The 143,248-nt window shown below is 36.1% G+C and overlaps 11 protein-coding genes and 1 pseudogene across 16 annotated transcripts in view; 11 read left to right on the forward strand and 1 right to left on the reverse strand.

The window, feature by feature from the left end:
• The window catches only part of LOC147392880 (ribosomal RNA-processing protein), a 6,841-nt gene extending 3,837 nt beyond the window's left edge, over window positions 1-3,004 (forward strand). The window contains exons 3-4 of the mRNA XM_086456338.1: window positions 2,068-2,191; window positions 2,608-3,004. Coding sequence (XP_086312464.1) covers window positions 2,068-2,191; window positions 2,608-2,861 — 378 coding nt within the window. The 3' untranslated portion in view covers window positions 2,862-3,004. The remainder of the gene's footprint in view (window positions 1-2,067; window positions 2,192-2,607) is intronic.
• A 7,039-nt stretch (window positions 3,005-10,043) lies between these two features.
• On the forward strand, window positions 10,044-34,547 carry BIO1 (adenosylmethionine-8-amino-7-oxononanoate transaminase). Of its 3 annotated transcripts, none has more exons than XR_015182084.1 (14): window positions 10,044-10,920; window positions 16,922-17,092; window positions 17,237-17,498; window positions 17,791-17,862; window positions 18,591-18,711; window positions 20,588-20,736; window positions 28,057-28,151; window positions 28,760-28,875; window positions 28,959-29,105; window positions 29,644-29,777; window positions 29,861-29,992; window positions 30,674-30,808; window positions 32,797-32,906; window positions 32,981-33,093. XR_015182084.1 is itself a non-coding variant. In XM_086455792.1 (14 exons), the coding sequence occupies exons 1-14, from the start codon at window positions 10,181-10,183 to the stop codon at window positions 33,969-33,971; spliced, it is 2,592 nt and encodes an 863-aa protein (XP_086311918.1). In that variant the 5' UTR covers window positions 10,046-10,180; the 3' UTR covers window positions 33,972-34,547. The 3 variants fall into 3 exon arrangements, 2 of the variants coding, with proteins under 2 accessions (XP_086311918.1, XP_086311920.1); XM_086455792.1 differs by lacking the exon at window positions 32,797-32,906 and adding an exon at window positions 33,767-34,547 and having other exon boundaries at window positions 10,046-10,920; XM_086455794.1 differs by lacking the exon at window positions 32,797-32,906 and adding an exon at window positions 33,767-34,547 and having other exon boundaries at window positions 10,773-10,920; window positions 16,914-17,092.
• Window positions 34,548-37,117: 2,570 nt separating this feature from the next.
• LOC147392882 (calmodulin-binding protein 60 B-like) lies at window positions 37,118-49,764 on the forward strand. 2 transcript variants are annotated; one of them, XM_086454933.1, is made up of 9 exons: window positions 37,118-37,277; window positions 37,466-37,633; window positions 38,962-39,037; window positions 40,959-41,017; window positions 43,095-43,591; window positions 43,868-44,028; window positions 44,116-44,319; window positions 46,707-46,935; window positions 48,729-49,764. In XM_086454933.1, exons 2-9 carry the CDS (start codon window positions 37,557-37,559, stop codon window positions 49,310-49,312), a joined length of 1,887 nt encoding a protein of 628 aa, XP_086311059.1. In that variant the 5' UTR covers window positions 37,118-37,277; window positions 37,466-37,556; the 3' UTR covers window positions 49,313-49,764. The 2 variants fall into 2 exon arrangements, with proteins under 2 accessions (XP_086311059.1, XP_086311060.1); XM_086454934.1 differs by having other exon boundaries at window positions 43,098-43,591.
• Window positions 49,765-53,415: 3,651 nt separating this feature from the next.
• On the forward strand, window positions 53,416-54,704 carry LOC147392883 (putative xyloglucan endotransglucosylase/hydrolase protein 23). The gene is made up of 3 exons (XM_086456417.1): window positions 53,416-53,850; window positions 53,943-54,136; window positions 54,262-54,704. Exons 1-3 carry the CDS (start codon window positions 53,488-53,490, stop codon window positions 54,629-54,631), a joined length of 927 nt encoding a protein of 308 aa, XP_086312543.1. The 5' UTR covers window positions 53,416-53,487; the 3' UTR covers window positions 54,632-54,704.
• A 4,314-nt stretch (window positions 54,705-59,018) lies between these two features.
• On the forward strand, window positions 59,019-60,633 carry LOC147392884 (xyloglucan endotransglucosylase protein 1-like; annotated as a pseudogene). The gene is made up of 3 exons (XR_015182234.1): window positions 59,019-59,591; window positions 59,683-59,876; window positions 60,002-60,633. The product of XR_015182234.1 is annotated as a xyloglucan endotransglucosylase protein 1-like (transcript).
• Window positions 60,634-66,669: 6,036 nt separating this feature from the next.
• On the forward strand, window positions 66,670-69,522 carry LOC147392885 (putative xyloglucan endotransglucosylase/hydrolase protein 23). The gene is made up of 3 exons (XM_086456263.1): window positions 66,670-67,054; window positions 67,194-67,387; window positions 67,492-69,522. Exons 1-3 carry the CDS (start codon window positions 66,767-66,769, stop codon window positions 67,856-67,858), a joined length of 849 nt encoding a protein of 282 aa, XP_086312389.1. The 5' UTR covers window positions 66,670-66,766; the 3' UTR covers window positions 67,859-69,522.
• Window positions 69,523-76,734: 7,212 nt separating this feature from the next.
• Window positions 76,735-78,069, forward strand: LOC147392886 (putative xyloglucan endotransglucosylase/hydrolase protein 23). The gene is made up of 3 exons (XM_086456485.1): window positions 76,735-77,126; window positions 77,229-77,422; window positions 77,545-78,069. Exons 1-3 carry the CDS (start codon window positions 76,839-76,841, stop codon window positions 77,909-77,911), a joined length of 849 nt encoding a protein of 282 aa, XP_086312611.1. The 5' UTR covers window positions 76,735-76,838; the 3' UTR covers window positions 77,912-78,069.
• A 3,291-nt stretch (window positions 78,070-81,360) lies between these two features.
• LOC147392887 (xyloglucan endotransglucosylase protein 1-like) lies at window positions 81,361-82,734 on the forward strand. Its single transcript, XM_086456508.1, has 3 exons — window positions 81,361-81,723; window positions 81,826-82,019; window positions 82,147-82,734. Exons 1-3 carry the CDS (start codon window positions 81,436-81,438, stop codon window positions 82,508-82,510), a joined length of 846 nt encoding a protein of 281 aa, XP_086312634.1. The 5' UTR covers window positions 81,361-81,435; the 3' UTR covers window positions 82,511-82,734.
• A 13,423-nt stretch (window positions 82,735-96,157) lies between these two features.
• On the forward strand, window positions 96,158-97,498 carry LOC147392888 (xyloglucan endotransglucosylase protein 1-like). The gene is made up of 3 exons (XM_086455555.1): window positions 96,158-96,523; window positions 96,626-96,819; window positions 96,947-97,498. Exons 1-3 carry the CDS (start codon window positions 96,236-96,238, stop codon window positions 97,308-97,310), a joined length of 846 nt encoding a protein of 281 aa, XP_086311681.1. The 5' UTR covers window positions 96,158-96,235; the 3' UTR covers window positions 97,311-97,498.
• Window positions 97,499-103,394: 5,896 nt separating this feature from the next.
• Window positions 103,395-104,725, forward strand: LOC147392889 (putative xyloglucan endotransglucosylase/hydrolase protein 23). Its single transcript, XM_086455556.1, has 3 exons — window positions 103,395-103,780; window positions 103,883-104,076; window positions 104,199-104,725. The coding sequence occupies exons 1-3, from the start codon at window positions 103,499-103,501 to the stop codon at window positions 104,563-104,565; spliced, it is 843 nt and encodes a 280-aa protein (XP_086311682.1). The 5' UTR covers window positions 103,395-103,498; the 3' UTR covers window positions 104,566-104,725.
• A 1,587-nt stretch (window positions 104,726-106,312) lies between these two features.
• Window positions 106,313-107,412, reverse strand: LOC147392890 (nicotianamine synthase-like). The gene has a single exon (XM_086457121.1). The coding sequence runs from the start codon at window positions 107,401-107,403 to the stop codon at window positions 106,549-106,551; it is 855 nt and encodes a 284-aa protein (XP_086313247.1). The 5' UTR covers window positions 107,404-107,412; the 3' UTR covers window positions 106,313-106,548.
• Window positions 107,413-109,567: 2,155 nt separating this feature from the next.
• Window positions 109,568-140,120, forward strand: LOC147392891 (pentatricopeptide (PPR) repeat-containing protein / CBS domain-containing protein). 2 transcript variants are annotated; one of them, XM_086455553.1, is made up of 12 exons: window positions 109,570-109,856; window positions 109,929-110,105; window positions 116,721-116,853; window positions 118,607-118,701; window positions 118,888-119,049; window positions 119,140-119,208; window positions 121,030-121,165; window positions 123,048-123,280; window positions 123,796-123,873; window positions 134,443-134,511; window positions 138,885-139,061; window positions 139,844-140,120. In XM_086455553.1, exons 1-12 carry the CDS (start codon window positions 109,620-109,622, stop codon window positions 140,093-140,095), a joined length of 1,818 nt encoding a protein of 605 aa, XP_086311679.1. In that variant the 5' UTR covers window positions 109,570-109,619; the 3' UTR covers window positions 140,096-140,120. The 2 variants fall into 2 exon arrangements, with proteins under 2 accessions (XP_086311680.1, XP_086311679.1); XM_086455554.1 differs by lacking the exons at window positions 138,885-139,061; window positions 139,844-140,120 and adding an exon at window positions 135,242-135,606 and having other exon boundaries at window positions 109,568-109,856.
• Window positions 140,121-143,248: the final 3,128 nt, after the last annotated feature.

Below are 143,248 nucleotides of genomic sequence, written 5' to 3' on the forward strand. Positions count from 1 at the left end.
TGTTCTATTCACAATCCTAATGTATCATGCGTCATAGTTGAAAATTTCAGTGAAGGTGGCCGATGACATCAAGAGGGGAATTAGAGATTTTTATGGGACAATAGGATGGAGGGCTAGTATGTTGATGAAGAAACACGAACAAAGCATTGTTCAGTGAAAGTGGCCACTGATATCGAAAGGGGAATTAGGGTGTGTTTGATTGCATGGAAAGTCATTTTCCATGAAATTTGAAATCCATGGAAAAATTGAAGTGGAAAATGGGTAGGGTGGAAACATCAAATTCCATATTCCATTGTTTGATTGCATTTAAAAAATATTAGGGAAAAAAAACAAAGGAGAGAGAGAGAGAGAGAGAGAGAGAGAGAGAGAGAAGAAGAAGAATAAGGAGGATGAGGGTGGCCGTAGATGGCATCGATGACGACTATGGTGGCGATTGTATTGTGTGGTGATGATGGGGAAGAAGAGGGGAGGATGTGATGGCGGCGGCGGCGGAGGTGGGGGAAGATGTGAGAGAGAGAGAGAGAGAGAGAGAGAGAGAGAGAGGCCGGCAATGGTGACGGCGATGGTGAGGTTGAGTGTGATGGTGGTGGGGAAGAAGAAGAAGATATTTTGGGGATGAAAAATTTAGATGGATTTCACTTTCCCACCCATAAAAGTGAAATCTATCTAAATTTTTCATTCCCAAAATATCTTCTTCTTCCCCACCACCATCACACTCAACCTCAGCATCGTGGGAAAGTGAAATCCATGATTTGGTGGACTTTTTGATTTGGGTGGAAAATGAATTTCCATGGATATGTGCAATCAAACACATGAAAAATGTCATTTTTCATGGAAATTGATTTTCCACTCTATTTTCCATGTGCGGTCAAACATACCCTTAGAGATTTTTATGGGACAATAAGATGGAGGGTTAGTATGTTGATGAAGAAACATGAACAAAGCATTGTTGGGAAAATGGCTATAGAGATTTGGGGAAGAGGAGTCTAGTATGTTAATGAAGATTATTATTGAAAATTTTGGGAGTGGTGATATATGGGGATGAGAAAGTGGTTGCACTAGAGCACCCTACTGTTGTGGGATGTGGAGAGGTATTGTAAATGGGACGGATGAATTAGTAGTAGAATCGAGTTTTGGGTGAAAAGTAATAGGGTTAGATTTTTGGATGATAGATGTGCTCTGAATCACTTATTGACATACACAACCAACGTCCGTTGTTTCCACATTTTGTGGGAAATATGTTACAAATGCCAAAGAAATCTAAAAGTTTTGCTAGGCAGCCCGCTATGTAATGGATAGAATTGTGATCCAATACTTTTGTCGTTGTGACATTGCATGTCTTGAACGTGTTTAGGATCGTGATCTTTCTTATATCATAGATCACATGTTAAAATTTTGTCCATTGTGTCGTTTCAACGAAATACTATTCTTCCAACTTTTAATATGCTTCTGCTACTTTCTGTCTGCATCATTTGTTTGTAACCGGAGGTAGGTATGAAACAACTGCTTTGTGGTTGTACTAATCAAAAAAGAAGAGAGCTGCTATTAGCACCCCAAGTTTTACTTATTACACCCCAATTTCTCAAATTATTTATCACCCCCCAATTAAAGTTTAAAACACACTATTCAGACGTTACAAAGGTTTGGCTCAAATTGTTTATCTCAACATGATAACACATTCAAACAATTTCAGTAGTTGTTTACAACTATGATTAGGCTCCTATAGAATCCTAAGCCCAAAAAAGGAGAAATCTAGCACAATAAAAACAAAAAAAAAAACAAAAGAGAAGCTTCTATTGGCACCCCCAATGTTTACTCATTCTCAACCATTCATTTATTTTCTTTGTTTTTAATTGGGGTGTAATTAGTACAAAGTAGGGATGTCAATAGCAGTTCTAAAAAAAGAAAGTACTTGGTCTTACACCTATGCATCATGTTCGCACCTGATATGTTTAGGATGTTGACAGAAAATGGAGCATTATTCTCTTATATAATATCGAGAATCTCCTATCTCAGATTGTACTCTGTATTCTGTTCCTGATGCCTTGCTTTTTGTTTTTCCTACAGAGGAAACAGGAAAGGGAATTCGTCCAATGTGGTGGAGCCCTACCAGCCAATGGTTCAGGAGCTGATGAAAGTGGTGGTGATGCAGAACAAGATGAAGAAACTGAGCAAACTAAACCTGTATCTGGTATTTTAAACTACCCCAATTTGCTTTTCGATGGAAAAAAAAAAAGGCAAACCATTCAGAAAGTACAGAACACAATAATGTGTTGTGGTTGATTTTGAGAGCTTCTATTAACACACCAACTTTTACTTACAACACTAATCCTTTTGAAATTAAAGAGATGTTTACATATAGATTGGTTTGTTATAAGTAAAAATTGGGTGTCAATTGAATCTATCATCATTCAATGATTTTCTTTACAGTTGCAATTATACAATGGTTGGTCCTTTGGTAGATTGCCCTTGGAATCATTCTTCTGTATACCTCGATTTTCCTTTACTTATTTTGGGATGAAATAACATTCCTTTTGTTTTTATTTTGATATAAATTTAATAATGAATACTTGCCCTCCTTCCATTTTGGAATTGGATTTTATTTAGTGGAAGGAATGGAGATGTATGACACTGGTGACATGAAAATTGTGGTGACAACAAGCGAGATCGCTCGTGAAGAAGGTGACAGTTCGAAGGAAAAAACTCATGTAGTTGCTAGATCAAGTGGTGAAGCTGAAAAGAAGCAAAAGATCCCTGTAACAAAGAAGCCGTTGAAGAGAGTTGCAAAACACAGATCACGTCCAAGGCCACAAAAGAAAAGAGAGAGAAAGAAGGGCAACCAGAAAAAGAAGATGCACTAGCATTGAAGTTTCACGATTGATTGTAAGATAAGCTAACCAATTGCACCTTTGAAGAAAAAGATTTTGATTGATTTTGAGTTATTGGAGTATAACCTATGTCAATATGGCTGAAGATTATATCATGTTAAGCTACTTTCCTAGCACATTAGTTTTAGGTTTTTTTTTTAATTTTGTTTGTTCAGTTAGACTAATATTCTCCGCCTCAAAGATTGGTTATCATAAAAGGTATGGGATCCGTTAACTCCTAAGAATGAGTCATGAAAAAAACACATGATCCCAACCCTTCAAACACCAAATCCAATGGTTGAGATTTATGAGTATCTTGGTAACACAAATCTCGGAGACACTTATCCTGATGATATAATTCAATCATTGGATTTTGCGTTTAAAGGGTTGCGATCATGTGTTTTTTCATTAGTCATTCTTACGAGTCAACGAATCCTGGCCCATAATAAATAACCACTATATAGTGATTAGCTCCCCCGTGTTTTCAAACATATTACATTGCAACCCTGGACCTTAGTTTACACTGGAAGACTAACAAAAGATGACCTAAATATCCTTTCTACCACGTTTAACCCCAAACCTTTGATTTTTCTCCTAAAAATATGTCAGTCAAGCTCTTGAACATCTGGGGTAATTTATTTTTAAATGATTGAACCTTGTCTTTAATAAAACACCTGTCTGCATTTCCACCAAAACAACCAACCTATTCTACTTCCCAAAATTTCACTCTTTTTCTTGAAGCTTGAGCAGTGAAGGATATGTTATCTTAGGGTTGAAATCGAGTGGAAAAAAGCTTTCCCTAGATTTGAAGACATATTGGGTTGGATGAATCACATGCTTTTCTTTCTATTTTGTACTCTTGACTGGGTGGGGATCGACCGAAATCTAGTCAAAGTAGTTGGTAGATAATATACAATTTGAGTACTTAGTTGACTGTTGATAGGCTGTTTATAATTTAATCAAACAACTGACTGATTAATTGGTAGATAAGTCGGGAGCAGATCAATATGTAGAATCAGGACAAGTGATTGCTGAGATTCATGCAGAACATTCACCTCAACATGTGTCTTCAATGGTACCACCTTCGGCCAGAGTTGGGGCACTAGTGTGGTTCTCTCACTTGCCCTATCCAGTTGACCCTTGACTCAACCAATTGAGGGGTGACACATCTGACCGTGGATTAGTCTCATCCAAAGGATACTCATGATAAGCAAAAAAATAATTATTCCAATCTACCTTATTTTATAATAAAAAATTGTAATTAATTTTATACAAGTGAATAAATAATTGTAAATCGAATCTAATCCCAAACGAGTTGACTTGTCCATGTACGAGATGAGTCCTTGAACCGAGTTATGAAACCATACTAGTGGAAGTAGAGCTCACAATGTCAATTTCGTTCGAGATATGACTTGTGAGTCTAGGTCACATATATACATCTATATGCACCCTGCAGTTTGGGGGTCGAGCTCATTTTTCCTGAAGTCCACTGTAACTATTATCAACTGTAGAGGGTGAGCTGCTTCATCAAGACAGTTGCATTCAAGCACTTTTAAGAGTTCATTGACCGGCTATTTTCAAACACTTGATTAGAGCAAATATATATTTATGGGAAGTGTTTGGAGACCCTAAAGAGAGCCAAACATTTTTGAAAATAGGGGTTTCAGAATGGGCTGATTTTTTCGATGATGATCTCTATGGCGAAGAGATCATCCTCACCAAAAACCAGCTCATTCTGAAACTCCTAACCCTAGTTTACAAGTTGAAGAATCGTGCACCATCCAATTTTACCACAGGTGAGCTTCTCTTGAGTTGCATCCACATGTATGAATACAACACAAAATATTTTAGACGAGTGACCTTGGTTTCATGGGGACAAGATAAGACAATATACCAGTTTTAAAAATTATATTTGGGCCTTATTTGTTTTTATGTGTGATGTACATTGTATGTCAAAACAATAATGGACTGAGTTTTTGTGAAGATGATCTCTAAGGTGAGGAGATCGTCCTCACAAAAAATCAGCTTTTCGAAACTTCTAACCTTATCAAAAGTGATTTATAAACTAATGGTAAAAAGTGTCCACGATTCTTCAACTTATAAATACGGGTTAGAAGTTTCAGAATTGGCTGATTTTTTGAGAGGATGATCTCCTCACCATCGAGTGTCTAATGTAGGAGAGAGTGACCAATGTCGCCGAAGAGAGTGACCATTGTCACCACCGCAAAAGGATTCACTTGAGGGTGTATCCATTAAATGGTTAAACATACAACTCTTTATTAAACAGTAAATCTTTCTCAACTTAAACTAATTGTGTCAAATGTTTGGCGAGCTCATAAAATTGAGTGTTGTATTAGAGTTGGGATAAAAACCTCACAATTACCTTGTTACCAATATAAACATAGTATACTTAATCAATTTCAAACCATGTATTTCTACACTATCCAATTAAAAATATAATTTTCAAATAGCATTCATATTACATGTTCAATATGTAGTTATGGCCATGACGTTAATTGCAGAGTTTCAGATAACCAACACACATAAAACACACGCGCGCGCGCGCACACACACACACACACACAAATCAAATTAATTATAGCAAATGATGTAAATGTTTGTGCTATTTCTGACTAAGTCTTTCTGTTTTTTGACTTAAACATGCTAAAGATATCACTGATTTAGGTTCTTTGAAAAAACCCAAACAAAAACAAGAGAGTAACTGTCGAGCAGTGATACATAAAAAATCGTTGAAGGCCAAGAAATTCAACCAACCGATCAGAATTCAGAGGGAGGTATGTTGGAAGAAAATGCATAACATGCACGCCATCCATTTACGATGAACATCATGTACAAGTACAAACAAATACACACTCATAGTGTATAATGCATATGTAAGCTAGCTTATTAGAATTTTAAGAGAAGCATATAAATGATAGCTTATTAGAATTTTGAAGAGGGAAAGAGAGGCATACGTATGGGTGTATGATAATGATCCAATGGCATGGTGTAATAATTAGTGTGTTATAAGTAAAACTGACAGAGGTTTTATGAGGAAATTTTGCATGAATACAGGCAAGTGCATCAAAAGTTCAACATGGCTATTGACACCATGTACCTAAGACAAAATAATTCAACCGAGAATACAAAGCATAAACCCTAAAACAAGTAAACAAGATTTAAAAACTTTAGCTCTACATACTTGAGATCAGTGTGTTGAAAACGATGGATTGAAGCGTTGGAAACGATGGGATCACCATGTGAAAACTTGAAAATTCTACAGAAAAAATAGATAGGCCAAGGCCCACGAATTTTAGAAACTGAATTTTAACGGTCTAGGACTGTCGAAATTCTTGATGTTCCCAGATTTGATGGCTTAGAGCAGTCGAATTTCTCTCATCCTTGTTAATTTGACAATTTCAACCCGTCGAAAAAAAAATTTGACAATGAAAATTTTGATGCCAATTCAACCTCTTGGTCTGTCAAATTTTATGAAATTTGACAGCCCAAGGCCATCAAATTTAGGCTTTTTTTCACATTGTGGATCAATGTGCTGAAATAACCCAAGCAACCAATAGAATCAAAACATAAACCCTAAAACAAATAATTTTTTTATTTAAAACTAATGCGCTAAGAGTTGAAAACAATGAGAATTTCTTGATGATCTCGACTTCAAACGATAAGAATGGCTCGAAGACTTGATAAAAAGATGAGAATGGCTTGAACATTGGAAAGCGATGACAATGGCTTCAAATGAGATGGGTTGAACACGAGTTTGAACGGTAATGGGGGATTAGAGCTTCCAAAATCTCTTCAATTTATAGATTATGAGGGAGAATGAAAGAGATCGTGAGTGGCAGAGAGAGCTTTAGAGGAAAAATATCGAATAAGGCGCAACATCTAAACCTAATTAAATTTTAAAAAGCTTTATAAGGTTAGTTTTACAGAAAACCGGCGTTATAAAGAATGTTCAAAAATATCGAAAATGCCATCCATCGAACAGTATAACGTTGATTTCATAAAATCGGCGTTATAATGAATGTCCAAAAATATCGAAACATGCCATCCACCCATATAATGTCGGTTTTATAAAAATTGACGTTATAAAGAATGTCCAAAAATATAAAAAATGTCATCCACCCATATAACTTCATTTTTTTTTTGTAAAATTCGACGTTATATTTAATATATAACATCAATTTTGATAAAACTGACGTTATATCCTTTCTTTTTAAATAATCAATCCATGCATCCAAATTTCTCCACAGAAATAAAACTCACCATGAAAGTCATACTACAGTTATAACACTGACTGTAAACTTCACTTGAAGTTTACAACCACTATAAAGTGTTACAAGTGCATGCAATCCAACAAAAAAGAGGTCAATTGGAAACAACTTCAACCTCAATTTCCTAAACAATTCCATATCAATGTAGACATCTCGATGAGATGAAGTTTTTTCTTTTCTTCATGGTCATTGAGTTCTCCCTTTAAGACGGTCAATTCGTTGCTCGAAGGTCTAGGATTTTGAGTCGGAGAAGAAGGAAATTAGGGGGAACATTGAGAGAACAGAAAAAACTAGTGTCACTTATTTATATAATATTAATTGGTTTATGACATCGGTTTTTTGCATGAACAACATTATAAACCTTCCTAGAGTTTTTGCTCAAAAGCCACGAAGATAAAACAGATTTAAAACGTCAGTTTTTTCATAAACGACATTACAATTAACCTATATATTGTAACGTCGATTTCAGTAAAATAGACGTTACTTTTTTTTTTTCTTTCTAGATTTCCCGTTACGCCTTTCAATCGCTGCTAGACCTTCAATCCAATTGTCAAGATCAACATTTTACAACTATCAAGATTAATGATCACGAATCATCAATATCTATGCTTTAACATGAATCATCGACATCAATCGCTGCTTTACCTTTTATTTTAATTTTATACATAATCAAATAATTGTAGGCCCAACTTCAGTTCCAATCCAATCCATTGATGTCTCTACATTTTATTATATGTTGCCCTCATAAGTTTAGTTTGAAAATATATAATAGTGCTTGAAAAAACATATGGATGATTGTCATTTTTACTGTTATAATAAGAGAAGGCGAAGAAGATATGATTCCGCACCAAAATTTGGATCTCACAAATTCCCCACCTTTACATTTAAACTTATTATAATCAAAATCATTTTTGTCAAAAATCAAGAAAATTTCAATCCCAACTCCTTATAGTCACTTATGTTAGTTTTCACAATTATAAAAATATCTTTTTTACTATGCAATCTTCAAAACCCTTCAACTAATATTTTAAATTATAAGGAGGGAATTTTATTTATCTATGTGTTTTGGATATGGTATAAATGTCAAGCCATCGTAACCAATTAATAGGGTAGGATCTTGTAAACGTTGTTCGTGGAAATTATGTTGGCACTTAACTGAAAATTTGGTCCAAGAAAGTGAATAAATTTTTTTTTTTTATGGGTTTAGGTGTGAAAACAAGGTTTCAAAAATAGTTCTATAAAGAAATTAAGTTTCCAAAAAGAGGATGTCTCATCAATTTATAATGTGAGTTGTGATATTACGACCACATTATCAGTGATTTTATTGTAATTTGTAAAGTCACAACATAGGGAAATTTCCCAAATAATTACAAGAATTTTCATTTATTTCAAAAGTGTTGATAAAGCCATAATATAGTGTTGACACTTTGAGGATGATTTGTCAATAACATGTCGTAGTTCTTTTGAAAACTTCGGTAATTATTTTGAACTCCTACATACCCTAACCAAATCGATAGGAATAGAGATAAGGTTAGGTTAACACAAATATTATTTTTGTCCCAATCTATAAATTGATTTCTACATGCACTATGTCTACTCTAAATGCCAATCTTTGACAACTGCCAACTAAAGTGAAGAATTAAGGCATCGAATTTAGGTCTATTAATGTATACTAATAAAGTTGGATATGCTTATTTTTGAATTTGAATCTGAAAAACAATGTTGATATTTGCATCTAACGGATTTCCAGAATCAATAGTTGAATTTGTATCCAATTAACTCATCAAATATCAAATAATATCATATTCAAATTTGAAAAACTTATATAGGTTTTTTTCCCCCTCAAATCAAGTTGATTGTTCATTATCAAAACCATTCATTTGCAAGTTGCATAAATAAATAAATAAATAAAAAACCTTGCTTCCTAAGCTAAAAAAAACTCCTGATTTTTATCTCAAAATTCATTCATCTTCAACCTTTTTATTATCAAAACCAACCATCTTCAACCTCAAACCTCTCAAGGTAAGATAGGATTTTGAGGGGAAGTAAATGACAATGAAGTTTTGGGGTTAGAAAATCAATTGTTTTCAATTATGGAGGTTTAACAGTTTCGATGATAAAATTTAAGAAAAAAATCAAGGATTTTCACGATGGCAGTTGAATGAGATTGAGAGAAGAAAATCTCATGTGAAGTTGCTTGGATTTTCTCTCCAGAATGAAAATGAGAAGAAAGACAATAAAATAGAAAGGGTGAAGAGAAAATGTAATAAATGAGGTAGTATGAACCCCATTCCATTATAGTTCGAGTGGACGTTTATACCCCATAACTCTAGTTGGAGTAGGATTCACTGTAGTATTTTATTACATAGATGAATTATGACCTAAATACCTCCTTTCTAAATCTTTAACAAAAAAAAAACAATAGATTTTTCTTCCCAAAATCTATTATATTCAACCTTTACACTAAATTATTTTGAATCTATTCAACTTTATATTTTTCAACTCACCTTAACACTTTGTAGAGAATTCTTGATTTTTTTTAAAAAAACCCAAAGGTTCAAAGACTACTGATTTTGAAAGAAAAAATGAAAGACTTTTTTTACCAAAATTTTAAAAATGAGAGTATTTAAGTCATTTTTCATTAATCTATTTGAGTAGACCAAGATCAAGGGGTTGTCTCAAATATTCACCAAATCCTGAGGTGTTTCTAAATCACCACATAAATTTGAGTCGTGCTGGAGTGACGTTAAGGTTTCAACCTCAAATCGCACACCACTTTAAAGTCACTTTGTACGATGTGAGGTCTAACAACCTCGAAGTCACGTCAGCGTCACGTTATAATTTTTTCAAAATATCACCACTCACTCTCTCCACGTGGCAGTCGGCCACCTACTCGTCCTGTTACAAAATTAAACGCAAACCAACCATACCCGCCAAACCTTAGCTACGAATTTGAAATTCGTAAAACTAGGGTTTTCAGTATCACCAAAACCTCTGAAGCTCAACATCTTATTATCAACAACAATGTCGCCAATATCTCAACTCTTCAAGCGCTCGCACAATCGCCATTACTGCTTGTCTCTTCATCTCTGCAGGTACATTTCAACTCCATCTACACCATTAGAGGTGAATCTGTCTCATCCCATCTACATGGTTTGGGGTTCCAACACTAGCGTCGGAAAAACCCTAGTTTCAACAGGTCTTGCTAATTCGATTCTCTCTCATTCTTCTAATTCTTCAATCGCCTCCAAATTCATCTACATCAAGCCTGTTCAGACAGGTTTCCCTGCAGATTCGGATTCTCGATTCGTTTATCGTAAGATTTCGGAGATCTTTGTACGTCGTGAACCTGGGGTTAGCTTGCTTGCTTCAAATCATGCTCTTAAAGCTTCGATTCCAGCTTCAAAAAAGGTTCTTGGTGCCGAAATTGAGAATCAGTTGTTGGAGAGAAGTGATAGTGAGTTAAGGGATCTATGCTGGTACGAAGAAAGAAGAATTCAAGGTGAGGGTTTGAGAGAATTAGAGTCTGAGTTGGTTTGTAAGACGATATTTGGATGGAAAGAGGCGATCTCTCCGCATCTGGCGGCGGAGAGGGAAGGTGCGTGTGTCAATGATTTGGTATTGCTGGAATCACTGCAGAAGTGTTTAGATTCTTGTTTGACAGATGGAATTAATGATCAGAAACGAGTTTGGGCTATAATTGAGACTGCTGGGGGGGTTGCGAGTCCAGGGCCATCAGGTACTCTTCAATGCGATTTGTACAGGTGAATCCTTATTCATTTATTTATTTATTTATTTTTAAGTTAGAATTAGAATTAAAAGGCAACGATGAACAAAAGTTTCTGAGATGGTTTTAAAACTCCACGAGTCTAGGTCTAGTTGGATGAGTCGGAGCAGAGTTGGAGGCCATTGAGTGAGTTTTCCAATGTGAATTTGGTCATCTCATCGACTCATCCAAAAACCAAGTCGAGTCATTCTATTTGATGAAAAACTCGCTCCATTCAGCCGGTTTGAATTGTTTTCAATGTTTGTGTTTGGTATTTTTAACTGTTTTTTTGGGATTTTAAATGTTTGTGATTAATATAAAGTGATATTTGGGAATTGTGATTGTAGCATCTATTAATCCATATTATAGCAACTATTTTTGAAATATATATCATGTTTCAATTGATGTTGAGATCATTTTGAACGATTTTTTTTTTAAAAATTATTTATTGGGGGATTTGGGGGGGGGGGGGGTAAAAGGACTGTATTGCAACTCACAAAGTGATAAGCGTTACAACAAAATATATAGAGATATAAAACAGATTTGTTTCAAATTTGTTACAGATTTACATTGACTTGTTAACTCCTAAAATATTGGTATTCCTGAAATAAAGGAGGAGCAGATTCTTATCCTTTAGGATTGACATCAGCTGAAGACTTTCTGTTAAGGCTGAGATTTGGAGAATCAATGATCCTAGGATAGGATTCTGTATTTGATTCTGCAGGTGTGCTATTATGCCCCCTCAAGTTGACAGGGGGAAGACCAATAGTCAACTTGTTCCGAAGAAGATGAAATCTAGGTGTTGATAGGCCTTTAGTGAACACATCAGCCAAGTTGTCAATAGATGTTTGAGAACTCTTTCCCGAACAAAGTGATAATTGACTTCTATGCGTTTAGTTCTTGCATGAAATACCGGATTTGTAGTGAGAGAGATAGTCCCGACATTATCACACCAAACAAGAGGAGGGGCAGATAAATAAACATGTACATCCTTAAGAAGAGATTGAACCCAAGATAATTTAGCAGCGGTGCGCGCAAGAGCTCTGTATTCAGACTCAGTGGAGGAGCGTGAAACACTAGGTTGCTTTTTGGCTCTCCATGAGATGAGATTAGAATCGAAGAATAAACAATAACTGGTTGTAGAGCGTCGATCATTTGGGTTACCTGCCCAATCTGCATCACAAAAGGCTTGAAGATATAGTAGAGAAGTCCCTCGCGTAAAAGTAATAGCATAGTCAAGAGTCCCTTTGAGATAACGAAGAATTCGTTTCACAACTAGCCAATGAATACTCGTAGGAGAATGTTGGAATTGGCAAACTTGGTTGACAAAGAAGGCAAGATCTGGTTGTGTTAAAGTAAGATATTGAAGACTCCCGACAATACTTCAAAATTTGGAACCATCTGATAATGGAATACCATCATATTTGGACAATTTTTGACCAGTAGGCATTGGAGATTTAATGGGTTTAGCACCATCCATACAAGAGCGATGAAGAATATCAACAACATATTTGTGTTGGCAGAGAAACAAAGAGTCAGATGATCTAGAAACTTCTATACCCAAGAAGTAAGTGAGATCACCAAGATCTTTCATAGCAAAAGTAGTCTTCATTTGAGAAATAAGATGGGAAATTGTCTTTGTACAATTGCCGGTAATGATCATATCATCTACATACATCAAAAGAATAGTTACTTATCAAAAAAAAATATATCAAAAGAATAGTAATTCTGCCATCAAATTTGCGTATGAACAGAGAAGTATTAGCAGAAGAGCCCACAAAATGAAGTTCTTCAAGAGATCGAGTGAGGTGCATAAACCAAGCATGCGGTGCTTGTTTGAGGCCATATATGGCCTTATGAAGTTGACAAACATAGTTAGGACATTGAGAATCAACAAAAGGCTGTGGCTGAGTCATATAAACTTCCTCATTTAATTCACCATGCAAAAATGCATTTGAAACATCAAGTTGCTTGAGAGGCCAATTGAAGTGAACGGTTAGAGATAAAGTCAACCGTATTGTAGTAGGCTTAACTACAGGACTAAAGGTTTCGGTGTAATCAATACCAGGTTGTTGGTGATAACCTTGTGCAACCAATCTTGCCTTGTAGCGGTCAACAGTACCATCCGATTTTTGCTTGATCTTGTAAACCCAATGACATCCAACAACATTTTGTTTAGACGTGGGTGGAACTAAAGACCAAGTGCCCATTTTGATAAGCGCATCCATCTCTTGAGCCATGGCAGCTCGCCACTCAACCACCTTTGATGCTTGGGTATAATTAGAAGGTTCAACAGGTAGAGAAGAGGCAATGAGGGCAAGAGGATAACGGTAGCAACATAGGTCTTGGGTGTGCGGGTACCACGAAATCGAGTAATCATGTGATGCGTAGAGGTAGGTATAGGTTGAGGTTGGGAAGGCACGACAGTGGGAGGGATGTTGGTAGATGGTGGGATTGATGAAAGTCGGTGGTTTAGATTGGACTGAACCATGTCTATAGGTAGGGACTGAATGGTGGCTGCAGGTGGGTTTGGTGAAGGTGGGTGGGTCTCATTGGATTGAACCAAGACATCAGGTTGTAAGGATGGTAAAGTCGTATGGGAAGAAGATTATAATGGGCTTAGAACTACACCAACCGATGAAGCAGGGATGGATGATTGGGTAGTGGAGAGAGTGGCAAATGGAAATTGATTTTCATTAAAAATTACATGACGTGAAATATACACCCGACCACTTGGAATATGGAGGCAATTATAACCTTTATGTTGCAAACTATAACCAATAAAGACACACTTGGAAGAGCGAAAGTCAAGTTTATGATTTCGATAAGGCCTCAAGTATGGATAACATACACAATCAAAAGTCTTGAGAATGGAATAATCAGGGACTTAATGAAATAACTTTTCCCAAGGGAAGATGTGATTAAGGATATGCATTGGAAGCCTATTAATAAAAAATACTGAAGTAAGAAAGGCCTTAGTCCAATAAGAGGGAGGTATGTGAGAATGAGCAAGAAGAGCAAGTCCCATTTCAACAATATGCCGATGCTTATGTTCTACTACCCCATTTTGTTCTGCAGTGTGGGGACATGTCATGCGATGGTGGATGCCATTGAGGGATAAAAAATTACGAAAGGGATTGCTTGTGAATTCACCCCTCCATCAGTTTAGAGAGATTTAATCTTGGCATTCAAGAGGTTTTCAGCATGAATTTTAAAGTTAATAAAGGTAGCAAGAACTTGAGATTTCAACTGAAGAGGAAAAAGCCAACAAAATTTGCTATAGTCATCAACAATTGAAAAATAATACCGAAACCATTATTAGAAACAATGGGAGATGGTCCCCATAAATAACAATGCAAAAGTTCTAAAGGGGAATTAGAAACAGATGATGAAAGACAAAAAGGTAATTTGGAGCTTTTACCATGCTGACACGCATGACATATGAACTCTTGACGTTAAGAACCTTTAAAAGGAAGAGCTTTCTTTGCAATAAAACATTGAAGCGTACGCTTAGCCGGATGTCCCAATCGAAAATGCCACTGATGAGGAGTCACACGTTTGCCAACAAAAGTTTGAAAAGATCAGATTTATTTGAGAGTTTTCGGTTTATTGGAAGAACATAGAGTCCATTTTTACTCCGGCCTTGAAACATGATCCTCCCCGTGTTGATTTCCTTAACACAAAAAAATGAAGGATAAAATTCAAAGTAACAATCATTGTCGGTAGTTAATTGATGAACTGATAAGAGATTTTTTGTAATTTGAGGAACATGCAAGACATTACGTAACTCATAAGTAGAATTCGAAGTGGAAATGGTAGAAGAACCAAGATGAGAAATGGGAAAAGCAGCACCATTACCTCCAGACACGCGGTCAGGTCCAGTGTAATAAGATTGGAGAGACAAGATTAGATAGATCATGTGTAATATGTTGATTAGCTCCAGTATCTGAGTACCAAGCATTATCAGGTGGTGAGTGGAAAGCTGCATGAAGAGCGTTACGTTGATTTGGAATTCCACGTCCTTGATATGAGTGATCAAGGTGATGGTAACAGTCAAGGGCAGAGTGCCCGACTTTGTTACAAATCTAGCAAATAAGATGAGTAGAAGTCGGATTGGTATGTGGTTGTCCAACATGTTGACTGCCATTAGCATTGCGACCTTTTCCACGACCACGACCTCTACTAAATGAGTGAGAGGCCCCTCGACCAGAGTGGTTTCCACATTGGGAATGTAAGGGAGAGCGGTTAGCCACAAAGGCAGTAGCTTCAGTTGCATTCGTTGAAAAAGAGCTTGTGATACGAATTTCTTCACTAATCAAGGAACCATAAAGTTCTCTCATAGTAATGGGTGGTTTTTGATGAGAAACAGAGGTGACAAATGGACCATATTCAGGTCCAAGTCCTTCCAAAACACATGTGACAAGATCAAAGTCATCAACTGGTTTGCCTACAACAGCTAGTTTATCAGCAGTAATCTTGAACTTGTGTAGGTAATCCACTGCAGAGGTATTACCTTTTTTAAAGTCTGCAATTGTCGGCGAAACTGCATCACTTGTGCTTGCGATTGAGATAAAAACATCGTCTCAAGAGCGACCCACACAGATCGTGAGTCACATAGCCCGACAACTTGGGCTAGAATACCTTTTGTCAGCGTGGCATTGATCCAACTTAGAAGAAATTGATCTTGCTTTTGCCAAGCAAGATAAGCATCATTGACTTGATGAGGTTGCAATCCGCTATCTGCAGTTGTCGAGGTAAACTTAGGACGACACTATGTTGTGCCATCAATAAAACCGATAAGATCATTGCTCTTCAAAATCAGCAAAAATTGTGATTTCCACAAAAGATCTGATCAAGTTTTATGCTAATAAGATGAGAGATGTTCGGCATTTGGGAAAGAAATGAATGATTCTTGGTGGGAGGAGATGTAGTGATGGAAGAAGAGGCATCCATGTGCAGAGTTCTGTTAATGAAGATGGATCAAAAAACTTATCAAACGTTTGTTGCTTTGATACCATAAAAGGACTGTATTGCAACTCACAAAGTGATAAGCGTTACAACAAAATATATAGAGATATACAACAGATTTGTTGCAAATCTGTTACAGATTTACATTGACTTGTTAACTCCTTAAATATTGGTATTCCTGAAATAAAGGGGGAGCAGATTCTTATCCTTTAGGATTGACATCAGCTGAAGACTTTCTGTTAAGGCTGAGATTTGGAGAATCAATGATCTTAGGATAGGATTCTGTAGTTGATTCTGCAGGTGTGCTATTAGGGGGGAGGTTTGACTCATCTGAGTTGTATTTTATTGGCAGAGTCAAACTGGGCTTGGATGGGTACCGATCTGATCACAAAATATAGTTTTGTGGGTAGTCTCATGAGCATGCATTTTTAAAATAGACAAATAATTACATATGATATCAAATAGAACTTCCAATAAAAGAGAAAATCAGGGAAAATTCTCGAAGAAAGAAAAAGAAAAACATTACAGAAATTCACATCTTTACATTCCAAAGTTTGATGTCCAAATCAAAATTTCATACGCTGCTAAGTCAATTAATACTTTACTACATCCATAACATAATTCCAATTTTCCAAATTTTCATCCCTGAATAATGCAACACTTGTTGGAAATAACACTTTTCAGTGATATTAGGAGTTTTAAAGGACGGACATCTTAAAATCAGAGACTTGAGTGAGAGGAGTGGTGGATTGATATGGTTGAACAGTCTTCAATTAGGTTTGTCACTCTAAAAGAAATACAGAAAGTATATGGAGAACCTTTCTTTGTCGTGAATGCCTAGTTAATTACTTAGTAATCTTAATCAGCCCATTTTTTGGTTACTCAGTTAAATGATATTTATGTATTGATAAAGAAATAAAAAGCTCAAATTAAATATTTTTGACTGAGATGGTATATCTAGTTAGAGTTTTATTATTCTTAATAATAGTTTATATAATTTTGGTTTTGCCTTACATTTGTCAGCATACCAGGCCTTTCAGGTTACCTGCTATTCTTGTTGGGGATGGACGATTAGGTGGTATTTCAGGAACCATTTCAGCATATGAGAGCTTGAAACTTAGAGGTTATGATGTTGCTGCTATTATTTTTGAAGATAGTGGTCTCATGAATGAGGTGCCCTTGATGTCTTATCTGCGGAACAGGTAAAATTACTAATTATTTGTTTTTAATGTTGCTCTCTCTCTTGATGGAACATGATATTAGGCTTTTTACACATGCCCATGGAATTTTCTTTTTGCATCTTTTGAAATGGAAATGTTACAAATTTTTTTTTTGTTTCCTTGCAGGGTGCCAGTGCTTGTGCTGCCACCTGTTCCACAAGATCAATCAAACGACCTTGTGGAATGGTTTGATGAATCGCACAATGTATTTCATTCCCTTAAGGAGATAATGCTATCTGCTTATTCAGAAAGGGTGCAGAGATTACAATACATGCCAAAGAAGGCTGGAGATATTTTTTGGTGGCCATTTACTCAGCACAAACTTGTTACTGAAGAAACTGTTACAGTAATAGATTCACGCTGTGGCGAGAACTTTGCAGTCCATAAGGTTCATATTGAAGCACAATTTGGTTTTTCTTGAGTTGTCAAACAGATCTTGTTTTCCTTTTGGATTACTTGATGAATTGGGAATGCACATTATCAAAGGCTTGTGTCTAATAGCACCTGACTTAGTTATTATGCATTTCATTGTAATATTGGTTTCTAGTGAACCTCACTCCCAATAGTTCACTATTTTTCATGACTGAAAATAGGTATATTTAGAATTTGGCCAGGCCTTTTTTGTTATACCATTTACACTGTCCAATCCCAAGTTTTATTTTGTTTATCTTTCTTTGTAGGGTGATCTTATCACGCAACAATTTGATGCATGTGCTAGTTGGTGGACTCAAGGACCCGATGCTTCTTTACAGGTCACACCATATGAAATCTCCTTATGAATTACTATTTACAATTCTTATATTTTTCATTGATAGTGGGCTTGGTATAATTCTTTCTTTACGATATACTTTGTTTTAAGCACTCTTATCTTTTTTCCTTTTTTTTTAATCGTCCAAAACCTGGACTTTATTGCAAAGTGCTAGTATAAGTTAATTGGTTCCTTATACCCTTGCTATGATTTATGCTCGCCGTGTGGATATCTTTATTTATTTATTTTTTCTATATTTTCAGTCTCTTGTCAGACCCTAAAAAATCAGTGCGGGAAATAAATGTGCCTTATGGTACGAATAGTGCTGTGAGGGCTGCTTGATTGGATGCAGTTGCAAGGGTTTATGTTTTTGTGTCCTCATCACAAGCTTTGGTTGGACTTGAACTTTCATATATAAAAGAAAGGACTAAATGAATAAAAGTTTCCGATGTTTTTTTTAATATACTTTTGACGAGTCTCTAATGTTTGTTTTGCATTCACAAGAAGATATGTTGGTGGATCAATCTACTTCATTTTTCAGCTTGTTTCTGAGACGAGATTTTTCTTATGCTTTAGCTGCAATGATTGTCACTCTCCGCTTTTCTTCCATTTCGCCCATGCTACCATCATTAAAGAAAGACCATTTTCTTTAACTGCTGCATATTCATTCAGTAGAAATGCTCTGAATTTTCATTTTTTCTTTACGATGCTTCTCTAATTTGGTGGTTTCAGATTGAGCTTGCAAGAGATATGGGTTATGCTGCTGCAAGATTTGGGCATGTAATGTTTCCTGAGAATGTTTATGAGCCGGCATTACGATGTGCAGAGCTTTTGCTTGACGGAGTGGGGAGAGGTTAGTTATTTTACTCTCTCTCTATAATCTCAACTTGAACTTTTTTAGCTGCATTGACTTTCATTGTTGTAATAAAGGGGCTCTTTCTGTATTTTACGTCCACTCACAAACTTCAAATATTAGTTCCATATGAAAGTAAATCTCCCCTAGATTGACGAAATGTTTGGAATGCAGCCTTCGTTGCTTGTGTAGAAAATATCTCATTTTCTTTCTCGCCCAAAAGAATGAAACTATGAAAGAAATGATAGCAAATACATAAAGAGCCCATCTAGGGGGAATTCCAACATAGGGTAGTGATCCTATTCTTAACAATTAATGGTAGCACTCACAACTCCAAAATTACACACACACACACACACACACACACACACACACACAAAACAAAAATATTATCTATTTAGTATTGAAAATGGTCAACATGAGCAACAATCATCATGATCAATGCCTTAGGGTTTCCACTGCAAAATCAAGTGCCATTTTAGGCATCCTAAAGAGGAGAAGACTCGCTGCTATTGTGGAGGTTTTACCTAACCAAGGAAGCACCACACACTGAAGGAACTCTGGAATTCAAGAGAAACCGAATGACAGGATCGATGTAATTGAGCTCTACTAAAGGTCTGATTAGACAGGAAGTGTTCGGACGTGGGGTTTCCTCACCTGGGATCCTGTTCAAGATCCCTCCCAAGGTCAATTGGAATTTTGTTAACCCTTGGTCCGCGAGCTAGTACATTGGGCTGCCGGCGATAGAGTCGTTCCTTCCGGAAAGGAAAGTCGTCTCCCAACCGAAATTTTGGGTGCGTTGATCCATGCAAGTAACAAACAATCAGTATTAAAAAATCCTGTATTTTGGAAGAACTCTCCATGTCTGATAGAAATCCTTTCACATCCAGATGCAACTGATGAATCTCTTCTAGACCAAATGTGTTAGAAGGATGCTTTGATGGAAGAAGGATTCCATATGCTTCCATAGCTTGAGAAGATCCCATTGACCTTACATAAGTGAGGGTACTATCACTATTCCAATCAGTGATTAGGAGTCATCATTGCTTGTCTTTCTCCTTCTGCCGCCGGGGCTTGATATTTCTTGGTTTTTCCGTCAAAATTTAACTATAGGAAGCTGTTAAAGGGATATGTGGATCATGGGCTCCATATTAAGTCTTGTTATTCCAGCAACATCATTCCAATCAGCTGTTAGATAAAATATAGCATGTTACTTTGAAACAGGAGAAAATCAATGCTCATTCGTTTACTTCAAATAGTCTAGAAAATAACAGCTTTCGACTCCTTTTAGGCATCATTAAAGGTTCTTGCATTGCATCCAAGCCAAACACACCAGATAATTGAAATGGAAAATGTTCTTCTGAATAAACTTCTGCCTAGGAAGAGTGCACCACTTACCTTGTAATCTTTTAAGAGGTGAAAATACTATATAAGTTGACAATAAAACCAGAAATATGGAAAATATCCAGATATTAAGAGTCTAAAGGCCAATAACAAACTATAAAAAGTTGCTTGGCAGAAAATGTGGTTGTTGTGTGTGGTCTCATAACACTTTCCTGTTTTGGGTTCACATCAGCAAGTCATTTGAACAGTGTTTTTTCCAGATTACCCATATTAACTACCAAAAAAGGATGTCACTTTTACCAAAACCGGAATAAAATGAAAATTGATCACTTTTTGCATATTTAGTTAATAAATTGTGTTCAAAGTTTATAAAGCCTCTCTGTATCAAGTCAACTTCTGGCGTTGTATCCACATAACGAAATCTACTTGTTATGAAGTGGAGTGGTACCATTTGGCATTTCTTTTATTTGATGTGCTATTCCCTTTTCTTACTAATTGTAAATTAACAGGGTTAGTATTGCTTCCTGTACAGGCTGGGCTTCTCGAACTTTCTTTTCTGACAACGGTTCAACAGCAATTGAAATAGCTCTTAAAATGGCATTCCGGAAATTTTCATTTGATCACGGAATCCTTCCAGATATATGTAAGGGAAATATGGTTGAAAGATTAATTGATTTAAAGGTGGGCCTCATTAACTTGAGTTGTTTTTAAATTTTCTTTGGGTGAATGTATGTTCTCTGGGAAAGATAATGGTAAAACTAGTTACTTTTTAACTGAAAGAAGTCTGCTAATTTTAGGATTTCAGAATTTCTTTTGCATCTACCAGAAAAATCATCGCATATATACATGGAAATATTCATGATTATTGAGATAAGTTATATTCTATGCTTTAAAAGTCAATAAAAATACTTTGTTTTTTTTGTTTTTATTCTATTTATTTTTCTGAATTTTTGACAAATTTCAATGAAAATCTCACATTATATACTCAAACCCTTCTCATGTCGAATATTTTCTGCATCCAAATTATTAGGTACGGTTTGGAAGTTCGCTGTATGTTAAATAAGTCAGTATTAACTATGTCCTGTTTGGTCTTTTCCCTTCTTTATTATGTAATCCTTATATAGTCCTGATTAGGGCTAATTAATTTAATTAACTTTTTTCCCTAATCTTCTTCTCTCCAAATACGAACTTGGTATCAGAGCCAAGCTCTCTACCTCCATCGAAACCCATTGCCACAAACTTCATCGATTCATTCTTCCTTAAAATCATCACTCAACCCTCTCGTTTTTCAATCCATATCACCCCTACGGGGGTTCTCTGTCACTACAAGCCCTAATCGCATCATGCGATAGGGAACTAAGAACTAATCGAAGCCTGCGATCAGGCTGTTCTCACAACAGTGGCTGTATCTAGGCCCTACGACACCCCAGGCGACTGTCTTTGGGCATTGCGATACTCAAGGTAGCTTTTCTGGTATCGTGCGACCATCGTAGGTGACTGTATGGGTTGTACGATCATCGTGGCCGACTGTCTGAGACCTGTAATCACAGCAGGTGACCTTCGTTGCTTTTGTTTTACATCGTAAGAGGCTTATCTGGCTTGTGCAACACAGCAGACTGCTGTTCTGAACCCTGCGATCACTGGTAGATGGTTGTTTGTTGATCTTTGACTGTTGTTAGTAGTTTTATGAGAGTGGTGGCAGTCAACACCTACGGAGATTACAGCAGGGTGCTATTTTTGGAGCTGTTCTAACAGCAGGGTGCTGTTTTTTTTAGGCTGTTCTACCAGCAGTATTGATTCTTGATTCCTCGCTCGCAGTAATTACTACTCGGGTTACCCACATCGTTGTTGATCAGTTTTTCAGTATTGATTCTTGATTCCTCGCTCGCAGTAATGACTACTCGGGTCACCCACATCATTGTTTGATTAGGTTGTGTTTACTTGAACTCCCTTCAAACCAAAGTACACGGACCCCTTAATGGCATCTGAGACATCATCTTCCTCGATCACTAGTAATGTATCGAGTGGCGTTCCTTCTCACTCAACCGATTTTCCGAATATTCAAATTACTACCGTGAAATTAGATGGTCCTAATTATCTCCTTTGGGCACGATCGGTTGAAATGTTCATTGGTGGAAAGGGAAAAATTGGTTATCTCACAGGAGTAGACAAACAACCTGCACCGACCGACCCGTCTTACTCCCATTGGTTTGCTAATGATTCTATGGTCCGATCGTGGTTGGTTACATCTATGCAACGACATATTGCAGCTGGTTTTATGTTCTCGTCTACAGCAAAACAGATATGGGATTCTGCTAAGAATATCTACTCGCAACGTCAAAATAACGTTCAGATCTTTAACTTAGAGCGTGAAATTTCTCGTCTTTCGCAAGGTGATTCTTCAGTTACCACCTATATATCACAGCTACGAGCTCGGTGGGAGGAATTGACCTTCTATTCATCGTCCTTTGCCTGGAAGGACCCTCTTGATGAGACATTATATGCGTCCATCCTGGATAAGAATAAGATTTTTCAATTTCTGGCTGGTCTTCGGGATGAGTTTGAGTATGCGAGAGTTCATTTATTGGGTATGGATCCTTTTCCGTCCCTACAGACTGTGTATTCCTATGTCTTGGCTGATGAGAGTCGTCGCGCAGCTGTTCCTACCCCTTTCTTCGGGAGATCACTCCGCTATGCTTGCTCGCCTACCTTTTCCACAACCCCCCAGCGGGACTTTGCCTACCCGTCAGAGACATAAGTGTGATCATTGTGGAAAGTTGGGTCATGTGAAGGCTCACTGTTATGCACTTCATGGTCGTCCTAATCAGCATCGTTAACAGTTTCAACGGTCTTCAGCTCATATAGTTTCTCAGCAGACGACTGATTTATCACATCCTTCAGCTACTACCTCCCCATCGGATTCAGTATCTCTATCCCAAGCCGAGCTTGACAAGTTCAGAAAATTCTTTAATCAGATAGAAACTTCATCTCAGCCGGTTTCTACATTCGCTCACTCAGGTACCTTTGCATCTGCACACAGTGTTTCCACCACTTCTTCACCATGGATCATTGATTCTGGTGTCTCAGATAACATGACCGGTACGTCCTCCCTATTTAAAACCTATAGTGTTTGCTCTGGTCATCGTAAGGTTCGCCTGGCTGATGGTTCTTTGTCTTCCATAGCTGGTCAAGGTCTTTTACCTGTTACATCCTCTTTACCCTTAACTAACATACTACATGTTCCTCAACTTACTACTAACCTTGTATCCGTAAGTAGTTTTACCAAAAATTTGAACTGCAGTGTAACATTTTATTCCTCTCATTGTGTCTTTCAGGATCTGGAGTCGAAGAGGACGATTGACACTGGACGTGAAGTGAATGGATTGTATCTCTTGGACGTTCCTGGTTCCCCTAGCACTCATTCTGTTCTTCAACTTAGTAGTAGTAGTAGTCAGTCTAATAAGGCTCATGTAATGCGTTGGCATTTACGTTTAGGCCATATTTCCTTTGGCTATTTGAAACACATGTTCCCTAAGTTATTTAATAATACCAATTTGCTTGATTTTACTTGTGAAACTTGTCAATTAGCTAAACATGTGCGTTCTTCTTATCCTATTAGTATGAATCCTACTACACCTATTATGTTTGACTTAATTCATTTTGATGTGTGGGGTCCTTCCCCCGTCACATCCACTCTTGGTTTTCGTTATTTTGTCTTGTTCATTGATGACCACAGTCGTACAACTTGGGTTTATCTTATGAAACACAAGAGTGAGGTTTAGGGGATCTTCAAGCAATTTCTTGCTATGGTTCAAACCCAATTTGATCGTACCATCAAGATCTTCCGTTCTGATCATGGTACAGAGTACACCTATAGTGAGGTCGTGAAACTTTGTTTAGAGTCTGGCATTGAACATCAAATGTCTAATGTTCAGACCCCTCAGCAGAATGGTCGATCAGAAAGAAAAAATCGTCATATTGTAGAGTTAGCCCGTGCCATTTCTATTGGCATGAACGTGCCCCAATCCTATTGGGCTGATGCAGTTCTTACTGCTGTTTACCTTATTAATCGGACTCCCTCCAGTGTACTTCAGTTTGTCACACCCTTCTCTAAGCTCTCTCCAGATCGTCCCGTGTTTCCACTTCCTCCGCGTGTTTTTGGGTGTGTCTGTTTTGTTCAAATTCTTGATCGAACTCGTTCTAAACTTGATCTTAAGGCCGTCAAATGTATCTTTCTGAGTTATTCCTCTACCCAGAAAGGATACCGTTGTTACCATTCTCCTTCTCGACGACGTTTCATTTCTCGAGATGTTTCTTTTTTTGAGTATACTCCTTACTATAGCGGGTCTGTTGGCATTCAATCTGAGTGGTTTCCTCTAGATTCACCTGATGATCATTTTCCTTCTTTATTTCCTCTTCCTATGCCTGTTCCTCCTTCGCCACCCCCTGTCAGTTCGTTTTCTCCTCCCTTGTAGGTTTACTCTCGACGTCCACGTGATACTACCATCCCTTCTATGTCCGACCAACTCGCCTCCTCGCTCCAGCTCTGCCTCTGTCTGTTCCTTGTGATGATCGTCCTATTGCCACTCGTAAGGGTAAGCGTACTTGTACTTATCCCATTTCATATTGTATATCTGATTTTGCATTATCACCCTCCTATCGGAGTTTTCTTGCTTCTGTTTTCGCTATTTCTCTTCCTACTACTGTTGCAGATGCTCTTGCTCATCCTGAGTGGCGAGCAACTATGATTGATGAGTTGACTGCTCTTGAAAAGACTCAAACGTGGGAAATTGTTCCTCTTCCGCCTGGAAGGAAAGCTGTGGGGTGTCGCTGGGTATTCACACTTAAGCATAATCCGGATGGTTCCATTGCTTGTTATAAGGCCCGTCTGGTGGCCAAGGGTTATGCTCAAACTTATGGGCTTGATTATCAAGAAAATTTTGCTCCGGTTGCTAAGATGACTACCATTCGCGTTCTCTTTTCTGTTGCTGCTATTCGAGGGTGGCCTCTCTTTCAGTTAGATGTCAAGAATGCTTTTCTCAATGGTGATCTTCAGGAAGAAGTTTATATGGTCCAACCTCCTGGGTTTCTTACTTCTATTTCTCCTGCCCATGTTTGTCGTCTTCGTCGGTCTCTTTATGGCCTGAAGCAGTCTCCTCGTGCCTGGTCTGAGCGCTTCACTAAGGCTATGCATCAGTTTGACTTTCATCAAAGCTCTGCTGATCACACCTTGTTCTTGCGTCACTCCCAAGGCAAAATTGTTGCTCTGTTTGTGTATGTGGATGATATAATCATTACTGGAGATGATGATGATGGCCTTATCGCGGTCAAAGCGTACTTAGGTCGTCAATTTGAGATTAAGGACCTTGGTCATCTTCGCTATTTTCTGGGTATTGAGGTTGCGCGGTCCCAATCCGGTATATTTCTTTCTCAGCGTAAATATGTCCTTGATCTACTCCATGATTCTGGTCAGCTTGGATCTCGTCCTGCTGATACGCCTATTGAGCAGAATCACAGGTTGGCTGATTCTGAGGGGGAGTGTTTGTCAGATATTGGTCAATATCAGCGTCTTGTGGGAAAATTGATCTACTTGTCTATGACTCGCCCTGACATTGCCTATGCTGTTAGTGTTGTAAGTCAGTTTATGCACTCACCTCGAACATTTCATCTTACTGTTGTTTATCGTATTCTTAGATACCTTAAGGGATGTCCTGGTCGAGGCATTTTGTTCAAAAATCATGGTCATATTCGTGTTGAGGCATGGACAGATGCAGATTATGTTGGTTCAGTGACTGATAGAAGGTCTACTTCTGGGTATTGTACTAAAGTTGGTGGTAACTTAGTAACCTGGCGTAGTAAGAAGCAGGATGTGGTTTCTCGGTCGAGTGCTGAGTCAGAATACAGAGCTATGGCACTTGGAGTATGTGAGTTGTTGTGGCTCAAGATTTTACTAGCTGATTTATGTCTTCCTGTGCCGATCCCTTTCTTACTATATTGCAATAATAAGTCAGCTATTAATATAGCTGCAAATCCGGTTCAGCACGACAGAACGAAACATATCGAAGTTGATCGTCATTTCATTAGAGAAAAGATTGTTTCTGGACAGATTTGTACTCCCTTTGTTCCTACATCTCAACAACTTGCTGATGTTCTTACTAACGGTGTTAGTAAAGTCTCCTTTGAAGATGTCTTGTCCAAGTTGGGCGTTGTTGATATCCATGCACCAACTTAAGGGGGAGTGTTAAATAAGTCAGTATTAAGTCTATGTCCTGTTTGGTTTTTTCCCTTCTTTATTATGTAATCCTTATATAGTCCTAATTAGGGCTAATTAATTTAATTAACTTTTTTCCCTAATCTTCTTCTCTCCAAATACGAACTCTGTACATGTTATTTTGTTTAATAGACGTAGCAAATGAAGTTCTCTTTGACAAGTAGACTGATTGATGCAGGACGATGATGGGAGATAAGAAAATGGAATTTGATTTAGGCAAAATAGGGGATTTAGAAAAATCGGTTGGGGATTGGGTTAAGGATTTGGGTGACAATATCAAAATGTTTCCCATTAAAACATTTTGAAATTACAAGGTTGAGAGTATTTGGATTAGGGGAAGGTTTAGGGTATTTGGATATAGGGTAGATTTGAGTTAGGATAAGGTAAACCTGAAAGGTGAGATGAAAATTTTATTTCAATTATTCTAGAATAGAGAAAAATGGTTAAAGAAAGTGGGGAAGGATTAAAAGAAAAGATAAATGATTATGGATTGAGGTTTGTAGGTTTCAAGAATCAAGAATCAAGAAAGGGATTTCAAGAATTTAGAATTAAGAAAAATAAAAGAATAAAATAAATAAAAAAAGATTAGAAGAAGAAAGAGAAAGGGATAGGAAGATACATCAAGGGCTTCTCGGTGTTACACCAAGAATGACGGAGAACTCACTTCACTCCATGAAAAAAACACATTCTTTATTCATAAAAATCTTCATTATCATTCATTAATAAAAAAAGAATCCTAATACAGTCTATACAAAGAAAATAAATTTAAGAATTCTAGTCAAACTAAAACATCAAATAAAAAAATCTAATTTTTGTAACTTTCTCTTTCCTAATTTTCAAACCCTAATAAACTTAAACAAAAGATAGTAAAGTTACTAAACTACTCCTAAATATTATATTAAAATCATGGGCCAATAAAACATCAAAATAAGTTCAAAAAACATGAAAATAAAGTCCTAAAACAGAAATCTAGATTAAAACTAAAATCTACTCTTCAAGATTTGATGTCCCCATCAATTTTTCTCGACTGGGAAGATTTCGCCACTGGCGAAATAAAATTGTAGTAATTCTCATCATCGGTTGCGTTCCGCATTACTGATGTTTATTGTGTTGCGAATTAAACCTGGGATAAATATCTTTTTCTATGCTGGGTTTTTGTGTACATTCCCTTAGGTTTTTCTATATTATATAGTTCCTCTTACATTTTGCTTTTGCAAATATACTTTATCTCAACTCTTAGCAGTTTATGATGGTTCATAGAAAAAGTTGAGAATTCTATGATTAACACATACACTTCTTTTGGAGAAAAGACAATTTTAAGCTTGACATCCCACATGTGACATCAAAAATCAAGTTTCTTTTTTTGGTTCGTAAAAGGAGGGTTAAGTGGTCTTTTCTTGTCACATGTAGGAATAGGGTTAAAATTATCTTTTTCTATGTCAGATATGAGATATGGATGTTAATTACATCAATTTTAACGGGGTTAGCATGCTGTGCTTGATAAGGAGAGATTTGCAAATGATGTGACATGAGGGAATTAAGCAACTCGCAGAACTTTCGGAAATATGCAAATATTGTAATACCCACAGAATCTGTGCTAAAAAAATCCTTCATAATATTTAGGAAGTCCCTACAGGTTTAAAGTTTGTTGCTACAAAATAGTGTAATAGTAGATGTAGATGGACAGACTGGACATTCTGTTGGAGCTAAAACAGTTTTCTCTTATCCAGGTCTTAGCTCTTAATGGGTCTTATCATGGCGATACTTTGGGTGCCATGGAAGCACAGGCACCGTCGCCATTTACGGGCTTTCTCCAGCAACCATGGTAAGAATTTTTAGTTTTGTAAAGAATTGTGCAGGATACGTTACTCAGATTTTCTCGTTCTTCATTGTTAATTCAACCATGGCAGTCAATCGAATTGGTTAAAAATTTATCTCATATGTTCTGCAGAAGTTATATTTTCTCAAAGCTTCTCTATTTAGATTTTGCACTGATTCACACATTGCTAAAAGTAAAACTTCATTTGCACATTGACCTAGTTTTCTAGTTAGTTAATTTGATTATTTTTGTAGTCATCACTTGTCGTTGACCCCTTTTTAAGCTTAAAAAAATTGTTGAAAAATAATTTTTACTTATTCTATGAATGTTGTAAGAGTGATGATTTGATTAGAGCAGGCTCATGGGACTCAAAGGTTATATCACAGGCTTACGACAGCGCACAACAACCCATGAAGCCCACAGAATGGGTCCTACATGTCATTACCAGCTTCTAAATTAATTTTGGATTCATTTTTTTTAACGTTCTTCTTGTAATTTTGAGCCTTTTTTATTTAGTTTCCTAAAAGTGGTACATGGTAATTAGTGAATTCTTGTAGTGGGATTACAAATTTTTTTATTAAAAATATGCGTGATATGTATATGATTTTTTGCAGGCACACTGGGAGGGGTCTTTTTCTGGATCCTCCAACAGTTTTTATCTACAATGGTTGTTGGAATCTTTCCTTACCTGAAGTCTTGCAGTATGAAAAACTAAAATCTGAATATATGAGTACGTGAAGCATATCCTCCATGGCTTAAGTAGTTCAATTTCTTCATCTTCTTTGGTGTGACCTGTGCTTGACATTTTTACAGCCTTCAGTTCATGCAATGAGCTGTTTTATGGAAGTCGAGACTGTTCAGATCTTGCTAAAAGTTATTCAACACATATATCACAACAATTATCGCTATTTTTGGGATCGGGAGGGTCTACCCACATTGGAGCATTGATTATAGAACCAGGCAAGACTACTTTATTATTATCATTATTATTGTTCTGTTTGTTATCATCAATTTTGGTACAGATAGAAGATATGGATTTAGGCAAAATTGATTGGAGGAACATGTTTCGTTTAGCTGACCCCAAAATTTTGGTATGAGGCTTTAACGCTGCTGGTGATATTTGTGCAGCTGATTTAGTTTCATTCTAGGTCTGTATAGAAACATGGAATAGAGTATGTGCTATAGTTCACTATTTTATTCATTTCATAAGTGAGATCTCCTACTCCAAATGTCAAATCAATTTGGTGATCCTAACAAGAAAAAAAAAATGTAGAAACATGGCGACAAATAGTATCCTATTTTTTATTTTTGGGATAGGAGATCTTGTAGTTTGATCTGTTGAATAGTGGATCCGGGACCTTTTGTGCCGTCATATGTTTGACCGAGGCGGGTCTAGACAGAGTTCAGATTCCCTGATCCACATAATCCTCGTTTCCCCATAGTTCGAATGCTTGTAGTAAGGTAGTGAATCCAATAATTTTTTTTAACTGTTTTGCAGTTATACATGCTTCTGGTGGAATGCATATGGTTGATCCACTTTTTCAACGAGTACTTGTTAAAGAGTGCCAATGTAGAAAAATCCCGGTTATCTTTGATGAGGTTTTCACAGGTTTCTGGCGTCTTGGAACTGAGGTGGGTTTCTGATGGTGGTTGTAACTGCACTTCTTTCAAATTCTTTTTTTTTCCTTAATTGACTTGGAACATTAATTTTTCAGTCTGCAGCAGAACTACTAGGTTGTTTACCAGATATAGCCTGCTTTGGGAAGCTGATGAGTGGTGGCATTATACCTTTAGCTGCCACATTGGCGACGGATGCTGTTTTTAAAGCATTTAAAGGGGACTCTAAGGTATTTATCTTAATTTAATACGGCAAAATTTTTATGTAGAAGGAGACATCTAATAAACAATGATTGAGATTAACTCTTTCTTTCGAATTTTAGCAGAAGCTAGTTTCTCAATGCACTTTTCTTAGTGTGTTCTTTGACAACAGTGAGTAGTGAAGCAATATCTTTCTGTCCGTGACCAATCAAACTTGAAAGGTTTCTTAAACTAGTCTAGAGTGGTTTAGGAACCAAACTACCAAATAGCTATGCAAATATCTCGGACTTTGATCCTCTAGATCATCTTTTAATATTATTAATGTTTTTAAAAAATTATCTTTTTTTTAAAGAAATTAGATCATCTATAATGGCATTGATTTTCTTTGTTACCAAAATTTTTTGTGAGAAATATTTTAATGAGCTTTGACATATAATAGTAAATGGATGAAATATTGGAAGTTGAATGTTCAATTAAGATCTTCCTTTTTCATTTTTCTTTTCGTAACTTTCCTCAGAATTTCCTGGTATATTCCTGGAAAAGAAATAAGTTCAAATTCTTTTAAGAGTTTTCTGTGCTAAAAAATTCCAGAGAGCAAGATTAGTCATCGTAGTTCTGCTTTGTTGGCTTGAGCCCAATCAAAGCAATTACTTATTCTCTTGATGGAAGTATATGTAAGACACTTACTTTCATCTTTGTTTTGATTTCAGCTCATGGCCCTTTTGCATGGGCACTCTTACTCTGCACATGCTATGGGATGCACGGCAGCAGTCAAAGCCATTCAGTGGTTTAAGGATCCTCTGACAAACCTCAATATCACTTCTGAAGGAAGGAAGCTCCGAGAAGTATGTGGCAAATTGTTGTTTTTGTTATTACAATGGTCATTAAAACTTCTAACAGCTTCTTATAAATTTTATTAGGGACATCCAAGGTCATAATCTTTTAGAAGGTAAACAAGGTTTACACAGGCCATAGCCACATGAGTGGTGCACATGGGAAAAAGTGCACGTGGGACCCATTATCTGAAGGGTCAACAAAAATGTATCATGGTCTGTAAAAAAAGTCTAATAAATTAAGATGAGTATGGTCAATTGGGCTGTCTAAGATCTCCAAGGTGAGAGATAATTTGAACTATGTGGGTCATATCCATCTATGTGAGCTTCACACATGGGTGTCTTTTTTGGACCATGGTTACGATTCTGAGTCTCAAACCATACATTATCTAAATTTATATATGTAACAAGGACAATCCTATATGAAAATTTGGTTGCATGGATTGTCAGTGTCACATTCTTCTTCTTCTTCTCTCTCTCTTTTTTTTTTTTTTTTTTTTGGGGGGGGGGGGGGGGGGGGGGGGAAGGGAGTGAGCAATGTGTATTGATATTAAATATGATGCATTGAAAGAGTCTGTCACTCGTGTCAAATACATGCAGGCACTTTTTTCAGGCAAATCTTAATCTTTAAATCTATTTTCTTTGTGCTAGTATTTGCATATTTGTCTACATGATTCCCTTGCATACCTGTATACTTGTACACTATTCATACATCATAGACTTGAAGGAAATAATTATTCCAAGAATATCTGAGTATATGAAACAAATTGGAGTGTCTCATGTTTATTGCATATGTTGACAGCCAAACAAACATGCCTATGTCTAAGTTACATATAATATCACTATTCATCCTTGTCTCGTGCAAATACTTTATGACATTTTTTGCATGAATAGGGCTTTACAACGTCTTTTGCACGAATAGGGTGTTATGTTGACTTCTATTAAGGGATTTCTTATTTTGAGTATTGTATCATGGCGTAAACTTGAACATGCAATCCTTCTATTGTTAGGACTTCAAAGGGGCGAGACGTTAGTTCGGATTGATGGACAGAAAATACCTTTAAGTGACCACTTCATTGAAGAGAATGTAACACATAGAATTAGTTGGTGGCTGAAATGGATTTGTTCTTCTAAAATGTTGAATGGCTGATGTGTACGGATCAAACTAAAGGAAAATTTTATAAGACAACTATGATACCAGCTATGCTTTATGAAGTAGAATGTTGGGCAATCAAAAAAGATGTCACAGAATTATTATAGGAGGAAATTGGGATGTTAAGATATATGGATAAAAGACTACTTATAAAAAAACAGATGGAGGAATGAGTTGGAAAGAATATCAGTTAATTGAGATGGTTTTGGGCATGCAAACAAAGCACAATGACAGTACGAGTGAGGAATGATTTGTCTCGGGATGAAGACTCAAAAGGGTTAGAGGAAGGCCCAACATTATGTTTTGCTGTAGTAAGAAAATATGTGAAGACACATGCCTTAACTGAAGATGTAGCTTGAGTTTGGATTGACTGGCGAAATAAGATTCATGTTGCCGACTAAAACTAGTTGGGACCTAGGACAAGACATTGTGATTGATGAAGATGTTCTTAGGATTATGGCAATACATGATCATTTTTGTATTAGTTCATCATCATCTACACCTTTTAGGTTGCAACATGAATCCTATTTTTTCATAACTCTTATCTACAGCTATATCTTTTAGGAGGATAGCATGAGTCAAAATCAACATACCTAGATCAACATGAAGAGATTTGGAACATTTTTATACCAGTTGTTATTTGACAACTCTTCTTCATCTAGGATTGTTGGGACTGTTAATGAAAGTCTAGCTAATTTTTTTATTTATTATTGTGATGTGTAGATTCTTCAATTTATAATATGAACAGATCAAGCTAATGTCATTATAACAAGAAATTGATTTCTAAATTCTTCACATAATGTCTTGAGGATGTGTCATAAATAACTTCGGGATTCTTTTCTAGCAGTCCCTGGAGTGGGAAGAGTAGGGACTGGTACATGGGGTTAGAAAGAGACTTGATTATGGTTCAAGCTGTTGATTTTAGATTTTTCAGTAGGATGCTGGTCACACAGTAAGGTATTTTATCTCATTGAATATTAATTTGGTCAAGCTTGTTTTATCATTCATATATTTTGTCTTGCTATGTGCAGTTGTGGGATGGGGAGCTTGTGCACCAAATATCATCACATCCAGCAGTACAAAGAGTAGTGGCATTGGGAACTCTTTGTGCCATAGAACTCCAAGCAGAAGGCAGTGATGTTGGGTACCATCTTATTAGCTTCTACTCAGTTTTGTTTTGTTTTAAATATTAATTGTAGGACTGTTAATTAATTAATATCTTGTGCATTCTCAGTGCCAAAGTGCACAAGAATATTTCCAGACAATAAGTTCATGACAGGGACTCGTCTCCATCAAAGTTTACTTAGCAAAGTATGACTAATGATGAACACCTTTGTTTCTGATGAACCCATACTATCTGTACATGTGGATCTTCAATATATTCATCTGGACCATTAATTCAACCTTTGATGCTCCATAATTTGGTGGGACATAGCCCAAGTCGATACTATTTGGGTGATTATAACCTTCAAACCATGATCCAAACTTGTGTTGTTCATTAGGAAACATGTTAACTCGGGAAGAATTACCATGGATTGAATGGTTAAGCATCTCTGTTCGGAGTGATTGTTGACAACTGGACAGATTCTGTATCCGCTACAAAATTTCAGAATTTGGAGTTTGAACTGATGGCTATCCCAAGAAAATGAGCAAAATATCTTACATATTGAGGATGCTATGGTCCTCAATGAATGTTTGCAGTATTGGAAACAAAATGATTTTTTAACATGTCTAAAACGTTTACGTATTTTGTGTACTTGTCCGAATCTTTGGGATAAGGAATGGGTTACTAATATAAAGATTTGATTTTCATGCAGGTATGCATCGCTATACGCAAGTTCTCTTGTTCAGAAACTCCGTGAAGATGGTGTCTACATGAGGCCTCTAGGCAACGTTATTTATCTAATGTGTGGCCCTTGCACATCTCCTCACGTCTGCAACCAACTACTCAACAAACTTTATGGACACCTCAACAAGTTCAACCAGGCTAAGGTGAAAGAAATGCAATCCTGTGAGTTATAAATTTTTTTACAATCATTTTTGTTATAGGATCAACAACGGATAAAAAATTCTCTCTCCGGGTATTTTTTGGAGGCTTGTAGTGAGTTTAATATAAATGCATCTGGACTGAAATTCTGTTTCTCCATCTAGTTTTTGGCAATTAAAAGATCATCGAGATGAGGACCAGTCAAATATTATGGTATTTCATTCTCACGTGCATTAACAAATGTTCGTTTTTTTAGAATCTACTTGTGACCACCCCACATTTCAGTCTCAACATGGTAGAATGTGTCGACTCTATGGGGGTTGACGGATCATTTATATTTGTAATGGAGTGAAACGTGTACTATTGGCCTGTACTCAGAAAATTGTTTCACTTTCATGTCGTGACAATTCATCTTGTTTTGGTGAAAGACTTTACATGTTTTAGTTTAAAAATCGTTAAGTCAAGTCCAATCGATTGGATTTTGAGATGTATCGGATCCAAAACTTGATTGAACCAACTTGTTGAGTCAAGTTGGCAAATCAGTGACTCAACTAGAAAATGCCCTTTGTTGGATCAAAATCTCGATAGTCAGTCACTTTAACAATATATTTGTGGAGAAGAAATACTAAATGTTTAAAGTCAGACTTGCAAGTTGTCAACTTGTCTTGGCTAGGTGGACATTCAAGCCGAATATTTGAGTTTTAAAACTGTGATGCTTTGGGCTTAGAACCATAGCTCGGTTGGTTTGAAATATTGCAAAAACTTAGAGGCTGTAGGTTCAAGTTTAGGTTACCTATAAAATAAAATAAAAAACTGTGACTTTTTTTTTATTATTTTTAAATTGAGGTATCTGGGCCTCTTAGAGCACTTGACTTATTCTCGACCTTGTGTCAAATAATTTTTGTGCTTTTGCTCATTTTCTTACATTGCATTCAAATTGATGTTTAGTCATGCCGACACGAGGGGAAGGTCCTCTTCAATGGTAAAATTACCACCTCGAGATTTTTTTGTATTGAATTCTGAATGAATGGAGAATTGAGATGATTGATTGAGAAATTGTGTTGATTGATTGAAAAATTGTATTGAAAATTGATAATCTTTGTTGGTTTCATAATATGTGTACGCATTTTTTTGAGGAGTGATAATCATGTCTATGAGGATCAATGTTATAGATGGAAAAAAGATTTTAAAAAAATAAAATAAAAAATTATTGGAACAATAAAATGAATTAGATTTTATTAAAAAAAAATTGAACTAAAAAAAAATGTTACCAATTTTTTTTTACTGTTGGACAAGTAAAATAAAAAAAATAATATATATATTTTTTTTATTGTGAAGGATTTTAAAAGATTTACCATTTTTTTACCATAACATGATAGATTGTGATAATATTTGAAATGTTAAAATTTAAAATTATAATAATATTTTATATATTTTATTAAGTAATGAGTGTGAGTAACCGCCAGGCCTAATGATTGAGGATCACATGCACTACTTAACAAATAAAGAGTCACTTCGTAATAAAGAGGCTACGAGAGTTGACGAGTCTTTTAGAGTTGTCTAACAAAGTGATTTGGGATTAAATATTTTAGAGAACAAGTCAAAACGCATTACTTATGTGTTGATATATCCAAAATAATTAAAAAGGTAAAAAAGTACTTTTATTTCTGTTCATATAAAATTAGTTAAAATCACTTTGTATTTGAAAATTGAACCCAAAAACGGTTAAAATCTAAAAATTCAACAATTTGTACTTGAGAGTTATGCAGTAATTTTGCGTTTGTTGGCTTCTCAGGTATTAGTCAAATGGTAATTTAAATTCAAGCACAAATCCTAACAAGTACTTTTTGAACTTTGCAAGATTTACTATAGACAATGCAAACAGTGGGACCCATTTAAGAAAGCAAAGGTGGTGGGACCGTAGGAAGGCCAACAAACTTCGCCAAAATTTCACTTGATAGGGAACTAGTCCCACATTTTCCCTCTTTAAATCGCTGGTCTAACTACTTTAATTTCAATTTCAAATCAGTTTTTCAAAGACTCTACTAATTGCTTGACCCAACCTGATGAATTTTCTATAAAAGTCATTTTGTTCCAAACAAAATGACAAGTTTCTCTTTTAGGCAAATTTTAATAATACATATTTAATATCATCTTTTATTTTTAAAAAAAATCTTGATCTTATTATATAGAGTGGGGGGGTCACAATTTTTATTACATATTTTTGACAATATTGCTTGGATGCTGTCGGATCTTCTAAAATGGATTGCATCACGGGGACATATTGAGAGAATACAAGATTGAACTTAAAGCAATTAGAGAGTGTGGAGCCCAAATTCACATTGAGCCTTATACAACTTGATTGGTGATTTGTAATTTCTCATTTTTAACTTCTCTCCTTACTTACAATATCCTATTTAAACAAAAAATCTTCGAAGAACAGTCCTGTAAACTTCTTAACTGTTTACATAAAACATAGAATGTGGGATCAATTTTTTCTTTCCATAAGTCTCAATAAATGAGTTGTGAACTTGCAGAGAATCTTCAACTTGTCAAAAAAGACTTGCCAATGATCAAAATTGGAAAACTTGATTCTCACGACTAGAAGGCCAGGTCAATGATTGAGAATCCAAATGAGCATTTAATGTATCACTCTTTTACAATATACCGAACTTGAGTACAACTTTGAAGGAATCTTCCTTGTTATAAGACATGTCGCATTTTGAATTTATTTCACGCATTGTATTTCTATGAGAATTTAAAATACCTCCTTCAAAATATCATGTGTAATCCAATGGAGAGGGTTTATTCAAAATTTCAAAGTGACTTGTACGCTTCAAAGTATTTTGAATAATGATGAATTCACATGGTCTTGGTATGTCGTTGGGTACACGGTTGACGTGACAAGAGTGAAGAATCACACATCTTTTTCTTGTGTATCCCGAGGAAAATGATGTATGATTATCTAAATCGCGTAAAAAGACGTCGTGCAATCATCACGAGTCAAGTTTTTTCCCGACTTCATGATGGATCGAACATCTTTTCCAACATAGAGAGACACAATGAGAGAACGCCAGGACAAATTTGTCATTAAAATAGTAGGCAAGGGTATCACAGTCACGTGAAGAATCTTATAGAAAGTCAAAATCTAAAAGACCGTCAAAGTGGACGGCTGAGATATCATTATCAAAGACTCGAGGCGACGACCAAGAGAAGATTATCTAAATCTCTTTATTAAGGCGTCTCAGAGAGAGTAAACTTGGATTTAAAAGTGTCTGAGTAAATCTCGCGGACTCGATCGCATCTTCGCCGAATTTTCTCAGTTATTCTGAGCTTCTTAGGTCTGATTGTCTCTCTGATGTATTTTATTTATTTATTTTACTTTGAATCTACTGAAATTCATGAAATCTTAGCTGAATCTTTGAGTGTTTTATAGATCTGAAAAGAATTTGAGTGATTAAAGTTAAGTTTTTTGATTTTGGTTCGGTTTGGGAGTGAAAGATTGATTTGATTTGGTTATTTGTTTCAGATCTGTGAATCTGGTGTTTCTTTTGAGGGATTTTGTTCGGAAATTGTTCTAAATACAGAGGCAGAACTATTCTTTAGAGAGATCGAATTCTATGATGAGAGAGAAGCGAGGATTGGATTCGAGTGAGGCTGAAGGACAGCCGGAGAAGAAGCGACCTGCTCTCGCAAGGTAGTTCGTCGCTATGTATTTTTTTTAGTTTTTAGTTTTATTATTATTTTTGGATTATTTGGGCGTAATTCAAAATTTTAGTTGTTTGTTTCATTATTTCTCCACTGAAAGACGATTTTCTTGAAAAGAGAGAGAGAGAGGAGATAGAAATGGTCTGTTTGTATCACCACTTTGGCTCTGGAAAAGTTTAGAGAGCTGCTATTGCCACACCAACCTTTACTAAGAGCACCCCAAGATGTGTGTTAATTCTTTGGTGATTTCGTATGAATTGGGGTGCTCTTAGCTAAAGTTGGCGTGGCAATAGAATTTCTCTAAGTTTAACATAGGATCAAAGCAGGTTATACAATTTAGAAATTTGCAAACTCCAACTAAACGTGGCTTTAGTTGAATCAGTTTTTTTTGTTTTTTTTTTGTTGATAATTCTCTCTCTGATAAATCTACAATTTCACCCAAAAAAAAGGGTGAAAGAAAAACCATGGGTTGTTGCTTCTTGTGAGATTTTATAGCTACGGCCTAAGAAATAATTTCAATACAGAATCGGATATGAAGACTTATTAGTAGACTAGTATTGATGGAGATGGTTGGTCGTGTAAAATATAGGCAATTGCCAAAATCATCAAGGAGGAGTTTGCACATTAAAGGCTTTTTGAATATTAGGAAAAGGCTGAAAAGGATGTGGATTGGGGTTTTAAGAACTTATGTGAGACATCTCTGTGTAAATGACTTGGCTTTTGATAGATTTGATTGGGGGAACAATGGTTCATGCCTCCAAAGTTGATAGTTCGAATACTGCACACTTGAGCTTCACTTTGTAGAGTCAAGAGAAATTCATGCCACATTGTCCAGAAACACCATATATTATGATATGTATCATTAATAAAATGAGTAGTTTATATTGAAAATTAACTGGTAGATTGTTCAATGAGAATGAGAACTTGTTTTGCATGGGAGTTTGGTGGACCGGAATTTTGAAAATAATAAATATTTGGTAGCAGTATTTCAAGAATGGTTTTTGCTAGAATCAATCCTGGACTCATTAACCATTTTGCCAGAATTGTCACCAATTGTGGACAAATTTCTTTAATAGGGCTCTTTACAGAGTATGTGGAGTTGTGTGATTCTTTGCTGAGTTGTTTTTTCATATTCTTTGCACCATCGGTTTGGACTTATAATTACTCATGCCTTACAGTTATCTCTTGCAAAGGCTAATTAATGGTTCTGTTGGTTGGTGCCTTTTGTTTTTTTTACGTTGGATGCTTCATTGGGTTTTAGCTTTGGATAATTTTATATGAGATCCTATTTATCGAGAAATAAATATATCTATGCAGTGTAATTGTGGAGGCACTCAAGGTGGATAGTCTGCAAAGACTTTGCTCATCATTGGAGCCCATTCTTCGTAGAGTTGTAAGATAAACAATCTTATGTAGTGGGATTATTTATTTATTTATTTTTGCATAGAGGAAAACTTTGAAATAGGTTGTCTTGATGTGCTTTTAACTTTTCAATGACTTGTTTGGTAAAGAAACATTCCATTTCCCCTTTAAGGTGCTTTTGTGTAATGAAGTATGTCAGATAATAATTAAGATGCCAATTGAAGCTTTAGGCCACTTTTATTTATGACATTGTTGTAAAACTTCTCATATGCAGTTAAGATATTAAGGTTTAATCAAAACATATTATTCACTACTTGAATCATAGACCAAAACTTTCATAAAACTGGAAAAGGATCACCTAAGCTATTGGAATTATATCTTTCCCATATTGTCACTTTTCTTCGCTCTAGCACCCAATGATTTTTTCCTCGTTTTCTATCCAAAACCATGCCTCTTTCACTACATCATCGTCATCGTCGAATCCTTATGCCCATGATTTAGGGTCAGCTGAACGCATCTTGTTTCTCTATTCTATTCCATCTAGAACCATGTCTTCTATTATTAACTGGGCGATTACTTTTGCTACCTCAATTTTCTTTTCATGTATTGCTATTTTGTATTCGAAGTTATTTCTAAGCGACCCAATTATTTTGCACATCAGCAAAAACAAAGGACTAGAAGAAATAAAATGATAAGAAGACAAAAAAGAAGAGAGGAAATAAATATTGAATATGACTTTTATATAATTTTAAAAAATAGAAAAAAAATAATGTGAGGCTTTTGCCTTGACCAAAAGGCGTTACCTCAGTCGTGCCTCACATTGAAGGGTAAGCCTTTTGTGTTCTTCTTGGTATCAGGCATATTCCTCAGATATTTTTACATTACATCCTTATGCTTCAGGGAGTTTTTAATGAGTCTTATCACGAGGCATGTCTCGAAGAGTAAGCTTCACAAGAATTTAAAAACACTAGTAGTGAAAGCAGATTAAGCAAACTTTCAAATTTGTATTTGATACCCTCTCACTATTCCCTTTGTGAATCATGCTTTGTAAAGGCATTGTCTTTGTTTGTAGTTGTAGGAAGCAAAGCCCTACTTGTGATTTTTGGTGGAACATATTACGTGTATTATGAAGTACGTTGTAATTAAAGTTCCAAAACTAGGCAAATTGTCTTGAAGCCATTTGGCCTCACTCTGCAATGAGCTGTATTGAGTATTAAATTTCAAACTTAAATTGGGATTTTGGTTTATGCAAACACTATTTGAGCTGACCATTTAGATAATAGAAGACATGGATTGAAATAGTGAAAGTAAATATGAACACACCTTCAAAAACAAAAGATGTGGCTCTGGATATAGTGGAATGGAGGAACATGATGTGTTTAACTGACCCCGAATCCTTGGGATAAGGTTTTGATGATGATGATTTATTCTATTAAACTTTAGGAGCTTGATACGCTAACAAACTTCCTTAGGATGAACCACCTGCGGAATTGATAGATGCTAATTCAATTTTGACTTACCATAGAGTTAGATTTTGAAAAACTCTGATTATTGGTCCTATAGAAAATGCAAGATATGAGAATATTAGGAGGAAATAAAATTTTTTATGCCATAGTTTAAAGTTTATGTTCATATGTTTTTGGAAAGTTATATGTAGCAGGTTTGTGGCACATGATCACTTGTAATAATTTGTAACTTTGTGCAAGTCATTAAACTATTCCTCTCATCTCTTTATTTTACTTGGAATCAACTTTGAAAGTGACAATAGCGATTGCAGAACTGAAATTTTAATGTTAATCACAATACAGACAAGCTGTTTCTTATATTATTCATAAAAGTCTAATTTGGTGTACAAGATTGACATGCTTTCTTCACTTTGTTGTCTAGTTGGTGGAATGATTTTGTGCTTTTTTCTTCCTGATTAAATTTATATTGTCGTTGAATGTAAACAGGTTAGTGAAGAAGTTGAGCGTGCTCTTGCAAAATTAGCCCCTGCTAAAATTAATGGAAGGTAGGTCACTATGATCATCTTTTAGAAGACAAATTACTTCAATAGATTTCATTTTTCCACTCTTATGAATTATTTAGCACATTTTATGAAACAAATAGAATTGTACCCAATCTTTTGACTCATATATTCTTATATGAATTCTTTTCATGAGATTTTGAGTCTTTCTGTTAACCATGGTTATTGTTAAAGGACACTGCAATTGAAAATCACTTGAGCACACCAAGAATCTTAGTTGCAAGAACCTTCTGTCCTGGGTGCCGCTCTTGTTTCCTATCCCACTATGAAATCTCTCCCCCTTGTCCATATCCTAAATAACGCCAATAGAAATGGTTTGCAACAATCATTTCACTGCCCCTGCACTTGAGTCCCATTCTGTTTCGTGCAACCAAACATATGATCACGTTATACATGATAATTAGTGTTGTTTATTTTCTTCTTGTAATCGCCTCATAGTTTTGTTTTAGCAAGATTGTCAAATCCCTTTAAGATGGTTGGTGAATCACTAAAAAATAGATGGTTAGCATTTCTTGAGATACCACAAATGAGTAGAAAGAACTTGATTATGCAAACATGGTCAGGTCAAAACCTACACTCCCACCCCCCCCCCCCCCCCCACCCCCACCCCCCCCCCCCCCCCCACCCCCCGGCGCCCAAAAAAAAAAAAAAAAAAAAACAACAACAACAACAAAAAAAATCCCTATTTTTAAATCTTGATTCTGCAGCCTTTAACGACCTGAACTCTACCCACTAGTTTTATAAAATATTACGTTTCATTTTTCTATTTCATTCAATGCATGATTATTCATTCGTAAAGATTTTCTGTAAGCATTCTATCTATGTTTGGCATAGTATTATAGTACACTCCACATAGCCTACAAAGAAAGTACTGAACTGAAACATTGGCAGACCCCCAAATATAGGTTTTGTGGTTTTGGCACTATTCTATGCCTTATCCCAAAGATTTTGGGGGTTGGCTCAGCACTATATTTAATATAATTTTCATTTATTTAAAAAAAAAAAGTATATTTAAAATGATTTAGAGAAATCTAATATTCTTCATATAAAAAAGGATATTAGGGTATGTTTGATTGCATGGAAAGTGACTTTCCATGGAATTTGAAATCCATGGAAAAATAGTGGTGGAAAATAGGTAGGGTTGGAAAATCAAATTCCATTGTTTGATTTTACTTGGATAAAATCATGGAAAAATATATGAGAAAAAAGAAGAAGAGAAGATGAGGAGGAAGAGGGAGGGGGGAGGATGTGGCGGCGGCGACAACAACGGAGACGGTGGTTGTGGTAGCGGCGGCAGCGACAATGATGGTGGCGGTGGAGGTAAGTGAGGAAGAAGAAGGGAGAACATGATGGTGATAGTGGCGGCGATGGCGATGGTGGCGGTGGAAATAAGTGAGGAAGAAGAAGGGAGAATGTGATGGTGATGGTGGCGGTGGCGGCGGCAGCGGAGGTAAGTGGGGAAGAAGATGATGAGGAAGATGGGAGGAAAACGTGGTGGTGGTGGTGGCGGAAGAGGTGAGGGATGGAGAATAAGAGAGAGAAGGTAGTCGGAGATGGTGATGATAGAGACAGAGACGGCGATGGTGATGACGATGACGACGAGGTTAGTGTAATGATGGTGGTGGTGATAGAAAGAAGAAGATATGAGTAGGGAAGAATTGAGGATGAAAAATATGGGTGGATTTCACTTTCCCACCCGTATGGGTGGGAAAGTGAAATCCATGTTTTGGTGGACTTTTTGATTGGGGTGGAAAATGAATTTCCATTTCCATGTGCAATCAAACACTTGAAAAATGTCATTTTCCACCCTATTTTCCATGTGCAATCAAACATACCCTTAGTTGATTGTGTGATGGGCCAATCAATATCTTGTAAAAAGTTATACTTTCAATAAAGTTCTCCTGAAGCTCTAACATTTTAAAAATTATGCCTCCAATTTTCATCAGTCTTTAGCTTTACTTGCTCTTCTCATTGCTATTCGTGTTTGTTTCATCGCTTTGATCCTTCATAATTTCTATTTATGCATCCCACAGTCATAATCTCTTCTAACTCATGCTATCAGCAGGTCTTCTCCAAAACAAATTGAAGGGCCTGATGGAAGAAACTTGCAATTGCACTTCAAGTCAAGATTGGCTCTTCCCCTCTTTACTGGTGGGAAAGTTGAAGGGGAACGGGGTGCCGCAATCCATGTCGTCTTGCTTGATGCAAGCACTGGCCATGTTTTAACATCAGGACCGGAGTCCTTGGGTAAACTGGATATTGTTGTGCTTGAAGGCGACTTCAACAATGAAGATGACGAGGACTGGACCCAAGAAGACTTTGAAAGCCATGTTGTCAAAGAGCGTGAAGGAAAGAGACCACTTTTGACTGGGGACTTGCAAGTGACACTGAAGGAAGGTGTTGGAACCCTTGGGGAACTATCATTTACTGACAACTCAAGTTGGATACGAAGTAGGAAGTTCAGGCTTGGGCTAAAAGTTGCCTCTGGCTACTGTGAGGGCATACGTGTTCGGGAGGCAAAAACAGATGCCTTCACTGTGAAGGATCACAGAGGAGAATGTAGGTTCATGTCTTTCTGTCTATGGTTCAAAATTTTGTGTCATTTCGGAATGTTTCAGTGGCACATTCCAGTTTTGGTCAAAACCAGAATGAAACATTGACCCAAAAATATTCAATATTTCAGGAATGTTTCGGACAAGACCGTTTCAGTTTTTCTCCTGTCGAAACATTGCCTTGAAATGACATTGTTAACCTTGTTACTGTCAATGCTTGATTTCTTTTGCTAGATCTGAGTAAATGTTTGTTGAATCTGTCATTTTCAATTGTTCTTCACAGTATACAAGAAACACTACCCACCTGCATTAAGTGATGAGGTGTGGAGATTGGAGAAGATTGGCAAAGATGGGTCATTCCACAAGAGGTTGAATAAGGCTGGGATATACAGAGTTGAAGAATTTCTCCGACTTGTAGTTAGAGATTCACAAAGCTTGCGGGGTGTAAGAATATAGGATTTACCTGATGAAATAATAACCCCCCATGTCTAATGCTTGTGGCACCCTGATTTTTTTCCATGATGGCTGCAGATCCTTGGTGGCGGCATGTCAAATAAGATGTGGGAACTCCTCGTAGAACATGCAAAGACTTGCATCTTGAGCGAAAAGCTTTATGTTTACCATTCTGATGACACAAGGAATGTTGGTGTTGTGTTTAATCACATATACGAGTTGAGTGGTCTTATTGCTGGTGGACAGTTTTGTCCAGCTGATTCCCTTTCTGATAGTCAGAAGGTCAGTATCATATGTTTTATTTTATGATTTTTTCCCGAGGGATGAACATTTTTTTATTTTTTGACGAATAAACATGAGATGGAACCTTGCACATATCAATATATATATAGCGTTGGATCAGGTGACAATCCTTATTTGACAAAGACAACCCTTTGTTTTTTATGGGTTAGAAGTTTTGGAATGGGCTGATTTTTTGCGAGAATGATCTCTATGGCAAGGAGACCATCCTCACAAAATATCTGTCCATTTTGAAACTTCGAACCCCATCAAAAGTTGTTTACAAGTTAACAGTAAAAATTGAAGGCTGATGATTCTAAACCACTTTTGATGGGGTTAGAAATTTCAGAACGGGTTGATTTTTTATGAGGATGATCTCCTCACCATAAAGATCATCTTCGCAAAAAATCAGCCCATTTCAAAACTTCTAGCCCTATAAGACGAAGGATTGTCACTGGATCTATATATATATATATATAGATCGTGTGTTTTTTGGACATTCCATGTCTTTTTTTCCCCTGCTAGGCAAGCAAGATCAGTGGACAGTAATTAATAGGTGAAGATGGGTTTTGAACCCTGGTCATGGTATCAACTCTTACAGACTTTAGCAAGTTGGCACCCTACGTATGGACCCCCTAAAATGTGGAATAATGAATATGGATGTTGCCTGTAGTCCATGTCGAAAAATATAATCTGTGAGACTAATACTGCATTGATAGCTTTGAGACCATTTGCACTTTATCTGCTGCATTGAATCTCATGTTTATCTTGTTTTTTTTTTTTTTCCCCTTCTTTCTTTTGATAGGTTTAAGTGTGAAGGTTGGGTTTTGATTCCAGGTCTGTGGTATTACCAGACACATTACCAACTCTATCTTGTCTCACAAGAAAAAACCATATTAAAAATAGCTCTTGGAATTCTGAACTGTTTTTTTTTTTTTTTAAAACAATGCTAGAGTGACTGTGCAAGACACTGCATTCGACACTGAGCTGAAATCGTGGTATGCACGGAACGAAAAGTTAGATTCTTTTCATTTGTATCTTGAGGAAAATCTCCACATCAGCGCAGTGTCATAGGAAGCCAATTTAGCAATCATGATCCCTCGACTCCTAAGAATGACTCATGAAAAAAACACATGATCCCAACCCTTTAAATGCAAAATCCAATGGTTGAGATTTATCCTTGGGATAAGTATCTCTGAGGTTTGTGTTATCAAGATACTCATAAATCTTAACCATTGGATTTTGTGTTTTAAGGGTTGGGATCATGTGTTTTTTTCATAAGTCATTCTTAGGAGTCAAATGGATCCCAACCCATATATATGGGTGGCGTTTGGCTGACAATCTTTGGTTGACAAAACACTACCAAAATGTTTATCCTCTGTGGCTTAGAAATTTCGGATTGAAATGATTTTTTTTTGAGGATGATCTCTTGGTAAGGAGATCATCCTCACCAAAAGTCAGCCCAATCTGAAACTTCTATCAAAATTATTTTCGTAATGTGAACCGTCCATTTTTTACCAAAAATTTGTAAACCACTTTTGATGGACTTAGAAGTTTCAGATTGGGCTGATTTTTGGTGAGGATGATCTCGTCTACTTTTAAGCTAGGACAATTTTTTTTCAGCGTTTTGACATCCTAAGATTGCCAACAGATCCCAACATGTATATATGTTGGGATCTGTTGACTCCTGAGAAAACACATGATCCCAACTGTTTAGATACAATATCAAACAGTTGAGATTTATGTGTATCTTGTTCTCTTTGTTTTGGGTGGGTCCCCTCAACCCCCCTCGTTTTCCTTTGTTTATCAATAAATTCATCTTTATCGATAAAAAAAAGAAAGATTTATGTGCATCTTGATAGCACGTCTCAGAGATGCTTATCCCGAGGATGGATCTCAACCATTAAATTGTGTTTAAATGGTCGGGATCATGTATTTTTTCCATGAGTCATTCATCATGAGTGAAGGAATCCTGACCCTATGTATATGATTTTTTTTTTCTTAATCAATTCTGAACCTATCCATTAGGCTAGACTTGGCCTTTGTGCCGCTATTAAACTCAAAATGCTATTTATGAATTGATTGTAGACTGTATTAGGACATTCTGCTCATCAACTTGTAAAATGCTATTCTGGAACTCGTCACATTGGAATGGCTTTTGAAATTTAAGCCCTCAACTTGTAAAATGCTTATGAAACCTGTGCATTATATTTTTAATCCACCAGCCTAGTTTAGGGAAAGCAATAAATATCTTATTACTGAATCCATTTGTTTGATCGGTAAACCATATTTATATCAGAAATACTGGGCATGGATAGGAACTCCTTTAGATTGTGTTTCCAAGTGTTAACAAACCCGGGTAAGAGCTTGAAATGCTTTGGTTGGTGCAGGTCTATGTGGATGGCTTGGTGAAAAAGGCATATGAAAACTGGTTGCATGTGATAGAGTATGATGGCAAAGCACTTTTGAGTCTCAAGCAGAAACAATGGTCTGGTGCTTCTCGATCAGAACTTCCAATGAGCACACCGGATTATCCCCCTTTTGATCATCAAGTGTCTCTCCCATTCCCGCCCGTTCCAGTTCTTCCGGAGCAGCCTACAGATTCAAGCTTGACGGGAGGTAAGCATTATTAGAATAGTAAAGTGAGCCTTAATTAAATTTAAGTTTATACTGGAGACGATTAGAAAAAAAAAAAAACCCTGATCAATCCATATAAAGCAATAAGTTTCTTAAATTTGTCCTTTTTTCCCTTTTGCACTCTCTCTTGTCATCATCTCCTATTTCTTCTACAAATTCTGCTCAATTTTTATTCTCTATTTGCTTTATTCCTTGGGCAGAAGAAACATGTATCAAAATTGACTGTATAAGGCTGTTATTTTGTGTCGCCTGTTATTCATATAAACAAGTATTTTTTAGGGCTACCTCCAACCCCATAAAAATCTTATATGGTAGTGTTCTAGTGTTATCAGTGCAATGCAACTTCCCCCATCCCTCCCCTCCTTTCCAAATTTATTTGGTTTTTTGATAAGTGAAATAATATTATGTGTTTATATATATATATATATATAATATATATATATTATATATATATATATGGGAGCGGTTCAACGGCCCTAAAGTTTGCCAAACATTGTGCCAAACATTTTTCAAAACATGGGTTAGAAGCTTTGGAATGAGCTAATTTTTTGTGAGGATGATCTCTATGGTGGTGAAGAGATCATCCTCTCCGAAAATCAGCTCATTTTGAAATTTCTAACCCTAGTTTACAAATTGAAGAATCGTGGACCGTCCAATTTTTGTAAATCACTTTTGATGGGGTTAGAAGTTTTGGAATAGGCTGATTTTTGGGGAGGATGATCTCCTCATCATAGAGATCATCCTCAAAAAAATCAGCTCATTCTAAAATTTCTAACCCATGTTTTGAAAAATGTTTGGCAAACTTTAGGGCTGCTGAACCGCTCCCTATATATATATATATATGGTCGGGTTCGGCAGTCAACGCTAGGGAGCCAACACGTTTGTCCTATATGACTTAAAAAGTTTCAGATTGGGCTGATTTTTTTGGCAGGATGATCTCTATGGTGAGAAGATCATCCTCACAAAAAATCAACCCAATCTGAAACTTCTAATCCCATAAAAATTGGTTTAGAAATTGTGGACTGTCGATTTTTTACCAAAAGTTTGTAAACCCCTTTTGATGGACTTAGAAGTTTATGATTGGGCTGATTTTTTGTGAGGATGATCTCCTCACCATAGAGATCATCCTCACAAATAATCAACTCAATCTGAAACTTTTAAGCCATATAGGGCAACGTTGGCTGCCGAACGTCACCATATATAGCCCTAAAGAGAGCCAAACATTTTTTTTTTTTCAAAATATGGGTTGGAAATTTTGGAATGGGCTGATTTTTTGTGAGGATGATCTCTATGGTGAGTAGATCATCTTCACAAAAAATCAGACCATTCTGAAACTTTTATCTCCATCAGAAGTGGTTTAAAAATAATTGACGGTCCACGTTTCTTCAACTTGTAAACTAGGGTTAGAGGTTTTAAAATGGGCTGATTTTTTGTGAGGACGATCTCTTTTTGTCACAATGTTTGGCTCTCTTTGGGGCCTCCGAACCCTATATACATCTAGGGTAAGCCAGTCAAGATGACTAGCCAGCCGCAAAAAAAAAAACAAATTAAGGTAATTGCGATTAATATGAGATGTCCCTTCTACTTGGGGTAAAAGACCAAAATACCCCCAAATTTTTACTGAGATCTCTCTCTCTCTCTCTCTCTCTCTCTCTCTAATGCCTTCTCGATCATGCACATCTTTAATCAACCTTTCTGTTATGGGCATGTTATTAAAACTCAAATTTTTTTTCTTATCTCACCCCAAATTTAATGCTTTCTTTTCTCAACTTCAGGGTATAATGACAATCCAACAACCAGATATTTGGTGCATTCCCAGCACCTAAATTCCAATGCCCATGTCCCGTTTGATGGCGCTCCATATGTCCCACAGAACCAGCTGATCAGCACCTCACATCAATCTCAAATCATAGGAAATGATAATGTTGGGCTGGCCCTGGGTCCACCACAATCATCCACCTCAGCATTCCAGACCGGGGGTCAATCTGTCCAACCATCAAATCTTACTTCTTACGATGATTGGCCCCGCCACCGTGACAATAGGGGTGCAGATGACATGTTTTCGGAGGAAGATATCCGCATGAGAAGTCATGAGATGCTTGAGAATGAAGATATGCAACATCTTCTTCGTCTATTCAGTATGGGTGGTCAAGGTTCCATCAATGGACCCGAGGATGGGTATGCTTTCTCTTCCTACGTGCCGTCTCCATCACCGTACAACTGTGAAGAGGATCGCACACGTTCGTCAGGCAAAGCCGTCGTAGGGTGGCTGAAGCTCAAGGCAGCCCTGAGATGGGGCATCTTTATTAGGAAGCAAGCGGCTGAGAAGCGGGCCCAACTTGTTGAGCTGGATGAGTAGCTGATCACACCGAGGAGTTTTTCTGTACCCTATTGGAATCTTTCAACACAGCCCGAAGAAACTAATGTCTGGTTCAGTTCTATGGGGTTTAGGTTTCCTCTGTTTCTGGGATTCTGAACCAAGTTGGGATTGTTATCAGACAGCGCCAAACCCCTCTGCTTGTACAGTTTCCTGTACAGTTAAAGTTTCTTTCATCTACTAACACAATAATTGTTGTTGTGTTTTATTTGTTTCGATTATGTTGTATCTCTTTGTACTCTTCCTGCATTTTGCGAACTATCTACTAGATGCGGGGCCATTTTATTGATGACCCTTGGAACACTTGCATCGTCCAAAGAATTTGTAATGTCAAGTTGTATTTTTTTTTATTTCGTCGTGTGAAGATATTTTGAATTTATATTCTTATTTCTCACTAGATAAATATGATGGGGAACACTTGTATGCTTTATTCATGATCGAGGTATGTAGCTATACGTGGGATACAACACTATGTTTTTGGTGTGTTTAATGGTTCATGATGATTCTAGTCATATATGCTAATTACATTATGAGAGATTTCTATTGCCACCCCAATTTATATGTAAATAACCAAATATGACCCCTGATTTGCATTATTATTGTCTGATTTATTTCTAAAATGTCTGTCCCTTACTAATTTTTTTGTGCCACAAGTATTATGGAATTGAATCATTGATTCACTATTATAAATACTAAATTTAGAGAGTTCCCCCAGTATTTTTCAATGATGATATGGTCTCTTTGCCTTCTTTCACCTATCCTTCAATGATAGAAGAATAGATATTTATATTGAAAAATTTGAAGCATTGGTTTCCTTCTCAACTTAAATCTATTTATTTCTTATTTGTATTGAATGTCTTGTAATTATTCGATTCCGCGTTGAACCAGTTAAAACCATCCCCAAGGAATCTCTATTTGATATCTTCCAATATACTTATTCAAGGACTAAAATATTACCTAATCGATCTAGGGTTTATGGCCTAGACCAGATTTTAAATAAGAGTGACTTGTTGCAGATCAAAAGTTGCTAATTGCTGCCAATCTTAAAAATACTACTTAAAAAAAAAAAAAAAAACTATTTTTAATTTCCTACTGCACCTCAATCTTAAAAAAAAAGAAGTAAAATATGTATTTTTTAATAACTATTTTTGTTTTTTGTTTTTTGTTTTTTCTACCAGTTGCACTGTCTCTTGTTTTGTTTGCCAAAACGGGCGTTATCCTTCCAAGGTGCTACAAGCAAAAACGTGATAAGAGGATTCACTCCTACTTACAAAAGCTTCCCCGAATTTTCATTTGTTTTTGGGATTATTAAAACGGGAGCAGATCTTCTTCATTACTTTTTCCCTCTAGTTATAGAGTAGAGAGTGCCATGTTGAAAAAAAATAAAAAACAAAAAACTAATGGTGCCGTATACTGGTTTATATGCATTGGGATTGTCCTTGGCCGTGGCTATTTGCATGGATGCATAATGAAAAGGCATCAAATCTAATTCTTGGTGAGATGCTTGAAGCGCATCGTTAACATGCGAGCATATTGTTTTAGCACTTTCTTCATTGAAATGCTGTTAAATGTTGCTAAGTAGCTGTGACGATAAATACAAGTATGTTCCATTGGCATTGGCCATCCCAATACCGACCACTTTCAAACTCAAAGAATTGGATTTGAGAGATGACATGTAGAGGTCATAGTAGTTTGTGCTCTTGCAAGTTTTTTCGGATCAAATGTGCATCACCAATTAAACAGATGGGATTGATGAAAAAAGTAAGTGAATGTGAGAGGAAGAACAAGAACAAGCAAGAAACCAGGTGAACCCATTCGCATTGGGCAGGAGATTACTGAATACAACTTATCCTCCCATTGATGATTAACATGCTTCACCATTCACCGCACAGTAATCACATTTTAAAGTGCCTTGTAATACAGTAATTTTTTATTTTTTATTTTTTGAACCAAACAGGAATAGAGATTTTGCAATTTTATAGTTATTCTTTGTTTATTTCCTATAAAATTCATGATGGAACCTATCTATGGCTAATTCATTGTAAATTTCACGGAGTTGATTGGTACATATCTCAAGCAAAATTTAATATAAAACACGAGCCATTAATTAGCATAATTTGAAGTGGATCCTTATGTGACATTGACAATTCCTTGATTTGGAGACGGCTCAATGATGTTTGCCTTAAAAATCATAATCACTTTCATCGAAATCAACAAGCTCAAGGAAAAATTGAAGAAGGCCGAGCAATCCCAGAAGGTCGCTGCTGGTCCTACCAATCCTGCCGAGGCTTCTAAAGACAATGAGCATGCTCCCAATGACACCGATCTTAAATGTTTTTGTTAAAAAAAACTTGTAACTTAGTTGAATGCAATAGATTTCATTTATGTAATGAAAACGCATTTTTTTCCTTTTAATAGTTTCCTCGGATCTATAATAGTTTGAATACCTGATGATTGTCCTATAGCTTGCACCACCAAATTGCTGTACTCAACTTCATAACAGGCCAATAATCAGACTGACCCAAGACTTAGCTAGATAATAATAGAACCAATTGAAGTCCCAGATTGGGATCGGCTCCTACAATGAGCCGAGACTTTGGTGAATGATAACATGACCGATTGGATTCTTAAACCGGGCTTGGATCTCGGGATGATACAAGATTTAGATAACTAATAAAATAATTGATCGAAACCGACAATGGACTCGGCTCCCATAATGGGCCAAGGCTTTCGCTAAACCAACTCCTATACGGTTGGGTTCGGTTCTAATGACGGGCTAAGTTGTAGATACAAAAATTTGCTCTACCTCATGATCCTCACTGATATGAGTATTCTCCTTTTTATGTGTTCCTAGGAGGGCCTGCAACAAAATCACTCTGACACCCAAGTTAGAATTTCTAGCACTAGTATTATAGAGTATTTTTAGAGAGGGAATTGCATACCTTTTTGGCGTGATGCACCCTTGTATTTATAACTCTTAGATTTTCTTGGATTTTCTCCATGATTCTCGTCTGAGTGGTTATGCCAATTTAGGGATTTACCTTGATTTTCGTGCAAACAGTTACATATTCCTTATTTGACTCACCTTTGAAGCTTGGCTCGGATGATCGATTAAGTTATCGTGTAATTTGACTATTTGGCTTAAATTCTTCGAGATTGCCACATGTCGCTTGTTTGAGAAATATCCTCTACACGTACCCATTGACACCCCTAAACCGATTTAACATGTTTAGAGTCTTAAATTTCGTAATCTAATTTTGTTAGACTAAACCCTATGATCAGAAGTATAAATCAAGCAAGAACACAAGAATCTCACACGACACAAAATATACGTGGTTTGGTCAAAGAATTGACCTACGTCTACGGGCGTAAACGGCGATTTCATTATATTAACCAAAGAAGAACACGGTTACAATTTCTCTCTGTCTCTCATATATTTCTCTCCCCCCTATTAGGATTTCATCTCTTACCCTTTATATACTTAGGGTTACAAAGAAGTTAAACGGATCGGATCCAAAACCAAATCAAATGGGCCCAATATTTTGCCCCGGAACTTCGCCCCGGACCTCCGATAATGTTGGGGAAAGCCCACAGATTACCAATTAAATGGGCCATACGGGTCGTTAACGGATCTCAAAAGATCCGGATTGAATCCACAACAACCCTCCACATACAAGAATAGAACACATTACCAACAATTTTGTTGCCTTAAATTGGTATTAATGATTGAGGTTAATTCAAGAAGAACAAAATACTAGCGTGTGAAAGAAAATTATTGAACACTTTATGCCACGTGAACCAATGGGTATTCGAGGTCTCTAAATTGAGGGTCAACAAAATCTCAATCTAAAAAATTACCAGTTAAGCTTCTTTGGACTTTGTGAAAGTGATATTGGATTGGATTGTGTGGACCTGAATAAGGGTGGTGCAGCTTTCATGGGTTGGTAGAGTGATGGGGTAAACGCGTCTAAGGGAAAGAGCACTCCATTTTCGTGATTCCTCTCATCACTCGCCAACCCATGATTCTTTCGTGGACGTAACACAACTTTTTTTTTTTAATATTTAAATTTGCCAACTGTGGCCAGCTCTCTCACCCGCTCCTCTATTCTCAAAAAAAGGTGCAGAATCCTTGGCTTCATCACTATATATATATAAATATGCTGAGCTACCCAAAGCTCCATCATCTCACTTCAACAAGTATCCATCACAACAAATATTTCTTCACTTCACCATCCCTCTCAACTAAACACTCACTCATGGCTTCTTCTTTTACTATTTCATTGGTGGTGTTGGTTTCTCTACTAGTAGTTGTCTCTGCTGGTAATTTCTACCAAGATTTCGACATCACTTGGGGTGATGGCCGTGCTAAGATACTCAACAATGGTGATCTTCTCACTCTTTCCCTTGACAAATCCTCTGGCTCTGGCTTCCAATCCAAAGCTGAATATCTCTTCACCAAGATCGATATGCAGCTCAAGCTTGTTCCTGGCAATTCTGCTGGCACTGTCACCGCCTATTATGTAAGTTTCTACACTACTTTTACATAATTTAACTATAATTCAATTGAAGTTGTTAAAGCTAATGTGTTGTTTTACTTATTTGGGTGGTGCAGTTATCTTCACAAGGAGCGACCCACGACGAAATCGACTTCGAGTTCTTGGGGAATCTTAGTGGTGATCCTTACATTCTTCACACTAATGTCTTCAGCCAAGGCAAAGGTGACAGAGAGCAGCAATTCTTCCTTTGGTTCGATCCCACCGCTGACTTCCACACCTACTCCATCCTCTGGAATCCTCAACGCATTATGTAAGTAGGATACCCCAATTCAATTAATCAATCTCTTTTTAATCTGTGAGAGTATGAAACCTTATATTGAACAATTAAATGAGCTTTTACTAACATCACATTTGATTTGATCTCTTCTCTTACAGTTTCTCTGTGGATGGAATTCCTATTAGAGAGTTCAAGAACTCGGAATCGATGGGTGTTCCCTTTCCAAAGAATCAGCCCATGAGGATTTACTCTAGTCTATGGAATGCTGATGATTGGGCAACAAGAGGTGGTCTCGTAAAGACCGATTGGTCCCTCGCTCCCTTCACTGCATCATATATGAACTTCAATGCTGAAGCAAAATCAACCTCCAATACCAATGGTAATTGGCTATCACAAGAGCTGGATTCCACAAGCCATGAGAAGATGAAATGGGTACAGAAGAATTACATGATCTACAACTACTGCACGGATACTAAGCGCTTCCCTCAGGGCTTACCTGTCGAATGCGCCAACACCAATCAGTCCTAGAAATGGAGCAGAGCCTCCACAATTTTTTTTGGATTTAACAAAGGAATAAAGTGATATAGTCATTCTTTGCTTATTAGCTGCTTCTCTATAACTTTTTTTACAGCCATATTCTTTCATTCATTATTTGTTACTCAAAAACGCCAGGAATGTTGGAAAAATTACCATACAACGTGTAATAAAATCACAACAAAAATTAAACCCTTTCCCTCTTTGAGTGATAAAAATAGGTTAAAAATATCCAACCAATATTAACACCACCATTATACCGAATAATGCCAATCTAAATGCAAGATAATCCAACTGAGCAAAATAAATAACCACAAGTAACACAAGATTTTTCACGTCGAAAACCCTTCAAAGTGAAGGTAAAAACCATGGGACTTGTCTCGGTAGTCCATACTCAAATCTTCCACTATCAACAATAATGGGTTACACCAAAGTTCTCTCAAGATCAATTTAGAGGTTCACAAGATTACAATCATCATCAAGAATACCTATTCTTGGTTCAACAATACAATAAGCATCATCTAATAAAGATGGATTCCACAATAAAACAAAAAGGAAAAAGTTTAGGTCTCACCAATGAAATCTCTCAATAGAGATGAAAAGAGAAGATAATCTGAAAAAATAAATCGATAAAGTTGTAGAGATTATTGCAAGGATTCTCCATTCCAAATTTGAGTCAAATCGGACAAAGTTTGCCCTTTAATCTTCTTGCCTTAACTCTCCAAAAATCCACCTATTTTCTTTTCTCTTTCTTTCAACCTTATTCTTTTCTTTTCTCCCTTTTTTGGTAACTCAAAAATAACCGCCCCAACTAAAAAACCAGCTGTTGCCCTTTTTCTTTTTAATTTTTAAGTTGAATGGGCTTTTGCCCTTATTTCTCTTGGGTGGCCCACATGAGGTGGACCCAGCCCAACAAGGAATTCTTATTCCTCTTACCATGTAATGTAATTATATTTTTTATAAAATAAAGGAGTAATTGTACTTTTGCATTCTACCAATAGAACCATTAAGGTCACCTTTGATTGTGAAATATCGATTGCTTGTTGAACCCTATGAATGTAGGATATTTCAAATTCAGGGGTCAAAGAGTTGTATAAAACATTCTTGGTGGGAAAAATATGAATGAAAGATCCCACTAAATTGAATTTACTCCATGAATATAAGAAATTGTGTGAATTATGAATATGAAGTTGGATTTTGTATATAGTCCATGATTCTTATTGCAATATTTTTGTTGTTAAATGTATTTGATTCCTTTGAAGCTTTGTTTGACAAGTCTCTATTTATTCCATGAGGTACAAAAAGATTTCACAAGAAAACATAAACAAAATACTAGTTAAAACAATGCAATTTTGGATCTTAAATTTTCAATCATCAGACTGATGTATTGATTAATAAAACATATAGAACTGTTGACCATTCCATGAAGTTCGAAAAAAAAAAAAAAAAACCTTTTCATTGCCACTCAAAATTAAGTTGGTTCTAGAAGGCTTTGTTGATCATAATGAAATAGAAACTTAATATAAGAAAAATAAGCTTGAAAATGAGAATTGCGAGGATCTAACCCTTGAACTTTTAAAACATTAACAACATTTACGAGTGACAAAATCACTACTTAATTTATTTTAAAGGTAAATTAATTGCATCCTTTGTTTATAATTTTGTCCTTAACCATGCTGCATGAGATCATATTTTTTGGATGCCATAAGGTGATGTGGTTAGAAAACTTTCCTTAGAAATGAAAGTGTTTTTCATTATTATCATCAGTAGTAGCAGCAGCATTGTCTAAGCAAAGTGTATTTTATTAACACATAAACATGCTAGCCATACTTAGTAAGATCTTAAATCTTACTATGGGTTGTTTTGCCCACATGGATCATCATATTAGGAATATCAAACACTAAATGCCTCTAGATTTCATTGAAAAAATAGATTAAAGAAATATAAATATAAATAAATAAATAACTTAGTAAGGATTTTTTTTCCAAAAATAAAAACTTAACCATTAATTATTTTTAAAAAAAATCTTAAAATACCCTCCATATTTTATTGAATTTGAAAAAAAAAAATGTATTATGAAAAAGTAATAGAAAATTCTAACAAAAAATGGGTAATTTAAATAATTTATAAATAATTGTTGATATGTTAAAAACTACACATTAATGACAATAGCTACTGTGTCAAAACAGGTTAAGTGGATTGACATCCCTAACCCAGACCCAACCCATTTAATAATCGTGTTAGATAGGTTGACACTAACCCAATTTAACTTGACCCAAATCCACTAATTTTGTGTCGTTTTCGCAAGTGGTGTAAAAATTGCCACCCCTAACACCATGTATCGGTTATGGACAAAGTACAATGGCGCGGTGGTGTTTGTGTGATAGCATTGTGTATACATACATACACTTAGCCCATGAAGATTCCATCGTAGAACCCATATTTATTAATGCACATGTGAGTTTTTCCGTAAAAAGGAATAAGAGATCGAGTTATTTCATTCAGTTTTGATAGTCAATTTAAATTTAAAACTACATGTAAATGAATAAATATATTTTTAATAAATAAAAACCTCATGCATAAAACTTGTATGTCTCTAATGAAGTTCGGGTTATTTTATGGAGAATAAACATCATGCATGCATTTACATGAGAAGGTTTCAAAAATTAAATGTGAAACTACAATATTTAGCATATGAAATTTATAACAAAAATTTATTCATTGAGTAAAATAATTTAAAAGCTATTAAATTATCTTGTCCATGTTTTGAACATGACATTTCTTATTAGATGTAATTAGTTGTAATCTTTATTATAAATATAAAATCTTATTGATGCAAATTTCTTATTAAACAACAATTGCATTCAAATTATGTCATGTAAGCATGAAGCTAACTCTCTCTTTAATAAATCACATTTTTCATGTGCATGCATGTAAGAGATTTTGTTTAAATGATAGGATAGATTACACTTTGACTCTCTATAGTTTGTCATAATTCCATGTTGACCCAATTACATTTTGATAATTGCACTTACCCCCCTTTTATTGAGCATGTTAAAATTGAAATGTTATTTTACTATTTTACCCTCTGATATTTTTCCTTACAAAATTAATTTTAAAACAATAGTTAAAAACACATCCATGTAAGTATTTGCAAGTGAACCCATTTTTTCGTTGGGATATTTTTTTTTTGTTGAAAGGCAAACATTTTAAAAAGGGTAAAATATTTATTAGAAAACTAAAAATCCTAGTTTAACTATTTGCATTCATGACAAGTAGATGGGGGGGGGGGGGGGGGGGGGGGGGGAGAAAACTATATGAGAGGTAAGTGCAATTGTAAAAACATTAGGGCATTGACATAGAATGATGAAGAGCCACCAAGTATTAAAGTATAATTTTTCTTAAATAATAATCTCATAAAAATTTTGATCCTTTAAGGATTGAAATTGTGCATTTTTAATTAATTAAAATTCGGATTAATTTTGATGTTAAAATTTTTGAAAGGACGAAAATCTGAATTTTATAATAAAAAATAATTTCGACTTAAATTTTTATTCATAATTTTTTTTTATATAATTTAAAATATATTTTTAGTTCTTTAAGGGTTGAAATAGATTCCTATTAATAAATTTGTAAAAATTAGATTTTTTTTTTTTATGAATTAATTTTTTTTTAAATTTTAAAAATAATTTCCCCAAAAATCTATCCTAAGATAGAAGATAACTGATTTTGAGGAGGGAGAAAATGGATTTTTGGAGTACCGACAACTACAAGAGACTGAAGACAGGCATTTATGACATGGGTCCCGTTCAGCACCCTAAGTTTTACCACACATTTTAACAAACGTGTTTTGTCTTACATGGGTTAGAAGTTTTGGAATGGGCTGATTTTTGGTGAGGATGATCTCTATGGTGAGGAGATCATCCTCACCAAAAATCAGCTCATTCCAAAACTTCTAACCCTATCAAAAATGATTTACAAAAAAAGGACGGTCCACGATTTTTTAACGTGTAAACATGGGGCTAAACATTTCGGAATGAGCTGATTTTTGGGAGGATGATCTTCTAATCATAGAGATCATCCTCACCAAAAATCAGTCCATTCCAAAACTTATAACCCATGTAGGACAAAAAACGTTTGTTAAAGTGTGTGGTAAAACTTAGCGTGCTGAACATTTCCCTTATGACATATATGTTGTCTCTCAGATAAAACCTAAGTTAAAGAGGATGTCACCAGTTCGAAAATACGGATATCTTTAACTAAAACGCGGAGGATGATGTTTATGTCACCATCTTTTACAGGCTAGAGTTGATTGTGACCCAGTGACGGTGGTGCCTCTACTTTAAACTTTTATGGTTGTGGGCCTATAAGCAGCTGGTATTGTGTGTTGGTGCTTATTGAGGTGGGCGCGGCCAAGGCCAAGGGAAGCAACTCTCTAGTTTCAGCGTGAAATCTGCCAACTGTGCCCAGCTCTCAACAACTCTACTATTCAAATTTTATTTTATATAAAAAATGGATAGAATTTTCCAGTGAGCTTCTCTTCCCTTGGCTTCACAACTATAAATAAAGTTGCTGAGCTTCTCTACCCAAACATCCATCTCACTTCAACCATCCATCACAGCAAATATTTCTTCACCTCACCACACCACCTCTCTCTCAATTACAAGTCTAAACAAACTCACTTATGGCGGCTTCTTCTTCTTTTATTGTTTCATTGTTGGTGTTTGTTTCTGTAGTAGTAATTGTCTCTGCTGGTAATTTCTACCAAGATTTCGACATCACTTGGGGCGATGGCCGTGCTAAGATACTCAACAATGGTGATCTTCTCACTCTTTCCCTTGACAAATCCTCTGGCTCTGGCTTCCAATCCAAAGCTGAATATCTCTTCGCCAAGATCGATATGCAGCTCAAGCTCGTTCCTGGCAATTCTGCTGGCACTGTCACCGCCTATTATGTAAGTTTTCACACTCCTTTACATAATTTAACTATAATTCAATTGAAGTCGTTAAAGCTAATGTGTTGTTTTACTTATTTGGGTGGTGCAGTTATCTTCACAAGGAGTGACCCACGACGAGATCGACTTCGAGTTCTTGGGGAATCTGAGTGGCGATCCTTACATTCTTCACACTAATGTCTTCAGCCAAGGCAAAGGTGACAGAGAGTAGCAATTCTTCCTTTGGTTCGATCCCACCGCCGACTTCCACACCTACTCCATCCTCTGGAATCCTCAACGCATTATGTAAGTAGGATACCTCAATTCAATTAATCAATCTCTTTTTAATCTGTGAGAGTATGAAACCTTATATTGAACAATTAAAGAAGCTTTTACTAACATCACATTTGATTTGATCTCCTCTCTTGCAGCTTCTCTGTGGATGGAATTCCTATTAGAGAGTTCAAGAACTCGGAATCGATGGGTGTTCCCTTTCCAAAGAATCAGCCCATGAGGATTTACTCTAGTCTATGGAATGCTGATGATTGGGCAACAAGAGGTGGTCTCGTAAAGACCGATTGGTCCCTCGCTCCCTTCACTGCATCGTATAGGAACTTCAATGCTGAAGCAAAATCAACCTCCAACACCAATGGTAATTGGCTATCACAAGAGCTGGATTCCACAAGCCATGAGAAGATGAAATGGGTACAGAAGAATTACATGATCTACAACTACTGCACGGATACTAAGCGCTTCCCTCAGGGCTTACCCGTTGAATGCGCCAACACCAATCAGTCCTAGAAATGGAGCAGAGCCTGCACAATTTTTTTTTGATTGAACAAAGGGATAAAGTGATATAGTCATTCTTTGCTTATTTGCTGCTTCTCTACAACTTTTTTTTACAACCATATTCTTTCATTCATTTTTTGTTACTAAAAAATGTCAGGAATTATTATTCCTCTTACCATGTAATGCAATTATATTTTTTATAAAATAAAGGAGTGATTGTAGATCCGCATTCTACCAATAGAACCATTGAGGTCACCTTTGGATGTGAAATATCGATTGCTTGTTGAACCCTGTGAAAATAGGATACCTCAAATTCAGGGGTCGAAGAGTTTTATAAAACATTCTTGGTGGAAAAAATATGAATGAAAGATCCCGCTGAATTGAATTTGCTCCATGAATATAAGAAATTGTGTGAATTATGACTATGGAGTTGGATTTTGTAAATAGTCCATGATTCTTATTGCAATATTTTTGTTGTTAAATGTATTTGATTCCTTTGAAGCTTTGTTTGCAACCATAACTCTTGAAAAACTATAGACAGATAAATGAGTGGACTTCAAGGATTGTGCATACCTCCATAAGTAGATTTGTTGCTTGTGATGGTAGTGAAGATCGATCACCTTTGAGGGCATACGCACTTGTATGCGGTATTCCATGGACCTTATTTATTATTATTATTATTTATAAGTAACATTTTATTCAGAAAACAGAACTAGACTAGTCGAGATGATCAAGCTAGCAAGACCTTACAAAAGATGGTACTCACGAGAATACAATGAATTCCATCCTAGTTGTAGATAAAATCCTCGAAGAACAGCCCCCTAAATTCCTTATATACTTTGGACCAATGCAACATAAGACTCAAAATGGATATAATCGTATTTGTGCAATCTTTTTGTTTCCTCCCAAAGATACGTCTATTTCTCTTCAACCACACCCCCTCCAATATATTGCGAATGGTGTAATGCTCCAAAGCAGCCTCCTCGTGCCACCAAAGTGTAGACACCCCATTTTTGCATCCGCCTGATTAATCAACTCGTCAACCCGATTGCAACGATTCCCAATGATGGATGTGTATTCCATTGCTTTACTTTGTTACCAGATGTGTTTCAGATATCCGGATGATGTATCTTGAATTGACAAAACCTTAGAAACCACGCTACGTTAGGAAAATATGACCCCAGAAATATAGAAATCATCATCTTGCAGACCAAAAAGAAGTTTCACGATAAAAATCACTAAAAATTGACCAAATTACAAAAAATACCCCTAACTTCAAAATAACCCTAAAGCCTACGTTACGCTTAGGAAAACTCTCTCGAACACATAAAATAATAAATCGGAACCAAATAAATCATTTCGTCAATTTTAACAGAATTCAACAAAATTACGAAAATGCCCCTCATAAAGTTCATGACCATTTCACACAAAAAATTTCATAAATGACACAAACTAATATTTTCATTAAATTCCTTACGAAAAATCGATTCTAAAACATCCTAGAACATTAAAAACCGACTTAAAACGTGAAAAGTCCTCTCCGGGAGCAAAACGGTAATTTCATAATTTTCATAATTAAAAAATTTGAAATTAATAAATAAAATATTAAATAATTAAAGTGAAACATTAATGAAATTAATTTAAAATTTTGAACCGAAGAAATCAATCAATCGGGTTTTCAAGTAAAATTGTTGAGGGTTCGTGAGATATTTCTTTAAGGACCCCTCCATTTGGGGGTCCAAAGAATTAAAAATATTTTAGAAGGGGGTTCTCCAAAAATTAAAAGTCAATCAAGCAAGACTAAGGTCAAGGTATTAAATTCAATCAAGTGAGACTAAAGTCAATTAAGCAAGACTGAAGTCAAGATATTAAAAGTCAATCAATTAAGACTAAAGTCAAAACATTAAAAGTCAATCAAATAAGACCAAAAGTCATAATAGAGTTCTAATTAAATAATAATTCAATCTAATAGAGTTCTAACTTAAAAACAATTCTACCTAAAACAATTCTAATTAAAACACAATTCTACCCAAAATAAGTCTAACTAAAACACAACTCTAATTAAAAGAACTCTAATTAAATACTAACTCTATCCAAATCAACACCTGAAAACATCTATAAATAGAGGTGCTCACACCCTATTTTCGTATCAAATCATAAACCTTAGGAGAAGTAGGTCTAGAAGCTCCCCTAGCCTCCCATAAACCCTAGTTTTGGAGCCCCAACTCCTTACCTAACATCCCCCCTTCAATTTTAGTCTAGAAAACCCCTAAAATCCCTCCAAAAACACCCCTAAATCCGCAACAAACTTAAAGAGTTCAGATTCAGAAACAAAGAAATACATTGATCTAGGAGATCCGAAGTCAAATCTGGAGACAGAACGAAGCAAGGGAGTACAGTACAAGGAATTTTTTTTGTCAGATCTGAGGGAGCAAAATCCTTGCTATCGGAAAGGTATGTATTTTTTTATATTTATTTTTATCTAGGTTTTAGCAATGTAATTTACTTGGGAAGTTAGTAGAGACCGGCTTTGGCCGGGCGGGGTTGGTGCCTAACACCTTCCAACCCCGTAACTTGATCCCCAAATTTAGATTTTTTTTTATGGTAGATTAGTTCTTTTTTATCCATGTTAGAGTCAGTTTGGTTCCTAGACCACAATAACTAGGTGGCGACTCCCAAACCTCAAGGCTCAAAAGCGGATCCGCGCACCCCGCGGATCGAGGGCGCTTTCACAAAGGAATACCCAATCAACGACTAACACGTGAAAAGATCCCTTATTAGTTTAGGTAAGCAAGTTAAGATTCTATACAACTTAAAGAAATGCGCTCAAATTCCATATGTGAATTTGTAATGAAGAAGAAGGTGATCCGAGGATTCTCCATTATCCATGCATAGGACACATTAGTTTGCCCTGTACCACCCACACTGCATAAAAAAATTCCATCGTTTTGATCTTTCCTAAAGACGTCGTTCATGTGAAGAAAACAACTTTACCTGGCACATTTGGTCCCCAAATTGAGACATAAGGAAATGAATTATCTCCATTATTACACAAGGAATGATAAAAAAAAAAGTATCGAAAACCTATCATCCTTGCTTGCCATCCACACTCTCTCGTATTCCCTACCCATACATAGATCGATACTCGAAGCTTTATCAATTAATCTGCCAACTTCTACCAACTCCAAACTATCAAGACCTCTTCGAAACCCAAAATCCCAAGCCCATTCTCCACCTACGTCTCGTCGAAAGGATGTGATTGGGACTTTATTTCACTATATCTTTACCTAATGTTAAAAAAATATTTTATTAAAGTCTCTATTTGTTCCATGTGGTACTAAAAGATTTCACAAGAAAACATAAACAAAATACTAGTTGAAACAATGCAATTTTGGGTCTCATATTTTCAATCGTTAGAATGGTTTATTGATCAATCAAAAAAATAGATCTGTTGACTATTCCATGAAGATTTGAAAAAAAAAACTTTTGGATGGAAGAACTGGGTCTTACAAGCCACTCAAAAGTTGGTTCTAGCAGGCTTTGTTGATCATAACGAAATAAAAACTTAATATAAGAAACATAAGTTAGAAAATGAGAATTGCGAGGATCTAACCCTTGAAATTTTAAAACATTAACAACATTTACGAGTGACAAAATCACAACTTAATTTATTTTAAAGGTAAATTAATTGCATCCTTTGTTTATAATTTTGTCCTTAATCATGTGGCATTAGATCATGTTTTTGAATGCCATAAGGTGATGTAGTCAGAAAAATTTTCTTACTAACTTAGGAATGAAAAACATAACTTAGGAATAAAAGTGTTTTTCATTATTATCACCTGTAATAGTAGTAGTAGCAGTAGCAACAACATTGTCTAAGCAAAGTGTATATTATTATCTCATAGACATACTAGCCATAATTAATAAGATCTTAAATCTTACTAAGGGTTGTTTTGCTCACATGGATCACCATAATAGGAACATCAAACACTACATGCCTCTAGATTTCATTGAAAAAATAGATAAAAAAAATTATAAATATAAATAAATAAATAACTTAGTAAGGAATATATTTTTTCTTTACCAAAATAAAAACTTAACCATTAATTATTTTTAAAAAAAATTATTAAAATACCCTTCATATTTTATTGAGTTTGAAAAAAAAATGTATTATGAAAAAGTTCTAGGAAATTCTTGCAAAAAATGTGTAATTTAAATAATTATTAATATGTTAAAAACTACACATTAATGACAATAACTAAATGTGTCAAAACGGGTTAAGTGGGTTGACGCTCCTACCCGGACCCAACCCATTTAATAATCACGTTAGACGGGTTTACACTATTATGATACAAACCCAATTAAACTTGACCCAAACCCACTGATTTCGTGTTGTCTTCACGAGTGTGTTAAGATTGCCACCTCCAACACCATGTATTGGTTATGGACAAAGTACAATGGCGTGATGGTGTTTGCGTGATAGCATTGTGTATACATACATACACTCAGCCCATGGAGATTCCACCGTAGAACTAATATTTATTAATTCACATGTGAGTTTTTCCGTAAAAAGGAATAAGAGATTGAGTTATTTCATTTAGTCTTGATAGTTAATTTAAATTTGAAACTACATGTAAATGAATAAATATATTTTTAATAAATAAAAACCTCATGCATGAAACTTGTATATCTCTAATGAAGTTCGGGTTGTTTTATGGAGAACAAACATTATGCATGCATTTACATGAGAAGGTTTCAAAAATTAAATGCAAAACTACATTATTTAGTATATGAAATTTATAAGAAAAATTTATTCATTAAATAAAATAATCTAAAAGTTATTAAATTATCTTGCCCATGTAATTGAACATGAAGTTTATTATTAAATGTAATTAGTTGTAATTTTTATTATAAATATAAAACCTTATTCATGCAAATCTCTTATTAAACATTTTTCATGTGCATGCATGTAAGACGTTTTGTTCATTAAATAATCGGGTAGATTACACTTTGGACGCCTATGGTTTGGCATAATTTGATGTTGATCCAGTAACACTTACCTATCCTATCTCCCGCCCCTTCCTTCTTTATTGACCATGTTAACATTGAAATGTTATTTTATCATTCTACCCTCTAATTTTTTTCCTTAAAAAATCAATTTTAAAACAGTAGTTAAAAATGCACCCATCTAAGTATTTGCAAGTGAACCCATTTTTTCTTAGGGATATTTTTGTTTGCTGAAAGGTAAACATTTTAAAAAGGGCAAAATATTCATTATAAAACTAAAAATTCTAGTTTAACTGTTAGTGTTCACAAAGAGTAGATGGAAGGGGGGGGGGGGTAAGAGAGCCCTCTTAGAAAATTATAAGGGAGATAAGTGCAATTGTCAAAACGTTAGGGAGTCGACATAGAATTATGCCAAGCCACAAGGGGTGAAGTGTTATTTACCCTAAATCATATCTAGTCCCAAAGTATTTATGAAAAAAAAATTTAATTTTCAATCTTGTACTTGAATAAATAGGGGACTTACCAATTTGAAAAGAACAATTTAACCAATTATAACTCACTTTTTACAATTTCTCATATTTTTTAAATTTAAATTGTTGAGTACACCCATAAATACTTAGTGCATTTAAATTTGGAATATCTAGGAATTTGAAAATGCGAAAACGATTGTGGTTGTTGTACCTTTCTTCATTGAACTCAAATAAATTGATTATTGACAGAGATAATCACGAGATATGATTTATTTATCTTTTTTTTTTTTAATACTAATATATATTATGTAGATTGTGAATTTTCGACTTAATCTCTTATGCATGTATTATTGCGCGCTTACAAAACTCTACCCTAAGATAGAAGATAACTGGTTGAGGAGGGAGAAAATGGGTTTTTTGAGTATGGACAAGAGACTGAAGACAGGCATTTATGACATCTATGTTGTCTCTCAGATAAAACCTAAGTTAAAGGGGACGTCACCAGGTTGAAAATAGGGATGTCTTTAACCTAAACGCGGAGGATGATGTTCATGTCACCATCTTTTACAGGCTAGTGTTGACTGTGACCTTGTGACGGTGGTGCCTCACTTTAAACTTTTATAGTTGTGGGCCTATAAGCAGCTGGTATTGTGAGTTGGTGCTTATTGAGGTGGGCGCGGTCAAGGGAAGAAGCTCTCTAGTTTCAGCGTGAAATCTGCCAGCTGTGCCCAGCTCTCAACAACTCTAGTATTCAATTTTTATTTTATATAAAAAATGGATAGAATTTTCCAGTAACCTTCTCTTCCCTTGGCTTCACAACTATAAATAAAGTTGCTGAGCTTCTCTACCCAAACATCCATCTCACATACAGTCACAGCAAATATATCTTCACCTCACCACATCTCTCAACTAAACAGTAAACACTCACTCATGGCCATGGACATGGCTTCTTCTCTTAGTGTCTCATTGGTGTTATTGGTTTCTCTATTGTTCAGCTCTCTAATAGTTGCCTCTGCTGGTAATTTCTACCAAGATTTCGACATCACTTGGGGCGATGGCCGTGCTAAGATACTCAACAATGGTGACCTTCTCACTCTATCCCTTGATAAATCCTCTGGCTCTGGTTTCCAGTCCAAGTCTGAATATCTCTTCGCCAAGATCGATATGCAGCTCAAGCTCGTTCCGGGCAATTCTGCTGGCACTGTCACCGCCTATTATGTAAGTATCCATTCTCCTTTTACATTATTTAACTATAATTCAATTCAAGTTTTTTATTTTTTTTATTTTTTTTATTTATGGGAATAATTCAATTGAAGTTGTTAAAGCTAATGTTTTATTTTACTTATTTGGGGTTCAGTTGTCTTCACAAGGAGCGACCCACGACGAGATCGACTTCGAGTTCTTGGGAAATCTGAGTGGTGATCCTTACATTCTTCACACTAATGTCTTCAGCCAAGGCAAAGGTGACAGAGAGCAGCAATTCTTCCTTTGGTTCGATCCCACCACCGACTTCCACACTTACTCCATCCTCTGGAATCCCCAACGCATTATGTAAGTAACCCATTTCAGTATTATTTCAATCTGTGAGAGAGCATGAAATCCTACATTGAACTACAAAAGCTTACTAATATCACATTTGATCCCTTCTCTTGCAGCTTCTCTGTGGATGGAATTCCCATTAGAGAGTTCAAGAACTCAGAGTCAATGGGTGTTCCCTTTCCAAAGAATCAACCCATGAGGATTTATTCAAGTCTATGGAATGCTGATGATTGGGCCACAAGAGGTGGCCTCGTAAAGACGGATTGGTCCCTTGCTCCCTTCACTGCGTCTTATAGGAACTTCAATGCTGAAGCGAAACCAACATCCAATACAAGTGGTTGGCTATCACAAGAACTGGATTCCACAAACCAGGAGAAGATGAGATGGGTACAGAAGAATTACATGATCTACAACTACTGTACCGATACTAAGCGCTTTGCTCAGGGCTTACCTCCCGAATGTGCCATCACCAATCAGTCCTAGAAAAATGGAGCAGAGCCTCCACAATTTTGGATTGAACAGAGGGTTACAGTGATATAGTCATTCTTTGCTTATTTGCTGCTTCTCTATAATTTTTTTTTAGGACCATATTCTTTCATTCATTATTTGTTACTGGAAAACGTCAGGAATTATTATTCCTTTTACCATGTAATGTAATTATATTTTTTTATAAAAATAAAGGAGTAATTGTACTTTTGTATTCTACCAATAGAATTATTTGAATGTTCTGTTTCTATTTTGATTCATTCAAAATCATCCAGCCATTGTTTCTATATTTTTCTTTTGATGTTTACATTTGATTTTATTCTCAGCCCATTAATTAAGGGATTGTAATTCCATTGAACATCTATTTAAGTTTTTTCTCATGGAAAATAAAATACAGAACAATCAATTTCTCTTTAGTTCTGTTTTTATCATGGTATCAAAGCCTCATCATCTCTCATAACTCACATCTCAACCTTTTACAGATCATCAATATTTTCTTTATGTTCCCTCATTGATCATTTATTTTTCTTGCTCTTCTCTGATCCTCTAATTGGTCACATAACCTTCTTCTTCCACATCTGAATTTTCTGTAATGACTTCTAGTTTGGAAAATGAAGTTTCTCCCAATAATCCTTTTAATTTGCCGCACTCTGACAATCCTGGAACCATCCTTGTTTCGCACACGTTTAATGGTGATAACTGCAACACTTGGTCTTGTGCTATGCGAACTGCATTGATAACCAAAAATAAGTTTGGTTTTGTTGATGGGAGCCTGTCTAGGCTCGATGACTCCTCTTCCTCTCTTTCGTTGTGGGAAAGATGTAACATCTCCGACAATGTTTCATATGCCACTAATGCCCATGAAGTATGGGTCGATCTTTGTGATCATTTCTCTCAAAGCAACGCACCACAAAATTTTCAACTCAAGAAGCTTAGTGTCACGTACCCTCAAGAACAACAATCAATCACTACACACTTCACCAAACTCAAGCAATATTGGAATGAACTTGGCTCCTTGATGCCCATTGCTTCATGTTCTTGTGGAGCAATTAAATCTATTGCTGCATACCAACAAAATGAACATCTTACGCAATCTCTCATGGGTTTAAATACCACAAGGTCCTATCTGTAGCTAGATCTTGCTCAATGAACACCTACCATCAGTAGCGAAAGCACATTCTCTTATTTTACAAGAAGAACGACAACGTGAATTACATACTATTCCTGGAGCAACTGATGTCACTGCTTTTTCTACTTAGCATTTAGCTGCAGACCCCATTGCTACTTGAACTTCTCAACGCAAAAATGTTCAATGCGATAACTACAAGAAGAGTGCTCCCTCTTGTGCACAGTGTATCGGTTGATTGGATACCCAAAAGGAACCTCTCAACCTCACAACAATTGGCACAACAACTCAAGTACACGACAGTCCTTTACAAGTGATTCAGCTCCTACTGCTGCTACTGTTATCGCAGCCCCACAATTTACTCCAGAGCAACTTCAACAACTCCTCACCTTGCTCAATTTAGGTAACTCACAGCATACAACTCATCTAGCAGGTAAATCCTGTTGTTATTCATCCCTTTTTTTTCTGTCCTTCTACATGTTGGATAATAGATAGTGAGGCCATTGATCATATTATAAACAATATTTCTTTGTTCTCCAAGTTTACCACACTTCATGCCCCCCAATCTGTTAGGCTACCCAATGGCATCACAACCTCCGTATCACACATGGGTTCAATTTCTCTTTCCAAAGATTTTTCCTTACACAATGTTTTATGTGTACCATATATCCTTTGGCTACAATCTTTTGTATGTACCCACGCTTACTAGTTCTCCTCAATTTACGGTAACTTTCTCTTCTGATCTTCGTATCTTTCAACAGTAAAAATTATTGACAATTTTGTCACTTGTACAAGGAAACAATAACAAATTTGCCATTATAAAATAAGTATGTGATGAAAAATTATTGAGTGATTTTTGTATTTTAACCAATAAAGTGGAGAAGCCGTTGCCTTCTCTCAGGTGGGCAATATTATAAGGAATTTTTTGTATTTTGAAAAGATAGACATACCCCCCTCAACATTTGGTCAATAGTAGAGATACGCCTCTCTTTTTCAAACTTGTGGCATGTCCCCCTTAATCTAGGTTTTGTGTGAAGAGTAACATAAATGGGAAAATTACTTAAATAACTCTGGTGGAGGGATTTCTTTCTAATTTGTCCGTAAGTTTGAGAGATTCTCTTAATATTCCAAGTAGTAAAAATTTTCTTTGTATCAGTCCTGAACCTCATGCCCCACATTTCTCATGATTGAAATGCAGAATGTGCCATAACCGTTCAAACTCACCATTTTCTTCCAAAAAATTTGGATTTTTGGCATCACAATTGAGTTTCGAAGACTCCATTATGACGTAACGGATTTGAGAAGGAAGAAGAAGTTATTTTCAAATATTTTGAAGTCGTATGTAAAAACTAAGGTTTTCTCAATTTTCTGCTTTAGTTTTGGATGAAAATTGATCAATGATTGTTATTTTGGTTTGGAATCATCTAGACAGGTTGTTATGTCAAGCTTTTTGTCGATCTTTCCATGTATATTTTAGTTGAAAAACAAAAATGGGTGGATTTTACCAATGTTGAGTTCACCAATTTTTGTTGTTGAGTTCGCCATTTTTATAAAATTGTCGAATTGAACAATAAAAAATGTCGAACTTGACAATAAATAAAAAAGTGATTGGTGAGCTCAACAATAAAAATGTAGACCTCGACAATAAATAAGAAGTGTGAGTTAGACTATAATGAGGGACCATTAAGAAAGAAAAAATTTCACTAAATGGACTATCAAGCTATCGCCAAAATCTTAGGGACTATTATTTAGAAAGAAATCCCCCCCATCTGGGTCCTTTAAGTAATTTTCCCAACATAAAATGAACTAAATGCACATTTCTTCAATTCTAGCAAAATTCCCTTGATTATTCTCCTAGTAAATATATCATCTTCAAGTTGTTAACAAGGAAAAACCTTGATATTATTTCCAAAAATCCACATCTTCAAGCTTTTCAACTTTTTATGGGAAGTTATTGCATAGACCCTAGTTTGCTCGAATCGAGTCCAATAGCTCATCAAAATATTGTATATGCACGAGTTTCGAAACCTTTGCTAGTTAGAGCTCATCTACACGGGTTTATGAGTTGCCACCATTAAATTAAGGTGTGAATGGATATCATGAAATATTTTAAAATTTTAGTTTTTTTGCCTTGTAGTCACTCATATCCAAAAGATAAGAGAAAAGTCTACTTAGAGATTCTATGGTAAGAGAGTTCGGTTGAAGGACAAAGAAGGTGTCAGACACCTTGTCTCTGTCATCCTAAGATGGTTACCATCGATTGACCAAAGGTGAGATTAGAAACTCATTTTTTTAGATTTTGAAAATAGACGAAATTATAGAAAAAGTTAAAGAAAATTGACTATAGTTTTGTTTTGAAAAATAAAAAAAAAAAGATGTTGAACAAGCTTCTACTAGAAGTAGGTGCTTGTTGGATTTTTTTATGAGCTTGTGACTTTGATGGAAATCCACATGGATTTCATCATTTGGGATGCTAAAGCTTCAATAAGTTTATGTGCTCCCTTGAGAGATTTTATTTGTTAGTTTGGTTCTTAAGTGATGTTCATGGATTGAACAAAATTATATTGGAACAAAACATTATGTATGAAATTTTTGTTGATTTTAAAGGTTGAATATAGATCCATAGGGATCTATACTCTTACTTATAGTCATTTTAGAAGTGAGTGTGTATGCAAAGTATGCATGTGATGGACTCATTAAGAGAAGATTACCTCCTAAGAGGGTATACTTTCTAGCTCTATTACCATCAAAGAAAAGAAGAAAATCTCTAGGAAATTAAATTTGTAAGAAAACTAAATAGAATGTAAAGCAACTATACTATGAAATTTAAAGTGAATGGATGTAAATAAAAGTAAAGCATCCTAATTTAATTCTCTCAATGAGCTTATTGATGACTTATGAGGGAAATAACTTATATGAGGGATTACTTTCTCTCCCCAAACCTCTAGACTAAAGATTTATGGAACTACATTAGAAAATATGAAAGTAAACTTGCAAATAGAAAAAGTGTTTAAAATAAAAAGAGGACGATAATAAGAAAGGAGAGATTAAATAGGGAAATGGAGGGTTTAGTCTCACCTTGGTTTTTTTCTTTTTCTTCTTCTTAGGTTTTTCTTTTATTGATTTTGGAAGAGGTTTGAGAGAATAGAAAAACTAGAAAGGTTTGGAAGAGATTTTGGCAAAATTTTGAATCATCTGAAAATCAACTCTTCCTCTTTTTATCTTGGAAAGGTCTCTTATTTATAAGATTTTGGGAGACCTTTGAGGATAAATTAGTCATAGATCTTCAAATACCCAATAATTTCACTAAAGTCTTCATAAAAAATTACAATTACTCATCTTCTTCTTGGTCTTGATGGTCTTTTACTCACTAATGGGTCTCACCAATTATGATTATTAAGGGATAGATTAGAGAATTCTTTAAGAGGGGTAGAGTGATCCTAAGACCTTGGATTTGAGTCAATTGTGAGGGAACAAAACCAAGTGGTATGTAAATAATAGATAGGTTTTTGATTTATTTAGTCGCTTCTCTTGAGAGAATCTCCACCAAACTAGGGATTAAAAGGTCATTAGGCACAAATTCTAAAAAATTCTCTAGTGTGGACAAACTAAAGTTAGAGGGGGTAATTGACTTTAAGTGGGGACCAATCAAGAACTTGGGTCAAGATTAGGAGAATGACTGATTTACTAAAAGACCTTAGGTGAAAAAAATTATGAGGGTTTTAACATGGGTAGAAATGAAATTAAGAAGAGATAATGAAATAATTTTGCTTGTGAAAATTCGAGCACACATGGGATTTAAACTATCTAACAGATTTAGCTGAACCTAAGGTTCAACCAAGAAAAAATTCACAAAAAATTAAACTTGGCCAAACTTAAAGTTTAACCAAGCAAAATTTTAGCAAAATTAAGTCTGATCGAACTTTAGGTTCGATTAAGAAAAATGTAATAAAAAATTAAGCCTGTCCATACAAAAAATTGTCGTTGCTGTGGGTGAGGTTATTCCAAGATTAAACATGGCCTAGTCGAAGGTAAGGTTCAACTAGACTTAAAATTCCCTCTAAAAATGACTTCCGAGCTATCTAACTACTTGATTGATGGGTATTGAAGCCTCTTTGAGAAATACTTTGGGTTAAGCCCATTTTTGGAAAGTTTTTAATACTCTCAAGTTTGACCTAGGCAAAATGGGATGTCTACAAATACAATGAAGAAGGGTGCAACCTGAAAACTTCAAATTCACCAAGTGGGAACTATTTCAAAATTTTCAATTTAAGCATGGCCTTTAGTGACTAACGGTCAGGCTTAAATTTACTTTGGTCGTTGGTTATGTAATGTCAAGATAAAAATTGTTTTGACCTTTATTTACTAATATCAAGGTAAAAAATTACTTTGATCTTCATTCACCTTGTTTTTGGCCTTCACTCAGGTAAGATCCAGTCGGTTAGGCAGTTGTGTTTGGAATGAGTACTTTTTAGTGCTCTAGATTTACTTAGGAAAATTACCCCTTAGACCCCTTTTTAATTATTTTTTTCCTTAGGAAAATACAAACATTTTCCAACTTTGCCTATGCATTAAGCTTATCTTAATTTTCCCACCTTGTCTTTTTAGTAAATTCCTAATTCTCCCAATCTTAACCTTTGGTCCCCATAAAGTGCCAATTACCTTTTTTTCTCATAATTAGTTAAGACTCAATAAAGATAATTGACCTTTAAGTCCATCACTTTTATTCCTAATTCAAGCTCACTTTTAGAAAATTCTTTATAAATTGACCAAGTTCAAGGGATTATAACCATTTTGTCCATCAAGAAGAATTATTTAGAATCTAAGAGCTATTACCCTCAAATTTGGTGGGAACCTATTCAGTGCAATTGACAACAAAACCCATATTCTCTTGTGTTTACTACACACCATTGCTCTCATTTTCATTGAATTTTGACCACTTTCAAAGGGCCTTGATACCTTTATCCCTTCAATAGAATTTTCTAGAGCTTTAATTGTTTTGACATATCTATCATTTGATAATTATTATTGGTAAGACTCAAAGAGGTGAGAATGATCATTAAGGACAATTTGATTGAGGGTAATCAAGATCATCTATTGAGGTTTTCTTGGGAATATTGTGAACTTATAGAACTTAGATATTTATATCCTCAACCCATGAGCCTATAAATAGAGGGCCCTCCCAAGGTAAAAGGTAGAAGAAATCTACCTTCCTAAAAATTCTGCACAATTTTCTTCTTGCTCTTTTCTACCATTCCAAAATTCTGTCCAAATACCTATTCATATTCCTAGAAAGTCTAGAACAAGAAGAAGAATGTAGAAGAAAATAAGAAGACAAGGTGGGAGTGGAACCTTTAAATTATATTTTTTTATTAGTTGTACCCCTCCCCCCCCCCCCCCTCAGTCTTATTTCTATCGTTCATTTTCCTTATTTTCAAACACGTTAAATTTCAAAGCAATGTATTATAATTTTATTTTGTTTTAATGGTTTAATTAGGAATAGAGTAATCCCTCCATTGCAAGGTAATCATTGTTTTTCTAAGTTCATAATAAATTCCTTAGGCTAGGGAATATTTAATTTAAATAGCAATTGTCTTTTAATTCTTTACTTTCAAGCACTTTTTATTTTAAGCAAGTAGTGTAATTTATTTTAATAATAAAAGAGGAATAGAGTAATCCATCTATGTGAGGTAATCTTTCCTTTATAAATCTATTATAAATTCGTTGTGAACATTTGATTTTCTTTAGATGCTTACTTTCAAGTTATTTAAATTCATAGCATACTAACATCCATGTAGTATAAGCATCATTAATGACTTGAGGAAGAGAGTAATTCTTACTGTGAGCTAATCTTCCCTTTTATAAGTCCATACGCATACACTCTTGCATACGCCACTTTTCTTTTATTTTAAAATGGCCATAAGTCAAAGATAAAATGGGTTGAGTTTGGACCGGATATGAGTATGCCCATATCCATATCTAATTTTTTTTTTTATATCCAGATTCATATCCCAATCCGAATTCGACTCGAATCTTACTAGCTAAAACTATATCCTAACCATTTTACTTTCATTAAATCCATATTCGGATCGATTAATGTCAAACCATTCAAGGTTATTTCAAATAAAATTGCTAAAATGTGGCAAATGATGACTTGATCTCAAAACCTCTCCATTCTTAAGAAAGACCTTGACCACTATACCTAATCATTGTTGGTTGATGAATTATAGTTTGAAAAATATAAAAAAACAACTTGCAATGTAATATATCATTCAAATCTTGATGGATATAGGGATGAATCCATATTTAACCCGTGTCCGACTCGGGTCAAGGGACATCAATCCTATCTAAACCATATTTTAATTTGGATATACTTAAAAGAACCTAACCCATTAAATTCGGATTCGGATCATTCGAATTTTGAATAAAATCAGTCCCATTTTAAGCCATAGTCAAAGAAGGTAAATCTCCCCAAATTTACATTTAGACTAATGTTGAAGTAACCTCAAGTTGGAACCTCATATCACACTTCTTGACGTGAAAGTGTATGGGAACCATAGATGCTTTTCATCGAGATACGAGTGAAAAACATGTATGGTTCCTATCCACTTCAAGAAGTGAGATATGAGGTTCCAACTTGAGGTCACTCCAACATGACTATTACATTTAACACTCTAAGTTAACAAAAAATAGTCCGTTAAGGACATATCTCATACTCATTTGCATACACTCATTCATGCATAAGGTGAAAGTTCGAAAGGATTTATCCAACCCATGAATGAATTCTTCGAGTTCCACCAACAAAAATAAATTCTTATGTGAGTACAAATATCATGTTATAAAATGCTCGAGTCTTTAAGAGTAAAATCTACTTAGATTTGCACTCAAACTCAGAAAACAAAAAATTATAACAAATACAATAACTCATTTTTACCTTGTTCATTACACCCATATGCATATTAGGAGCCATACATATACACCCATGCATTTGTTCATACATATTAACATTCTAATTAAATTTAAAAAAAAAAAAAATCAGTTTATACTTGGTAACCACCTGGTGGGTGAAACGAGGTGTCTAAAACCTTCCTTGTCTCAAAACCGAATCTTCTTGCCCTAAACCTCAGAGGTTAGACCAGATTTGAATCATGAATTTAAAATAATAATAAAAAAAAAAGATTTTAAAATTCCTTTCTATGATACCCATTCATACTTTAAACTCAGTGAATGGTGGCGACTCCTAAACCCAAGTTGATGAGGTCCAAACTCATTGAACCTCACATATCTACAGTTATATTAAGGTAAAAAAACTCCACCTATAGTTAAGATAACTGATTTTGGGAGAAGAAAATGTGTTTTTGACTAGAGGTGAAGATGAGAGCATTTTCGTCATTTATGTTGTCTGTCATAGAGGTCCTAGGTCAGGGGAATGCCTAAGTCACCATCTTTTGTTAGTCGAGTGTTGGTTGTGAAATTTAATGTTGTGGGCCTGACCAGCTGGTATGACGTGTTGGTTTTCGTTAGGGGAGGACGCAGCCAAACTCGAAAGAAAGAAGTTCTCTAGTTTCCGCACTCACCGCCCCCTCCATACCGCGTGAAACCTGCCAACTGTGCCCAGCTCTCAGCCTCTCTCAACCACTCCACTTTCCAACAAATATTAGAAAAAAAAAATAAAAAAATTCAAAGAACTTTCCAGTGACCTTCTCTTCTCTTGGCTTCACAACTATAAATAAATTTTCTGAGCAACCCAAACATCCATCTTCCTTCAACCATCCATCTCACATACATTCACAGCAAATATATATATCTTCACCTCACCACCTCTCTCAACTAAACAGTAAACATTCGCTCATGGCCATGGGCATGGCTTCTTCTCTTAGTGTCTCATTGGTGTTATTGGTTTCTCTATTGTTGAGTTGTCTAATAGAGTCCTCTGCTGGTAATTTCCACCAAGATTTCGACATCACTTGGGGTGATGGCCGTGGTAAGATACTCAACAATGGTGACCTTCTTTCTCTCTCCCTTGACAAATACTCTGGCTCTGGCTTCCAGTCCAAAGCTGAATATCTCTTCGCTAAGATTGATATGCAGCTCAAGCTCGTTCCTGGCAACTCTGCTGGCACCGTCACCACATATTATGTAAGTTTCCACTCCCCATCCCTTCTCTTCCTTTACATAATTCAATTGAAGTTGTTAAAGAGGCTTAAAACTAATTAATATGTTGTGTTGTTGGGGGTGCAGTTATCTTCACAAGGACCGACCCACGACGAGATTGACTTCGAGTTCTTGGGGAATCTGAGTGGTGATCCTTACATTCTTCACACTAATGTCTTTGGCCAAGGCAAAGGCGACAAAGAGCAGCAGTTCTTCCTTTGGTTCGATCCCACAGCCGACTTCCACACCTATTCCATCCTCTGGAATCCCCAACGCATTATGTAAGTACGAAGATACCGAATTTAGTTTATCAATCTCTTTTCATCAATCTTTGAGAGGGCATGAAATCCTACATTTTACTACAAAAGCTTACTAATATCACATTTGATCTCTTCTCTTGCAGCTTCTCTGTGGATGGAATTCCCATTAGAGAGTTCAAGAACTCCGAATCGATGGGTGTTCCCTTTCCCAAGAATCAGCCCATGAGGATTTACTCTAGTCTATGGAATGCTGATGATTGGGCCACAAGAGGCGGGCTTGTCAAGACGGATTGGTCCCTTGCCCCCTTCACTGCGTCTTATAGGAACTTCAATGCTGAAGCGAAATCAACATCCAATACAAGTGGTTGGCTATCACAAGAACTGGATTCCACAAACCAGGAGAAGATGAGATGGGTACAGAAGAATTACATGATCTACAACTACTGCACCGATACTAAGCGCTTCCCTCAGGGGTTACCTCCCGAATGCACCAACACCAATCAGTCCTAGATTTAGTCATTCTTTTGCTGATTTACTTCTTCTCTGTAAATTTTTATACAAGTATTCTTTCATTCATTATTTGCAATTCAAATAATTAGAGAAATTATTATTCCTCTTAATCACGATGTAATCTAGTTATATTTTATGAAACAAATCTTTATTCGTTTTAGATTCTCTCTCTCTCTTTCACTCTCTAGTACACATTACTGGAGCTGATGAAATATGAAGTAGAAAATCGTTTTATAATCACTAAAAATGAAAGAGAATATGAATGCAAGAGTTGGGTTTTGTAGAGCTACAATCCATGACTTTTCTTGTATTTTATTTTTATTTTTTTCGTTACGATTACGTTTTGCTAGCTTATCTCTTGAAGACCTATCAATGTTTTACTCCCCCAAAGGATGAGAGACTCCAGTAAGCGGATTTACAAATTGAGAATCAAAAGAGTGAATAGGCACAGCTAGCATTGAGTGCATCCACATGTGTTAGCACAGATTTGGGTTCAGGTTTGGACATGGCATGGAGGAAGAGGTGCACTTTGAACTTCATATCATTGCAATTATGATCAATTCTAGACTTCTTTGATGGTTCTGGTCATGTAGGATGGTCCAATGAACATCTTCTGGGACTGAATCGTAAATTCGTCAATAGTTGATCACTTTTTCATAAATATCTCTATGTAATATCCCTCTCAAGTGACAACAATTAGAAAACTAAACACAATTCTTCCATATTGGAGGAATAAAACCTAGGGAAACTGTGACTGTTTAGGTACTTTATATGATACTCTCAACTTGTAGAACTACACCATATCCACTCTCGTCTCATTTGTAAAGGGACTTCCCTAGCCTCAAATGTATGTTTGAACCGCTTCTTCAAACATCGTTCCAGGCTGATATTTTCCTTTATAAAATGGACTTGCAAACAAGTACAACATAGTTGATAACTTCATCGGTGGGGTGGAAGACGGAAAGGATCTCAAATGCATCTAAGTCATCGTCCTTGAGCTTCAAATACTCATAAGCAAAATCCCTCTAGCCCCATTTGCACTCTTTACAAGCAAAATCCCTCGAACTTCAAATACTTACTTATCTCACCATGAATCTACACCTTCTCCTTCTTGTTCATCCCAACGAGAGCAGCCAAGAAAATTGAATCTCAGTTAGAATTGAATAAAAAATCTATCTAATAAAAAAAAATTCTCAATTAAAATAAAAAATTTCTTTAACATTCACATATCATAGAAATTTTCCATAAAATAAATGCAATTTTTTTTCAACAATAAATCAAAGATAACTTTCAAACATAAAAAAAATTAAAAAATAATTTATAGATATGAAATTTGATCGAAAGAAATAACACTTTTATATTAACCCAAAATTATGAAAATTATTTATCATTGTTGAACAAAACAGAATTATAACTTTTCCCTTCACCATTTGTCCTAGTTAGAGTTTTGGCTAAAATCTCCATAGAAGAATATTCCATCACAGTAATTGAAAAGAAAGAGCAAAACTAGAAGTACACAACATAAGGGTATCCATCATATTTTTTAAAAAAAATTAAGCAAAGGATTGTTTTGTTGAAATTTTTTACTAACTGGGATCATTAATTGGCACCAAAAACTTAAGAGGCATTTAGCAAAAAAATTCCTAGATTAAGGTGTATTAAGTAATTTTCCTTGGGAAAAATCTTTTATGAATGATTTAGAAATATTTTGGTCACTATTAGGTGATTTTGACATATTTGCGTTAATATTAGAAATATTATGTTTTCAAATCCATTACATTACCCGATGAAGAAAATTTCTTTCTCATAGTAAATATAAAATGAGCCTAGTATCCTTAACTCCATTTTCTAGTTAAAACCCCTTAACTTTCTTGGACAAAATTTGGTTATATTTAAAATAAAATAAAATAAAAAATCATTATCTTCAAGCTCTTCAACCTCTATGGGAAATTATTTTGGATAATAATAATCTCAACCCACAAGATGGGGCTTTCCATCGACATGACTTTTGGGAAGTTGAGGACTCCAAAGAAAAATGTATCCCAAGGTGAAAGTGTATTAATCCCTAGAAGATTGGAATTGAGATCTAGGAAATCGACATTTTTCCTCAAATCTTATTTGTCATGTTGATAGAGAGCTTCAATAGTAGATAAGTCCAATTATTTTTAGTCTATTCATCTTTATATTCAATCCATCATTTTTTTATTCCCAAAATTTGATCGTCATGTATTTCCCCAAAAATGTCTCTCATTATTGAGGTTTTTAGGTTGAATTTTAAGATTTAAGATAAGGATAAAAGATTTGACACAAGAAATTGAAGATAATTGGTTTTTATTTCTACCCTAAGGTTGAAGATAGAAAATGGATTTTTCAACAAGAGGATGAAAACAATAGCATTAATGTCATCTAATGTTTTGACTCTCAAAGAAAACCTAGGTCAAAAGTGGGATGTCACCAGTTTTAGATCAGGGGCATCTCTAACCAAAACGCGGACGGTGATGTTTAGGTCACCGTCTTTTACAGGTTAGTGTTGGTTGTGACCTATTGACGGTGGTGCCTCCACTTTAAACTTTTATAGTTGTGGGCCATACCAGCTATTATATTGTGTGTTGGTGATTATTGGGGAAGGCACAGCCAGGGGAAGCAGATCTCTAGTTTTAGTGCTCACTGCTCTCTCTCCCCCACATACCGCGTAAAATTTGCCCACTTTTCCCACCTTTCTTAACCACTCCACTTTCAAGAAAATTAAATTAAAAAAAAAAGTAAAAATAAAGGACAGAATTTTCCAGTGATCTTTTCCTTTGGATTTCACTAGGGGTGCAACTTGGTCCGGTTCAAACTGAGAACCGAATCAAACCGATAGCTTTGAGGTGATTTGATTCAGTTTGGAATAAGTTGCGGTTCGATTCTAGATTACAAAAATGGAGAATCGATCAATTTGATTTGGTTCTTGGATCCCTATGCAATAAATAAATATATATATGTATATAATAATTATTAGGAATTATATATATGTATATAATTATTATGAATTAATAATAGGGATACACATTTTTATGGGGAAGTGCAGTTGTGTATCCTCAGGGCGTGTAGTTCTAAGGATCCCAAACTTCTCATGTCATAGAGTCGATTGAGTGTGCCACATGGGGCAGTCAGATTATCACGATTCCATTTATATTGTCTCTCATAGAAAACCTAGGTCAAGGGTAGTGTTGGCTGTAAAGTTTAAAGTTGTGGGCCTAACCAGCTGGTATTATGCGCTGGTGTTCATTGGGGGAGGGCGCGGCCTAACCCCACAGGAAGCAGTTCTCTAGTTTCAGCACACACGCCCCCAACGTACCGCGTGAAACCTGCCAACTGTGCCCAGCTCTCAACAACCTCATTTTCCAGTGACCCTCTCTTCTCTTGGCTTCACAACTATAAATAAATTTGCTGAGCAACCCAACCACCCATCTCACATACATTCACAGCAAATATATCTTCACGTCACCACCTCTCTCAACTAATATCGTAAACACTCACTCATGGCCATGGGCATGGCTTCTTCTTTTAGTGTCTCGTTGGTGTTATTGGTTTCTCTATTGTTGAGCTCTCTAATAGTTGCCTCTGCTGGTAATTTCTACCAAGATTTCGACATCACTTGGGGCGATGGCCGTGCTAAGATACTTAACAATGGTGACCTTCTTACTCTCTCCCTTGACAAATCCTCTGGCTCTGGCTTCCAGTCCAAAGCTGAATATCTCTTTGCTAAGATCGATATGCAGCTCAAGCTCGTTCCTGGCAACTCTGCTGGCACCGTCACCGCATATTATGTAAGTTTCCACTCCCCATCCCTTCACTTCCTTTACATAATTCAATTTAAGTTGTTAAAGAGGCTTAGAACTAATTAATATGTTGTGTTGTTGGGGGTGCAGTTATCTTCACAAGGACCGACCCACGACGAGATTGACTTCGAGTTCTTGGGGAATCTGAGTGGTGATCCTTACATTCTTCACACTAATGTCTTTGGCCAAGGCAAAGGCGACAAAGAGCAGCAGTTCTTCCTTTGGTTCGATCCCACAGCCGACTTCCACACCTATTCCATCCTCTGGAATCCCCAACGCATTATGTAAGTACGAAGATACCGAATTCAATTAATCAATCTCTTTTCATCAATCTGTGAGAGGGCATGAAATCCTACATTTTACTACAAAAGCTTACTAATTTCACATTTGATTTGATCTCTTCTCCTGCAGCTTTTCTGTGGATGGAATTCCCATTAGAGAGTTCAAGAACTCTGAGTCAATAGGTGTTCCCTTTCCAAAGAATCAGCCCATGAGGATTTACTCCAGTCTATGGAATGCTGATGATTGGGCCACAAGAGGTGGCCTCGTAAAGACGGACTGGTCCCTTGCTCCCTTCACTGCGTCTTATAGGAACTTCAATGCTGAAGTGAAATCAACATATACAAGTGGTTGGCTATCACAAGAACTGGATTCCACAAACCAGGAGAAGATGAGATGGGTACAGAAGAATTACATGATCTACAACTACTGCACCGATACCAAGCGCTTTCCTCAAGGACTACCTCCCGAATGTGCCAACACCAATCAGTCCTAGAAAAGGAGCAGTGGGGCCTCCACTATCTGGATTGAAAAAAGGGTTATTGTGATATAGCCATTGTTTGCTTTGCTGATTTGCTGCTTCTCTATAACTTTTTTATACCCAATATTAATTCTTTCATTCATTATTTGTTACTCGAAATACCAGGAACTATAATTCCTCTTAATGTAACTATATATTTTATAAACTAAAGGTGTAATAGTCCATGAATCTTCTTGTTATCTTTTTGTTTTCTAATATTGATAAATTTGCGGGTCCAACTGAAAACGAAGTCGCAATTAGTGGAGAGGCCCAGGAGCTTATGAGAGAGACAAAGCAATGACTATCCGATATGGGATTGAACTCAACATATATATTCAATGAGCTTTGTTTGCTACGATGCATACTTGTTGAAAAGCTATTGGTAGATGAGCTTCAAGTTACCACCATGTCTCAGAGTTGAAGTTAGGATCACTCCTACATTTCTTTGATGGACTATGTCGAGCATGTTGAGTAGAGATGTATAGTATTCAGCTTATTTCTTTACAAACCATGTGATGAAGTCTCCACTTGTTCCATGTGGGACTAAAAGATTGCACAACATGAACACAAATAAAAAATAGTTGCAACGAAGCTACTTTGGAGACATCAAATTTTCAATCATCGAAATGATTTATTATTACTTGAAAGCATGAACTCTTTAACCATGTCACAAGGATTTGAAACAAGGCCCGTGTTAAAGGCACCACTGTTCTTTGTAAGGGCAACCACCTTTTTAAAGACACCCACAAACTTATTTCTATGATTTGACACCCCAATTTATTTCAGCACCCCTTCTTCTTTTTTTGTCGACATGTTCACGTCGTCATTGACCAAGCAATGTCAACATAGGTGGGGTGCTCTAATCATGGTAAAACTTAAGTTTTCAATATTTCGTGGGTGCCCTTATTAATACAGTGGGCACTCCTAACCGTAGTCTTGAAACAAACCTTTGGATGGAAGAAGGGGGTCCTACAACCCACTCAAAAGAGGGTCCCAACAAACCCTAGTGATCATAACAAAACGAAAACCTTAACGTGGAGAGGTTTTTAGGTCCTTCCATTCCTCGAGATGTGTGTTTTTAGATATTGGGCTCGGTCTTGGTCCCTCAGTCTTTCCTTCTAAGTAAACGAACTTTAGTTCTCTTTTGATCCTTTGGTATCTTCTCGGTCGGTGGAGGGTGCAGAGGTGGGAGAGGTAGTCAACCTTGATTCATGATCATTTTGGTTAATGGTGGCCGTTTGACTATTTGAATCCAAGTCCTTCTGCTTACTGACTCCAAGTCTTCTCGAAAGCTTTTTGGCATTCCACACCTCAAGCTACAAGTTTTCTTTCACTTCGATTGATGACCCGAGGTGTCTTTTCTTTCATGCTTTGGTGCTATGACCGACCTCCCTGGTTGAAGGCTTCGACTTTTGTTCTTGGTCCTCGATTTTTCTTTGGGGAAGTATCTTGATTCACTTCCAACTTGTTGTTGCAATGGCCAAGACTTCTCTTCTGATGGTTACTCGGTCTTCTTTCCTTGTTGGCTATGAGTCAGACGCATCCTTCTATTGGAAGATATGGCATTGAATATTGGCCACCCTTTTCTTCCACCGACCGCCCTCACATTGGCTTTCTTCCTTTGTTCTTCTTCTCAGTTTCCTTCCTTGACCAACGTCAAGTTAGATGCCTCCCTATGTCGCTGTATTCTTTTGCCTTCTTCTCCGGTTTGTTGATCCCTTTTCCTTCTCTATTGACTTGGGGCCTGTTTGGATACTAGGAGCAGAATTACTTTTCCAAAGAACAGGAGCTGAAGTACTCTATGGAGGAGCTGGAAAAGTAATTTTGTGCAGAAAGGGCGTTTGGCAATCAACTCTGTGAAGTACTGGCAGAAGTACTTTTGTGCAGGAAGTCTGTTTGGGAATCATACTGACTTCTCATGACTTCTAGAAAAAAGACCAGAATACCCTTATATTATACCAGTTACTGTTTTTTATCTTTTAGTGTCATAATATGCCTTCAAACTATATTGTTTTTGATATTTTAACTATAAATATTAATATAATATAATAAATATTAATATAATATTTTTAAATCCATCATACTCAAAAAAATTTTAAAAAAATTGACAGACTATTTTTAACATAATATGACATAATATTAAAAAAAAAATTGACAGACTGTCTTTTAGTGTCATAATATGCCTTCAAACTATACTGTTTTTGACATTTTAACTATAAATATTAATATAATATAATATAATATTTTAAATATTAAATATTAATATAATGTGTTTAAATCCATTATACTCAAAATTAAAAAAAAAATTGACAGACTGTCTTTTAGTGTCATAATATGCCTTTAAACTATATTGTTTTTGACATTTTAACTATAAATATTAATATAATAAATATTAATATAATATAATATTTTAAATATTAAATATTAATATAATGTGTTTAACTATAAATATAATATAATATAATATAATATTTTAAATATTAAATATTAATATAATGTGTTTAAATCCATTATACTCAAAATTAAATTTTTTTTTAATATTAATAAATGTTTCTTTCATTTGATTTAAGAGCAAATGAATTAGGAATATTTTCATAGAAAATTAATAAAGTTAAGGGTATTTTGGTAAAACGAACTGTTAGATTTTGACTCCCCGCAAGATGAGTTTTGAGAAATAGGTTTTCTCGATTTCTTCACAAAGAGTAATTTCTTGCTTTTACGCGGAGTAACTCTTCGAAGGAGTTGTTCATCCAAACGCATCCAAATGACTTCTAACTCCCCGCAAGAGTCAGAAGTAGCCAAAGAGTTCTATCCAAATGCCTACTTGATTGCTTCTCTTTTCTTCTTGGATCGATCTTCCTCCATTATAAATGGTGGTCGGGTGATATCCCCTTTCTGTTGGACTCAACCTTATTCTTTTGACTTTCTATCCTTTGTGACTACAAACTGAGTGATTCTACGATGCATTGTAATCTCCAAGATAACAAGAGACTAGAAGGTAGAAGGATGAATTCCTTGGTGTGTGGCTTGCCAACATTTCTCCTACGATCTTGTTAGTATTTAGATAATAGAAAAACAAAAAAGAAGATGAATAGTAAATTTGCAAAGTGGTTTTGTTTCTATATGGGGGACTTTTGGTCTCTCTTCCTAATTGTTTTTCTTTCCTTCTACTTTCAACATGTCTCTTGTTCATCATTTGCCAACCTTTTCTTTGTTTTATGTCTTGGTTTACATAAACAAATACTTAGGGACAAGTGTCATCACACGATTTACCCAGGTGTTTGATGAGCTATGCTATCTGGGGCGCACTTGAATGCTTTGAGAAATGAGGCCATCACTAGTGATCAGGGCCTAGAAAGTCATTTTTAAGGCCCGATTTATAGAGGATTTAGAGAGACTTTAAGGGTAAATTCTACGTTAAATCATCTAAATAGACATAATTCATTTATGAGAGCAGTTCGGCGACCCTAAAGTTTGCCAAGTTTGGTGCCAAACGTTTTTTGTAAATCACTTTTAATGGGGTTAGAAGTTTTGGAATAGGCTGATTTTTTGTGAGGATGATCTCTACGGTGAAGAGATCATCCTCACAAAAAATCAGCTCATTTGCAACTTCTAACCCTAGTTTACAAGTTGAAGAATCGTGGACCGTCCAATTTTTGTAAATCACTTTTGATGGGGTTAGAAGTTTTGGAATAGGCTGATTTTTGGTGAGGATGATCTCCTCATCATAGAGATCATCCTCACAAAATATCAGCTCATTCCAAAGCTTCGAACCCATATTTTGAAAAATGTTTGGCACCAAAAACTTTAGGGCTGCTGAACTCTCCCCTTCATTTATTGTCCATATTTATCATTGCTTTCGAAATAATTTATGATTTTTGGCTTATTTGGTTATTTATTTATGAGATCATCCTCACCAAAATATCAGCTCATTCCAAAGCTTCTAACCCATATTTTGAAAAATGTTTGGCACCAAACTTGGCAAACTTTAGGGCTGCTGAACCCTCCCCTTCATTTATAGTCCATATTTATCATTGTTTTCGAAATAATTTATGATTTTTGGCTTATTTGGTTATTTATTTATGACAGGTCTAAAGCACAATTAATAGAAAGACAATTATGAAAATAAAGAATTAGCCCACTACGATCAAGAGCCCAAGATAAAGACCTAGACCAAAATACATGCCCATGGGGCCTACAAGAGCCACGGCGCTGTGAAGTCGACAAGTTAAACCTTGGGATTCGTACAACTTTATGACGATGTGATTGCTTGCATAATGGATTAGGATTTAATTTTCTTTGATATGTACGAACGACTTACTTAAGAAACCCTAATCTGAACTCTATAAATAAAGACCAGACCAAGCCAAAAAATCATCCTCTATCTCATGTTTCTTTTTACCTCTCTTCTAATTTTTAGTTTTTAGGTTTTTAACTTTATTTTTCTATTCTAGCTTTGTAAGCAAAAGAGTAACTACTAGTTTTCAAATCAAGAATCAATAAAAGAACAGGTCATTATTCTCTCATCTCTTCTCTTTGTTCCTATTTATTGTTTTCTTTTATCTGTTCTTCCAATGATCTATGGCTAGACCTCCATTAGAAATGTTGATGAAGTCAGAACCAGATCTCTTATTTAATCATCTGTGTTTGTCGTTTATGCTTTAATATTCCATGCGATAATATCTAGTAACTAAATTAATAGATCCATCTTAAACTATTTTGATTTTGATAATCTAGACTTAGATTAGTTCAAGATGGATCATACTCTATCAGGATACTTTAAAATACTTTTATGATTTTGTTTATCTGATATTTTTCATATCCTTTTTTTATCTCGTTTTTGTGCTATTAAAAGTTTAATCCTTTGGTCCAACACATTAGATTTGTTGGTTGGATCGAGATAAAAAATCAAACACAGGTAACTAAATAAGGTTGACTGTTCATGGTGGGTTCAACCGATCCACTCTTCTTACACAACAACTTCATCCTCTGCCAACTTTATTGTTTTCAATTTAGTTTTAAACCTTTTTCAAATCAATTTTAGTTATTTTTAATTTAATCATTTTAAGTCAAAGTTTTTTAATCAATGTTGTCTCTGTGGATCGACCCTTGTTTATCAAGATTTTAGTATTTGTTCTTGTTATATTTTGCATGATAATCTGCGATGAACAACTAATCAGTAGGATGTGATCGTGATGTATAAGTGTTGTAGACTTACTAAATGTGAAGCAAAATATCTTTTACTCATGGCGTCTCGTCAATCTAATTCAAATAGTTTTTGAGCTTATCTTAGATATGCTCGGTCTCAAATGTTATCTCGAGTTTCGTTTGTATATTATGCCTAGTTACTGGTGACTTTGGGGTTTGTGACTATAGACACCCCATTTTTGCATTCGCCTGATTAATCAACTTGTCAACTTGATCGCGATGATTCCCAATGATGGATGATTATTTCAATGCTTTATTTGTTACTAGATATGTTTCAGAAATTCGGATGAGGTATCTCAAACTAATAAAACTGTAGAAATCATGCTACAATAGGAAAATATAACCCCAAAAACATAGAAATCATCATTTTGTAGAAAAAGAAGCTTTGCAATAAAAATCACTAAAAATTGACTTAAATTACCAAAATACCCCTAACATCAAAACATCCTTAGAGCCCACATTACGTTTAGGAAAACCCTTTCGAACACATAAAACAACAAAGTGAAACCAAATACACCATTCCGTCAATTTTCACCAAATTTGACAAAATTACGAAAATGCCCCTCATAGGGTTCACAATCATTTCATGCCAAAAAAATTCTTGAGTGACACAAATCTATAATCCCATTGAATTCCTTACGAAAAATCGATTTCAAAACATTCCAATATATCGAAAAATGACTCCTCAACACAAAAGTCCCCTTCGGGGGTAAAACGATAATTTTCCAATTTAAAAAAATTTTAATTTTTAAATTAATAAATAAAACATTAATTAATGTAAAGTGAAACCTTAATAAAATTAAATTAAAAATGTGAACCAAGAAAATTAATCAATCAAACTTTCAGGCAAAATTATTGATGGTTGTTCACTTATTTAAGTGGAGCCCCTTAATATTTATTAAAAGACCCTTCTATCTGGGGGTTCAAATAATTAAAGATATAATTATAGGATTTTCCATAAAACTTAAAAATATATTCTTTCATTGTACGCAAGATTAGAAAATCTAATTTAAAAGACCAAGTTAATCTCATAAGACTTAAGTCAAAACCCTAATCTAAATAAACCTAGTCAATTAAATAAGACTTAAGTCAAAACCCTAATTCACCTTATTTAAAAAGAGACCTAGTCAAATCCTAATTCTTTCAAAAAATCTATAAATAGGATTTTCCACAACCTAATTTCGCAGGTTAAAATAAGTCCTAGAAAAAGTAGGTCAAAAAGTCTTCCTAACCTTCTCCAAACCCTGATTTTGAAGCCCCAGCTCCTTATTTAATATCCAAGCCCCAACTTTTGCTTAAAAAACACCTAAAAACCCTTCAAAAATACTTAGAAATCTATCAAAAAATTATGAAATACTCAGATCTAAGAAAAAAACACTTCAACTTGGAGATTTGAAGTAGATCCAATAACGGAGGAAAAACAATGAATCTCATACGAAGAGTCTCTCTACCAGCTCTGAGGGAACAAATCGTTGCGATCATCTAAGTATATTTTTTACGTTTTTTATTTGTTTTATTTCTTTGTTTTAGGTCTTTTTTACAATGTAATCATTTTTTTTTGGGAAATAGTAGAGACCGGCGTTTGCTGGACGGGGTTGGTGCCTGACACCTTCCAACCACATAACGTGATCCCCGAAAATTAGTTTCTTTTATTACTAGATTAGTTGTTTTACCTGTTAGAGTCAATAATTGGTTCCTAGACCATAATAACTAGGTGACGACTCCTAAATCTCAAAAATCAAAAGCGGATCCGTATACCCCGCGGATCGAGGCGCTTTCAGTGACCTAAGCTTGATTTATGATTTTATAGAATGATTTTTCAATCTGGTCGTTATTTGTTAATTTCCTCATTCTTATTTATTCGATACTCTCATACTCTTCTTTCTAATCCTTGGTCGACCTGTGCTTTGTGTTGTGCATGATGGGGAGAGAGGAGAGGAGGGGAGGAGTGTGTAACTATTCATAAATCTGCCTGTGGTACTTAGGATGTCAGATTTTGCAACTTACTTTTTGGCCCTTGGGTTGGAAAAAATTCTTTCTTAGTGGGCTTTTTGGTTTCTATTTTGTGACATGTACGTATTGTATGGCATGATTAATATGACCACCACACTTAATATATGAAATGTAGGCTAGAAAATGAGAATCGCAAGGATCAAACTCGTGATCTTTTAAATCACTAAAAGCTTTTTCAAGTGACAAATTCATTGATTAATTTGTTTTCAAGGTGAATTTATTGCTTTCTTTGTTTCAAAATGGTAGAACCTTCATTGTACTTGTCTAACAATGGAGAATTCATGACTTCATTACTACTATGAAAAAACAAAGGAAATTTAGTTTAAAGATCTTTATGTGATTTCATATTTGTTTTCTTAAGTGAAAATCTTTAATTCATTTTAATTTCGCATTTCATGTTAGTTTGATGTTCAATATACTACTTTTTTCTCTTTTCACTGGACAAACAAGGGTGGTTAGTTGTCAACATGAAGTTCGATTCAATAAGATTAGAACCTAGGTCGTGAGATCAACACTCTACACGCCTTTATCAACTTAGCCAAGTTAGCACCTTCATTCATTATGTTACATACTCGTACAAGGACATAGTAACCATAGACAAATTTGTAGATGAAAAGACAAATTCTTCATTAATAAAAAATAAAAAAATTACAAACCCCAAGGGGTTGGCTCAATGGAAATTTCAGACCGATAAACGATTAATGGCCATAGGTCATGAGTTCAATACTAAGTATGAGCATCAATTCCTTAGGGACACCTGTGAGGGCACACCCTCACTTATGGTGTGTGTGATGTGTGGGTGTTTTACATGTCCTGGGACTAGTCCTTGGACAAGACCATGGTCTATGGACTGGGCAAAGCCCAGATACGGGCTCAGTTCACTATTTGGAAGGATACTTGGTTATGAATTCTTTTTTACAAAATTGACCGATCCAAATCAATTACAAGTAATTATAGACAACTTACAAGTGGCTACCTAAAACTAAAATGCAAAATACATTTAAAACCAATAGATGCAAAACTGCAATATTGAAATTGATCCAGATCGAGTCTATTTTTTTTCTTCCATAGGTCTATGAATGCTCCTCCTTTCTCTCGAGGCCTTTGTTTAGTCCTATCATCTTCATCTTGGTAAATGATTGAGTGGGACTTGTGGCAACAAGTGGCCATGCATGATTTACATTGGATGTAATAAATTGGAATTTGACATTGTAAATTGTATATTCAAATTTGTATGTTGTTCTACCACTATTATTGATCATTGTTTTTGAGATTTCCATATTTCGGTCCCCCCCTTCTTTAAATAGAAAACTATCCATTTTGAAAGAGGCTCATGAGGAGTTTGATGTTCCTGTTGTTTTTCTTGTTACAAGTTGGGTTCTTGAACATCTTCATATGAAGTACTTTTCGATTGAGTTATTATTGAGAACGTGTTCCCAATTAAACTATGACAATATGAATGTTATCTTGCACTGAATACTATTTTTACCAAAATAAGTTTTTCCACATCGATGATTTTGTCACCTGTACAAGGAACTGTAATGAATTTGCCATTATAAAATAAGTATGTGACAAAAAATTAACGAGTGATTTTTGTACTTTAACCAAATAAAGTGGAGAATTCGTCGCTTTCTCTTAGGTGGCAATATAATAAGGAATTTTTTGTATTTTAAATAGATAGACATACCCCCTCAACATTTTTTGGTCAATATTAGAGATAGCGCTCACTTTAATTTTCAAACTCATGCCATGCCCCCCTTAATCTAGGTTTTGTGTAAGAGTAACATAAAAGGAAAAATTACTTAAAGGACTCTAGCGGAGGGATTTGTTTTTAATTAATCCCTAAGTTTTAGGATTTCTCTTAATAGTCTTTGTAATAAAACTTTCCTTTCTAATAAGTCATTGAACCTCATTCCCCACATTTCTCATGATTGAAATGCACAATGTGCCTTAACTGTTTGAACTCACCGTTTTCATAAAAAAAAAAAAGAGATTTCTGGCATCCCAATCGAATTTCGACGACTCCCTTCCGGCGTAATGGATTTGAAAAGGAAGAATAAGCTATTTTCAAGGGGCTTTTCAAGTATTTTGAACTCATATGTAAAAAACTAGATTTTCTCAATTTTCGATTTTGTTTTTTTTAATGAAAATCGTTGAAGTATTGGAATTACATGATCTACAACTACTGCACCGATACTAAGCGCTTCCCTCAAGGCTTACCTCCCGAATGCACCAACACCAATCAGTCCTAGATTTAGTCATTCTTTTGCTGATTTACTTCTTTTCTGTAAATTTTATACACGTATTCTTTCATTCATTATTTGCAATTCAAATAATTAGAGAAATTATTATTCCTCTTAATCACGATGTAATCTAGTTATATTTTATGAAACAAATCTTTATTCGTTTTAGATTCTCTCTATCTCTCTCTCTCTTTCACTCTCTAGTACACATTACTGGAGCTGATGAAATATGAAGTAGAAAATCGTTTTATAATCACTAAAAATGAAAGAGAATATGATTGCAGGAGTTGGATTTTGTTTTTTTGTTTTTTTGTTTTTTTTTTTGATAAGTAGCAATTCATTCATAAACAAAATCAGGCCAGTCGAGATGACCAACCTAGCAAGACCTTATATTAGTGGACTACTCATAAGGAATAAACAAATCCCATCTCAATTAAAAATAAAATCCTCAAAGAAAACTCCCCTAAACTCTTTGAATACTTTGGACTAGAAGAAGATAAGACCCACAATGGATATAATTGTATCTCTACAATCTTTCTGTTTCCCCTCGGAGATGTGCCTATTTCTCTCAAGCCACACTCCTTAACAGATTGCAAATGGTGTAATACTCCACAACGGTCTCTTCGCGCCACCAAACGAGTAACCAATTGAAGACCATCAAGCAAAGAGTTCCTTTAATGTTTGGGGTAGACATGATATAACTCCATACAAGTTCAAAAAGTGTGCCCATATGCCATGCGCAAACTTACAATGAAGAAGAAGATGATCCGAAGATTCTCCACTGTCCATACATAGCACACAACAATTCGTCCCGCACAAATCACGTCACATCAGAAAATTCACCGTTTGAATTCTTCCTAAAGACGTCGTCCAAGTAAAGAATGCAACTTTAATTGGTACTCTAGGACCCCAAATTGAAACATGGGGAAAGAAGAGTTGGGTTTTGTAGAGCTACAATCCATGACTTTTCTTGTATTTTATTTTTATTTTTTTCGTTACGATTATGTTTTGCTAGCTTATCTCTTGAAGACCTATCAATGTTTATTCCCCCAAAGGATGAGAGACTTCCAATAAGAGGATTTACAAATTGAGAATCAAAAGAGTGAATAGGCACAGCTAACATTGAGTGTATCGACATGTGTTAGCATAGGTTTGGGTTCAGGTTTGGACATGGCATGGAGGAAGAGGTGCACTTTGAACTTTGCATCATTGCAATTATGATCAATTCTAGACCTCTTTGATGGTTCTGGTCATGCAGGATGGTCCAATGAACTTCTTTTGGGACTGAATCGTAAATTCGTCAAAAGTTGATCACTTTTTCATAAATATCTCTATGTAATATCCCTCTCAAGTGACAACAATTAGAAAACCAAATACAATTCTTCCATATTGGAGGAATAAAACTTAAGGAAACTGTGACTATTTAGGTACTTTATATGATACTCTCAACTTGTAGAACTACACCATGTCCACTCTCGTCTCATTTATAAAAGGACTTCACTAGCTTCAAATGTATGTTTGATCCTCTTCTTCAAACATTGTTCGAGGCTGGTATTTTCCTTTATAAAATGGACTTGCGAACAAATACAACAGAGTTTATAACTTCATTGATTGGGTGGAAGACGGAAAGGATCTCAAATGCAACTAAGTCATCATCCTCGAGCTTCAAATACTTTATAAGCAAAATCCCTCTAGCCCCATTTGCACTTTTTACAAGCAAAATCCCTCCAACTTCAAGTACTTACTTATCTCACCAAGAATCTTCGCCTTCTCCTTCTTGTTCATCCCAACGAGAGCAGCCAAGAAAATTGAATCTCAGTTAGAATTGAATAAAAAATCTATCTAATAAAAAAAAATTCTCAATTAAAATAAAAAATTTCTTTAACATTCACATATCGTAGAAATTTTCCATAAAATAAATGTAATTTTTTTCAACAATAAATCAAAGATAACTTTCAAATAAAAAAATTCATAAATAATTTATAGATATGAAATTTGATCGAAAGAAAAAACAATTTTACAATAACCCAAAATTATGAAAATTATCTATCATTGTTGAACAAAATAAAATTATAGCTTTTCAACCTTCACCGTTTGCCCTAGTTAGAGTTTTAGCTAAAATCTCCATAGAAGAATATTCCATCATAGTAATTGAAAATAAAGAGCAAAACTAGAAGTACACAACATAAGGGTATCCATCATATTTTAAATAAAAAAAAATTAAGCAAAGCATTGTTTTGTTGATATTTTTTACTAACTGGGGTCATTAATTGGCACCAGAAACTTAAGAGGCATTTAGCAAAAAAAAATCCTAGATTAAGGTGTATTAAGTAATTTTCCTTCGGAAAAATCTTTTATGAATGATTTAGAAATATTTTGGTCACTATTAGAAATACTCTGTTTTCAAACTCGTGACATCACCTTATAGGTGATTTTGACATATTTGGGTTAATATTAGAAATATTTTGTTTTCAAATCCATTACATTACCCACTGAACAAAATTTCTTTCTCGTAGTAAATATTAAATGAGCCTAGTATCCTTAACTCCTCTTTCTAGTCAAAACCCCTTAACTTTCTTCAACAAAATTCGGTTATATTTAAAATAAAAAAAAACAAAAAAAAAAACCATTATCTTCAAGCTCTTCAGCTTCTATGGGAAATTATTTTAGATAATGCTAGTCTCAACCCACAAGATGGGGCTTTCCATCAACATGACTATTGGGACGTTCAGGATTCCAAAGAAAAATGTATCACGAGGTGAAAGTGTATTAATCCCTAGAAGATTGGAATTGAGATCTAGGAAATCGACATTTTTCCTCAAATCTTATTTGTTGTGTTGATAGAGAGCTTCAATAGTAGATAAGTCCAATTATTTTTAGTCTATAAATCTTTATCTTCAATCCATCATTTTTTTATTCTCAAAATTTGATCTTCATGTACTTCCCCCAAAAATGTCTCTCATTATTGAGGTTTGTAGGTTGAATTTAAAGATTAAAGATGAGGATAAAAGATTTGACACAAGAAATTGAAGATAACTACTTTTTATTTCTACCCTAAGGTTGAAGATAGAAAATGGATTTTTCAACTAGAGGATGAAGACAATAGCATTAATGTCATCTAATGTTTTCACTCTCAAAGAAAACCTAGGTCAAAAATGGGATGTCAGCATTTTTAAAACGGGGGTATCTCTAACCAAAACGCGGATGGTGATGTTTAGTAGGTCACCATCTTTTACAGGTTAGTGTTGGTTGTGACCTATTGACGTTGGTGCCTCTATAAACTTTTATAGTTGTGGGCCTTACCAGCTAGTATATTGTGTGTTGGTGATTATTGGGGACGGCATGGCCAGAGGAAGTAGATCTCTAGTTTTAGTACTCACTGCTCTCTCTCCCCCACGTACCACGTAAAATTTGCCAACTTTTCCCACCTCTCTTAACCACTCCACTTTCAAGAAAATTAAATTAAAAATAAAATAAAAATAAAGGACAGAATTTTCCAGTGATCTTTTCCTTTGGATTTCACTAGGGGTGCAACTTGGTCCGGTTCAAACTGAGAACCGAATCAAACCGATAGCTTTGGGGTGATTTGATTCAGTTTGGAATAAGTTGTGGTTCGATTCCAGATTACAAAAATGGAGAATCGATCAATTTGATTTGGTTCTTGGATCCCTATGCAATAAATAAATAAATATATATGTATATAATAATTATTAGGAATTATATATATGTATATAATTATTATGAATTAATAATAGGGATACACATTTTTATGGGGAAGTGCAGTTGTGTATCCTCAGGGCGTGTAGTTCTAAGGATCCCAAACTTCTCATGTCATAGAGTCGATTGAGTGTGCCACATGGGGCAGTCAGATTATCACGATTCCATTTATATTGTCTCTCATAGAAAACCTAGGTCAAGGGTAGTGTTGGCTGTAAAGTTTAAAGTTGTGGGCCTAACCAGCTGGTATTATGCGCTGGTGTTCATTGGGGGAGGGCGCGGCCTAACCCCACAGGAAGCAGTTCTCTAGTTTCAGCACACACGCCCCCAACGTACCGCGTGAAACCTGCCAACTGTGCCCAGCTCTCAACAACCTCATTTTCCAGTGACCCTCTCTTCTCTTGGCTTCACAACTATAAATAAATTTGCTGAGCAACCCAACCACCCATCTCACATACATTCACAGCAAATATATCTTCACGTCACCACCTCTCTCAACTAATATCGTAAACACTCACTCATGGCCATGGGCATGGCTTCTTCTTTTAGTGTCTCGTTGGTGTTATTGGTTTCTCTATTGTTGAGCTCTCTAATAGTTGCCTCTGCTGGTAATTTCTACCAAGATTTCGACATCACTTGGGGCGATGGCCGTGCTAAGATACTTAACAATGGTGACCTTCTTACTCTCTCCCTTGACAAATCCTCTGGCTCTGGCTTCCAGTCCAAAGCTGAATATCTCTTTGCTAAGATCGATATGCAGCTCAAGCTCGTTCCTGGCAACTCTGCTGGCACCGTCACCGCATATTATGTAAGTTTCCACTCCCCATCCCTTCACTTCCTTTACATAATTCAATTTAAGTTGTTAAAGAGGCTTAGAACTAATTAATATGTTGTGTTGTTGGGGGTGCAGTTATCTTCACAAGGACCGACCCACGACGAGATTGACTTCGAGTTCTTGGGGAATCTGAGTGGTGATCCTTACATTCTTCACACTAATGTCTTTGGCCAAGGCAAAGGCGACAAAGAGCAGCAGTTCTTCCTTTGGTTCGATCCCACAGCCGACTTCCACACCTATTCCATCCTCTGGAATCCCCAACGCATTATGTAAGTACGAAGATACCGAATTCAATTAATCAATCTCTTTTCATCAATCTGTGAGAGGGCATGAAATCCTACATTTTACTACAAAAGCTTACTAATTTCACATTTGATTTGATCTCTTCTCCTGCAGCTTTTCTGTGGATGGAATTCCCATTAGAGAGTTCAAGAACTCTGAGTCAATAGGTGTTCCCTTTCCAAAGAATCAGCCCATGAGGATTTACTCCAGTCTATGGAATGCAGATGATTGGGCCACAAGAGGTGGCCTCGTAAAGACGGACTGGTCCCTTGCTCCCTTCACTGCGTCTTATAGGAACTTCAATGCTGAAGTGAAATCAACATATACAAGTGGTTGGCTAACACAAGAACTGGATTCCACAAACCTGGAGAAGATGAGATGGGTACAGAAGAATTACATGATCTACAACTACTGCACTGATACTAAGCGCTTTCCCCAAGGACTACCTCCTGAATGTGCCAACACCAATCAGTCCTAGAAAAGGAGCAGTGGGGCCTCCACGATTTTGATTGAAAAAAGGGTTATTGTGATGTAGCCATTGTTTGCTTTGCTGATTTGCTGGTTCTCTATAACTTTTTTATACCCAATATTAATTCTTTCATTCATTATTTGTTACTCGAAAAATCAGGAACTATAATTCCTCTTAATGTAATTATATATTTTATAGATTAAAGGTGTAATAGTCCATGAATCTTCTTGTTATCTTTTTGTTTTCAAATATTGATAAATTTGGGGGTCCTACTGAAAACCAAGTTGTAATGAGTGGAGCTTATGAGAGAGACAAAGCAATGACTGTCCGATATGGGATTAAACTCAACAAATATTCAATCAATAGTACCATTGAAACTTTGTTTGCTACAATGCATACTTGTTGAAAAACTATTGGTAAATGAGCTTCAAGTTACCACCATGTCTCAGAGTTGAAGTTAGAGATGGACTAAGTCGAGCATGTTGAGTAGAGATGTCTAGTATTCAGCTGATTTCTTTACAAACCATGCGATGAAGTCTCCACTTGTTCTATGTGGGACTAAAAGATTGAACAGCATGAACACAAAAAACAAATAGTTGCAACGAAGCTACTTTGGAGACATCAATTTTTCAATCATCGAAATGATTTATTATTAACTGAAAGCACAAACTCTTTAACCATGTCACAAGGATTTGAAACAAGGCCCGTGTTAAAGACACCTCTGTTCTTTGTAAGGGCAACCACCTTTTTAAAGGCACCCACAAACTTATTTCTATGATTTGACACCCCAATTTATTTCAGCACTCCTTTTTTTTTTTTTTTTGACATGTTCATGTCGTCATTGACCAAGCAATGTCGACGTAGGTGGGGTGCTCTAATCATGGTAAAACTTAAGTAAAATACTTAAGTTTGTAATACGTCGTGGGTGCCTTTATCAATACAGTGGGCGCTCCTAACTGCAATCTTGAAACAAACCTTTGAATAGAAGAAGGGGGTCATACAACCCACTCAAAAGAGGGTCCCAACAAACCCCAATGGTCATAACAAAACGAAAACCTTAATGTGGAGAGGTTTTTAGGTCCTTCCACTCCTCGAGATATGTGTTCTTCTTAGATATTGTGCTTGGTCTTGGCCCCTCGGTCTTTCCTTCGAAGCGAATGAACTTCAGTTCTTTTCTGATCCTTTGGTATCTTCTCGGTCGGTGGAGGGTGCAGAGGTGGGAGAGGTAGTCAACCTCGGTTCATGACCATTTCGGTTAATGGTGGCCGTTTGACTATCTCGATCCAAGTCCTTTTGCCTACTAACTCCAAGTATTCCCGAAAGCCTTTGGCCTTCCACACATTGAGCTACGAGTTTTCTTTCATTTCGATTGATGACCCAAGGTGTCTTTTCTTTCATGCTTTGGTGCTATGATCAACCTCCCTGGCTGAAGGCTTCGACTTTTGTTCTTGATCCTCGACTTTTCTTTGGGGAAGTATCTTGATTCACTTCCAACTTGTTGTTGCAATGGCTAAGACTTCTCATCTGATGGTTGTTTGGTTTTCCTTCCTTGCTAGCTATGAGTCGGACGCATCCTTCTATTGGAAGACATGGCATTGAATATTGGCCACCTTTTTCTTCCACCGACCACCCTCCCATTGGCTTTCTTCCTTTGTTCTTCTTCTTGATTTCCTTCCTTGACCAACGTCAAGCTAGATGCCTCCCTATGTCGTAAGACTTGGATTTAAAATGTATTCTTTTGCCTCCTCTGGTTTGTTGATCCCCTTTCCTTCTCTATTGACTTGGTTGCTCCTGTTTTCTTCTTGGATCGATTTTCCTCCGTTATAAATGGTGGTCTTGTGATATCCCCCTTCTGTTGGACTCAACATTATTCTTTTGACTTTCTCTCCTTTGTGACTACAAACTGGATGATTTTGTGATGCATTGTAATCTCCAAGATAACAAGAGGCTAGAAGGTAGAAGGATAAAGTCCCTGGTGTGTGGCTTGCCAACATTTCTCCGACGATCTTGTTAGTATTTAGATAATAAAAGAAGATGAATAATAAATTTGCATAGTGGTCTTGTTTCTGTATGGGAGACTTTCTGTCTCTCTTCCTAATTGTTTTTCTTTCCTTCTACTATCAACATATCTCTTGTTCATCATTCGCCAACCCTTTCTTTGTTTTATGTCTTGGTTTATATAAACGAATACTTAAGGACAAGTGTTATCACACGACTGACCTAGGTGTAAATGTTTTGGGAAATGAGCCCATCACTAGTGATCAGGGCCTAGAAAGTCATTTCTAAGGCTTGATTTATAGAGACTTTAAGGGTAAATTCTACGTTAAATCCCTTAAATAGACATAATTCATTCATAGTCCATATTTATCATTGTTTTCGAAATAATTTATGATTTTTGACTTAATTTGGTTATTTATTTATGACAGGTCTAAAGCACGATGAGTAGAAAGATAATTATGAAAATAAAGAATTAGCCCACTGCGATCAAGAGCCCAAGATAAAGACCCAGACCAAAATCTATGCCCATGGGGCCTACAAGAGTCATGACGCAATGAAGTCAACAAGTTAAGCCTCGAGATTCGTGCAACTTTATGACAATGTAATTGCTTACATAATGGATTAGGATTTAATTTTCTTTGATATGTACGGATGATCTACATAAGAAATCCTAATCTAAACTCTATAAATAAAGACCAGACCAAGCCAGAAAATCATCATCTATCTCATGTTTCTCTCTACCTCTCTTCTAATTTTAGTTTTTAGGTTTTTAGCTTTATTTTATTATTCTAGCTTTGTAAGCAGAAGAGTTACTACCAGATTTCAAATTAAAAATCAATACAAGAACATATCATTACTCTCTCATCTCTTTTTTTTGTTCCTATTTATTGTTTTCTTTTATTTGTTCTTGCAATGATCTATGGCTAGACTTCCATTAGAAAGGTTGATGAAATTAGAGCAAGATCTCTTATTTAATCAATTTGTGTTTGTCATTTATGCAAAACATCTTTAACTCATGGCGTTTCGTCAGTCTAATTCAAATCTTTTTTGAGCTTATCTTAGATATGCTTGGTCTCAAATGTTATCTTAGGTTTTGTTTGTATATTATGCCTAGTTACTGGTGACTTTGGGGCTTGTAACCTAAGCTCAATTTATGCGTTTATAGAATGATATTCCAATCTGGTTGTTATTTGTTTCCTCGTTCTTATTTATTTGATACTCTCATACTCTTCTTTCTAGACATCCTCGGTCAACCTGTGTTTTGTGTTGTGCATGATGAAAGAGAAGAGGAGGGGGAAGTGTGTAACTATTCATAGCTTAGCCTGTGGTAGCTATGTGGTACTTAGGATGTCAGATTTTGCAACTTACTTTCTGGCCTTTGGGCTCGAAAAAAGTCTTTCTAAGTGGGCTTTTTGGTTTCTATTTTGTGACACGTGTATATATTGTACGGCATGACTAATATGACCTCCACACTTAATATATGAAATGTAGGCTAGAAAATGAGAATCGCAAGGATCGAACTTGTGATCTTTTAAATCACAAAAAGCTTTTTCAAGTGACAAATTCATTGATTAATTTGTTTTAAAGGTGAATTTATTGCTTTCTTTGTTTCAAAATGGTAGAACCTTCATTGTACTTGTCTAACAATGGAGAATTCACGACTTCATTACTACTACGAAAAAACAAAGGAAATTTAGTTTAAAGATCTTTATGTGATTGTATATTTGTTTTCGTGAGTCAAAATCTTTAATTCATTTTAATTTCGTATTTCATGTTAGTTTGATGCTCAATATACTACTTTTTTCTCTTTTCACTGGGCAAGCAAGGGTGGTTAGTTGTCAACGTGAAGTTCGATTCAACAAGATTAGAACCTAGGTCATGAGATCAACACTCTACATGCCTTTACCAACTTAGCCAAGTTAGCACCTTCATTCATTATGTTACATACTCGTACGAGGACATAGTAACTATAGACAAATTCGTAGATGAAAAGACAAATTCTTCATTAATAAAAAAATAAATTACAAACCCCAAGGAATTGGCTCAATGGCAATTTCAAACCGATAAACGGTTAATGCCTGTAGGTCGTGAGTTCAATACCCAGTATGAGCATTAATTCCTTAGGGCCACCCGTGAGGGTGCACCCTCACTTATGGTGTGTGTGTGATGTGCGGGTGTTGCACGTGTCCTGGGACTAGTCCTTGGACGAGACCATGGTTTAAGGACTGGGCAAAACCCAGATACTGGATCGGTCCACTGTCTGGAAGGATACTTGGTTATGAATTCATTTTTACAAAATTGACCGATCCAAATGAGTTACAAGTAATTATAGATAACTTACAAGTGGCCACCTAAAACTAAAATGTAAAATACCTTTAAAACCAATAGATGCAAAACTTTTCCTTCTAATAAGTCCTTGAACCCCACTCCCCACATTTCTCATGATTGAAATGTACGATGTGCCTTAATTATTTGAACACTCCGTTTTCATCCAACAAAATTGGATTTCTGGCATCCCAATTGAATTTTGACGACTCCCTTCTAGCGTAATTGATTTGAAAAAGAAGAAGAAGCTATTTTCAAGGGGTTTTTCGAGCATTTTGAACTCATATGTAAAAAAACTTGGGTTTTCTCAATTTTTGATTTTTTTTTATAATGAAAATCGATTAAGTATTGTTCTTTTGGTTTGGAATCATCTAGATGAGTCGTTATGTCAAGTTTTTAGTTGATTTTTCCATGTATTTTAGTCGAAAAAACTCGAAAAATGAAAATGGGTGGGTTTTACCAGTGTTGAGTTCAACATTTTTTAAAACTTGTTGAGTTTGACGTCTTTTAAAATGTTGACCTCAACAATAAATAAGAATTGATGAGCTCGACAATGATAAGGGACCATTAAGAAATAAAAGTTTACTAAATGAACTATGAAGCTAATGCCTAAAACTTATGAACTATTTAGAAAAAAATCCCTCTGTCATTCATAACATTAAATGGGTTAAATGCACATGTCTTCAACAATGACCAAAATCCCTTGATTATTCTTCTAGTAAATCTATCATCCGAAAGTTCTTAACAAGAAAGTCTTGATTATATTTTCAAAAATCCACATATTCGAGCTCTTCAACCTCTATTGAAAGTTATATTGTGGTAAAAAACTCTACCTATAGTTAAGACAACTGGTTTTGGGGGGAGAAAATGTATTTTCAACTAGAGGTCGAAGATGAGGGCATTTATATCATTTATATTGTTACTCATAGAAAATGTGAGTGATTGTTTGCTCACAGACCAATACCGTTTTTACATGTGGTGCTAAAGACAAGTAATAATAAGATAATTTTTCTCTCTCCTGCCCATGGTAAAAAATCGAAATTTCCTAATAAGATCTTCTTGTCACATTCAAAAATATGATCCAATGCAAAAGTGTTCTAGAGGATGAAATTCTATGAATTTCAAAAGAAAAAAAAATTTTAATTTTAGAAAAGTTAATTTTCACCATTATATTTTAATTTTAAATTTAGGTGCTCAATAACCATCCATTTTCAACACCATTGATCAAGTTCGAATTTTTTTTTTTTTCATTTTTTTTACCATAAATTTTTTCATGATGGTGGTCTATTGTCAATATAATAATCCATATGGATCCCATAGTATTTTTTAAGATTTGAAATCTAAAAATAAAGAGTTGTGGGCACTACATGTGTGGGCAAGAGAGACAAACTTTCTTTGTATTACTTATGTCATCAGCGCCACATGTTAAAACGGTGTTGATCTGTGAATAAATTTGCTCACAATATTGTCAGCAAACAATTTCTCTGAGTATGATCTTTTATTAGGCGAGTGTTAGCTGTAAAGTGTAAAGTTGTGGGCCTAACTAGCTGGTATTATGCTTTGGTGTTCATTGGGGGCGGGTGCGCGGCCATTCTCCAAAGGAAGCAGCACTCACCGCCCCTCACATAGCGCGTGAAAGCTGCCAACTGTGCCCAGCTCTCAGCTTCTCTCAAGTCTCAACCACCCCACTTTCCAAAAAAATATAAGAAAAAAAAAAATTTGGACAGAATTTTCCAGTGACCTTCTCTTCTCTTGGCTTCACAACTATAAATAAATTTGCTGAGAAACCCAAAGATCCATCTCACAGTCACAGCAAATAAATCTTCACCTCACCACCTCTCTCACAACTAAACAGTAAACACTCACTCAAGGCCATGGGCATGGTTTCTTCTTTTAGTGTCTCATTGGTGTTATTGGTTTCTCTATTGTTGAGTTGTCTAATAGAGTCCTCTGCTGGTAATTTCCACCAAGATTTCGACATCACTTGGGGTGATGGCCGTGGTAAGATACTTAACAATGGTGACCTTCTTACTCTCTCGCTTGACAAATACTCTGGCTCTGGCTTCCAGTCCAAAGCTGAATATCTCTTCGCTAAGATCGATATGCAGCTCAAGCTCGTTCCTGGCAATTCTGCTGGCACCGTCACCACATATTATGTAAGTTTCCACTCCCCATCCCTTATCTTTCTTTACATAATTCAATTGAAATTGTTAAAGAGGCTTAGAACTAATTAATATGTTGTGTTGTTGGGGGTGCAGTTATCTTCACAAGGACCGACCCACGACGAGATTGACTTCGAGTTCTTGGGGAATCTGAGTGGTGATCCTTACATTCTTCACACTAATGTCTTTAGCCAAGGCAAAGGTGACAAGGAGCAGCAGTTCTTCCTTTGGTTCGATCCCACAGCCGACTTTCACACCTATTCCATCCTCTGGAATCCCCAACGCATTATGTAAGTACGAAGATACCGAATTCAATTAATCAATCTCTTTTCATCAATCTGTGAGAGGGCATGAAATCCTACATTTTACTATAAAAGCTTACTAATATTACATTTGATCTCTTCTCTTGCAGCTTCTCTGTGGATGGAATTCCCATTAGAGAGTTCAAGAACTCCGAATCGATGGGTGTTCCCTTTCCAAAGAATCAGCCCATGAGGATTTACTCTAGTCTATGGAATGCTGATGATTGGGCCACAAGAGGCGGGCTTGTCAAGACGGATTGGTCCCTTGCCCCCTTCACTGCGTCTTATAGGAACTTCAATGCTGAAGCGAAGTCAACATCCAATACAAATGGTTGGCTATCACAAGAACTGGATTCCACAAACCTGGAGAAGATGAGATGGGTACAGAAGAATTACATGATCTACAACTACTGCACCGATACTAAGCGCTTCCCTCAGGGCTTACCTCCCGAATGCGCCAACACCATTCAGTCCTAGATTTAGTCATTCTTTGTTGATTTGCTTCTTCTCTGTAATTTGTATACCCATTCTTTCATTCATTAGTCGTTATTCATATTAGAGGAATTATTATTCCTCTTAATTGCAATGTAATCTAATTAAATTTTATAAAATAAGTTCTTAATCATTTTAGAATCTATATCTCTCTCTTTACTGACATTACTGGAGCTGATGAAGTAGAAAATCATTCTATAATCAACAAAACTGAAAGAGAATGAATGTAGGAGTTGGGTTTTGTAGAGCTACAATCCATGACTTTTCTTGTATTTTATTTTTATTTTTTCGTCTCGATTATGTTTAAAGGCCTTGCAATCATGCTTGCTAGCTTATCTCTTGAAGAGCTATCAATGTTTATTCCCCCAGAGGATAAGAGACTCCTAAAGAATTTATGTACTCCAATAAGAGGATTTACAAATTGAAAATCAAGAGTGAATAGGCACATCTCTCATCGAGTGCACCCACACGTGTGAGCATAGGTTTGGGTTCATACTTGGACATGGCATGAAGGAAGAGGTGCAGTTCGAATTTTGCATCATTGCAATTATGATCAATTCTAGACTTCTTTGGTGGTCCTGGCCGTGCAAGATGGTCCAATGAACACCTTCTGGCATGGATTAGAGTGTCCCAAGTGTAGGTGATCCCAAATTGGACTTAAAACCCCTCCCCCACCCCTCTTTATCTCTCTAGTTATCCTCACCATCATTATCAAAGCCTTATCCCAAACATCTTTCTTTCTTTCTTCATTTCTTTTCTTTTTTTCTTGTCTCTTTCTATATTATATATATGTAGAGAAGCTCAAAAGAGGGTTTGATGGTAGAGAATTCTCAACCTAAATTCTAGACACCATTTTCAAATGCAGAGCATGGCGAGAGAGACCCATTTCATGAAATCTTTGAATCTTAACATGTGTACGGCGAGATGTTATTTAATAAATAGCTCAGTTAATTACCTCAATCCTCTCTATTCATTGTTTTTAATTCACTTCTTGTCTTCTAATACGAAAATGTTGTCATTCCTGCTTTGTCTCGTTTTGACAAGATCTAAGAAGTCAACTTTTCATCTATTTAGTTGAACATTTTAGGACAAATCTCGCATATTAGTCTTGATGAGCATCAAGTAACAGCAGAGAATTCTGCCAACTGCCTTTCAAAGATTCTAATCAAATTCGTTTTCTTCGATGGTTGTGGTAGGAAAAGGTTTAAGATGGTTATTAGCTATGTTCTGTTCTGTGAGACCTGTGATATTCTAGTTTTCACCACCAAAAAGGGTATTTGTATCCATTTTGGCAATTCGAGTACAAAACATCATTTTTGCTACTAAATTTACAAAACATAGGTTGTACTTTGTAACCCCATTGAGGTTGAATTCTGTTTTAGGTGTTTATCATAAGAATGAGTTACCTGTAATACAAAATTCAACTTATAAATTTCACCTACTTATTAGCAGTTTTTTAATGCCATGCATGTAGCAAAAACTACGATGTCGAGCCCATTGTTTAAAACCCTTTAAGCTCAGAAAAATGATAAACGTGTGATTTAGATTTAGTTTTCTTTGTAATCGTAATTATCTAGGTGCGAGAAATGGAAATGGTTTTGATGATCTGAGAGAAAGCCGGACTTAATAAAATGAAAAAGACACTACTAACAGCACTTTATGATAGAATTCAAGGTATTTATTAGCTCTCACACTTTTGCAAAACAAACATAAACACACATTATTAGTGACACAACACACTAATGTAATATCCCTCTCAAGTGACAACTATTAGAAAACCAAACACATATCCTCCTATATGGAGGAATAAAACCTAGAGAAACTGACTATTTAGGTACTTTCTATGATACTCTCAACTTGTAGAACAACACAATATCCACTCTCTTCCCATTTATAAAAGGACTTCACTAGCCTTATATGTACCTTTGATCCTCTACTTCAAACATCGTTCTATGCTGGTATTTTCCTTTATAAAATGGGCTTGCGAACAAGTACAACAGAGTTGATAATTTCATCGGTGGGGTGGAAGACGGAAAGGATCTCAAATCCATCTAAGTCACCCTCCTCGATCACAGGGTACAAGAACCCTCTGGCCCCATTTACACTCCTTACAAGCAAAATCCCTCCAGCTTTCATATACTTACTTATATGACCAAGAATCTTCACCTTCTCCTCCTTGTTCATCCCAACAAGAGAAGCCAAGAAAATGCAATCAAATTCTCCTAAATTCTCCCTCGCTTCCATTATGTCACAAGTTTCAAATTTCATCCTCCTTTCAAGCTCAGCATCTGTAGAAACAATCTGACGTGCCACATGATTTGCCGATTCATCAATGTCAAAGTTGACAAAGTATGTTGATTTCATGTGATGGGTGGCAAGAATAAAGGAGGTGAGAGGCATTGGACCTGACCCCACGAAGGCCACACTCTTAGGTTGCACCACCCCATTCTTATGCAGGATCATGTGCTCTAGCCCGGCTAGCTTGACATAGTTGTCATAGTAAGGGAAGAGATCAAGATGGTCTAGAGGTCGCGGGATGTTGGTCAAGAAACTAGAGAATTCAAGCTCGAGAAGGCCTTCCGCACGCCCACATAGATTTATCAAACTCTCTCGCATGAGCTGAACCTCGGGCGGTAAGACTGAGATGTCTATAGAAGATGGAATAGTACATAGCTTGACAAGCTGAGTAAAGAGATTGTTTACCGGCTTTGATGGCCTAAGAGACTCTAGCTTACATATGTTTGCATGGATTTGCATGACACGAGCTATTAGGAGCTCTGAGGACACGTGGCTCTCGCAGATGGGTGATTGAAAGGAAGCCATGGATGAATATAAGAGTTATAGGAACTAATGTATGTAGGAATGTTGTGTCTTTGGAAAGGCTTTGGGATGGTATTTATGAGGCATGGGAATTGGAAGTTTGTGGTATTTTCTTTTCTTTTTTTGGTAGTAATACGTATGTGTTGAAGTATGTTATCTAATTTTTAAATGAACTCTATGTAGAATGAGACTCAGATGGGTATTGGGATGTGGGGTTTGTTTAGAAAATTAAATAGATATGGTGACGTGAGGTAAGGGTAATTGGATTCTTTTCACACGAGGTGTCTTCAAACTTTGAGAATGAATAGTGAAATAAGGGGATCCCCTGAATGTTCTGCGTTCACACTGGATGCAAATGAAAAGGGAATAGTATACTTCTAAGGCATGGGAAATGCCAAGTTTCAAATATTGACTCTTTTTGTTCTTGAATTAGCTCCACCAATGGGGCTAACTTTGGCCTACCACCCCAAGTTTGACCCGACCTGACCTAAGCTTGACATTGGCAGCATGAGTCCAAGCCTGATTCAAGATTGGTTGAGACCTGTCGGATTTCCCCACACGTGCACACGCAATGCAACACACAAAGGCACTCGTAAATGGGGAAAATGTCCGAATTCAACTTTTATTAATATGATGACAATTTATAAGGTATAATGTACACGGACCTTTTACAAGGTGACTCATAACACATGTTTGGCGATGTTAGGTAACTCATATGCAAGTGCTTGATTGAGGACTTGCCTTGTTGTTAACCTCCAATCTTGACTACATGAATAATGATGAATGCACATGGTAAATCATACGCGATCTGTACACAGCTGATGTGGCAAAGGCACAGAACCATAGATCTTTTCCTTGTGTATCCCGAAGAAAATGATCTATGGTTCTTAGATATAGTTTAGAGAGGATAGATCAACTTCCAGATTTTTAATTTTAACAACCATCAAATAAGCGGCAACTTTGATCCATCTCCTCAAAGCCCAACTCATAATTTTTTTAGTTAGGCTAAGCTTGAAATGTGCCAGCCCAAGCCTCTAGTGCAAGATCGATTTGACTTTTGAGTCTCCTTGGTCAAGGTCAATATTAGAGATAATCAGACATCCCCCCGCCCCCCTTTTTAACTTATGACATGCTGCCTTGACCTGGGTCTTCTTTGAGATAATATAGCTAATGCCATAATACCTTCACCTTCAAGCTCTTGTAGAAAACCTTTTCACCCTCAATTTTAAACTTTCAAATTTTATCTTCTTCAACTTCCAATATAATAATTAGGGATTTTGTTAACGTGTGCCTTAATGGCACAAGTGCATTAATTACACCAGGAAAATTGAATTTTGTACGGAAAATGCCCTAAAAAAATATTTTTTTTATTATCAAAATACCTCTAGATGCTTATTCCCAAAGTGTATTTATTACACATTAACATGTGTCCTTAGGACAACATTAACAAGACCCAATAACTAGATAGGATTTTTGGAGAAGTACAAAGATGAATCTTTCCCAAATTGGTCATCTTCAATCTCGTATAAAGTCTTTCACCTAATCTTCACTTGAAAAATTAAACCTACAAATCTTAAGAATAAGATAGGACTTGGAGGAAGTAGAAGATGATGACTATTTTAGATAGAAAATTAAGCATTTTGTAAAAAGATAATGCTAAAGTAACATTAAAATGTACATCATGTGGGACAGTTTTGAAGTGGATGTGTGTTAGAACCATAGATGCTTTCATCGAGATCTCACTCGTATTTGGATGAAAAGATGGTTCTGACACACATCCACGTTAAAAATGTCCCCCTTGATGCACATTTCAATGTTACTCCAACACGACTCTTTCTACAATACAACAAGATTGAAAATGATGAATAAGTTAAAAGTAATTTCCATAGAATTTGTAGAGCATAATTAAAGATGATGGATTTTGGTTAGAGGTTAAAGACAAGGGTGTTTCGATCACTGGTCTCCCAGACAAAACCTAGGTCAAGGTGCATGTCATCACTTTTAATTTGAAAGCACAGTAGTATCTCTAATATTGACAAAAAATTGAGGGGTATGTCTAAATTATGCTAGTTTTTATGATATTTCTGGTAAATGATTTGTAACCGTTTATTTTCCCGCGAAAGTCCGAAATCCTACGGTGCAGATTACTCTGCCCTTCCACTTTATCTCCTCCTCCTCTCTCTTACCAGTATGGGTGATGGGTAGTTACAGTAGCAGCAATGCAGCAGATTCATGGCGTCCCATCTTCTCAAGAAACTCTAATTCTCTCTTTCAAAGTTCGATCTGCAACAACAAAGCCTCTCAACTTCTCCAACAACTCTTCTTCTTCTCCATTTCCTCGCCGACTTCTCGGACACAATTCTTCCAACAAATCTCAAACTCTATCTTTCAACTCCAATCTCAAAAGACTCACTTCTCGAATCGTCGAACTCACACGAAGAAGACAACTTCGTCAGGTATGTCCTCTTTATCTCTCACTCATCTAATTTTTCTATTTTGTTACTGATTTTGAATTTGATCTTGTTTAGATTTTTGAGGAAGTTGAGCTTGCGAAGAGACGATATGGTAAGTTGAACACGATCGTGATGAACGCGGTCATGGAAGCTTGTGTTCACTGTGGTGATGTTGATTCTGCTCTTCAAATCTTCGAAGAGATGTCGAAGAGCTGCAGCATTGATAATGTCACTTTTGGAACCCTACTGAAGGTAATTCTATGGTTCTTTTGTGTGTAACTTTTTTTTTTCTGTGTGTGTATGTGTGTTTAATTAAGCACATTTATTTGGAAATTAGACTGAACTGAAATTCAATAGAACTGTATTTCAATTAAGCCTCTCACTCCAATTGAAAATTGGGTGTTTTACACTATAGATAAAAGTATCCATTTGTGTAAAATCTTTTGTAGTGAATTTACCCATATAACCCTTTGATTTTTCAAATTAATTTAATACAAAAAAAATCTTATCTGGTTACATGATTTATCACAGCCCCGCTGGTACTCTATGAGCTGGACTTGGAAAGGGCTGCGGAGCCCATGTGAGGTGGAAGTGGAGCCATCATGTTATGGCGTGGAATAGCAAGGAGTGTGATTAGTCCCACATCGGGCTTCGGCCCAAAGTGGACAACATCATACTTTCGTGGGCATGAGGCGTTACATAATTTGACCAAAAGTTTTATTCGTTTTTGTATTTTCACCTAGTGAACATTGCAAATCTTGCATAAATATATACTTGTCGATGAACACTAGAATCATGGATGAATAATTTGGGTTTGGCAATGCCTCTATGTAGAGATTTGATTGGGAATGGATAGGGCTCCAATGGGTTTGATTATCCTCTTGTACATGGTTAATGGGTAATGAAAGGGAGATGCTGGATTGGCAATCACTGACTTGTTTAGCCGGTTATTGGAGGCCGTTACAACTGCTAAAGGCTTTGTCACTTGAACTACGAAGCCGTGAAATCATGCTTCCAGGATTGAATCTCTTAGAGGAAAAGAAAGAAAATGTGATGTTTGTAAGGATCCTTGGGTGTTGAAGCATACACAACATTTGCATTGTTTTTCTTCCCTTGATGATCAAAACTTGGGCACATTTATAGCTTGCTATGTGCCAAAAGTCTTACTAGGTTTTAGATTTTGAGTGGGATTTGAGAGAGAAGACTGATTTGGAGGAATGGCTTAATCCTACTAGGATGACCCATTTGACTTATATGAAGAAGTAGAAACTCGTACTCTTTTGGCCAGTACAAATACAATGATAGTATGAACATATAAGTTTGATCTTGTTTGTCCTCTCTATCAAATTGATGGCAAATGGTCACAAACATGAAATTGTGAACAAGAATTCACCTGTGCTCTAAATATTGCTATAGTGGACATAAATGGGGTGGTAATGAGAGAAGCAAGTAGAAGAGGTATGCAACCTCAATACCTTTGAGGAATAAGAATGACAATGCACTTCATTCTGCTCTGTAATCTCACATAACATTGGATTCAAATTGCAATAAGTTGTCAATGTATTGAGGTGTAAGGAAACTGCAGTAGAACCCAAAAGCGCCTAAGATTCCTAATGGCCAAGTTATATCCTAACATGTGGAGGAAATTAAGCGATATTCTGGTTTAGTGGACAATTTGGACACTATGACTTTTTCTTTTACAATTTTAGATCAATGAATTGAGAAGCATAATCCATCTAGAAGTAGATTGATGGGTGGTGGTCAACTATAGATGAGATTACTTAAGATTTTGTAAGAAACTGAGAATTTTCTTGAATTCTATTAGCTTTGCATATTGTACCCAGACTACTTAATTGTTTTAAAAGCATTTCTCTATATTGGGTTTGAACTGAGGTTTGGAGGGGTGTTTCTTTAAACATTATTTTGGGTTTCTATGGAGTGCACAATGGTGTATTAGTTAGGTGGGGTGAAAGGTCCAGAGAGTCTGAGAGGGTTTGAGTAGTGGTGAATGTAGAGAGACCTAATATTCTTAAGTTCTGTATTCTTTAGATTTTAGCCTTTTTGTGGGTGAACCACATAAAATGCTTTGTGCCTTGGTATGTATTTTTTTATAGTGATAAAAACAATTGGAGAGTGTAAAACAAATGCTCAGTTAAGTTCCTTGCCAAAGTAGAAAATACATACAATCATTGGCCCATGGTGTCCTAGAGATATACAATGATGAAGTGAAGGCTGCCAAGTGTGGGTGGTGCGGGTAGAAAACAAAAAAGATGAACAATATGAATGGGGGAGGTGGTGTCAATATAAAGGTTTTTTTTAGGGTATATCTTTCTCACTCACCTATTTTTTGTCTAATACTTTATTCATTTTCTCTTTCTCAACAAGAATCCATTTTTCAACGAAAAAATTGATGGTATGAGGGATATTGAACCTTTTTATGGCTAATAAAATGCGACTTCTTTCCATGTTGATATAGAATAGGCTAAATTATCAATTCTTCATTATCTTCTTGATATTGGTTTAATTATCTCCAATGGTTTATAGATGATACTTGTGAAGGGAATAAAAATATGCCTAGGAGTGCTTCCATTGTTGGCCAAATTTTATTTAAAAAATTAGGTACTAGAGTGGTTGCTTCTTTGTCATGGTTTTAATGGAGGAGGCTTCTTGTCAAAAGCAGGGAGAATAATTATTTTTTTAAGCTTGCGGATTACCTTGATCCTTTTGGTAGTCCATTGATCACGATTTCCAATGAGATTGTTCAAAAGGAATATCATTGCTGGGAAAGTACTCTTCTTAGGTATTTTCTAGGGGAGAGGCCGTATTTTCTGGTCTAAAGAACGTCATTCAATGGATGTGTCACATTAAGGGACAGGGAGATATTTTCTCTAGATGACAAATTTTTCTTGTTCCCATTTTTAGCAATCCAAAAGATTGTGACATGGTTCTTAATTTGGCGATGGTTTTTTTTTTGGGGGGGGTGGGGGGTAGATATCTCATTTTATGGCGATGGTTGCTATATATTAAGCCTGTGAGAGAGATGCTAACATTAGGTAAGGCTTCCTCAATTCGCGCTTCAATGTTGTTCACCTGAGTGTTTGGGTATGATAGGCAGTTTAGATGATGCAACAACTCACAGATTTCGTTTATCTTACGCAAGAATTTGTATAGAGATAAACATGCAATGTGCCTCAATCGCAGGAGCATGATAATGGCTCTAAATTTAACCAGAAGATTTCATATGAATGGCATCCTCAGGTATGTAAGAAACCCAAATCATTCGAACAATGTGAAGATCAATACCCTCCATCCAATTGAAAAAGAAGACTAGATAATTTGGTTTGGATTGAGAAGGAAATAAGAGATGCTCTATACCGAAGACTTCAGTAGGGAGGATTCCAGTGTTGGTCATTGGGAGTGGCTGCTGAATCATGTGAGCAGAACCATGGGGAGCAGAATCTAATTAAGGAAGGTGCTAACATGGCATTCTAAGAGAGGGTATCTCCAACAGTTGGTTCTGTCCTTGTTGTTGATGGTAATAATTTGATTTATGTCCACGGTCAAAGACTAGAGTCTAGAATCAACCCCAAAAGGAAGACTTTAAAGAGAAAATACCTAATAAGGCATCTCTCCTAATTTGGGGCTTAGTGAATATAAGGTTATTACTGATTCTGTAGAAATTATTCTAAATCTGACCCGTTTGGATTTGGAGAATTCTTTTTAGGGATTTGGAATAATGTTGATAAAAAAGAGAATCTTGGGGATGGTGAGCAATTCATTGTATTTCTATTTGGATAGTGATGAAATAGACATGGAAGGTATTACAATAAATGAAGATGATTTGTAAAAATTCCAAGGAAATGTTTCCTTACAAGCCGATTGGGAAGCCACCTCATCAAGTAGTTTGAATTCAAATGCAAGAAATGGAGGGAAATCCATGTATGAGGCTATGGGATGGTCGGAGGAGGTGGATGAATGGTATATTGCATGTCACTATGTAACAGTGACAAGGTCTAAGAAAGGAAGGTCGAGGAATAGGTCATCTTGGTCTAACTTGGGTGCTCCAATTGGTACAATATCTAGATCGGCATCAAGAAAATGAGCTTCTCATTGCATATTGATTTCTGTTCACTTGTAGAACCGCTCATGGATAAGGTCTTAGATTACGTGGCTAGATTCGGGGGTTGACTAGCATTAGGTAACAATGAGGCTGGTACATGGCCCCAAAGACATCGTTTGTCTGGGAAGGAGACAAGACTGGTTGTCTGTTTTAACCGCAAAGGAGAGGGAGAGATTAGGTGATGGTGAGGGAGAGATGAGAAAGGTAGAAGAAGTCCTGAGAGCTTTTGGGAAAAGTTCCAGTGTCCTTGTCCCATCAATGGGACCACCCGATTTAAATAGGGGACCCCTTCCTTTCTCTGCTTGCTAGGGAAACAGATGCCAGCTCGGATGTCAATGATAGGTAAGAGGGGTCACTCTTCAGGGTCGACCTTCTCTGTCAGAGTGGTCAACTTCGGACAACAGACTTTCCTTAAGGTTGTCAAAGGGGATGTCAGTAGGGCTAACATCTCCTGTCGCATCAACAGACTCCCTAAGGATTGATAAGGGGAAAAGGAAGATATCAACGTTGCTGACACTCCCAGCAAGAGGGTGTCAACCTTGCTGACATCTTCAAGAAGGCTGCGATCCCTAGGTGTTGTCACCCACTGACACTGGCCTGCTCCTCGTCTCGTGGCCACCAAACCTATACCTCGAAAGCTCCCCCCTTAGTATCTGTATGTCTTATCTTGGGCTTGGTGCACAGTCATACCATGGGTCTGAAGGAGCACGCCTTGTGGCTCTCACTACCGTGTCAGCGCCTACTGGTAGGACCATTATCCCTCGTGGCATACATGTCTAAGTTGGTGCCTAGCTTGCGTCCTCAAGAAGCATGTCCAAAAACGCCTGTCAACAATTTCTATGGAGATTGATTATTGGATGTGAAAGAGTTTTCAAAAGATATTGTTGTTCCAGTCCAAGAAAGAAATCAAGTTCACACATGTCTTAAAGAGTTGGTAGTTCATATTTTGGAGATCAAATGAGGCCTTCATTTAGATTTCCAAATTTGTAATTGTAGGGGGTATGCTCTTGAGTCACTATGAATCATTTTCTTGTATCTTATGTAATCTTTTGATTGGTTGCAAAATAAATAAATAAATCCTTGGAGTGCTCTGGATGCCTTTCTTGGTTGGTCTACTAGTGCTTTCTCTTTTGAGATGGATGGTAATTTGAACTTTGAAGACTTCTCCCGTTTGCATTGTCTTGCATCTTGCGGAAAGGAAGGACTAGGAGAGTCTGTTGGAACCATGATTCAAAGTTTTGTTCCATTTTGGAACGTTTCAGTGAAACATTGCATTTTCAGCCGATCATTGGCCCTGAAACATTGGATATTTTGTTTATATTTCAGATTGCCTCAAAATGATTTGGAATGTCTCAAAATGTTTTGGTCTTTTGACTAAAACATTGCTTCAAGATGATATTTTAAACCTTGGTCGGAACAAAGGCAGGTGTTCGTTCAATTACGTTAAGATTAAAGCTTTTTTTATTTATTAAGTAAACCAAAATATATTAATAAAAGGAAAGGCGGTCAAGATGACCGATCAAAATACAAGACCCAACCAAAAAATGAATAAAACATGAATAACTACAAGCAAAACTCAATGAGAGCCCAAAGCATCCCATCTAAAAACAAACCCCTCGAAGAAAACTCCTTTGAAGGCCACATCCGGCTTACACCAATATAACAGAAGACCAAAAACAACCAAAATCAAATCATTGAGATCTCTTTGCAGTCCCGAGAAAATTCTTCTATTCCTCTTCGGCCACATTATCCAACAAATTGCGAAAGGAAGCAAAGCACAAAGCCTTTTTTTCCTGCCAGAGAAACCTTTGTATACCAGCTCTCAAACAAAGATGAACAATCATTTGGAAGAACCCAATTTATGTAATAGGAACAAGAAATGAGACCACAAACTTGTCACAAGAGGGCAATGAATAAAAATGTGATTGATGGATTCTCCGCTATTGTAACAAAGAGGACAAAAGAAAATGGCAGATAGAAATATTAAAGCGTTCTATTCAGCTGGTCCTTGGTCTCAATGATCGTAATGGATTTCTTTTCAAAGTTATTGTGGTCAAATAGGATAAAATTGTAACTACTGTAAATAGAAATATTTTATCAATTCTATCCACACCTATGGCCCCTCAAAACCCCTTATTAGTTTACAAGTTCTGTATAGTATAACCATCACAAGAAAACGGCAGTATTTTAGGATATGGACGAAACATGTTGATACATAAAAATACATCATGACACATAATAAAAAATACAATTATTTTGGAACTGGTAGATGTATTCTAAACATACCGTATGGAATGATTCCCTGAATTATACATGTTTTTTCACTATGTACATAATGGTTTCAATCTATGACCTTATATGATAAGGGCGGTTATGGTTCTACCAAACCATAGATAATGTTGCGGCAATTATGGTCTCACCAAGCCATGTGGTACAACGTGATAGTTCAAGTTATTTTGTTTAGACTTCGACTTTGTCTTAAAAATGCATTCGGTTTGTACAGTACTCTTTTTAAAGTATTATTTGTTGTCTATTTCTCATGCAATATTTTCAAGATCCTTCTAGTTATAATGCATTTATAAACCTTCTTACTGGCTATTTAAGGAGTGTAATGCTCTTACAATGAATAAATTACAAGTTTTTCACAACCTTTTCATGAATTGGTCATTCATGATTCATAAATTTACGTCTTTAGGATTTTTATTTGTACCTTCATATGTGATTGGCTTTTCATTTATGTTGTGAAGGGTTTAGGCCAGGCCCGGAGAATTGATGAAGCATTTCAATTACTTGAATCTGTGGAGCAAGGTACTGCTGTCGGAAGTCCAAAGTTGTCACCATCACTGATCTATGGTCTACTAAATGCTCTGATTGAAGCAGGTTAGTGTTAGAAGGTGATAGAAAACAATTGTTACACCATTTGTGAGATCCTTTTGGTCGTATTCATTCCATTAAAACTTCCTTTAGATGTATTTTTGTATCCAACATGGAATTTTTTATGTTCAAGAAGGTACACTAATCTTTTCCATTGTTATGTTTCAATCTAAAAACAAATAAAAAATCATTTTCAAATGCCTATTATCAAAAATCCTTCCAGACTTGGACCTCTGTGCTTGTCGACGTATGTATGCTTGTGAGTTTTAACTAATGATGAGAACAAACATTTTGAAGTCTCAACCATAGAATGAGCATCTAGATGGATGAGTGAGAAGACTATGAAAGACAAAATCAAAGGATTTTATTCGAGGAAATTCACAATAACTCAAAATAGAAGATTAACTTAGGAAAAGTTGGTTGAGATAGTTTTACTATTTTTTTTCTTTTCAAATAAAGTATTACAATGATTCTACAGTTTCAGAGTATATGATTAATAAGGTTTCCCTTTTAACATTAGCATGCATTATGTTCTTCGTCTATATAAAGTAATGATTGTAGGGCTATTTTAATTGATTCCAGCAATTTTTTTTTTTTTTTTTCAGTTTTGTATTTCTTTTTCAATAAGTGCATTGTCTCTACCATTGTCTTGATTTCTCTCGGCTTTATCTTGCCATTATTCCTGCCTTGCTATATTATTGTAGCATCTTAACAAGGCATCTCAGTTTTTCAGCTTACTGCTATGCACATTAAGACCTAGATTTTCAACCTCAGTAGCATATATTAAAGTCATGCTAGAGTGACATTCACACATTGCTGACATGGATGTGTGCACATATGACATAACCATAGATGCTTTTCACTTGTATCTCAATGAAAAGTATCTATGGTTTCGTAGACACATCCACGTCAGCAATGTGTGAAACGAAGTGAATTTCAATGTCACTTCAGCATTTTCCTATATTAAAATATGTCGAAGTATGTTCAATTTGGTAATCGGATAGTCTCTGTATTTCATTTGACAATTGAACTTCTATCTAAGATATTTAATAAAGGTTACCATTTCCCTAACATTGAATATCAACTGGAGTATGTGGTTAACAGTAATTCTTTGTTGCACCTGTTCACAAGGGTGCTGCAAGAACCAAATAGTTTAGGTTAAAATCTGTCTCAGATTCATCTGATACATGAAACTTATGAGCATTGATATTACTAGAGTCTTTAGATCACTTTAAGAAAAATAAATAGAAAAATAATTTTTCAACAAGGATGGTCTTCTGAGGAGGTTTGTTCATTTAAAATAGGAAAAAGGGTTCGTCCATTTCCTTCTTGGTACTAGTACCCTTGATTCTGAATGAGAATACTTTTTTCCAACATATAGTTGACCTTGAACGAAGTTCAAATAGATGAACATGACTTCTAGGCTGTTTAAGATGGGCTTTGAGTCTGCTGAGAGAATGCTTGACCTGTATGTAAATTCAACTGGAAATTAGAATATCTTTTGGGCTTTGCCCTCTTTATTTTTTCCTAGAAAAAACGGTAGCGGGGGTGGCTGCTGTTTTAGTAGGCTCCTGCAATTGATGAATAGAAAAGCATGCTTCCGGTGGTGTTTTTGCCTTAATTTTTTGTAACTTGTATGTTCTAATTTCCCTGAGCTAAATGCCTTTTCTATAGGTTGGCCATGGTAAGGTCGACTTTCTGAATATGAATTCCATTTAAAATAAATACATTTCTCCTAACTTGCACGGGTTTAGTGCAGGGGATCTACGCCGTGCTAATGGTCTTCTTGCACGTTATCGCTATGTGCTTCATGAAGCCGGTCCTTCGATCTTCATGTACAACCTACTAATGAAGGTTTTATGTTAACCTATTGTTCAGTAAGACTAAATATTTCAAGATTCTTGTCTTTTTAGCCAGTTTTGCTTATGATTGCTGGAGTTAAGATGTTACTGCATTCGAATGCAATTTCAGACCAATTTTTGAATTTTAATGTGGAAATTATATGTAGCTTTTCTTAAGGGTTTGATCTTTCTTCTTCAGGGATATATAAACACTGGCTTTCCTGAGGATGCTTTAACTGTACATGATGAAATATTACGTCAAGGATTGAAGCCCGATCGACTCACCTATAATACTTTAATCTTTGCATGTGTAAAGTCTGGAAAAATGGATGCTGCAATGCAGTTTTTTTCTGAAATGAAGGTTTTAATCACTAATGCCAGCCATGCCATTCTTAATTTGGTGCTAAAGTTTTGCCAACGGTACGTGAATAATTATTCCTACTTTTTGCAGGATGAAGCACAAAAGGTTAAACGTGATGATCTTTTTCCAGATTCTGTCACTTACACTACCTTACTTAAGGTAAATTATTTCATTTTTTCCATATATGTGTCTCCATTATTTTTGCATTTGTGAAATGTAGTACTAGCTCCAATAGGTGATAAACGAAGAGAAAGTCGATTGAGATGGTTTAGGCATGTTTAACAAAGGCCGATTACATTTCAATTAGACATAAATAAGTTGACGGTTCTAAAAGAGCAAGAGGAAACCCCAAAAGAATGTGGATTGAGGTAGTGAAAGCAGATATGAACACCCTTTCAATAATAGAAGACATGCCTCTAGATAGAATTGAATGGAGGAAGAAGATTTTTTTAGTTGATCCCAAATCTTTAGGATAAGGGTTTTGATGATGAGTTTAAACCTTGAAACTGTTGGAAGAGTTTAGACCAATTGAAGATGAAAGTTTTCTTACTAAGGGTAATATCAGGCACTAAGTTCCTTCTCTTCAAATATCTTGTTCCTTTTCTTCCATAGACCTTGAACAAACTTTGAATAGAATCTTTTCCCTGGTATTAAAGGCCATGAAATTCTAATTTCGAACTAAGATAAAATAGATTGGGGAAGGATACTAAAGAAATGGATCAATATTGTATAAGATAACTATATATTAGTAGAGCGCTCCATAACAAGAACATGACTACACTTCACCTATACAATCTCTGAGGGGCCTTACTTTTCTAGCGCGCTACAGCTTGCCTTGACTAAGCCCCGCTTGCTTGGGGAGGGGGGGCTCTATTTGCTACTAGTGCACTACGAATTGAATTTATTGCCCTCATTTTGTCCGGCTAATCCTATCTATGTATGGTAGAGAAGTTCCCATCCCAGCTAAACAAATTCACAGAGTCGAGTACCAGCCCCTATTTCCTTTCTTAGATAGATGCATGATGAGTCACCGCCATCCATCAATCGTTCCATCGTTTTCATGAGATGGCAAGTAGCTTCATTTGCAATGAATGTGGTTACAATTTCACTTCTAATTTTACTTGGAGAGAAAAAGTCAACAATGATACCTTGATGGATGATTAAGTTGTCCATTGTCAACATCTCATCCAGGGCGGCAATCCAAACAAAAAAGAAAGACTAACTTAGAGAGGACTTTGGAAGCAAGAGTATCTTGAGCAGTCTAGCATTTGTTGAAAAGATTGAATTGAAATCTTCCCCAAAGTGAACTCTATTACCTTGACGTACTTTTAAGCCCCCCTCCCCCCCGTTGCAGAACTTGATCAAGCCATTCTGGATACCCTTCCACACCCATAAGAAGATCTGACCTCTCCGTTCTCCCATCCAAAGTTCCCGTACTCATATGTTTCTTAGATAAATTTTGTCCAAAGGATTTCCACAACCACTTTCAAAGCAAAGCCACATTCATGACCTTTAAATTGAGTATACCGAATCCACCTCCTTTCTTAGGGGATTAAACCATCTTTGAGTCAACAAGATGGTATTGGGGAAGTTTTCCTTATCATTCCACAAGAAGTCATTGAGAAATTTATCAATTTGCTTCACGATTAATTTGGAATGGAGAACAAGGATAGAACATACAGACGGATGCAAGAAATGGAATTGTTAATGTGGATCAACTTTACACTTTTAGATAGGAACCTAGACTCCCAAGATCCCAAATCTTCTACTAACTTTTCCAATAATTAGGTCCCAAATTGTCATTTGAACTATAATTGGCCCCTTCTGAAACATTAATGTGTTTGGATGGAAAACACTCCACCTTACACACTCCAAAAACACACACAACCATGGACTTCTAAATATTTGCTAGATGATTTTAAAACAATGTTCTAGTTTTTTCCTCTACACTAAAATTAGAGAGAAAATTTGTTTTCACAGGGTCTTGGACATGTCAAAGACCTAGTTTCTGTTCAGAAGATTGTGGTGGAAATGAAATCATTGCATGATCTTTTTATTGATCGAATTGCGTATACTGCAATGATTGATGCACTGCTGAATTGTGGCTCGACTAAAGGTAATTTACTTATTTAATCCTTCTAAAGCTCTAATTTTGTTTCATAGTTATGGAGAGCTCTGATATTATTCAAATTTGTTTCATCATCCTGTAATTGTGCCACCCAAAGAAATACAAGCGAGTTAGGATCATAGTAACAAAAATCGGCGATTTAAAAAAAAAAACACATTTAAAATGCTACTTGCATCCCTGACAATTAAAAAAAAAAATTAGACTTTTTCATTTATAACAAAAAAAGCCATTTTTTTTTCCAACTTTTCCCGTTTTTTCACAGGGACAAAAATTTAAACATTCTCTCTTTTTTTTTAAACGTGGGATTTGATACATAATAGAATCTGGTAATTCATTAATATAAAAATATGGGAGTTGATGATAATAACTTGATTTTATGAATTTTCATTAGATCTATATTTTTTCCTAACTTTTAATATATTTTTCATCTTTTATTTTCATCATTTTTTTTCCTGTTTTGAACACTTTTTCTGAAGTTTTCCCTTGCCGTTTTAAACCCGTACTCCGACTTTGTGACTATGGTTAGGATAAGAAGCAGAAGGTATTCCAAGATGGTTCTTGTTTTTGATGATGCAGCCTTGGTTCTTGTGGACTTTGTATTTTCATTTTTAATCCTTGGCATATGCTTGTATGCGCTGACTAAAGCTCAATCTTAATTTCATTTTAGCCTTTTAAGATCGTCAGAAGTAGCAAAGAGGAATCCCAAAGAGGCTACTTGTAGATTGAACTAGGTGAGGATGGAGTCCTGTATGATTTCTATCTTGTAATTCAGCCGTTTGAACCAAAGTTCCACGTTTTTCCTGTCATGGCTGTTATGTTTTGTTAAGTGTGCACCATCCTATTTCTTATGTGTGAGCAAGTCAATAATATCGACACATAAATGTCCTGCTGAGACACTTCAGATTTGGTTGCTGCAACTTTTACTGAAACATAATAGCCATGGCAGGAACAATGTGGGACTCTCCTGATTCACACACAGCTACTATTACAAGATTGAAACCATACCAAACTCCATCCTCACCCAGTTGAATATACAAACAGCCTTTTTGGGATTCATCCGTGCTACTTTTGAAGAGCTTATAATTTATTTGTTTATTTATTTTGATTAATAGGCCTGTTTTTTATGAGATCAGTAACTTGGTGATGGCAGAAATTGAATCCAGGTCTATCATATCATCACCCATAGACTTTGCCAACTAAGCTAGCTGGCAACTTCAAGAGGTTACGAAGTTAAAATGAAACTAATACTGAGCTCTAGTCAGCATACCAAAGCATATGCCTGCAAGAACATGAATCGTAAAGGAGTGATAGACCAGCCCACAAATGCATACACAATCTCCTTGTCACAAACCCAATCAAGCCCAATGTTGTTGGAAATGAAGCGACATTCCAGAAGTCTCCGCTGGTAGTGAGCTTTCTTTACACATGACAGCTTAGGTGTCTGGCTAAAAAGGTCCACAATTTGCCATCTTAGCATCGCCCATTTGGCAGGTTTCATTACAATAGCAATCCAAAATGTTGCAAAAGGAGTTGCAGTACTTTTGCCTTTTTTGTGATTAAAAATTCATTGGCTTTGGTTTGTTGGAGAAAGTATATATACATGGTGGGGTATAGGCATGATGTTGGCGAAGGGCATTACCTCTGTGGCCAATTTAGTTAGTCTTCTCTATCTTATGGACAATCTTTATCAAGCTTCCACATGGGCAAAAAAAGCCTCCACTGTAATCAAGCTTTTTGTAATATTGCTGCATAAAACTTCTCCCTGTTAAACATAATCAATAATTTTGAACTTTATTAACTAAAAGCTAAGAGTACTTTATGTAAGGAAGTGATACTTCAACTAGAAGTTAATGTTTTCTAACATATATAGGTACACTTTGTATATTTGGAGAGATACTGAAGCGAGCTGGTGTAAATCCAGACCTGCGTCCAAAGCCGCATCTCTATCTTTCTATGATGCGGACGTTTTCCATTAAAGGAGAGTATAGCATGGTCAAAAGTCTACACTCACGCATGTGGCCAGATACTGCTGGAGTCATCTCTCCAGCAATTCAAGTTGAAGCTGATGAGCTTCTCATGGAGGCAGCAATAAACAATGGTCAGGTAGCATTCTATTTGCCATGTAAAATGTACAATAGGGCTTTTCATGTGAAATATATTTCTTTAATTGTGGGATGAGTGTACAGTAGGAAAGGCATCCAATATACTTGGATTGTTGAATACCTTCCTTTTCCAATGCATTAGCAACTTCATTGGCCAATATTTTATTTTTCATAGCTAAGCACCAAATATTTTATTAAGTCTGATCAAATGCTATTTTCATGTAGTCAAAAGAATGCATTGGTTATGCACATGCATATATCTAATCATCATCATTTATATTCGTGTAGTTATATAGATTGATTATACATGTTTGCATTGCACTCATACGCATTATGTTTGTGCAACATCTAAATGCCAACACATTCTTCTAACTAGTATTCTTCTATTGGTTTTTGGATCTAGATATATGTTGTTTCATTATTCTAATTTTTTATGTGTAAATTCCTCATAGCATATGATAGGGATGTTGTGAATTTCATATTATTACTTTTTAATTTGTGTTGTTTCTTTGTTAGGTTGATGCTGCTAGAAAACTTCTTTCAAATATTATTGCAAAATGGAAAGGGGTATCTTGGACAAGTAGAGGAAGCATGGTGCGTAAGAAATTCTTGTCCTCCCTTCAAATTGTTGAGGAAAGGAAAATTCAGTAGTACTATTTCATTTTCATCTCGTGGTTTTGTTACTTTTCATGAGGTGGTTACTCTATAAATTGCCTAGCCTAATGGTATTTGTGGCTTACTATATTCACCAGTTTGTAAGTGATGCAAAAGATTTCCATATCATTGGGATCTTTAAATGATAATTTTTGAAGTAAGAATATGTGGCACCTTTATCGAGGGACTGTTGGGGAGTTGTGTCAGTTTGATTGCTGGTTTAAAAATGTTGTCATATCTTATCACGAACCATTGATCCATGGTTCACTTCAATTCATTTTAGGCTGTCCCTATAGGTGATGCACTGTGATTATATTGGGGTGTTACTCTGGCTAGGACATACTCTATACATGACACTTAGTTTCATGGAAGTAGATATGGGAGAAGAATAGGCCAGATCATTGTTGTGTCACTTTCTATCGCTATTCCTAATCACAAACTTTTTGAACTCAAAGACTACGTGATTGTCTTTCCTTATTAAACTGATGAACGTGGATAAAGAAGTTAATCTTGTTAAAGTATTACATAAGATGCACTGTAATAAGGTGTACTGTGATACACCATACCATATCATGAATATTAGGATGAGATAAGATTAGGATATCTATGGATTAGATTAGATTTGCTTAGAGTTTGTTTCTATATTGGATTGCTTTTTTTTTTTTTTTTTGAAAAGTATAATATATTGAAAAAGGAGGGAAAACAGATTACAGGAGGCCGAGAAAGCCTCTCAAAGAGCTACAGAAAGAAAGCAAAAACATCAAGAATTACATAAAAAACTCCATCTAAAGACAAAATCATCAAAAGTATTCCCCTTGAATTGTATGTTCTGCTTGGACCATAAGTACAACAAACCCAAGATCTCCAAGAAGTTGCCGTGATCACTTCTCGTCTTGCCATTGAAAACCCTATTATTTCTCTCGTTCCACACCCCCCAAGCAATAGCCGAGGGAAGAATAGCCCAAAGGAATCTTTTTCTGGGAGAGAAATCATTATTGGCCCACCCTTCTACCAACGAGGAGAACTTACTAGGAAAGACCCACTGAATATAAAATAACCCAAGAAAATATGACCAAATATTGTGAGAAAAGGAACAATGGATTAAAATATGGTCAACAGACTCTTCATCCTTCAAACAAAGCGGGCAACAATTAGGTGTAATCCATCCCCGAATGATCAAGTTATCTAATGTTAGAATTTTACCAAGGCAAGCCAACCACACAAAAAAAGAAATTTTGGAAGGAATTGAATTGGACCAAATACTGGTTCCCATGGATGATCGATCTATATGAGTGTTTAGCCAATTATGAAAAGATCTAACAGAGAATCTCAAGTCCTTCGTCCTCGTCCATTCCCACCTGTCCTGATTACTCACATCGAGAAGTCGCGAATTCAAAAGCTCAAGGAAAGATGTCACCTCAGTTAGCTCCCAATCATTAAAATTTCTCCTAAACCCCAAATCCCAAGAAGAGCTGGAATCATTGCTAATCAAACACACTGTTGTATAGTTCATTTTTTTTTCGAGAACAAGCGTACAAAGACGGAAATTGAGCCGCTAGAGGCGATGTGCCACCCCAACTATCCTCCCAAAATCTAATTTTGTCCCCCTTTCCTGCCTTGAATCTGATTCCTTTCTCAAACTCCTCTCTTACTTTTTGAATCCCCTTCCAAATACTACACCCATACGTGCCTTTGGCTTCATTGCTATACCAACCTAGTCTCTCTTCCCCATATTTGGCCGTGATGATCCTCCTCCAAAGGTTATCCTTCTCCTCCCCAAACCTCCAAATCCATTTCCCTAACAGAGCTCTATTAGCAAGTCTAAGACCCCTAATCCCCAAACCCCCTTTCTTCTTGGGCTTACAGATAATCTTCCACTTGACTAGGTGATACTTCCTTCTCCCATGCCTATCATTCCATAAAAAATTCCTCATCATCTTTTCCAGTCTAAACTCGACAGACCTTGGAAGCGTGAACAACGAGAGAAAGTAAACCGGAATACTCGTTAAGGTACTTTTTATCAAAGTTACTCTCCCCCCTTTAGACAGATACTTCGCCTTCCAAGTACTCAATTTTTTCTCCAATTTCTCAATCACCCCCTCCCAAATTTTTATACTCTTGTAAGGTGCTCCCAATGGTAAACCCAAATAAGACATAGGTAGTGTATCATGCCCACAACCCAGAATGGCGGCCATCAAATGAATGTCACTCACATCTCCTACCCCAAAAAGCTTACTCTTTTGCAGATTGATATGTAAACCTGAAATTGCCTCATAACAACACAATAAAACTCGAAGCACCCTCACTTGGTCTCTGGAGTGATCTAAGAACACCAAAGTATCATCCGCAAATTGTAAGTGTGAAATCAGAGGACCATCATTCACCCTAAACCCCGATAATCTCCCTAATTCAACAGCTCTTCTAAACAATCTACCCAAAGCTTCAGCTACTATAAGGAATAAGAAGGGAGATAGTGGATCCCCTTGTCTCAACCCTCTCGACCCCCTAAAATAGCCAGCCGGACTACCATTGACAAGCACCGAGTAGGAAACCGTTGTAATGCATTTCATAATTCAACCGATCCACTTCACCCCAAATCCCATTCTCCCCATCATATACTCCAAGAAGTCCCAACTCACATGATCGTAAGCCTTTTGTAAGTCAATTTTCCCTATCATCCCATCTTTCTTATCCTTAATTCTTGAGTCAAGATATTCATTGGCCATTAACACTCCATCAAGAATTTGTCTACCCCTAAGGAAAGTCCCTTGTTCGTCTTCAATCAATTTGGGGAGAATAACTTTCAATCTCGAGGCTAGCACATTTGAGATAATTTTGTAAACCGAGCCCACCAAGCTAATGGGTCTGAATTCGCTTAATTTGTTCGCCCCAACTCTCTTGGGAATCAAAGCCACAAAGGTGCTATTAAGACTGTAATCCAAACCATTTTTGTCCTGCAATTCTTTGATGATTTTCATGAAATCTATCGAAACAATATCCCAGCAATGTTTGAAGAAAGCCATCGTAAATCCGTCTGGCCCCGGAGCCTTATCCCCGCTCATAGAGAAAAGAACTGATCTAACTTCCTCCTCCCCAATTTGTCTTTCCAACCACTCCCTATCTTCCTGATCTAACAAATTAAACTCTAGATTCTCCGGCAGTGGTCTTAAAGGTTCTTTCTCTTTGTACAAATCTTTATAGTAATCTATCACCCCTTCTCTAATCTCATCTTCTCATGCCACCATGATATCCTTGATGAACAGCTTATCGAGTTGATTACTTCTTCTATGAAAATTGGCTATTTTGTGGAAGAATTTTGTGTTATTATCCCCTTCTTTCAACCACTTGACCCTTGACTTTTGTTTCCAACTAATCTCCTCCATAAGCGCCGTTCTTTGGTATTCCAATTTCATTTCCATTCTTTTACTTCTTTCTTCCGCCTGCAGCGTCCCTTCTTCTTCTTTCTTGTCCAAAACCTCGATTATAGTCATGATCTCCTTTTTGTTCACATCTAGTCTTCCTAGAACCTCTTTATTCCATACCTTCAATTTCTCCTTCAAGAACCTAAGGTTATTCTTAAACACATTTCCCGGGTTTCCTGTAGCGGGGCATTCAATCCACCAAGTCTTGACAAGGTCTTGGAAGTTGGGTTGAACTAACCACATATTCTCAAATCTGAACGGGAGAGGATGTTTCTTAGGATATCCTGCTTCCAGGAAGATAGGGGTATGATCAGACACTGAACTAGAACTGGCTGAGTGAATAACGTTATGAAACACTTCCTCCCTCTCATTATCTATCAGAAACCTATCCAATCTGGACATCCTTATGTTACTCTGATTGTTGGACCAAGTGAAACGTCTGCCCAGAAGAGGAAAGTCCATCAGGCAATGTCTATTAATAAAATCATTGAAATCTCTCATGCCTTTAGAGATATACGAACCCCTATTCTTCTCGTGGGTAAACCTTGTAATATTGAAGTCCCCCCCCAACACCCTAGGTTTATCCCAATAACCCGCTATATCTTCAAGTTCCTCCCAAAATTGAACTCTCTCTCTGTTAATGGTTGGACCATAAATCCCGGAAAACACCCATTGAAACTCCTCATCCATCCTCTTGCAAAGAATAGAAGTTGAGAAGGCTCCTACTAGACTATCCGTCACTTGGATCCAATCTTTGTTCCACATCATCAAAATCCCACCAGCCGAGCCTATAGCAGGAAGATCTATCCAGCCAATATTTCTTCCCCAAATTTCCTTAATCAAACTGTCATCACACTTTGCTAGCTTAGATTCCTGCAGCGTAACAATAATGGGGTTCTTACTTCTAATAAAAGTTTTCACGGCTGCCCTTTTACCCCTATCCCCCAACCCTTTCACATTCCAAGGTAAAATTCTTAACGTCATTGGACACAAAAACGAAGGCCCACCAACATAACTGACCACCTACCTCTTATCCTCCCTATCCCATTCCTTATTCACTCGTGGTCCTAAAGAACTCCTAGTCATCTCCAGGGGCGCGACAACTACCAATTCGTTGTTTAATCCATCTCTGTAACTCCGGATTTCCTGATTATTCTCAGCTAAAACTTGCTCGTTCTTATCCTCAATTCCAAACACTTTGCTGATTTGTCTAAATTCTTCCTCTAAAATAGCTCTATCTCTCGAATCTCCAATAGCCACCTTCAATATCAAGGAAAGTTCGTTGTCTCCTACCTCTGGCACTAAACCAAACTCTTCTGCCAAATTTAGCGCTTCCCTAGCTAACCATTCCGCCGTTTCCAAACTCGTCCTTGCTACCCCTTCCTCTAGCGTTTCCGTTAGCGACTCATTCATGTCTCTGGCCTCCCAATTTCCATCTTTATACGCCTCTGTTCGACTGTCAATTACCCCCTCCCCTGAAATCTGAGTGGGAATTAATGGTACAAGAGCTAACTGACCAACCTCTTTTCTGTTCTCCCTTCTTTCTACCTCCTCTCTGATGAGCTCACAGGAAAGACAGGAATCTTTGAGGGCTTGAGACAATCGAAACCTGTTCAAATAAATAGGGCCACACGAGACAGACATCGAAGCAACCAAGGAAGAAAGCACAAATTCTAACGTAGAATAAGGATGGACAGCATTTAGGGAACCAAGAAACATGGAGAGTACCTGTTGGTAATTAGAGAGGCCAAAACAATTTCTAACCTTCAAAGCTCCCGGATTAAACATCCCTTGACTACAATTGCTCAGGAAAGCATCGGATTTAAATCGACTTGGGTGCCACCACACGTCCGCTCGAAATCTATCCCAAATTTTAGAAACCGCTACCAAGTGATGCTTGGACTCCTCCTTGCTCCTACACTTCTGTCTATCAACCTCTGATGTCGTCCCACTGCCTAAATTCATTTCAGCATTGGTCTGTCCCTCATCGGCCTCCTGTTGGTACTTCGTTACCACCTCTTCTGATAAACCTGATGTTGATATCCCTGGGTAGCACACACTCCTTAGACGTGGACTTAACCTGCTACTCTCCTTCGTTGCGATCTTTCGAATGGAACCATTGATGCTCTTCGTCTGACCTTTGAAACCCATTTCCCTATTTCCTTTGAACTCTGCATCGCCCTTATATGACTGATAAAGAGTCGAACTGCTACCCTTTCGTAACTTCTTATAACTGGAGGCTCCAGTAGGCTTTAGAGATCTATAAGAACACCCATAGGCCTATTTAGTTTTCAGCCCAGATTTCTTAATTAACTTACTTGGATCGGGCCGAGTTCTAACACACTTTCCCTTTGAGTTGGGCTTCACTATTGGGCCTGGTTCATAACATCTCCTATCCAAGAGGACTCCCACTGTACCATCACAGTCCATCCCTACCCAATTCGTATATTGGGCCCCTCTTTTGTTCACTCCTTGAAGCCCACTAGACCCCTTACGGGCCCCTACACATCCAATCACTTTCGGCCTGTACCTCTCTACCACTTTCGGCTTACACCACTTCATCAGTTTATACTTGCGCAGCCACCTATTATAGTCTATGGACTTAGCTGCCTTACCTAGCAAACTTCCTATCCGATTGATATTAAATACCCAACGACGTGGCTTCCGGTAATTAATGCTACTGATACGTGTCCTAATGTTATTACGCTTTTTGAATTTTCGCCAGTACGATGACTTGTTAAACACTCCTCTACCTATCGGCTTTGATAATACCCGGGCCTCCTCACTAACTCCAGTCATCTTCTTCTCCAGTTGACCCATACCTTCCTGAACCTGATTTTGAACCTCTACTATCTTATCCTCCTGTGTGCTTCCTATTGCTGTATTATTAATCTCTACTATAGCATCTTCCTTCGACTCCTCTATGGGCCCCAACCTTGCTGTTACATCTCCTATCACCTCGACCCCTACCATATATCGAAACCCATCCACCCAAAGATACAATCCACGGGGCATCTTCCATGGAGAGCATCCAACCTTAATCCTCGCTCTATCCAGTTTGGCACAACTAATGGTGTACTTATCCACCTCTAGTAGTCCTCCCAGCTGGTCTCCTATCTTCCTGAAGGCCTGATTCTTCCATAGATGGAAAGGTAACCCGTTAACGCAGACCCAAGTCCCTCTTTCCTTCCATTCTGGTTTTAACGAGTTACAGTCTGCAAACCATGGACGTAAAGTGAATGTGTTATTCCTTACAGAGACTGTTCTCCTCATATTAACCTTTAGAAATTCATTCCTGCTATCCAACATCAACAACTGAATGTCTGGTTCCCATTCTAACAATTTTATCTTCGAGTATTGGGAGAGGTTTAGTTTTACTTCCTTCAAGAAACCTTCCCAATCAGCCTTCCAAGAGTTTGAGTTGCAAATAAACGACCATCTCCATTTTCCGAACAAAATACCATTATTGAGAGCTTGCTTCTCCACTGTCTTGTTGGCTAGCATAACCCCAGAATTGTGGCCGTGTTTGGTCCCCTCGCTGGTATTTGCCACTTCCTCTGTAGCCTCTGGGCTTGCCTTCGCAGTAGAAGCTCCTTTAACTACCTCAGTCCACGCAAACTTCATTCCTCCCTCGTCTACCACTGCCTTCATCTTCTCGTCTTGTATAAACTCTGTTTTAAACGCGATGCTGACTTCCCCCCATCCATTTCCTCCTCGACCTTCCGGGAATACTAACCCTCGAGAACGTAGTCTCTCCGAGAACTGTTGTAGTTTCAGAAATCTACCATAATAGTTTTGCTCTTCTTGAATCAGAAATATTCGACCATCCTTCGAATACTTGGCTCTGAAAACCTGCATTGATGTTCTTGCTGCATCCAGTTGCTTAGATACCCAAAGAGCTTTGTCCTCCCACAGCTGAAGCCTCGATTCAAACCTTCTACCCTTTTCCTTAACCTCTAGCCCTCTTCTCCGATGAACCCTAACTCCCTTTATTTCGAAAACCTTGCGTTCCATCTGAATCGTTCTCATTCTCCATTCCAAAATGAAGTATCCTTATGATTTGGATTGCTTTTATTATTGATGTATAAATCCTATTTGGGTTCCTTTAATCATCAATAAAGAGAATAGATGCAATCTTATTCTTTCACAAGATATTAGAGTCTAAGTTCTAGAAAAACAGGGAGATCTTGGTACACCATCTCTTGCACCATTGGTGGAATCTTCTCGTCCATTTCACGCCCTTGCTTTCATTATCTCTTTTTGAGTATTTCATCAAACCTCTTATCAGTAGATAAGTGAACATCACAACCAGATTTTTTTCCAAGTTTTTCCTTCTATCAACGAGCTTTTGCAATCCCAACACCTCTACACTCATTGCCATAACAAAAAGTACAAGCTTACTCATTGAATAAGGCATGATTCATTTTGTGCCAAGGTTCGGAAATTGACAAGCTAAACTAGGATTGAGCCTCAACATCTACCTCTGCATCTAGTCAAAACCATATATGGTTTGGTGAAGTACATCTTTCTTTCACTACATAATAATACAAAATCTGTTCAACGAGGCTGGATCTCATTGGGCGTCATCAGATCACAGAACTCGAGATTGATGATGATCTTTTGATCTTGTTATTTAGAATACTAGGATATGATGTTGAGGATGGAAGGATGAGGGTAATGGGGTTAAGGATGGTAACCAGGGGCGGAGCCAGGATTTTCTTTTAGTGGGGGCAAACTTATAGTTAATTGGAGGGGGAGGGGGCGTAAATTGGAGGGAGATGAGGGAGTGGGGGCAACAGGGTCAAACGGAGCATATCAGTGGTTCAAAATGCAGGGGTAATCTCGAATTTAAGCATAAATTCAAGGGTATCTAAAATGCCCAAAAAGGTTGAGTGGGGGCAATTGCTCCCAATGTCTCCTTACTAGCTCCGCCCCTGATGGTAACTAGGATGGGTGACAAATGACTATAGAACCTGGATGCTAAAGGCGTTGTGTTGCCTATTGCATACAATATGTTCAAAGAAAAACCTGAATAAACAAATAAAGGAGGTGCAGTGTGGATAGTCCCATGGATTAAATGGTATTTACCTCAACTGATTGGATCCACTTTGGTGGCAAAATGGTGTACCAATATCTTTGTATCTCTCTAGAGCTTAGGCTTTGATACCATGTGAAAGAACAAGATTGTGTCCATTCTCTTAATTAATAATTACAGGAACCCTAATAGGGTTTATGTAAAAATAATAAAGGCAATACTGAAAAAAAACAAAGTCTGAAAAAATCTAATCTAATCCATATATATCCTAATCTTATCTCATCTTAATATTCATGATATTTGTATTGTAATACACCTTATTACAGTATGTCATATCTAATACTAAAAAATCTAGTATTTATCTTGCCACTTGGAATAAAGATTTAAAACATATAAGAACCTAGAGTTAGTGGATGCAATAATTGAAGGAGAGTTGATGCTATCCATTTATGGAGATAAAAGCCAAAAAACTTATTGGGTTGAACTTTAGTATTCATGAAAAGTAAAAGGGGGGTGGTTGTGATGATTGTAGATATGATATTTCAGAATAACATTGTTGATGTGAAAAGAATAGTGTGATATATTGTTGATAATAGAACTAGTGCCAGGTGAGGAGATAATTTACAAAAATTAGTGCAGGTGCACCCAAGGTGGATTAGAAGAAATCATTAATAAATAGTTTTGGGAAGAGAGATGAATTATTTTGAAGAATTCCAGTTGAAAGATGATTATCATGTGAAGGGACTTAAATGGTCATGTACATAATGAAAGTAGAAGGTGTGGGAAAATGCATGGAGGACGGAGCTTTGGAGAAATGAATGGATTTGAAATGTTATCCTAGGAGCCATGTAAAGAGAGATGAACATTTACTTCCAAGAATCAAACAACTAGGAGCCATGTGTACGTTTTTTTTCTCCTAAGGGAAAAGAATGACAAATTTACAAAAAATTGTAAGGTTATGTTTGGAGTAATGGAAGGAAAAAATGAAATTGAAGATACACAAGAATAACATGGTGCAATCCATAAGGAGAAAATAGGGTCTTTTATAGATCAATTGATAAAGAATGTAATGTATATCATACAGGTAAAGACTTTAATGATGGCGGATGAAATGGCCAAAACGTATTAAAAAATTGTTTTAGAGGAAATTTGAAGGGAAAAAAAATACTCATATAAGAAAATTATGTGCCATTGGAGAAGAGGATATAAAGACTTTTTTTTTTTTTATAAGTATAAATTTTATTAAGAACAAAAGGAAAATGAGCCCGAGGTGGCACCATAGGGTACAAAGAAAAAAACAAAAGAAGAAATGGAAAAAAAAAATGAAGAAGAAGAGGACTACAACAGACAGCTCTACAAAACTCTAAACAACACAAAGAGAACATCGCTTCCCACTTAAAAACAAAATCCTCAAAGAACAGCCCTTCAAAGTCCTTGCTTGATTTGCACCAATAGAACAGTAGAGGATTGTAAATGAGAAAAACTTCAAAAGATATAAAAATGCTGAAAATGAAGCCATAAAAAAGTGCTAAATGTGGCTAAACATATGGCATATTGACCCAGATTTTTTTTTATTGGCATTTTTTAGCATTCGTGAAATTGAAGCCATTCTTTAGGATAAAGGACCTGATCCTGGTTGGTACCATTTAAGCTAGGAGCGACATCACTATATTTCTTGTTAAATATTATTTTGGGAAGTATAAAGGATTTCAATAACAAGACAAGAAAGAAAAACTACCCAAGAGGTCGAGATGACCTAATATAGAGGTACAAAAAAAAAAAAAAAAGATGCATGGTCATACCTAGTTAAAAAACAAGCAACAGCAACCCGTCACTCAACTATCCCTGAAAAGCAGTGAATCTCATCTAAAAACTAAGTCCTCAAAGAAGAGCCCTCTGAATATTTAGGGGATCTTTTACTCAAGTAAAATGTGTATATATATACATATATAGGATCTTATTAGTGTGTAATTCAGTTTTCCTTCGATATCTTAGTTGTGTAGTATTGCACTTGAATCTATGTTTAACCATGTGCATGCCATTGTAGTGCAGGCTGCTGTGCGCATAGAGGCTTTGTCTGGATTCAACAGTTCTATTTTTAGTCCTTACCTCCTTCCTCAGGTATCCTATTTGCTGTCATTTTCTCATCTTATAAATACAGCATACCGCTCAAGTAGGATCATTATTTCACAGATGTCACCTGATCAGATGATTGTAAGTTTGTAATCATCTGATATAATGGTCCTGAAAAAAATTGTGGAACGGATACTTACAATCATCTGAGCAGTTGATTTTTGTCATAGATCGCGTTGGTGGGATAAACATGTCTGACCTCCTTGCTTGTACAATGTTTGTCTCTGCATCACTTGTAATTGGTCATTGACATTTGTTGGTATCTTTCGACCAATTTGTTTCTTGGTTTTGTCATTCCAAATCAAAGCAAAAATTACTATAAAAAGCATCCATGTTTCAGTTATGATGCAAATCATTTTGGAAGAAACACTGAAAGGAGATCAATAGCCACGATTAAACCTCATTGTTGAAATGGGTTGATAGGGATCATTTATTTTCTTCTCTTTTTTTAGTTTAGATTTTTGCATAAAAAAAAAAACACACTCAAAATGCAAATAATTTCCCTTTAAATCTTTCTCAAGCATGAAGGGAGATGAAATCAAGGAATTAAAACCAACGGTATGCCTTCATGAAAGTAGATGACATTTAGGAATTAAAACCAACGGTAACATTGCCTTCAACAGAATTAATGAAAATTTGGGTTCTGTTCCAGAAGGATATTATTCTACTTGTTCCTCTTCCTTTTTTATTTTATTTTTGTTTATTGGTTCTTCTGTAGATTCAAGCTAGAATTGGACAGAAATACTGAGGCAAGACGGTGGGGGAAGAAGAGGAAAAACTGGACTGTTAGGGGATCTGATTTGGGATTTGGAATTGGGTTAAGGATTTGGATGACAATAGGAAAAGGGTTTACAAAATCCCAATTGGCTATTGAAATGTAAAATGCAAAGTTTTATAAATTACGATATTTTGGTTGGGGTTGGATAAGGGTTAAAGGAAAGGGGAAATGATTAAGGGTTGAGGTTTCAAGAATCAAGAATTCAAGAAAGGTAAGAGAAAGTAATAAAAAGAAAAAATAAAGATTAGAAGAAAAAAAAAGGATAGAAAGATAGAGCCTTCGAATCACACAAAAAATGGTGGAGAACTCACTTCACTTCACTTCATGAAAGAAACTCAATTATTTATTCATTAAATCCTCTTTGTTAAAATAAAAAACTAATACAATCTAATATATAAAGAAAATAAATCCAAGAATCTTAATCAAACTAAATGCCAAATAAATAACCTAGTTTCATAACTTTCTCTCTCCTAATTTTTCAACCCTTATAAACTTAAATAAAAGACTAGTTAAATTTACCAAACTACCTTTAAATATTATACTAAGAGCATAGGCCAATAAAACATGAAAATAAGCCCCAAAAACATAAAAATAAAGCCCTAAAGTAGAAATCTAAATAAAAATTAATGTCTACTTTTCAAGTTTTGATGTCCCCATAAAAAACTGCAAATGAATCAGGTTTACCAATGATGCATTTAGATCTCTGTAGCTAAATTCTTCTACCTGGGCCTCTCTCTCCCCTCACTCTCATGAAAACTAACAATAACTCAAAAGATCAATGCTCAAAATAAAGAATTATGGTTCAAATTTTTTTTGGGATGTTGTAGGATTTTGTTTCTCAATTATTTATGAATGATAGTTGAAATGCATATAAAAATAGTAGATTTCATATGATTTTTTGGTCGTGGAAAAAGCATGTAGTGTTGAACTTGCTACAGAGGCGGGGTACCCTTAAATTCTATATTTTTTTTGATAGATAAAGATAAATTTATTGATAAAGAAAACGAGGGGGTCGAGATGACCATCCCAAGAATCAAAGATAAGCAACAAGAAAAACAAAACAAGGAAGAAAACAAATAACACCCAAAAAACAAGAAACTCTCACGACAACGAACAAACCCTATCCCATCTCACAATAAAATCTTCAAAGAAAACCCCCTTAAATTCCTTATAGAGTTTGCTCCAAGAGTACAAAAACTCCAAAATAGACATAACTAGACCTTCCGTTGAAAAACCTTTCCCCTCAAAGATGTATCGATTATGTTATGTCCAAATACCCCAACAAATAGCAAAAGGTGTCAAGAACCAAAAAATCCGTTTCAAAACCGAAAATGAAGCTCCCCACGTCAACCACAATTCCGGTGTCGATTTGACTGAGTAAGGAAAGCAGCCCACTACCCCAAATAAAGATAAAAAATGTGACCACATGTGATGTGCCACCCGGCAATGAATGAATAAGTGGTCCACTGATTCCGCCTGGATTCTACACATACAACATTGGTTTGGTGAAATAAAACCTCTTCTAATCAGCTGATCTAAAGTTGCCAATCTCCCTAGAGCCGCCATCCAGATGAAGACCGAAATCTTTGGAGGTACTTTAAATTCTAATTTTAAGGAGGGGGCAAGCCTATTCTACATTTTCTTGCGTTTCTTTCAATGGACAATACCAGTGTGAATTTTTTTTTTTAAGTTTCTTCTCTTCCTAAGGTGATGACTAGGATCCTCACATGTAAATCATTGATATTGACAAAACAAAAGTCAAATTTTGAAACTAGTTCTTACCCCCTCTTGTAAATATTATTAGAGTTAACCCCTTGCAGAACCAGAAATCCTAGCTCCTCTCATTTTTTGGGAAAAAGAAATGGAGCTTTTACCTTACCCATTACATGAAGTGAAGGATTTTAAGCTCAATTTAGAATAGGTTTCTTGAAGATGGGGTTGTGTAGGTTGCTAATGAAGGAAGAGGGAAGAAGAGGAACAATGAAGGATGAAGAGGGAAGAGATGAGATGAATCTTCAAGAGAATGAAGAAGATTGAATAAAAATCCTATTAAACAAGGAAGAAACTTGAAAGAGAGATAGGTTTAGGTGAAGAAAACAAAGTCTACACGATCTGATCAAGATCAGACGGTGTAAATGCTTTAAGTTTTAATTGCTTTTTTTAAACCTGTTATGAGGATATTTTGCTCCTTTGTTTTCTTCCCTTCTCTCTGAGCGTTTGTTAAATCTGGATATAAGGCGCTGCTGCGGGGGATTTACTTGGTTGGGTTTTAAAAAGAAAATAAAAACTGATGAGAATGTGATTCTAGCCCATACTGCAATAGCTTTTGAGATTGAAAAACACTTCAATAAATATTGTGGCCTAAGGATCCAAATTTCACTGTTTCAGTCACAAAAATCCATAATTACAGTTTCTTGCACTTCATGGTGCAGGATTTCTTAATCAAAACTCTACCTTGGGTGTTTTCCAGCAATGAGAAAAATGCAATTTCTCAATGGACTAAGCCATATTGAAATATCCCCCTTTGTGGAAAAAATAATTGCAACTTCTCAGTGGATGAAACGCTATCGAAAACACTTCCTTCCCGAAAGCTCTCGCAGTAATGTACAATCGCGTTCCCATCAGACTCTAATATGTACTTCAACATGTATGTTTGCTATTTAACATGTTTTCTTGTTCCACATTGTTATTAAAATTATTGTGAATTCAAAATGTGTTATACAAATATCAGTCCTGGTCAGTAATTTGGTGTTATCATCATCATCATAATGCCTTATCCAACATGTTGGGGTCGGCAACATGAGTCCCATTTTTACCATGTTTTTTGAATGTTTCCTATGTATAGATATTCATACTTCAAAAGTTTAACATCGGGCATTTAATCTATGTTATGCCCTATCCATAGTTGTCAAATAAGATCATGTATTCTATTTTAAGGCATATAATGTGATTTTATGATATCGTATACAATATAAAGAACTTTGGTCATCATGCCATCACATACACAAGTATGTGATCGTATTATACAGTATGCAATCACATATGTTCCAATGGTCAAATTTTTTTTTCTATGGGGCTAATAGTTCTTTTTTAAAACCTTCTATAAATACACCATTCTCACCCACCACCCTCCCAATTTCTGCAACATTTTAACCCAATTTCAATATTCTTCTACTCTCATTTAAGCTTACTTACATTGTCACACTCTGAATTTCACTATTCCTGTATGTATGTTTATAAATCATATTTAAATTAATTAATTTTTTTAATTTTATGTGTTCTTAAATACTTCTTGAACATGAAAATCTAATAAATTATAATGAAATTGATAACAAAAGATTACTAAAATGTTTTTTTCTGGAGTTATTATAATAATTGCAAAAAATTTCTAATTTTTTTTTCTTCTTTTTAATCTTTCCTTATTTTCTCTATTTTAAAAAATTGTGTGCATTTGCAAACGCACAATTGCTTATGTAATTTGAAAACACTGATCCTATCTGGGTATGACTTATATTTTCACTTCATTTCTTTCTTCAACTCTTCATAATTTCTAGATTTTCCTTACTGTTTCGTCCCAATTTAGGTATCACTAGGTGATCCAATTGAGAATATCATGACATCATTTGAAGATGTTCAGCCGCTACCAGCCAAATCAGACTTGAAGAAAGTAGTAATGCGTTTCTTTAGGGATCCTGTTGTGCCTGTTACAGACGAATGGGGAAGTTGCATAGGCCTCGTACATCGCGAAGACTGCAAGGAGGTACTTTCTCTTCATCCCCACTTGTTATCTCTCAGTAAATCTGTGGTTTTTTCCTAACCTACGTGGACCTTGTTTGAGCTTAAGTACTTTACAATTCCGCTTTCCTTTAATTATTTCAAATCATGTATTTATCAACAGCAGATGTGGAATGAGTTGGCTAAAGTTGTTTCTTGTTAATGATTTGAATCCTGGATTCAGAGACACTTTAGCTCACTCACAATTATACTAATAAGAACTAAACATGATAGTAAATTTTCTGGATGTACTGAAAATTCCTCGTTGCGTACTGCATATAAAGCATATTCTTTCATAGAACAGATGACATTTTGTATGATCTTGAAGTGCACTTGACATGAATTTTTTAAGTCCCTTCTGTGAACCCATTCAATTGATTGATGGGAAGACCTACAATCGATATTGCATAAATATATTTACCCATGAACACAATCTATAAAATTGCCATACCGATAGTGAAATTGCAAGTGATCAAGACACGAGATGTCTGCCTAAGAGACATCCTATTTTAAAGATCCCAGTTTGAACAACCATTACCATCTGATGTATCACATTCTTTCATAAAATAAAATAAAAAATGTGACTGAATATCCAGGAAAGAAGGCATGCTTCCTATCGCCCAATCGGTATGATCTATGACATAGGATCCTATGTGTGAACCCTAAATGTGAGCCATTTGTGCATCTGTCCGGATGATTATGTTTACAATTTATATTCACTTGTCAGATTTCCTTCATTATAATTTACATCTAATCTTTTTTGTACAGATGAACACATCCCTTTCAACAATTATGCGCAGCCCACCTCCTTGTGTTACAACCTCGACATCAATTGGCCGAGTCATCAATTTACTTCTGGAGAAGAGACACAAAATGATTATTGTTGTCAAACCTAGCAATATATATGAGAATGGTTCAAATTTAAGAGCAGTTGGGGTTTTTACATCTGAACAATTGTTTAGACTCTCTACTTCTGCATCAGAGGGGCAAGAACCTTGTATATCTAGAACATCAATATAAGGGAAAATATATTTTGTTCTTTTTATTTTTTTCCTCTGATTTTTGGCTGATGTTGAGAAGAGCAACTTTTGGAGTGGGTCAGATAAAGCGTATATATATATCTGTATCCTTATCCAACTCTCTATCCATATCTGATTTGTCACGCACTTTAGCAATTTCAAGCAGATATCCGAGTCGGATGCATATGCTTCACTGTGAAGATGATAGAAGAACCTAAGGGTTATACATATATCTTATTGTGATTTTGAAGTATTACACTCGGATAAATGGATATTCGGATTGGATAGGATGCATATCCATGTCTGACCTTAAAAAAAGAAAATTGGGATAAAATAATTACGGATAAGTCTACCTGAATTCTTAATCGGGTATGGATATAATATATATCCATACCCGAATAACTTGGGTCGGTTGAGTTGGGTAAACAATAGTATCCGACCCATTACCAACTCTAGTCAAGGTGTTGTGAAGGCATGAACTTGCTTTTGTTTAGGTTTGGGAAGGTGCAGCCTAACTATTGTCCTCCGTAGCGGGATTCGGACCATTAGGGTTGTGGTTGCCTGATCTACCTTTCAGATCTGAACCTGGTTAAATGGGTTTGGGTCCCTTCTTTTGGATCAGATTATTAAATGAAGGGTAATTTGGGCATACCCCTCGGGCGATTCAATAATACTTGAGATACCCCTACATTTTCAAACTGTTGATGTACCCCCTTTTACTGTGGTCTTCCACTAGAGCCTAGCCGACGATAGAGGTAACACCACCCTCCACCCTCATTTCCAAGCTTTTGTCCTAAACCCTTTTACTACTCACACACCCAACCACCACCAAAACCCATTAATTATTCTGATTTCCTTTATTGTTTCGTCTCCTGACACAATTAGAAGAAATGAAGAGACATCCAACGGATAGCCAAATAAATGTTTCAAGTCCTGTCCCAATAATTGAAAGATGGTTCCGTCTCTTCCATTCAAGGTTTCTATTTGTGTGTCATGACTTTGAAAATATAGAAATATCTCAAATATTCACCAAAAATATGTGGGTACTATAAAAGGACGATTTGTTGCAGAGCACCTACTATGTGTTGCACTCCATCACTTAAAAAAAATATAAAAATAAAAATCCATTGCACTCCACGGATATGATTGCACTCCAAAATAACAATTTCTTTTCTTCTTTAAAATCACAAAGAAACCACGACGCCAAAACTTCTTAAGATCTACATTCAACTTTCAAGCCTTCATGTACTACTAGGGTAAAAATCCTGGGAGTTCTTTGTAAAATTTATAGAACTTGTAGTAATCATGGTTATGGGCCTTTTTTAAATAACTCATTATTAGAGTAAAATTCTTGTGGGGTGCAAAAAGTAGGGCTAGGACGACAATTTTGAAAAAAAAAATCATTATTTCAAGGTTTGGAGTGCAATTGATACTAGTTTAATGGCTCCGGGTACCATTCAATTTTGGAAAAATTACTTAAAGGACCATGACGGAGGGATTTCTTTCTAAATAGTCCTTAAGTTTTTAACAGTAGCTTGATAGTCCATTTAGTAAACTTTTCTTTTCTTAATAGTCCCTCATTATTGACGAGCTCACCACTTTTTATTGTTGAGTTTGATATTTTTTATTGTAAAATTCGACAATTTTTAAAAAATGTCGTATTCAAAACTGAAAAGTGATGCACTCGATTCTTGCCCAATTAAGGGTTGTCACACCATTATTTATGCCATTGTTCCATTCGAAAAGTGATCTTGTACAAGTTGGATACTTGGAGTGTCAATGGGTACATATTTAATCGAAACCTGAATTGAAAACCTCAATTCTGGATCCCCTTTTATTGGAATCGATTAGAGTTTGGTCTCTTGAACCCCAAGGGGTTGGCCTAGTGTCAAGCTGAACCTCGATACACTGCTCAAGAAGGGTAGCTCAAGTGTTCAAAACTCCACGAAACAATGAATTCCTTGAGGCCACCCTCTAAGGTCCAGTTGACCCTCAACTCAACCAATTGCAACTTTCCAAAGGGGCGGTGCATGTGAACGTGGGATTAATCTCACCCGAAGTGGGGATACCAAAAAAAATAAAATAAAAAAGGGTTTAATCTCTTGTAACTAAATCGATTGAAAACCAAAATTGATAATAACCCATAGGAACCGAGAACCAAAATTGTACAAGGAGAAATTTTTGACGATTCTGATTTTGATTCCATTAATTTGCGACCTGAAATAGTAACCAATAGGAATTGGAATGGATAAAATTTAATGGTTCTAATTCTGATTCCTTTAATAATCGAATCGGAACTGACCCATTGACTACCTTAGAGCCTAGTTCATGGTTTTTAAACTCGTCCGAGACCGAGACGTATCGCCCGAGTTAACTCGGTATCAGAGCTGAACGAGACCAACTCACAAATTGATTTTTTTGACCGAGTTTTACATCTTATGTACAAATTTTCGAGTTATCTCGTGAGACGTCTCAAACGTATCGGAAAACTCGTCCGAGACGACTCGGTATCGGAGCTGAACGAGACGAGACGCGATACCGAGTTTAAAAACCATGGCCTAGTTTGGATATAAGACCCTATGGTAGAGTGGTCGTGTACAAGCTTGATGATGGGGTCTTAAAGCTCGTTTGGTAGTTTAGTAATAAGAATTACTTTCTACAGTGACACTGATTTATACTTTTCATGGATTGGATAGCTCAGTATCTAAAGTGGGTTTGACTAATAATAATGAGGATAGTGATGTTAATGACAATTCTTTGATTGGCAGGCTATTTAATTTCTTTTCCAACTGTCCCAACTAAACTTGCCCAACCATTTAAAGACTTTCAATGGGCCAATATTTTATAGGTAGAAAAGTTGGGCATAGCCCATCAAGGGTATCTAAATATGGATACTTATCTTGACTGTCAACCATTTTTTCTCTTGATCGGACGGTTACGATTCACTGATTGCATATTTTTTTTGTTATTATAGATTATCCAAAGCCGATTGAGCTGATGATCAATATATGATTGGTTGTTTCGATCATTATCATTCAAAGTTATTTTATGGGACTTAAAAAATTACACCCATAAAGGTAAAGATCGAAAACAATAGATGGCAAGAAAATTCCCAAAAGTGAGCATTTTCATTAGTGAGGTCTCATGACTTTGG

Source organism: Akebia trifoliata, chromosome 10 (assembly GCF_017979445.1).
Source record: "Akebia trifoliata isolate Shusen 1 chromosome 10, ASM1797944v1, whole genome shotgun sequence".
NCBI lineage: Eukaryota > Viridiplantae > Streptophyta > Magnoliopsida > Ranunculales > Lardizabalaceae > Akebia > Akebia trifoliata.

Excerpts from the sequence above, each read along its gene's own strand:
- BIO1 (XM_086455792.1), top strand. The coding sequence starts at position 10,181 with ATGTCGCCAATATCTCAACTCTTCAAGCGCTCGCACAATCGCCATTAC. Across the intron at positions 17,093-17,236 it reads ATGTCTTATCTGCGGAACAG|GGTGCCAGTGCTTGTGCTGC; the intron begins GTAAAATTACTA and ends GTTTCCTTGCAG. Across the intron at positions 29,778-29,860 it reads TCTGGCGTCTTGGAACTGAG|TCTGCAGCAGAACTACTAGG; the intron begins GTGGGTTTCTGA and ends TTAATTTTTCAG.
- LOC147392882 (XM_086454933.1), top strand. The coding sequence starts at position 37,557 with ATGATGAGAGAGAAGCGAGGATTGGATTCGAGTGAGGCTGAAGGACAG. Across the intron at positions 43,592-43,867 it reads GAAGGATCACAGAGGAGAAT|TATACAAGAAACACTACCCA; the intron begins GTAGGTTCATGT and ends TGTTCTTCACAG. Across the intron at positions 44,320-46,706 it reads CCCTTTCTGATAGTCAGAAG|GTCTATGTGGATGGCTTGGT; the intron begins GTCAGTATCATA and ends TGGTTGGTGCAG.
- LOC147392883 (XM_086456417.1), top strand. The coding sequence starts at position 53,488 with ATGCTGAGCTACCCAAAGCTCCATCATCTCACTTCAACAAGTATCCAT. Across the intron at positions 53,851-53,942 it reads GCACTGTCACCGCCTATTAT|TTATCTTCACAAGGAGCGAC; the intron begins GTAAGTTTCTAC and ends TGGGTGGTGCAG. Across the intron at positions 54,137-54,261 it reads TGGAATCCTCAACGCATTAT|TTTCTCTGTGGATGGAATTC; the intron begins GTAAGTAGGATA and ends CTTCTCTTACAG.
- LOC147392885 (XM_086456263.1), top strand. The coding sequence starts at position 66,767 with ATGGCCATGGACATGGCTTCTTCTCTTAGTGTCTCATTGGTGTTATTG. Across the intron at positions 67,055-67,193 it reads GCACTGTCACCGCCTATTAT|TTGTCTTCACAAGGAGCGAC; the intron begins GTAAGTATCCAT and ends TTTGGGGTTCAG. Across the intron at positions 67,388-67,491 it reads TGGAATCCCCAACGCATTAT|CTTCTCTGTGGATGGAATTC; the intron begins GTAAGTAACCCA and ends CTTCTCTTGCAG.
- LOC147392886 (XM_086456485.1), top strand. The coding sequence starts at position 76,839 with ATGGCCATGGGCATGGCTTCTTCTCTTAGTGTCTCATTGGTGTTATTG. Across the intron at positions 77,127-77,228 it reads GCACCGTCACCACATATTAT|TTATCTTCACAAGGACCGAC; the intron begins GTAAGTTTCCAC and ends TTGGGGGTGCAG. Across the intron at positions 77,423-77,544 it reads TGGAATCCCCAACGCATTAT|CTTCTCTGTGGATGGAATTC; the intron begins GTAAGTACGAAG and ends CTTCTCTTGCAG.
- LOC147392887 (XM_086456508.1), top strand. The coding sequence starts at position 81,436 with ATGGCCATGGGCATGGCTTCTTCTTTTAGTGTCTCGTTGGTGTTATTG. Across the intron at positions 81,724-81,825 it reads GCACCGTCACCGCATATTAT|TTATCTTCACAAGGACCGAC; the intron begins GTAAGTTTCCAC and ends TTGGGGGTGCAG. Across the intron at positions 82,020-82,146 it reads TGGAATCCCCAACGCATTAT|CTTTTCTGTGGATGGAATTC; the intron begins GTAAGTACGAAG and ends CTTCTCCTGCAG.
- LOC147392888 (XM_086455555.1), top strand. The coding sequence starts at position 96,236 with ATGGCCATGGGCATGGCTTCTTCTTTTAGTGTCTCGTTGGTGTTATTG. Across the intron at positions 96,524-96,625 it reads GCACCGTCACCGCATATTAT|TTATCTTCACAAGGACCGAC; the intron begins GTAAGTTTCCAC and ends TTGGGGGTGCAG. Across the intron at positions 96,820-96,946 it reads TGGAATCCCCAACGCATTAT|CTTTTCTGTGGATGGAATTC; the intron begins GTAAGTACGAAG and ends CTTCTCCTGCAG.
- LOC147392889 (XM_086455556.1), top strand. The coding sequence starts at position 103,499 with ATGGGCATGGTTTCTTCTTTTAGTGTCTCATTGGTGTTATTGGTTTCT. Across the intron at positions 103,781-103,882 it reads GCACCGTCACCACATATTAT|TTATCTTCACAAGGACCGAC; the intron begins GTAAGTTTCCAC and ends TTGGGGGTGCAG. Across the intron at positions 104,077-104,198 it reads TGGAATCCCCAACGCATTAT|CTTCTCTGTGGATGGAATTC; the intron begins GTAAGTACGAAG and ends CTTCTCTTGCAG.
- LOC147392890 (XM_086457121.1), bottom strand. The coding sequence starts at position 107,403 with ATGGCTTCCTTTCAATCACCCATCTGCGAGAGCCACGTGTCCTCAGAG.
- LOC147392891 (XM_086455553.1), top strand. The coding sequence starts at position 109,620 with ATGCAGCAGATTCATGGCGTCCCATCTTCTCAAGAAACTCTAATTCTC. Across the intron at positions 123,281-123,795 it reads CAGCAATAAACAATGGTCAG|GTTGATGCTGCTAGAAAACT; the intron begins GTAGCATTCTAT and ends TTTCTTTGTTAG. Across the intron at positions 123,874-134,442 it reads GGACAAGTAGAGGAAGCATG|GCTGCTGTGCGCATAGAGGC; the intron begins GTGCGTAAGAAA and ends ATTGTAGTGCAG.